The sequence below is a fragment of the Tursiops truncatus genome, chromosome 2, assembly GCF_011762595.2.
Source record: "Tursiops truncatus isolate mTurTru1 chromosome 2, mTurTru1.mat.Y, whole genome shotgun sequence".
Classification (NCBI taxonomy): domain Eukaryota; kingdom Metazoa; phylum Chordata; class Mammalia; order Artiodactyla; family Delphinidae; genus Tursiops; species Tursiops truncatus.
Window position 1 is genome coordinate 46,644,548 of NC_047035.1, and position 144,179 is coordinate 46,788,726.

Consider the following 144,179-nt stretch of genomic DNA (forward strand, 5'->3'; position numbering starts at 1 on the left):
AGTGTCAAAACAGAGCCTGGTGCATAGTATGTGCTCAGTAAGTGGTAACTTATTATCTCCATTTATGCACAGGGAAGTGGAAGCTTAGAGGGGTTAAGTAACTTCCCTGAAGTCCACAGCTGGAGGGAGTTGAACTCAGCGGCCTGACTCTGGAGGTTGACCCTCCATGTTCCTATTCTGGCCTTCATCAGCAATACTGGCCCTTGTTGCTAAACTTTGTCAAGTTAATGCTAGCTGGATCTTTGAGGGCCTTTGGAAAACAAGTTCCTTTAGAACCTGGTCCTCTAGGAGGATGAATTAAAAATACTTTCTCACACTCTATTGCTATCTCAAGGCCTTTTCTCTGGTGCCACCCTAGACTGCACTGGACCTGTGGCAGTTGTCCATCTCCAGGTCCTTGGGCCTGGTGTGAGAGAAGGGCTATATGTTTAAAATAAAACCTTAAGCTTCTTCTGGCTCTTGCTCCCAACTTCACATTCCTGTCAGTCAGCTTTGTGCAATAATGAAAACAAACGCTTTTAAGCAGATTTAATGGATATACAGTAGTTAAAATAAAGAGTATATTTTCCTCTTGCCTTATCTTAGTGATGCCATTACAAAATCAGAAGGTTAAAAAAAAGTGGAACAAGAGGTGAGTACCCAGATGTCAGTGAAAATACATTTCTTTGAACACATGCTTTATTTTGTTCTCTAATGGCTGAGTCTTTGCATTAGAAAGGCAAATGGATAGACCTGTAAGAGTTTTCTCAAATTGAAGACCTCCCTCCCTGGTTCCTGGGAAACTGCTGGCCATGAGGCTAGTGCTTCCTGCATTGATCAAGGCAATGAGAGATGGGAAAAGAGCAAGGGCAGATCTTTAAGCTTCCCTCATACTGTATGTCAGCTTACAAATGGTGGATGTTGCTGGGAGGGAAGATTGGGTCTCATGTAGCTGCTCAGAAGGGGAGTCCAGGCACCCTTCCCGGGCTGAGGGGGCACCGTGCCTAAGGTGGGGGGCCAAGTGGGAGTGAGGTGCCGAACAGCAGGGAAATTACACTGTGGTCAGTCTCTCCTTTTCTCCCTCTTCTCGTCTCTCCAGGAAGTCTTGAGAAATTTTACTCAGGGGAGATAGGATCAAGTGGGCTCTGAGGACAGCCTTGAAAGAGAAAGGATATACAGGATGGAAGAGAGAGCTCAGATGGCCAGTCGTTGCTAGACAGCCAGATCTTTGCCTTACGCTACGCTGGATGTGTGCACACAAACCACAGGTCTTCTTCAAGACCTCCTGGCAGTGCTTGCTGCCTCTAGTTCTCTGATGCCTGCCAAGAATTCTGATTTCCTCAGTAGCCCCAAATCCAGCTCTGGGCACAACTGGCTCACTTGCTGAACCTTCTGCCCAGTTCTGTGCTGAGGCCGTGTGCTACTCTGGCTCTGCCGTTGGGTGCCTGTCCGTCCTGCACTTGGTTCTGGAATCCTGCTTCAGCATTTAGCTAAAAGGCCAGCCACCAGGTCTGTGGAGCTGGACCTGCAGTGGCCCTGGTCTGCTGCTTTGCAGAGGTTCGCTTTTTTCCTGTTTGCCATCCCGGAGACATCCATGGTTGTCTCCAGGCTGGCACTTGAAGGAGCCCAACAGGCCATTACAGTCACACAGGCAAACAAAGATCTTTCAAGAGAACAATCGTCGTTTGTTTCCCAGTTGGCATTTCTGGAGATTTAGCAGGATAATCTTGGATGTACGTCAGCAAGCATGAGCAGGAATCATCTTAATCCTTAACAAGGCATACAAATGAATTGGGAACTCGTGAACGTGTACAAAGACTTTCTCTTTCTCCTCCTGAGTTCCAGCTGTATGGGTGTTGGGGGAGGGGCACTTTTCCTTTGATGGAGTTACCTGCTGCAGAGAGGGGGGTTCCGCTTTAGGGATGTTCTGGCCAAATGTACATGCCCTTTTCCTGAAGAGAGCCTCTGTCCCAACCCCCTGTCACATGCACATCCCCTGAGGTCTTAGCTGGAAAGCATAGCTTAGACTCTTCCAGCTCTTCTTGTAAAGTCCTGACTGGAGTTAGCCTCAAAGAAGTGACTCCTGGATTCCTGATCCCGTTTGGTTTCACAGAGACAGAAAAATCCCCAAACCCAACAACAACAACAGCAACAACACCCCACAAAAACCTCTACAAGTAGAAGGACACCTTCAGCTTTTTCTTCCAAAAGGAAAGAGAATAGTAAGGGTGTTCAAGAGTGTCCTCTCCAGAGCTCCTCCCTTTTCCAGCACCACCAGCACCTTCCAGTTGAGTCAGACCTGTCTGTGGAGAGCCCAGTTGGTGGGGGGAGTGAGTATCTATTACCTCGTCCACCCCCAGAGTGAGACTCCACCGTGCCCGTGATGCCAACAGATCCTTCCTTGAGGAGGTTGGGCCAGAGAAGAACGGAGTATGTGGAGCCAGTATTTTTCTCTCAATAGTGCAAGAGTTGTTGGGAACCTTTCCTTTTATTTGTTATATGATACAGTGTGCTTGTTGTGGTTATTGTTAGACTCAGTTTCCCTAATTTTATCCAAGTGGAAAATTTCTATCAAATTTGCATTCTCCAGGGGTTTTTTTCCTCCCCATATTTAGGCAAATTATTTTATCAAATAAAAGGAAAACTTTTGTTTAAGTGACACTTGCCTCTAAGCAGTTATCCTTTGATAACTTGCTTTTTTTCTTTTGTTTTCAAAGAATTAAATGGACATTAAATCTGAACATTTATGTGATTACCAAAACCTGGGATATAATCATTTTTTAATTCTTAGATTTGAAATCACCTTAGGTTTCATTATGCATTCTGTGGACCCCTAACCCATGCACTCCCTCAGGTGGCAAACCTGTGGTATTTTCTGTGGATGAGGTAAAGACCCTAGAGAGTCCTCGTTTTGTAATTCTTCCTCTGTGCTATTGTTGAGTGGAAAGTGAGAAACTCTGTAAACTGCACTTCCTTCTACATGTCCCTCTAACTCTTCTCAACTCCTAGTACAACTCCTACTACTCCTAACACTAGTTGAAAAAAGTTAATGAATTAACAACTTTTTTTCTAAAACTTCATTTAATCACCAGTTATAACTTTGAGACTTAGCAAACTTCTATTGTAATTGTTTCCAATTAGCTATAATAACTTATCTAATTTTTTACTGCATCTTCTAACATCTAACCAGAATCACATAAAATATTAGAATTGAAAGGCACTCTAACATCTAGTCCTAGGATGTCAAACGCGTTTCAACTTGTTAACTCCAATCTTTTGGTCAGGGCTATCTGTCTAAAGTGCTATCTGAGGATGACTCTGAGGCCAGGTCTGGACTTGGTAGGAAAGGTCTCTGTGAGGAGTTAAGACAATAGTCAATAATGCCTAAAACATATAAATCAAGAAATATTAGCATAAGCCTTTTATTTAGAAATATGGAATTGAACATCCATTTTATAGCCATGATGTAATAACAGGGATCAGATTTACCCTCCTGCTAACACAAAAAAACAGACACAGTATATGAAAAAATATGTTTCAGAACACTGAGAATCAGGCAGAGAAGGACAGTGATCTGTGAGAAACAGGAATCAAATGAGATGAGTCCTACCTATGGTTGCCCCACCTTACTGACTTGAGAGGGTTGTGAGGTCATGGTGTGGGGAGGGGGAACCCAAGTGGAGCCTGGTGGACTCTCTGAGTTTAGAAAATGTTGCTGGGGAGGGAGAATAACTTCTCCAGAATTCTCAGGACGAGGTACTACAGAGAAGAAAGCAGCACAGAAAGAGAGCTCCAGAGATCTGCAGAGGGTCCGCCTTGACTCTTCATCTTGGTACCGATGAGAATTTTCATGTGAGAAAACTAATCAAGTTTGGGGATAGAACCATCGGAGTGGATTAGAGGGAGCCATATTCAGAGCCCATGCAGGGCCAGGAGTAGTTCCTGTTTCTACCAGCCAAGGTGGGGAACCTCATAATTCACAGAACATTAGGTAGATGATTCAGAAGTGTTTTGCCTTCGTAGCGGAGAAACCATTAGCTCTAGACCAAATATTGCTCCTAACAAAGCTTAAAAGCAAGACCTGAAAAGATTAAATTGTTTTTGGGTATGAAACTTAACCATAGTCCAGAACAAAACTTAAGAATATTATAGGAATATAAAAATATCCAACATCCAGCAATGCAATATTCACAAAATTTGGAATCCATTTAGAAATTACCAGGCATGCAAAGAAGTGAGAAAATGTGACCCGTAATGAAGAGAAAAGTGAGTAAAAACCAGTCCAGAAATGACACAGATGATCTAATTCGTAGACCAGAATATGAAAATAGTTATTATAACTGGATTCCCTTTGTTCAAGAAGCTAGAGGGAAAATTGAGCATGTTAGACAAATGTAAGATACGGAAGACTGAAATTGAACTTCCAAAGATGAAAACTATAAAGTCTGAGATGACGAATGCACTGGATAGGATAAACAGAAGTTTAAACATTACAGAATAAAAAATTAGTGAACCTGAAGACATAGAGATCAAACTATCCAAAATGAAACACAGAGAAAACAGACTGAAAAAAAAAACCCAAATGAACAGTGTGTCTGCTAGCTGTGGAAAACCTCAAGCAAGCTTGTGTAAGTGTAATTATAGTCTCTGAAGGTGGGGGAAAAATATGTGAAGATATAATGGCCAAAATGTTTCCAGTTTGGTTGAAAACTATAAACTCATAGCTCCAAGAAGCTCAATAAACCCCAAGCACAAAAAAACATGAAAAAAACTGTAGCAAGGCACAGCATAATCAAATTATGTAAAACCTGTGATTAAGAGAAAATTTTAGAAATAAGGAGTAAAGTACTAGAAGAAACAACTAAAATAGTAAACAGCAGTTGTCTGTGGAGAGTGGGACTGGGGTACATGGAGGGGGAGATTGGAGAGTGCTGATATTCTTCATTATAAACCTGTTAATGCTATTAGCTTAGTTTTAAAAATATGTGCACACATTATTTGTGAAAATAAAAATCAGTAACAGTGGACAAGCAAGCAAAACACTCCTGTCATTGAAATTCTACCAACAAGAGTCAAACTGAAAGACAGAGATGCAGCCAAAAGGCCTGGTCGTCAACCACGAGCATTACTACTGCAGAACAGGGTACAAATGGAATAGGGATTTTCATCAGCTGTTTGAGGAGTGAGCAGTATGAACTTCGCACTTGTGCTTTTTGATGGACATCTTTTAGCACTGTCACAACTCATTTTCCCTTCTATTGCCCTTTTACAGGACTGTGGGGGAGTGAAGAGGTGGAGAAGAGGCCAAGCATGGCATCAAGGAGAAGTTTGAGGCCCTGTCCTGGCAATGATTTCAGGACCATTGTTTCTGAATAGAGGTTATAGAAGTAGTAAGCAACAGAGTCATCATCATTGTTTTCTTCATATCTTTTGCCTGGATAGTGTCAGTAGTGTCTAAGTGTACTCTTTGGCTAGAGACTTGCCCTCCTACAGTCCATCCTCCCAAGTGATCTTTCTGAAGTGAATCTGATTGTGTCACTCCCCTGCTTAAGACCCATTATCTTTGGAACAGGTCTGTACTGGCTGATCAGCCTTGTTGCTTATCTCCCATCCCTTCCCACTGGACTCTTTGATCCAAACTTACTGAGCTATTTTCGTACTCTAATTGTGTGTGTGTGTATCTCTATGCGACTATTCATCCATCCATCCATCCATATTTTGAGGCAGAGTCACATTCTCTTCTATCCCATGGACTACTGATTCTCAAGGGAAAACTATATCCAAGCTCCACAAAGTATTCAGTGGATGGTTGGAGTGAAATGTGGAATCTTAGCTATTTGGGTTGCTTCCCAGTCAACCTCGTCATACTAGTTATCTATTTCTGTGTAACAAACAAGTTACCATAAACTTTGGCAGCTTCAAACAACAGCCATTCATTATCCCATAGTTCCTGTAGATCGGAAGTCCAGGCATGGCTTAGCTGGGTTCTCTGCTTAGGATCTCACAAGGCTAAAATCAAGATGTCAACCAGGCTGTGTTCTTATCTGGGGACTTGACTGGGGAAGAATCTGCTTCCAAGCTCATTCAGTTTGTTTGCGGTATTCATTTCCTTGCAGCTGTATAGTTGAGGTCCCTGTTTTCTTGCTACCTGTTGGCCAAGGAGCACTTTCAACTCCTAGAGGCTGCCCTCAGGTCCTTGCCATGTGGCCCTATCACAAATCCTCTCACCACATGGGAGCTTACTTCTTCCAAGCCAGAAAGAGGATCTTTCTTGCTTGTGTTGTCCAACTCTAGACCCTCTTTTAAAGGGCTCACCTGATTAGTTTAGGTTCACTCCCACTCTAGGTGATCTCCTTTTATTAACTTAAAGTCAACTGATCTGGAATCTTAATTACATCTGAAAATTTCTTTACCTTTGCCATATAGCATAATATAATCATGGAAGTGATATCCCATCATCTTTGCCATATTCTATTGATTAGTTCCATGTGCTTTCAGAAGAGGGAATTATACAAGGAAGTGAGTCATTGGAGTGCCTACCACACCCCTTCACACTGGTTTGTGCAGTGCTTATCTCCCTGCCCTTGTTGGCCACTTGGACAGCAGAGCTTTTGTGAAGATGAATGAATGAGAGGGTGATAGATTCTAAGCTCTTTGGAAATAGAAGCCATACAGCAATGTGGTAAATATTACAAAGTAGCCTCATGGTTACCTTGCTTGTACTAAAGTCCTGAGTAGATTGAGAAGATTTCTGCCTCTCTACAGGTAGTTGTGTAGATGTTGCTGCCTATGGGTAAGAGGAGATCTTGAGATACAGCATTGGAGATCAAAACTCTTTATCTAGTTGAACTAACTAATTCTCATTGACTGCTTACTACTTTTGAAAGCTTTTCAGGAATCTTGGGGAAAATCCCTAATTTTAAAAGACACCATTGTTCAAATGTAGGCTGTCTGAATTTCTGCTCTAGTTCACAAGACTCCTTGAAGTTTTCTCTAGGTCCACATTGAGAGGAGCCTCTTACTAAGCCCCATGAAGTGTGTGCTTGTGTGTATGTGTAGAGCGAGAGTGGGGATGAGAGGAGAGAGAGGGCTTGCTTTTCTCAGCAACAGATTCTATTCTCTATTACTTCAGAGTTTTAAGAGAGAGGACCCTGATGGAGAGAAAGAAACATGTAAAGAAATTACTTAAAATGAAGTATAGATTTGTCAGTACAACTTCAAAAAAATACCAAGGACTTGGTTTTTTCTTCTACTCCCTACCTCTAGGTATTTCTTTATACAAGAACTTCTGGGGTTTTATATTCCAAGATTGCCTCCAGATGGTTTGAAGTGTTCTCTCTCAGCCATTACCTAGTGGCATTTCTTTTCTTACCTGGGGAGAGGTACCACAGAGATCAATGCCAGAGGGCATTATTGAAAACATTGACCCAGAAGGCACACTCCAGGCCACTGGAAGCATCTGCTTCACAAATGTCAGGCTGGGGGACATCACCAGATGTTAGTGTTGAAATACCGTTTAGAAGACAAACATTGACTCCAGGGGCCAAAGGTCACCTAAACAAAGAGCCAGACCGGCAATGAGGCTCAAAGTGAGGGTACAAAAACTAGATTCATGTGGCCATGACTCTTTCTGTGTTCTAGCTCACAGCTCATCAGACTTGCCAGGAGCGTAGAAACTTTCTGCGTTGTTTTCTGAGGCTTGGATTATGAGTCCTATCTGGTATAATATTGGCTGGGAGGAGAGACAGGGGATAGGGTAGGCACAAATTTAACATGCAGATAGACATGAAAATAGTTTCTTTTTCATGTGGGATCTGGGGGGTGGGCGTCCATGATGCATGATTTAAAAACCACTACACTAGAGGATTTTTAGGGTGTCTCACCCGTGCCATAGGGTTAAACGAGGTCATTCCTTTTCTTTGTGTTGAGGAGGATTCTCAAATAGCCTTTCTGAGATAGAAAGAATGAGCCTTCCTTTGCCCTTTTCATCTACTGCTCTTGTCCATATTCTTAGTTCTATCCCGTTTGGAGGCCAGGGGATTATGAGCAGGTAGGCAGAATATGTTTCTCACTGATCCGTCTTTTTATTCTGCTCCAGTCACACATTCTTTTATGCTTATGCGTTTGAGACATGTTCAAAAATCATAACACCATGTAATAGTTATCTTGTTGGATTCAGATTGAGAGTGGGAGTTGGGTCAAAATGGAGACTAGGATAGAAAGAGAAGAATGAAGAAAGGACTGGCTTCCCCCTTCTTCAACTAAATACATTAAGACAGTATGAGAAACCAACAAGATTCTAGCTTGACTATGAAATACCTTGACCACCATGCTGGGAATTTGGAGGCTTTTATTCATAACATCCCCAAATACATTATTATACCAGGAACAGTGAAGATCAATCAAACTATCGCAATTCAAGCATTCTGTTCTGTATCTGGGCAACATCCTCCCCCAAAACAATCTTTGATGTAGAGCAGATTTGTAGAGAATTATAAAAAAAATTACTCACCCGTTAAATATTTTTCACAGACCTGAAAAGAATATGAGGTGGTAAGATCAATAAAGTTGGCGTTCTTCTTTTTTACTCATCTGGCGCACATTGTTTCTTAGCCCAGGTGAGAAGACTCGTAAGAGTGATGACAGTATCTTTGAAATGTTTTTCATTTCAATAGAATGTCTTTTTGAAGAATTTTGGACTTTCAGTCTTTTTTTTTTTTTTTCTTTCTTTTTTACTTGAGAGAAAGCTGAAGGATTTAACAGTTGTTTAACCTTCTAGGCACATAGTAACAAGCCAGCGAAAGAGCTCAAAGAGCTGAGACCAAGACTCCTCACGTTTCGACTGACTGACTTCATCAGAAGAGAAAAGTTAGAGTTGGGCTGCTCTGTTCTGGGACTTTAAAGATGAGGCTGATTGAGTATCAATGACTCCAGTCACCTTTGGGATGACTAGTGGGTACTGGAGAAAGAGCAAGAACTGTTTACCACGCAGGCTACAGAGCTGGCATCTGTGGGCCATCAGGCATGCAAGGCCTGCAAGATCACTACTTCAAAACACAGAACTGCCTCTTTAAATGAATGAGTTGTTCTCCTGGAGGCCCAATTCTCTGCTTTCAGCCAGAGAATTTACCTGGACAGCATCCATTCACCCGCTTCTGGAAAAAATACTCTGAGTTTTCGTGGGAAGCTGCCCCTCCTCCACTGTCAGACCATATTACTTGGGTAAAACTAGACTCCACTTCATGCTCCAGGGTTGGCCACCCCAGGAGATTACGTTCTTCTAGCCACTGTGACTGGCTGAAGATGTGCATGGGACTCAATTATTGTGAAGGAGACTCAGTTCTTGGAAATAGTTGGAAAAAGAGAAACTTTCCGTAGAGGGTTGTTGAGAGGATAGAAAAATGGCCTGGAGCTCCTGGCTTCTGTCTTGACACTGTAGTGGGGGATCTTGCCAGAGAATGGAGCCAGCATAGAGGAAGGCTGAGTCAAGGCACAAAGAGGCAGCTTCATGAAAAATTGTTTGAGCACCTGGATCTGCCCATGGCTGAGGCCAGAATATCCTTCGACTTTTGTTTTAATGAGCCAATAACTCCCCATCTATGTTTAAGGTAGTTTGAGTCGTTTTCATTTACTTGCAGCAAAGAGAGCCTTGAATAACACGTGTCCAAGCAGGGAGGAGAAATGAGATACCCTTTTACTCTTTCCTATGTTTTCAAATATATTAATCTATTTTATTTTTAAGGAAATCCTTTACCTCCCTTAATAAAGCCAAACCCAGATTGTCTAAAATTATCATTGGGGAAAGGTCTTCACATTGGGAGGGAACCTTGATCCCCAAGATTCACCTTCCCTTTGGAGATTTCTTGCTCACCCTACTGCTACAATCCACATAAAAACCTTTCTCTTCTCTTAATAAACATATGTCCAGGTTCTGCAAGATTGGCAATGGGGGGAGAATTTCCCTGTTGGAGGAACCAGCTGGACCTCATAGCCTCAATGCCTGTTCCCCTGATGTTTGTCTTTCATTGATATTATTAAAACAGTCAGCATGTTTCCTCACAGGCTTATGTTGAGCAGATGAGGAAAATGGGCCACCCCCGCCTCTTGCTTCCCCTGACCTGCCTCATCCTCACCCAGGATTTATATATACAGTTGCACAACCTCTCTCTTTCCTCTGACCATAATGAAGCCAGGGCAGACAGAAGGAGCAATTGTTGCAACGACACACTCCAAGCTGCCTTGCTTCCTCTCCTCTCTCCTCTCCTCTCTCCTCCCCTCCCCTCCCCTCCCCTCCCCTCCTATTAGGAAACCTGTCTCTTCAACTTCTTATTTGAGATTTATGTGCTCAGTTTGACCTTGAAAACTTCTTAGTGATTAAAGTATATAGAGTTGACATTTTTTTTTCCAACAAAGGTTTGGAAACATATTCCACCACTGCTTCATTTTTCTTATAGAGTCCCTGAGCACTGCATTTTTTAAAAATTAATTACTTTATTTAATTTTGGCTGTGTTGGGTCTTTGTTGCTGCATGTAGGCTTTCTCTGGTTGCAGCGAACAGGGGCTACTCTTCGTTGTGGTGCGCGGGCTTCTCATTGTGGTGGCTTCTCTTGTTGTGGAGCATGAGCTCTAGGTGCGTGGACTTCAGTAGTTGTGGCATGTGGGCTCAGTAATTTTGGCTCATGGGCTCTAGAACGCAGGCTCAGTAGTTGTGGCACACCAGCTTTGTTGCTCTGTGGCATGTGGGATCTTCCTGGACCAGGGATCGAACCTGTATCCCCTGCATTGGCAGGCGGATTCTTAACCACTGTGCCACCAGGGAAGTCCCCTGAGCACTGTATTGCTCCATAAAATAGACTGATTACAACAGATTCTTAATGAGATGCCATTCTCTGTGTTGAGTTGCATGTAAGCTTCTATGTGATATTGTCCATTTTGAAACAACTGGCCATGTCAGTACAGACGCTTCTGACAGTTCTAACACTGGTGTTCTAACACAGCCATGGAGCCTTTTACACAGAAGTTGCCTTTTCTAGAGACTATTCTAGAATCAGAATTTCTGTGGTGAGCCCAGTTATGTGCACTTTGAAAAGGCTCTGAAGGTAGTTGTGGGGCACAACCAGGTTAAAAATCACTAGACCACATACTCAGGTCTTGAAGGATTCAGAGTCAAAATTATTTGAAGCTGGTTTTGAATTCATTAAATAAAATATAGTGTCTTGCTTTCAATTTCTACTTGTTTTGGTTGCCCATTGATGCATGACAAACAACCCCAGTGGCTTTAAACAACAGTGATTTATAATTTCTCAAGAGTCTACAGAATGTCTGGCAGTTCTGCTCTACAGGGTATCTATAGGGACGCTGCAGCAGGTGGAAGGTGCCGAAGGGCCTATGGCCATGGCTGGCGTTTCCTACTGGCCTCTAGCTGGGAGTTCAGTGTGGCCTGTGAACTAGGGTTCTTGAGCCTCTTCCATGTGGGCCTCTTCCCATGGTGGCTGGGTTCCCACAAGGTGCATTCTAGGAGGATAAGAATAAATGTGCAGGGACTAATCAAGCTTCGCTAAAACTCATCACATGGCCAAGCCTAGAGTCAGTGTCAGATGGAATGACGCAGGGGCATGGATTCTGGAAGTTTGGTCATTAGGGGCACCGCATTTCAGCCTGCCACACCACCTTCCCATGACTTCATGGAAAGATTCTGATAGAACCTAGTAGAATGCCTTGCACATAGTAATTCTCAAAGGTGCTGAGTGAATTAACACACTTTTCCAGCTGTATAGTCCCTTTCCTCCCTTTTTAACTCTATGATCCAATCAAAATGTGTGTGTGAATGCATATGTGGTGTGTATGTGTGTATTTATTTATGTGTATATATTTTTATTGAGGTATAGTTGATTTGTATTAGTTTCATGTGAACAACATAGTGATTCAAAATTTTTATAGATTATACTTCATTTATACCTATTATAAAATATTGACTATATTCTCTGTGCTGTACAATATATCTTTATAACTTATTTATTTTATACATAGTAGTTTGTACCTCTTAGTTGCCTGCCCCTCTCTTGGCCCTCCCCTCTTCCTTCTCCAACTGGTAACCACTAGTTTGTTCTCCGTATCTGTGAGTCTGCTTCTTTTTTGTTATATTCACTAGTTTGTTGTATTTTTTAGATTCCATATATAAGTGATATCACACAGTATTTGTCTGACATATTTCATTAAGCATAATACCCTCCAGGTCCATCAATGTTGTTGCAAATGGAAAAATTTCATTCTTTTTGATGGCTGAGTAGTATTTCATTGTGTGTGTGTATGTATATGTATGTATGTATATGTATGTGTGTGTGTATATCTCTGTGTGTGTATGTATACACACACACACACACACACACACACATACACCTATCACATCTTCTTTATTCTTATTCATTTATCTGTTGATGGACACTTAGCTTGCTTCCATATCTTGGCTATTATAAATGCTGCTATGAACATTGTGGTGCATGTATCTTTTTGAATTAGTGTTTTCATTTTCTCCAGATATATACCCAGGAGTGGAATTGCTGGATCATATATATGGTAGTCCTATTTTTAGTTTTTTTGAGGAGACTCCATACTGTTTTCCACAGTGGCTGCACCAACTTGCATTCTCACCAACAGTGTACAGGGGTTTCCTTTTCTCCACATCCTCACCAACATTTATGATTTGTGGTCTTTTTGATGATAGTCATTCTTCCAGGTGTGAGGTGATATCTCATTATAGTTTTGATTTGCATTTCTCTGATGATTAGTAGTGTTGAGCATCTTTTCATGTGCTTGTTGGCCACCTGTATGTCTTATTTGGAAAAGTGTCTATTCAGGTGTTCTGCCCATTTTAAAATTGGGTCTTTTTTTGATATTGAATTGTATGGGCTGTTTATATATTTTGGATATTACCCCATTATTGGCCATGTCATTTGCAAATAGGCTTGTCTTTTTGTCAGTGGTTTCCTTTGCCGTGCAAAAGTTTTTAAGTTTAGTTAGGTCCCATTTGTTTATTTTTGCTTTTATTTCCTTTGCTTTAGGAGACAGATCCAAAAAAATATTGCTACTATTTATGTCAGAGTGTTCTGCCTATGTTTTCTTCTAGGAGTTTAATGGTTTCCAGTCTTACATTTAGGCCTTTAATCCATTTTGACTTGATTTTTACATGTGGTGTGAGGAAATTTCCTAATTTTATTCTTTTGCAAGTATCTGTCTAGTTTTTTTCAGCACCACTTATTGCAGAGACTGTCTCTTCTCCATTGTATTTTCTTGCCTTCTTTGTCATAGATTAATTGACCATAAGTACATGGGTTTATTTCTGGGCTCTCTATTCTATTCCATTGATCTATGTGTCTGTTTTTATGCCAGTACCATACTGTTTTGTTACTCTAGCTTTGTATGGATAGTATCATCTGAAGTCAGGGGGTGTGATTCCTCCTCTGTTCTTCTTTCCCAAGATTGTTTTGGCTATTTGGAGTCTCTTGTGATTCCATACAAATTTTAAAATTATTTGCTCTAGTTCTATGGAAAATACCCTTGGTATTTTGATAGGGATTGCATTGAATACTTAGATTGCCTTGGGTAGTATGATCATTAACAGTATTAATTCTTTCAATCCAAGAACATGGTATATCTTTCCATCTGTTTGTGTCGTCTTCAGTTTCTTTGATTAGTGTCATATAGTTTTCTGAGTACAGGTCTTCTACCTCCTTAGGTAGGTTTATTCCTAGGTATTTTATTCTTTTTGATGTGATGGTAAATGGGATTATTTCCTTAATTTGTTTCTGATAGTTTCTTGTTAGTGTATAGAAATGCAACAGATTTCTGTGTATTAATTTTGTATCCTGCAACTTTATCTAATTCATTGATGAGCTCTAGTAGTTTTCTGGTAGAGTCTTTAGGATTTTCTATGTATAGATCATGTTATCTGAAAACTGTGATACTTTTACTACTTCTTTCCCGATTTGAATTCTTTTATTACTTTCTCTTCTCTGATTGCTGTGTCTAGGACTTCCAAAAGCATGTTGAATAAAAGTGGTGAGAGTGGGCATCCTTGTCTTGTTCCTGATCTTAGAGGAAATGCTTTCAGCTTTTCACCATTGAGTATGATGTTAGCTGTGAGTTTGTTATATATGACCTTTATTATGTTGAGGTATGTTCCCTTTGTGCCCACTTTCTGGAGAGTTTTTATCATAAATGGATGTTAAATTTTATGAAAAGCTTTTTCTGCATCTCTTGAGATGATCATATGGTTTTTATTCTTCAGTTTGTTAATGTGATATATCACATTGATTGATTTGCAGATATTGAACCATCCTTGTATCCCTGGGATAAATCCCACTTGATCATGGTGTATGATCCTTTTAATGTCTCATTAGATTCAATTTGCTAATATTTTGCTGAGGAGTTTTGCATCTTTATTCATCAGTGATATTAGCCTATAATTTTCTTTTTTTGTGTGATATATTTGTCTGTTTTGGGTATCAGGGTGATGCTGGCCCCATAGAATGAGTTCAGAAGTGTTGCTTCCTCTGCAATTTTGGGGACTAGTTTAAGAAGGAAAGGTATTAACTCTCCTCTTTTAGGTAGAACTCACCTGTGAAGCCATCTGATCCTGGACTTTTGTTGGTTGGGAGGTTTTTTTTTCTATTACTGATTTAACTACATTACTGGTAATTGGTCTGTCCATATTCTCTATTTCTTCCTGTTTCAGTCTTGGGAAGTTGTACATTTCTTGGAATTTGTTCATTTCTTCTAGATTGTCCATTTTATTGCCATAGAGTTGTAGTAGTAGTAGTAATAGTAATAGTAACAGTAATAGTAATCTCTTATGATCCTTTGTATTTCTGTGGTGTCAGTTGTAACTTCTCGTTTTTCATTTCTGATTTTATTGATTTGGGCCCTCTTTATTTCTTGATGAGTGTGGCTAAAGGTTTATAAATTTTGTTTATCTTTTCAAAGAACCAGCTCTTAGTTTCATTGATCTTTTCTATTGTTTTTTTTTTAAGTCTTTGTTTCATTTATTTCTGCTCTGATCTTTATGATTTCTTTCCTTCTACTATCTTTGGCTTTTTCTTGTTTTTCTTTTTTTAGTATTTTTAGGTGTAAGGTTAGTTTGTTTATTTGAGACTTTTCTTGTTTACTGAGGTAAGCTTGTATTGCTATAGACTTTTCTCTTAGAACTGCTTTTGCTGCATCCCATAGGTTTTGGATCATTGTGTTTTTGTTTTCATGTCTCCAGTTATTTTCTGATTTCTTCTTTGATTTCTTCAGTGGTCCATTGGTTGTTTAGTAGTATATTAGCCTCTATGTGTTTTTGTTTTTTGCAGTTTTCTTCTTGTAGTTGATTTCTAATCTCATAGCATTATAGTCAGAAAAGATGCTTGATATGATTTCAGTTTTCTTAAATTTAATGAAGATTGTTTTGTGGCCTAGCATGTGATCTATTGTGGGGAATGTTCCATATGCACTTGAAAAAAATGTGTATTCTGCTGCTTTCAGGTGGAATATTCTATATATCTATACATATCTATGAAATTCATCTGGTCTGATGTGTCGTATAAGGCCAATGTTGTCTTATTGATTTTCTGTCTGGATGATCTGTCCATTGATGTAAGTAGGGTGTTAAAGTCCCCTACTATTATTGTGTTACTGTCAGTTTCTCCCTTTGTGTCTGTTAATATTTTCTTTTTGTATTTAGGTGGTCTTAGGTTGGGTGCATATATATTTACAACTTCTTCTTGGATTGATCCCTTGATCATTATGCAGTGCCCTTCTTTGTCTCTTATAACAGTCATTGTTGTAAAGCCTATTTTGTCTGATATACGTATTGCTACCCCAGCTTTATTTTTATTTCCATTTGCATGGAATACCTTTTTCTATCCCCTCACTTTCAGTGTATGTGTCTTTAGAACTGAAGTGAGTCTCTTGTAGGCAGCATATTTATGGGTCTTGATTTTGTATGCATACAGCTGCTCTATGTCTTTTGATTGGAGCATTTAATCCATTTATTTTTAAAGTAATTATTGATATGTATGTACTTATTGTCATTTTGTTAATCATTTTGTGGTGTTTTTATAGTTTTTTGTTGTTGTTGTTCCCTTTTTCTTCTTTTATTCTCTTCCCTAGTGATTTGATGACTATCTTTAGTGTTATGTTTGGATTCATTTCTCTTTTTCCTGTATCTATTATAGATTTTTGGTTTGTGGTTACCATGAGGTTTATATATGGCAAACTATATATATATGAGATTATTTAAGTTGCTGATCTCTTAATATCAAATGCATTTTAACAACTTTGCGTTTTTATTCCCCTCCCCTCATAATTACTGGTTTTGACATCATATTTTACATCTGTCTCTTCTATGTATCCCTTAACTGCTTATTGCGGATATAGATGATTTTACTACTTCTGTTTTTTAACCTTCCTACTGACTTAGTACATGGTTGATTTACTACCTTTACTGTATATTTGCCTTTACTGATGAGCTTTTTCCTTTCATAATTTTCATGTTTCTAGTTGTGGCCTTTTCTTTTTCGCTTAGAGAAGTCCCTTTAACAATTCTTGTAAAGCTAGTTTGGTGGTGCTGAACTCTTTTAGCTTTTGTTTGTCTGTAAAACTTTGGATGTTTTCATAAAATCTGAATGAGAGTCTTGCTGGTAAAGTATTCTTGGTTGTAGGTTTTTCCCTTTCATCACTTTAAATATATCATGCCACTCCCTTCTTGCCCACAGGGTTTCTGCTGAAAAATCAGCTAATAGCCTTATAGGAGTTCCCTTGTATGTTATGTCACTTTTCCCTTGCTGCTTTTAATATTGTCTCTTTATCTTTAATTTTGCCATTTTAATTACAGTGTTTATTGGTGTGGTCCTCTTTGGGTTGATCCTGTTTGGGACTCTCTGTGCTTCCTGGACGTAGATGTCTGTTTCCTTTCCCAGGTTAGGGAGGTTTTCAGCAATTATGTTTTCAAATATGTTCCCGGCTCATTTCTCTCTCTCTTCTCTTTCTGGAACCCCTATAACGTGAATATTAGTGCACTTGATGTTGTCCCAGAAGTCTCTTGAACTGTCCTCATTTCATTTTTTTTCTTTTTTCTGTTCAGCATCAGTGATTTCCACTACTTTGTCTTCCAGCTCACTGATCCCTTCCGCTGTATCATTTAGTCTACTATTGATTCCTTCTAGTAGGTTTTTCATTTCAGTTATTGTATTCTTCATCTCTGTTTAGTTGTTCTTTTTATTTTCTAACTCTTTGTTAAAAACTTCTGACTTCTCGCTCTGTTCATCCATTCTTCTCCTGAGTTCTTTGGTCATCTTTATGATCATTACCTTGAACTCTTTGTTGGGTAGATTGCCTGTCTCCACTTCACTTAGTTCTTCTTTTGGGGTTTTATCTTGTTCCTTACTTTGGAATACATTCTTCTGTTGCCTCATTTTGCCTTACTTACTGTTTTTATTTCTACGTATCTGATAGATTGGTTATATTTCCCAACCTTGGAGAACTGGTCTTTTGTAGTAGACATCCTGAGTGTCCCAAGGGCACACTCCCCTCTGGTTACCAGAGCTATACGCTCTAGGGATGCCCCGCTGTGGGCTGCATGGATCCTTCTGTTGTGACGGGCTGACTACAGTAGGGTCTCTGCTAGGTGTGGCTAGGGTCTGGTCTGGTTCGTTGCCAGGCCCTGCCTTATGTGGAGGCTGCTGGCTGCTGGTTGGTGGGGCCAGGTCACAAGGTGAGTGGCTGCAGAACCCCTGGGGGCCATGGGTCAAGTGCTTTCTTGCTGTTGTGTGGAGTTGGGGGTCTAAGAGATCCCAGGATTAGTGCCTTCCCACCAGTGGGTAAAACCATGTCCTGGGGCTAGTGCCTGCCCCATGGCCAACAGAGCCAGGCCCTGGCGTCTGGCTGCAGGGCCCAGGGGTCCCAGAGCTGTGGTTGTCTGGGGCTGGTGTCTGCCTGCTGGTGGATAATGCTGGTCCTGAGGCTAGAGTAGGCTCACTGGTGGGTGGGGCTGGAGCCCTAGGGATTCTGGGGCTGGTGCCTGAGCACTTGTGGGTGGAGCCATGTCCAGGGGAGGCTGTGAGCTCAAGGGGCTTAAGGCAGCCAGTCTGCTGGTAGGTGTGGCTGTGTCCCTGCCCAGTTAGTTACTTGGCCTGAGGCATCTCAGTACTGGTGCCTACAGGTGGGGGAGGGGAGCTAGTTCCTGAGGCTAATAAACTAAAGGGAGGATTTCAAAATGGCTCTTGCCAGCACCAGAGTCCACATGGTAGACAGAGCTCCCCAAAATGGCTGCTGTCAGTGTCTGTGTCCCCAGGGTGAACTTCAGTTGCCTCCTGCCTCTCCAGGAGACTCTCCAAGATCAGCAGGTAGGTCTGACCCAGGCTCCTTTCAAATTGCTGCTGCCCTGCGTCCTGGAGTGTGTGAGATTTTATGTGAGCCCTTTAAGAGTGGAGTCTCTATTTCCCATAGTCCTTTGAGTCTCCCAAAAGTAATCCCCACTGGCTTTCAAAGCCAAACATCCCAGGGGCTTGTCTTCCTGGTGCAGGACCCCCAGGGCTAGGGAGCCTGATATAGGGCTCAGACCCCTTGCTCCTTGGGGAAAACCTCTGCAATTGTAATTATTCTCCCATTTGTGGGTCACCCACTCAGGGGTATGGGTCTTGACTATACCACAACTGTGTCCCTCCTACCTGTCTCATTGTGGTTCCTTCTTTACATCATTAGTTGTAGTAGATCTTTGCTGGTGGATTCCAGTCTTTTTTATTGATAATTGTCCTGTAAATAGTTGTAATTTTGTTGTGCCTGTGAGAGGAAGTGAGCTCAGGGCCTTACTACTCTGCCATCTTGGGGACTCAATGTGTATGTGTGTGTGTGTGTGTGTGTTTAAAACCACCATCTCTGCTAGCTTCAAGGTCTGTCCAAATGCAGTCTTCTCTATAATGTCATCTTTGGTCTTTTCCTGTTCCTAAACTGCAAGCTATCCCCCTTTCTTAAGTACTCCCATAGTATTTTAATTTGTACCTTTCTCTTTGGCATTTATCATTATTATTTTTGTATTTATAATTAGTAATTCTCCGTATTTACTTCTATTTTTGATAACAAAATTCTTATCTAAGCCATCTTTCTCTCTTCTTAATATGATATCCTACATATAGTAGGACCTTAATTGACATTGGGCGAATGGATGACTGAATGGGTGGATGGATGTATGAGTTGGCACACTGTTAACTGTGTCCCCAGATCCTTCTCAGTTCCTTACTGCTGCCCTGTCTGAAGTTCTCAGGAAGATAAGACACAGGCCACTCCAAGCAAATGGGTGTTATTTATTCCTAGCTGGAAATTTTGCCTAAATTCTTCTTAGGTTTTCTACTCTATTGAGGTAAGATAGACAAAATAGAGACCTCAAGGATTCTCTTCATCATTCTCCCCTAATGCCAAAGACAGAACAGGCTGAATGCAGTCCCTCTCCATGTTCTCTTTCTTATTCTGGCCCCTCACTCAGAGCTCTCTCCCTAAAGCAGTAGGCGACTTTAATCTCCATTTTAGTGAGCCTCAGCCAGAGCAAAGAGAACTCACCTTGATAAAGAAACTGTCACTCTGTTGTTTATAACAAATATCTCACCAACCTTGATGAGATATTTCTTGACTTTGGGGACATGTGTATATTTATGTGTGTGTATTTGTGTGTGTGTGTGTGTGTGTGTGTGTGTGTGTATTTGCATGTGTTTTGACATGGAGAGTGATACAATGTAGTTCTAGACTTCTTTAGCACATCATTTATGGTTTTCAAAGAACAGTAGTATACCTCTTTTATATGCATTATACATATGTATAAGCCACAGGAACTCCTTTGGATGGTTGCCTGAGCTGCCCATTGCCCAATCTTATTCTTAGTATAAAACAACCTTCAGGGTAAAAGCTGTCATCTGTTTCAGTGGACATGTGGGAATATTGTGATGCCTGAAGCTTTTTAGCTGAAGGAGACTTTGGGCCAAATCCATTCCTGGGGCATTCATGTGTAGATCTTATGTACATGGTCCATAGTGAGTAACCTGTTTACAATTTCTTTGTAAAAATCACGTGGCAGCCAGTCGTCTTTTGCCTTTTTCAGTTGGAAAGGTACATGGTAACTAGCTCTTTGGATTTACTGATGTAGGTTAGCTGAAATAGTAATGTACAAATGTGGTGTCTTCCTATATATGCTGGTGCGTGGTAGTTCTGCTCATGGCCAGTGCTGTTTTTTTGTGTTTTTTTTTAACTTTACTCACATTAATTACTATTATTTGTATATTATTTATTCAGAGCAAAGGTCTAAAGAGGCTATTTTGTAAAATGACTTTGATGTACAATTTATTAATAGTATGAAGGGAACTTTGTTTTAGGACATTAAATGAGTAATTCTAATTCTCATTCAAGGAAAACCTGGTAACTGAGAAACTCATCCATTTGCTTAAAGCATAATGAGGGGCCAATTAACTGTGAACTTAATTATCTCAAGAAACATTACTAGTTGCTAGTTACAGGCCTTCAATAGCAAGTTAGCTGTTCCAGAACCAATATCTGGGTAGTGGGTCAATCAAAAGTTGGCAGTCTTGATTGTAATCTAGTGGTTTAGTCTTTCTAATGGCTGGCATTCAGGTAGTACTAATTCCCATTATGTAACTCATCAAATACTTCTCTATCAGACTGATGAATCAGTCACAGGGTATCAAAATATCTTTAAAGATACTGAGTTTTTAAAAAAGAGAGGCTTGTGAAGTAATGCAGGATCTAAAGCAATAGTCAAGTCATAGGAATTGGGTTAGGGCCTGCTATTTTATTGCCCCCTTTTGAAGAAAAGAGCAAATCTAATGACAAAGAGTGAATTGGAAGAACATGAAACTTATATTCTTACAGGTTTGTGTCTGCTAATAGCCAATCTAGGGGAAAGTTATTTTCTGGGCTTTAATTATTCCATTTATAAATAACATTTAATCAATGAAAGAAAAAGTAAACAACTAGGGTGATATGTAATCATTAAACTCTGTCCCAAAGATAATCAACTTGGTTTCTTTGTCCTGAATAAACCAAATGTCAGAATAGTATTTTGGGCTACCTCAGAATAGGAAACGGGTCTTCAACATGAAAGCAGTTAAACTAATTTCTGCAAGTATTCGATAATACAACTGTGTTAAACAGATACGGTTATTGCTGTCTAAATGTTGTTTACCTAAAATGAATAACACAGATGCAAACAAGCAATGGAACAGAAACAGCAGCAGGCAAGTTGAAGAGAGTTTTATATGAAGAGAGTTTAAGAATGAAAATGAATCTGATTTATAGACAAGTACTGAAATGCAAAAATAAGGAGTTGAGAAAACCACCCCCTCACTAATTGGATAAAGAAAGCTGGACTTTTATACACTTACTCTGGAAAAAAACATTTTCAGGGTCCTCTTATTGCACAACTTTCATTTTGTTTTATGGGAAGAGGGGTGTGTGTGTGTGTGTGTGTGTGTGTGTGTGTGTGTGTGTACACACACACAATTATATGTCTTAAATATATAATACAATTTCTGTATGTTTATATTATATATAAATATATCTTCAAACTAGACTATTGAACTAGACTATGTTGCACAGATCCCCTGCCTTTACTTATGTTTATATATAAATATGTATGTTCTGCTGAAACTATAGACATTTCTTTGGTGAAAATCTCCTTCATTCTTTACTCACCTGGTACTTTTTCTTCACTCTGACAACTGCCACTTGGGGTGAGAATAGAGCCTGATCTAATACAGCGGAGGGGAATAGCAGATTTTATCTCATTCCAATTTTTCAGAGGCTGCAGAAGGTTAGCAAAAGACAGTAACCTGAAGTATGGTGTCAGAATTCATTAATTCATTTAGGACCTGGCCCTTCGATAATAATCCGTGTTGACTGTACCTGGAAACAAAGTGATCATTCTGTAGAACACTGGGAAATGATCCAGTGGTCTGGCAGACTTCCAGAACAATCCTTCAAGGACAGAGCTTGGTTCTCCTTATCACTCTGGTGATATGGAACACCCAGATTCTAGGGTGCAAAGAAGGTGATGGATGAATGGGCATTTGCTACCTGAGAAAAGAAATGTAGGAAACCACTTTCTGGGCAATCCTTACCCTTCCAAAGGAAGACAGTACCTGCCGATGGAGATTGTTCTCGTCTGCACTTTATTATGAAGAAGTCCCTTTCCAGAACATTTACTTAGAAGCTCACTATTGTAGTCTTGCATTCTTTCTCAGAGATAAAAATGAAATTTATACCTCAGCTAATGGTTTGGCATATCATTTGACTGTATTTGGGACCAGAGTTGTCTTTTTCCTTAATGATGGAAAGCCTGGGCCTTCTTGACTCATCTCCTTTCACTTTCCCCTTGTTCACTGTAGTCCAGCCACTTGGGCATTCTTTCAGTTGTTTGAACAAACTGAGCTTGTTTCTATGTCAGGTCCTTGGTACTTGCTATTTTCTCTTTCTGAAACACTCTGACCTAGATCTACAGAAGGCGGCTCTTCCTTGGCATTCTTGCCTTTGTTCACATATCACCTTCACATATCACTCACTCTAAATTAGCCTCCTCCCCATCTTCCACCAGTCATTTTCTATCGTATCACCCTATTTTTAAAATCACTTTCTATAATTAACTTGCTTACCTCTTTCGTTACATGTTTGTTGTCTGTCTCTACTAATACGGGGTGCCCACCATGCACGTGTCTGTATCCACAGTGCCTAGAATAGTGAATGGCATACAGTGGTCATCAGTAAATATCAATGACTAGACTGAATTTGAATTTGCTTTTTCTTCTAGCTTTATTGAGTTATAATTGACATAAAACATTGTGTAAGACTAAACTGGGTTTTAGATTCGTCTCCAGCTCCCAGAGTTCATCTCTTGCTGAGGAAACTTGCTTTCTTATAGCTAGAGACTGCCTTTTAAGCATTCCAGATTAAAATATTGGTGGTGGAGCAAATAAAACAGTGTTTGGGCTGTTTTTCAGTAATTTGAGGATGGTTGTTGAAAGGGTAGGAGAGGGGTAAAAGAAAGAAAAATGTGTTTAAGTATGAGGTACTATGGATTTTCTCATTCCTACCTTCCTGGCTGGCTTAGGACAGATGTTTGTTGGAACTGAAATTGCTTTTTATATTCCCAAGATGTTTGGTCTTCTCTTTTATCATGAGTGGGCCTTTGTGTTGGGAGGGAACTGTAAGACTTCCTGCTTACTCCAGCATAGACATCTGTTAGTCAAACAGACATCTCTACATAGACTTCAAATATCTACTTTCTTCTTGTATGAACGGAAATATACTGACTCTAAGAGGGCCAAGGACAAAAAAATTTTCCATCGGATATCCTTATAAGGAAAACGTGAGACGTGCTCATAATGTGCAAACAGCTATTACTCTGAAAAAGAATTATTAACATGTATTAACTTTGATAAAAATAAAAACTAAATCATTTCCATTGATACAAACCATTTGTTTTTCAACTGGGATATTCATAAAGTTCAATTATAAAATTAATGACAGATGCACAAGAAGTAATATATCTGGTTTCCACATGCATGCTCTGGAGTTAGCTTTTAAATGCCCATTTTAAAACTCTTTTTTAAGGACTGAAGTAATTAAAATGATAAGCTTATTCTTTTTACCTGTGCTATTTAATAATAATGTAGATAGCTCATTTAATCTGAACTGTTTGACCTTTGCATTTTCACTTGTTCATCTTATACCTGTCCCAAAGTATTTAATTTTCCTAGTGATGCCAGGGCTGGGATTATGAAGCACCCTTTTGTAAAAAATCAAGGAGGGGCTTCTCCTCCTCCAAGATCATGTCTTCATAAGCATTGAAATTTCCTGAAGATGTGTATAGTGAAATAAGAACAATACTCACATTTAGTTTTTTAGACTTTTTTGTTAGAAAAAAACTTCAATTTACCTTTAAAATAATGTGAAACAGCTTTCAACTATCTCTTCATTAATCAAGTTAAATAGGACTTGTTCTGGAAAGAACCTTAAAATTGAGTGAGAGTCCAACTGAGGGAAGATAATCAAAGGCAGCAGGAGTCCTGCCTTCTTTTAGATGGTACAAACCAAAGGATGGCACTAAGGTATATCCAGGAGAACTGTGTAAAACTCACACATGCAATGCAATAAGGAATATTTGTGCCTCTACCTTATGAGTCTTTGGGGGATGTATGAATTAAGAGAAAATTATTTAGAAAATTAGGTTATCTAGGATAGGGATTTATCACCTGAAAATTTCCAGGAAAACCTGAAAATTCCATGGACAAGTCAGCATATTCTATGACCCCCTGAAGTTATGTGCAAAATTTGGTGTGCATGTATGCATTTTTCATTGTTGGTGAGGGGAGTGGTCAGTAGCTTTTGTTTGGTTCTCAAAAGGGTGTGTGACTCAAAAAAAGTGAAGAAGCGTGGCAACAGAGCTAGGCCAGCATGTCTCAAATTCTGTTTCATGGAACTTAATGGACTAGGTGATGTTGTTAAGTCCTCATGTGGTCAGATAGGCTTGGGAAACATTGTTTAATATATCTCACCTGTTGGAGATTCATAAAACCTTAACTTATTAAAGACTCTGAGATATCCTGCAGTAAATAAGCTTGTTTTGCTTTATTTAAACTAGCATTTTATTTGACATGGAAGCCCTGTTTTTGTAAAATACATGTAAACATCCCATGTGCACTAGAGTTCCATGCAAACAAGTTTGAGAAATGTTGAAACAACATGTGTTGCCCAGATTCCCTGCCTCTCAATATTAAGACCTCTTCTTCAGGGCCTGTTGTTGAAAAATTCTTTATTGTGTATTCTAAGATAGGACTCAGCAGATTAGAGCAATCATACAATTTGAGGGTTGGGAGGCCACCTAATTGCAGGTCTCCATGTAAATATAGATCATCTAATTAATCCTCCATTGGGTGCTTAAATTATCTCCATGAACATCACATAAATGGTGTTTCCATGATTTTGCAATCCCTTCCCTAATAGAGAATTCACTAACTCTAAGGCCATCACACCATATCTAGGCTGTCCCATCTCTGGTCTGGTTCTTTCTCCTGGAGATGCATCTGTCTTCAAAATGATAGCCCATCTGGCATTTGAAAAGAGGCAGCAGCAACCGATGTTCTTTAAGTGTGCTTCTCTAAAAGAGCAGCTGCAGCTTCTTCCATTGTTCCTTATGGCTTGGGGTGACTCACACCCTTGGCACTGATGCTCAGTTTCTCCTTTACTGAGCCTCACACGAGGCATTCTGCCCACCCAGATGCTTTGCCAAGGCGATTGGAACATTTCTTTGAAAGGGTGTATCCTCTTCAGTCCCCTTTTCAGGAAAATTCACACATGCATGTTTCCACCTAGTGTCTGTTGCCACAGTCACGTGTTCTCTGAAAATGAGCCCACGCACCCACAGCTGGGTCGTAGAGCCGCTTTTGCATTACCTAACCCTGCCCGGCCATGGTTGATGGACTGGGGCCGGAGATCTGACCTCATCTGTGCCAACTGAATGATCTGTCCTGATGATTGGAATTGGGTTATGTTGATGCTACCTACTCCCTCCCGGGACGAGAGGTTTGTACGATCAGGAACTGTTGGGGCAACCAAATGTATAGAGAAACTGAGAAACAATGGTAAGAGAGAAGGATGAGTCAGATGGGCAGGGAGAAGCGGAGGTGTGTGTGGAGGGGGTGGTGAGGGTGGCAGGGGTGGGTGTGGAGAAGAGCCATTTCCCACTCTTTGTTTCTTATGAGGACCTCCTGCTTTTAGGTTCACTGAAAACTCCTGCTTCTTTATAAAAATCTCCTTTTTTGCTTGAGCAAAAATGTAGATATCTATTGATTATAATTAAAAGATCCTTGACAAAAGGAAACTCCAAGATCTTGGAAGAAATGAATAGCCTCTGGGGAGGAATTGGATTATTGCAGAGTTCTCACCTGTCTCCTTCCATTCAGCACCTTACCCCACCTTCACCCAATTTACTAATTTGTCCTATTTCCATGCCTCTGCTTATGCTACTCTCTCTCCTACTGTGCCATCCCCTGTCCTGTCAGTCTACCTAAATTCTACCTCTCCTTTAAGGATGCAATTATTCCTCTTCTCTGAAGCTTTCCCTGACCACTCTGTTAATATTTGTTGAATAAGAAGAGCTAATCTGATTAAAGGAATAAGAGAATGGTCTCAAAAGTAAAGACGGAAGTATTACAGACTTTTTTTACCTAGATAAGAAGGAGAATTGGTAATTCAATGGCAACAAGTAAACAGAGGATTGTCCTACAAATTGTGCTGAAGCTCATTCTCCATCTTCACTCAAGCCAAGGAGGTCACTGTTCTTGCATCAAGAACAATTTGGGACCATAGAAAGAATTTCTCAGTCTTTTGGGGATTCACTTCCAGAGCAGTTTTTCAAGAGATTGTGGATTTTCTTGTAAAGATTTAAAACAGCAAACATTTTTGGGGGGCCCTTCTAAAGAAGTGACTTCTTAGGGCTCTATCTAGCTTTTGGAATCTCTTCATTAGCACCTGGTGCGTAGAAGATGTTTAGTAAATATTTGTTGGATAAGGAAGGGAATGAATGGACACAGCTTTCATCCCTGAAGTTCAACCACTAGACAAACCAAAGGCTGGCAATTTGTTTTGAAGAAATGCTTTGTCTAGTGGTTAGAAAAGGAACCAATATAATCGGACACATACAGAAATGCACAAAGTTCTTTAATTTCCAGACTTAGGCAACTACAGTAGTTTTAGAGTTGATATAGGGACAAGCAGGCCTGATGCTTAAATGCATGAGCCACTAAGAACAGCCACCACATTCCTGAATTCTTGTGCTCCTTGGCTAGGGAGCCAGCATTCCAAAATCCCCAGAACACATCTCCACCATTGTCCAGGGAGCCAGAGTCTCTGCTATCCACTGCGGTATTATATCATACTGAATACTTGAAAGGGGGAGTGGAGCAACTACCTATTTATCTTTCTAGCTCATTTGGGGCCACCGACACAGTTCAAAGAGCAGGCCCATCTGAGATTAGCAAGAATCCAGCCCTGTCGCCAAATCTCTTACGAGAGTCTAACAGAAGGAAATGGAAGCTCACTTCCATTCACCAGTTTAGAGATGCTTTATCGACAGAAAATGAGAGGAAGATGATGCCAACAACAACAAAACCCCCTTTGGAGTGTGAAGTGTTGCGTACCCCAGAGTTGAGGGGAAAATGCTAGTCTAGAACCCTAGCCCAGGCTCCTCAGATCCCCCACCCCAACCACGTGGGCAGGAGAGGACCAGTACTGCTGGACTCTGTGTTCAGGTCATCAGGTGGGAGCAGGATGCCAAAGAGTGTGGGCGTCTACCCACCCCACTTCTTTTCTTATGGGTGCTGAGATTGAGAGTCGTGCTTTTATTAAGTTCTCAATCGCTGAACATCCTGTAGTGAGAAAAGCAACAAATTCAGACAGTTAGACCAGCAGACTAAGTTGATTTTTATGAGAGAAAAGATTTTTTTCCATCTCAATTGGTGTTTACGCTTAGTTGTTTGAACTAAGTTAAATCCTGGCAAAGCAATTGGGATACACAGTTGAATGATTTATATGTGACTTGGGAAAGGAGATGATTGAAAAGCTATTTCTAATCTTCAGTTACAAAATAAACTTTATTACTTTTTTTTATTGGAGTATAATTGCTTTACAATGTTGTGTTAGATTCTGCTGTACAGTGAAGTGAATCAGCTATATGTATACATATATCCCCTCCCTCTTGGGCCTCCCCACCCACCCACCCATCCCACCCATTTAGGTCAACACAGAGCACTGAGCTGAGCTCCCTGTGCTATACAGCAGCTTCCCATTTGCTATCTATTTTACACATGGTAGTGTATATATGTCAATCCCAATCTCCCAATTCATCCCACCCTCTCCTTCCCCACTGTGTCCACATGTCCAATATCTGTGTCTCTATTCCTGCCCTGGAAATAGGTTCATCTGTACTGTTTTTCTAGATTCCACATACATGCATTAATATATGATATTTGTTTTTCTCTTTCTGACTTACTTCACTCTGTACGACAGACTCTAGGTCCATCCACATCTCTACAAATGACCCAATTTAGTTCCTTTTTATGGCTGAGTAATATTCCATTGTATATATGTACCATATCATCTTTATCCATTTATCTGTTGATGGACATTTAGGTTGTTTCCATGACCTGGCTATTGTAAATAGAGCTGCAATGAACATTGGGTACATGTGTCTTTTTGAATTATGGTTTTCTCAGGGTATATGCCCAGTAGTGGAATCACTGGGTCATATGGTAGTTCTATTTTAGTTTTTTAAGGAACCTCCATACTGTTCTCCATAGTGGCTATATCAATTTACATTCCCACCAACAGTGCAAGAGGGTTCCCTTTTCTCCACACCCTCTCCAGCATTTATTGTTGTAGATTTTTTTTGATGGTGGCCATTCTGACCGGTGTGAGGTGATACCTCATTGTAGTATTGATTTGCATTTCTCTAATAATTAGTGATATTGAGCATCTTTTCATGTGCCTCCTGGCCATCTGTATGTCTTCTTTGGTGAATTGTCTATTTAGGTATTCCCCATTTTTTGATTGGGTTGTTTGTTTTTTTAATATTGAGATGCGTGAACTGCTTGTATATTTTGGAGATTAATCCTTTGTCAGTTGCTTTGTTTGCAAATATTTTGTCCCATTCTGAGGGTTGTCTTTTCGTCTTGTTTATGATTTCCTTTGCTGTGCAAAAGCTTTTAAGTTTCATTAGGTCCTATTTGCTTATTTTGTTTTTATTTTCATTACTCTAGGAGGTGGGTCAAAAAAGATCTTGCTGTGGTTTTGTCAAAGAGTGTTTTTCCTATGTTTTCCTCTAAGAGTTTTATAGTGTCTGGTCTTACATTTAGGTCTTTAATCCATTTTGAGTTTATTTTTGTGTATGGTGTTAGGTAGTGTTTTAATTTCATTCTTTTACTTGTAGTTGTCCAGTTTTCCCAGCACCACTTATTGAAGAGGCTGTCTTTTCTCCATTGTATATTCTTGCCTCCTCTGTCATAGATTAGGTGACCATAGGTGTGTGTCTAGGACTGTGTCTAGGACTTCCAATACTATGTTGAGAGTGGACATCCTTGTCTTGTTCCTGATCTTAGAGGAAATGCTTTCAGTTTTTCACCATTGAGAATGATGTTTGCTGTGGGTTTGTCACATATGGCCCTTATTATGTTGAGGTAGGTTCCCTCTATGCCCACTTCTGGAGAGTTTTTATCAAAAATGGGTGGTGAATTTTGTTGATAGCTTTTTCTGCATCTATTGAGATGATCATATGGTTTTTATTCTTTATTTTGTTAATATGTCACATTGATTGATTTGCATATATTGAAGAATCCTTGTATCCCTGGAATAAATCATGGTGTATGATCTTTTTAATGTGTTGTTGGATTCTGTTTGCTAGTATTTTGTTGAGGATTTTTGTGTCTATGTTCATCAGTGATATTGGTCTGTAATTTTCTTTTTTTGTGATATATTTGTCTGGTTTTGGGATCAGGATGATGGTGGTCTCGTTGAAGGAGTATGGGAGTGTTCCTCCCTCTGCAATTTTTTGGAAGAATTTGAGAAGGATAGGTGTTAGCTCTTCTCTAAATGTTTGATGGAATTCACCTGTGAAGCCATTTGGTCCTGGACTTTTGCTTGTTGGAAGATTTTTAATTACTGTTTCAATGTCATTACTTGTGATTGCTCTATTTACATTTTCTAATTCTTCTTGGTTCAGTCTTAGAAAGTTGTACCTTTCCAAGAATTTGTCCATTTCTTCCAGGTTGTCCATTTTATTGGCATAGAGTTGCTTGTAGTAGTCTTATGATCCTTTGTATTTCTGTGGTGTCTGTTGTAATTTCTCCTTTTTCATTTCTAATTTTACTGATTTGAGTCCTCTCCCTTTTTTCTTGATGAGTCTGGCTAAAGGTTTATCAATTATATTTATCTTCTCAAAGAACCAACTTTTAGTTTTATTGATCTTTGCTGTTGTGTTCTTCATTTCTATTGCATTTACTTCTGCTCTGATCTTTATGACTTCTTTCCTTCTACTGACTTTGGCTTTTCTTTGTTCTTCTTTTTCTTTGCTTTAGGTATAAGGTTAGATTGTTTATTTGAGATTTTTCTTGTTTCTTCAGGTAAGATTGAATTGCTATAAACTTCCCTCTTAGAACTGCTTTTGTTGCCTCCCATAGGTTTTGGGTCATCATGTTTTTGTTGTCATTTGTTTCTAGGTGTTTTTTAATTTTCTCTTTGATTTCTTCAGTGATCTCTTGGTTATTTAGAAGCACACTGTTTAGCCTCCATGAGTTTGTGTTTTTTTACAGCTTTTTTCCTGTAATTGATTTCTAATCTCATAGTGTTGTTGTTGGAAAAGATACTTGATATGATTTCAATTTTTAAAAATTTTCCGAGGCTTATTTTGTGACCCAAGATGTGATCTATCCTGGAGAATGTTCTGTGTGCACTTGAGAAGAAAGTATATTCTTCCACTCTCAGGTGGAATGTCCTATAAATATCAATTAAATCTATCTGGTCTATTGTGTCATTTAAAGCTTGTGTTTCTTTATTTTCTGTTTGGATGATCTGTCCATTGGTGTAAGTGAGGTGTTAAAGTTAACACTTACTGTGTTACTGTAGATTCTCCCTTTTATGGCTGTTAGCATTTGCCTTATGTATTGAGGTGCTCCTATGTTGGGTGCATAAATATTTATAATTGTTATGTTTTCTTCTTGGATTGATCCCTTGACCATTATGTAGTGTCCTTCCTTATCTCTTGTAACAGTATTTATTTTAAAGTCTATTTTATCTGATATGAGTATTGCTATTCCAGCTCTCTTGTGATTTCCATTTGCATGGAGTATCTTTTTCCATCCCTTCCCTTTCAGTCTGTATGTGTCCCAGGTGTTAATTGGGTCTCTTGTAGACAGCATATATACAGGTCTTGTTTTTGTATCCATTCAGCTAGTCTGTGTCTTTTGGTTGGAGCATTTAATCCATTTACATTCAAGGTTCCTATTACCATTTTCTTAACTGATTTGGGTTTGTTTTTGTGGGTCTTTTTCTTCTTTTGTGTTTCCCACCTAGAGAAGTTCCTTTAGCATTTGTTGTAAACCTCGTTTGGTTATGCTGAATTCTCTTAGCTTTTGCTTGTCTGTAAAGCTTTTGATTTCTCCATCGAATCTGAATGAGATCCTTGCTGGGTGGGTAGAGTAATTTTGGTTGTAGGTTTTTCCCCTTCATCACTTTAAATATATCCTGCCACTCCCTTCTGGCCTGCAGAGTTTCTGCTGAAAAATCAGCTGATAACCTAATGGGGATTCCCTTGTATGTTATTTGTTGCTTTTTGCTTGCTGCTTTTAATATTTTTTCTTTGAATTTAATTTTTTTTAGTTTGATTAATATGTGTTTTGCTGTGTTTCTCCTAGGGTTTATCCTGTATGGGACTCTCCACGCTTCCTGGACTTGGGTGGCTATTTCCTTTCCCATGTTAGGTAAGTTTTTGATTATAATCTCTTCAAATATTTTCTCAGACCCTTTTCTTTCTCTTATTCTTCTTGGACCCCTAAAATTTGAATGTTGGTGCATTTAGTGTTGTCCCAGAAGTCTCTGAGACTGTCTTTAGTTCTTTTCATTCTTTTTTCTTTATTCTACTGCTTGGCAGTTATTTCCACCATTCTGTCTTCCAGCTCACTTATTTGGTCTTTTGCCTCAGTTATTCTGCTGTTGATTCCTTCTAGTGTATTTTTCATTTCAGTTATTGTGCTGTTCATCACTGTTTGTTCTTTAGTTCTTCTAGGTCTTTGTTAAACATTTCTTGTATTTTCTTGTTCTGTGCCTCCATTCTATTTCCGAGATTTTGGATCATCTTTACTATCATTACTCTGATTTCTTTTTCAGGTAGGTTGCCTATTTCCTCTTCATTTATTTGGTCTTGTACATTTTTACCTTGCTCCCTTGTCTGTAACATATTTTTTTGTCATTTCATTTTTTTTTTTGATGGGCGGGGCTGTGTTCCTATCTTACTGGTTGTTTGGCCTGAGGTGTCCAGGACTGGAGTTTGCAGGCAGTTGGGTAGAGCCAGGTCTTGGTGCCAAGATGAGGACCTCTGGGAGACCTCACTCCGATGAATATTTCCTGGGGTCTGAGGTTCTCTGTTAGTTCAGCAGTTTGGACTCGGCACTCCCACCACAGGAGCTCAGGCCTGACCCCCGGCCTGGGAACCAAGATCCCACAAGCTGCATGACACAGCAAAAGAAAAGAAAAGAAAAAAAAAGGGTCAGTACAATAACAAAGAATAAAAAATAAAATAAAATTAGAAAAATAAAAAATATATTAGGAAAAATAAAAATATAAGTGAAACAACTACAAGTTAAAACAGAACCACAACAGAAAAAAAAGGGGGTGGAGGTGGGGAACAAGCCAAAAGTAGCAGAACAATAACAAAGTATAGAAAATAAAATAAAATTAGAAAAATAAAAAAATTATTAGAAAAAATAAAAATGTAAGTGAAACAATAACAACAAGGTAAAACAGAACTAACAGCCTAAAAAAAAAAAGGCCAGAAAAAGCCTGGCTGTGGGGTTGGAACTTAGTGGGGGGGGTGGGCAGGGCTTAGGCAGGGTGGGGTTTAGGGTGAGGAAGGGCCTAGGCTCAGGGTCCCTGTGGCTGGAAAAGGCAGCACAGCTGGAGGGGGCCTGGGAGGTAAGGCCCTGGGTGGGAGTTCAGGGGTGGGGCTTAGGCTCAGCACAGCTGGAGGAAGCCTCAGAGGGTGGAGGATCAGGCCCAGAACCTCAGCAGGCTCTCTGGGGTCCAAGCAGGCAATGGAAACGCTGGCCACGTTCCTGTTCAATCCTCCGCTCTCCCGAGGGTCTCACCCTGTCCTGTTGATCCCCTAACTGTGGGTGGGTCCCTCAGGGTGTGGGAACTACTTCCCTCCTCCAGTAGACCCCTCAGGGGCCCCAGTCCTGTCCTGCCTCCACTTCTCTTCCCGCCTCCCTTCCCCCCACGTCTTACCCAGTCACTCAGGGTTTCCTCCCATCCCCTTAGGTGTCTGTAGTCCCCCGCCAGTGCCTGGTAGGTGCCCTAGTTGTGAGGAGATGCAAACTCCGTGTCCTCCTAATCTGCCATCTTGACTCCTAAACTTTATTCCTTTTATTCCTCTCACTCAAAGGTACTCTGGTCTGAGCAGTGATGCCAACTTCCAAAGTAGTGGTGATAGGGAGCCAGGATGATTAAAAGCTTTCCCTTTAGAATTCTCTGCAGGCCCAGCTCAGATCCTGCAGGCCTTTCTTTGTATGAATTCAGTCTTCAACCTCTCTTCAGTTTGCACTGTGGTCTTTACTGTTATCATCCTAGGACTTCTTGTTCTGCTTCCTATTTGAAGAAAAATCTGAATTTCCATTAATGCTAATGAGAAACTTTGGCTTTAATGGTATAGAAACATGATTCTTATGCTTCTCTGGTTAGAGTTGTATTTAATTTTAATTGTTAACTGAAATACATTCAAAGTACAATCTGGCTTCTTAGTTAGGTCAAGTGCATAAAATTAATGAAATACCGATGAGGAGGTTGATGCCCAGACACAGCAGGAATGCTGCTGACAATTGAGAAAGAAAAAACCCATTCCCAGGGATGATTTATCAAAGGAACATAATGGGGAGTAGAGACAGGTGAGGGGTAAGGGAGGATTGAATTTTAAAGATGATGTCATTTACACTACAGGAAAATGTGAATGATAAAGTTTTGTTTGTTTGTTTGTTTTGTTCCACTTCTTTGTTTGAAGAGTGAGGACTTCTTCCTATGGATCATCTCTCTGGTGTCATGAAAACCTCATGTATAAAGCTGTAAGTAATGTCTCCATTTTGAAGAAACAAAATTGAGAATTTCTAAGCATGAGAGTTATAGGTGACTTTCAGAGTCACCTGATTGGTGGCTTTCTCTTTCTTTAAAAAAGATGTTATTTTGTGGTTATTTTTATGGAGGCAAAATTGAAAAAGAATTTTTTTTGCTTACAACCTGCAGAATTCCTAGTCCTATGAAGGCAGAGAGATTGTTTTGTTTGGAATTATACCATCAAGGCCTAGTATAATGCCTGGCCCATAGCATATCTTCAAAATATATTTATTAAAAATAATGTCTGAATTCATGTTTCATAAAGCTATAAGCACTTCCAGATTAAAGACATCACAGCAGATTTTTTATGGCTGGTTACTAATAGGTATTTGGTAGATTCATTCCTATTTAGTGAATATATGTGGTATCCACATTGGTTTTAGCATATATTCCTGAGAATTCATTGCACAAATACCAGGAGAACCTAACCAACAGCTGCTTTTGTCATTTCAGAAGATTCTCTTTATTGTATAGTACTATTTCTTTGAAATGTGAATTTAATTTGTTTCTACCTATGATAATTTTAAGGATCAGTCTGTAAACTCTGGTTACATGAAATGAAGAGAGTTTGGATGTTGATCAAAAAGTAAATAATGCGAAGGCTAGTAGAATTTACCTCCAGTTTTATAATAACCTTCATGGAGTCTATGTCGAGACCAAGTTTGAGAAAAATAAGCCTTTTTATTTCTAATAGGTCAGAGCTCCATTGTGTGAAGTGCAAACATTGTCTTTCTAACAAGGTTTTATAAGTAGATCTTGATTTTGAATAATTCCTTGAAAATGTTTCTGGATAGTAGATATATCTTATATATTTACTGAATGACTGCATGGATACATGAATATAAAACACTTCTGCGAATCAGAGAATGCACTGATTGGCTCCTCAGTGCTATCAGAAGGCAAGGAGCTTTTCAACCAAATTCATAAATCAAATTTATATACTTAATATAAATGGCAAAGAAAAAATCCTGCTTCTTTTAAGTCTCATTAACTTCTAAAGTTGAGGCTAGTCACTTCTGTTAATTTTCAGTAGCAGTAAATACCAAGAAGTAGTAATATTAGGCACCAAAGACAACCTGGATATGTTTAGCAAAGTAATTCCTAAAAGGAAAGTTGAATGACAAATTGAAGTGCCGCACTAAGCCTCAAATGAAATCCATAAGCCTTGGCCAATACTTTAGCTCACTGTTACTCATAACTCTTATTATTAATGTCATTGCAATTGTAAGTGTGGACCCACTTGCTGGATACAGGGGTTTGCAAAAGGGACTGACCTTCAGGAGTGCAATGCACTAATAAGAGAACAACATCTCACAGTTCTCTGAAGATAGAGCTGTAATGCAAGACTATTATATAAGGGACAGATTTTTCTTTCAAAAGAAAGATAAACCAGCTCAAAGCCATACCCTGGCACACGGGAGAACAACACTGCATGCTGATGGCACCATGCCAGCTCTTAACAGTACCCCCAGGATTGCCCCACATCCCAACTCAGGTTTGCATTCAGGTTTAGGTGGAAGAAGTAGTATTCAGCGATGATAAGGGGTCAGACAAAATAGGCATGAACCATCATTCCACTTGCTCACTTCTGGAAGAGATATAGCCACATGCACTGTAGGCAAAAGGAAGTGAACATAGCACTGTTAAGCTCTCAAGTCAGGTTTTTATAATTCATTTCCATTACTGGCAATTACTGAGATACTTACTTAGAAATATTCCCCTTTGAAATAGATTTCTTAACAGCAAATGTCAGAAATCAGTAATGCTAGATTTTTTTTTTTTTTTAACGAGGTGGTTTGGTGATGTGGAGTGTTGATTTCTTGATGTTTTACATTTTTAAGCACCTTTTTCTACCTGTGATTCCAAGTTGGACTTTCACTGAGAAATGGGTCATATGTAGGGCCCCTGATTTCTTGTGATTCCCTGACCACGAAAGTGTACTCTGCAGGGCTAGAACCCATAGCCATGGCCTTTTCTTCCAAAGCCACCCTCTCCCAAATAGGGGCAGCTCTTGTTTATTTCGAAATAGCAGTCAAACTGTAAAATGACACACATTTTGACAAAGGCATGGGATTTGGTACCTAGGATTCATTACTTTTCCTATTAATGGGATTTGTATGAAACACTTGCCCTACCCTCTCTTACCCCTGCAGCACTACCTCTGCCTAGGACAGCTTTGAACACTTTCATTAGTCTGAGACTGATAATCAAAACTCAAAGCCAGTTTCCTTTGAGCACATAGGCATGGCAAGAATGGCTTTCCCAAGCAATAGCTTAGGAAAACAAATGCTTATAATATTTAAATTGTTTCTGTTTTTCATAATTTATTTGTTTTTCCTCCCACTCTAGCCAGACTTGCTACCCCAGCATTTCTACTTTCCCGTAACAGACAATCATAAATTTCTAGAAAAGTAAGGGTCCATGGGTCTGAAGCACTGTGACGTTGTTTGTTCAAGATATTTGGAGACATTGCCAAATGCATAACAAAACACAGTTTATGGACTTCATTTGGCATTGATTTGTGCTGCAAAGCTCGGAGTATCATTTCCTCCAGAAGGTTTTGCCTTTTTAATGAGAGAAAATATTATCAACAACAGAGTTCTTGAAGAACTTTAAAATGTTTAATTTTTGAAAACCAAAACACTTCAAAATAAAGCAGCTTTAAAATGTTCTTATTTTAAATTCTTACTTTTAAATGGTGCCTTCAAAGTGATCTTTCTAAGGAGTGTTCCTTACCAACAGTCACTGGTGTTGTATCCTGGGGGACATAAACCGACTTGAAGCACCGGCCATGTTGTTACCAGTACATACATTACAAGAAACTGGCAGCAAGAAACTACTTTCCAGCGTGTACCCTGCAACTGGGCAGAGTTCTGCCCAGTTCTGAGTCAGAGTTCTGAGTCAGAACTCTTCCGGTGACCTTAGAGCCTCAAAATGGATGGAGAGGGATGAATAATCCAGATTCCCAACAAAGATAGCTTCACTCAAGTGTGAGCAGACCAGCAGACTCATTATGTCCAATAAAAAGGTGGTATAATGTTTCAGGAAATCCACTGCAAATGAATTAGAATGAAAAATAAATAAAAAAGCAAGTCAGTTTCTCAGATAAGAATAGAAATGCCTGTTACCCACTGGAATAGAAAGGGTGAAACAAAGGGGAAAACTGGAGGGGCCTAACAACCCCCAGAAGGTCACATGTCCTCCATAATGTCGACTTCCCTTACTCAGATCCTTCCTTTGCTAGGAAAAACAAAACAAAGCTAAGGAACAAAACTATTAGGTAGGCCCAGCACAAATGTCAGTCAACTTTGAAAGAAAAAGCATTGTTATAGGTGATGCTAGGCCCAGTCTGTCACTGGCTTGTCTGCAGGCTCCATAAACCAGATTCCTGGTCACACCCCCAGAGTTTCTCATTCTATAAGTTTAGGGTGGTGGGGGTATTTCCAGAGTTGGCAATTTTGACAAATTCCCAGGTGATATGATACTGCTTATGTGGTATCACACTTTGAGAATCATTGTTCTAGCATAAATCGTTAGCTTTGTGATCCAAGGAAATTGAAGCACATGAATTTAAGGTAACCTTGTGATAGTTTGGATTTATTCTCATGTAGGTGTCTGCCTCTGCAAATTACAATACAGAAGGCCTTTACTTGGATAATTCAGGCTCAAAAACTGCATTAAGATATTTTCATTGAAATATTTTAAGTATAAGGTGTTTTTTTTTTCCCCAGGGGAGTAGAAGGGGAATGTTTCTAAATCACCCTGTGACTTGCTTTATTGCCCTTTCTTGTTTTGCATAGGGATAACAAGGTACTGTTTGCTCTAGGAAGCATCTATTGACCTGTTCTCTAATAATGGCTTTAGTCTGATTTCCTGTTTTTACAAGGTCTGGAAAAAACTGTGTTAGGAAGTGGAGCAAGTGAATGGGCATGGAGTTTTCTAGATAAGCTAGTTGCAAGATACATTCTTTTCGTATCATGTCAGTGGGAAAGGTCACTGGCAGTCTGATGGTGAGTTTATGATGTGTCGTTACATCATAACTGGATGAACCAAAGAAGTGCCTCCTGTTTTCCTTCAGGCCAGGCTCTAACTAGGAAGACCCTGAAAGAGGTCATGGAAGAACCTCAGAATCTCTAGGAGCGATGTTGGGGCAATTGATAAGTATTTTATCCCACAAAACTGCAAAATGACAAGGGATCAGAATAATCTTAGTGTTAACTTAAACCAACTCTTGGTTTAAGTTAATGCCAGTATAAAGTTCGTAACTCCTAATCTATTTTGCCTGCATTTCCAACCTTTGTTTTTGTAGGCCTACCTAAGTTTCTCCATGTGGATATCACTTGTGTTTGTCTTAGTTATAGTGCCAATGAGATTATGATCAATTAACCCCAAACTTTTAGAATATATAATAATTCTTTAAAGACAACTGCTCATCTGCAAAATAAAAGCCCTGGTGAACGCTCTTTAAAACTCACAGCTTAGGCTTCTCTGGTGGCGCAGTGGTTGAGAGTCCGCCTGCCGATGCAGGGGATACTGGTTCGTGCCCCGGTCTGGGAAGATTCCACGTGCTGCGGAGCAGCTGGGCCTGTGAGCCATGGCCGCTGAACCTGCGCGTCTGGAGCCTGTGCTCCGCAACGGGAGAGGCCACAACAGTGAGAGGCCCGCGTACCACAAAAAAAAAAAAACCTCGCAGCTCAACATAAAAGTCTGGGTCTCATACTGGTGGCAAAGGGCAGCTTTTAGAGTCATCTCTTACATCTCCTAAAACAGACTTCCAAAGCAGGTACTTCAGGTGGAGTGTCAGGTGTTCAGTTTAATCACATGGAAAGCCACCTTCATTGTGGGCAAGAAACATCTTTGCAGTGATCATTGTTATTCTGATGCTTTTTGAGTCGAGTTTCTGACACTTGTATCTAAGAGTCCTATGATCACAGGACCTTTTGGATTGTAGAAATGGGGGCAGAACCCAGAATCACTGAGACTTCTCCAAACAGAAATAATACTCAGTCAGAATGAAGGCTTTGGACACAACCAGCACTGACCCTACTTGTCCTCTCGTCATATCTAGATGTATCTGATGAACTTCACAATTCCAGGCCTTAGACACACACCACCTCATCTTTGGGGTCTCTCCCTATGAGTCTGACTAAGTAAGGATCCACTGTTCTCTTCTGCATTATTTTGCTGCTGGAAAACTTAGGTCTGCCACTTGGGCGTCTACATTAAGAAGCAGAAGTTCCTCTTTGCCTCTGGGAAATCTAGATGAGAGGACAATCAAAGGCAACCAGAGGACACATATGGAAGTAGCTCCAAAGGTGGACTCTTGTAAATTCAGGAAGTAGGAAAAACTTATCTATTGGCACTTGCCCAGTTTCCCTTTTGGTGTACTCCTCTCTGTCTAAGATGTACCTAGCGCCCTTAAGCTGTGGTCTGGCTCTCCAGTGGGCCTTTGGGCCTTGTAGGTTTGCCTACAGTGGCAAGTAGGAGTGTGCTAAGAGGACCATGAGGGAGAGTATGTAAAATTGAAACGGTCCCAGAGAACCACACTAGAAGATAGGATCTATGAGGGGAGGGATCTTGTCTGTCCAGTTCACCCCACAGTCCTTAGCACCTGGCCCAGTGTGTGGCACATAGTAGGTGCTGCACAAATACTTGTGGACTAACTTAGTGAACGAACATACAAAGTCAGGATGTATGGTTCAGTATGGATGCCATTCGGTTACGTACCTGCTCTTATCCCAGTGGGCTATGAGTTAGAAAAGAGTAGATCATCTAATGTAGATGACTTCGGTGACTGATGAGAACTGAAGTGCCTCAGGCCAGACTGGGAGGTACTCAGGAGACAGCCACTGATGGAAAAGGAGGTGACTTAGGACCTAAGGAAAGGAAAACACATGTTTATTGAATGCCTGTGTTGCTAGGTGCTTTACACACATTATCACTTTTGCTTCTTGCAATAGCCTTGAGTAGTAAGTCTTAGTCTGTGTGATTTATTGATGGGGAAACTAAGACCAGACAGGCAAACTTGCAAGCTAGGATTTGTACCCAGGTCTTTTGGATCCAAAGCTAATCTGGATTAGATAAGTTGGTAATGGAGAAAGGGTTGCGGGGGCTCTTTCCCCGAAAGTTTGATTGGAACATGACATGAATTTGGTATTACATCTCCAGTGCCCCCACTGTGACTCCACAAGACATTACCCCCAGCTATTCACAGCTCCCTGACTCAGCTTTTCAGTGAGTCTTAGTTCAGAATTCCTAATGAGAACCAACTGACCCAGCTTGGAGAGAATATAAAACAACCAGGTACAAATGTAGCTTCATGTACTCATCTCCTCATTAGGTATGAAAGTGGTACAAGATTGTTTTAGAAGAGGGTGGTGTGAGAAGACAATGATCAGCATTTCGAGGACAGACAGGTGTAGCCAATATTCACCTGCAACCCACTTCCTTCTTTTGTTCTTCGATGAACATCCATCCCTATTTCCTTGCCAAGATGAAATGCTTCTACTCTTCTTACTTCTTGCCCGAGTACATTGGACACATTATATTTGAGTCTGTTGTCAGCTGAGTCATAGGTGACCAATGCATGTTAAATATTATATATATATATATATATATATTGTGCTAACATCTGCTGCCAAAGTAAAGAAATGATGCCTTGTGGCAGTTACTGACAAAACAGGACAAAGTCTTTCGGCCTTCACTTTTACTATAGCTGTGCTGGATCAGTCATTGCAAGGAACATGATAAAGGTAAAGGATGTGAGGGAGAGCCCCACTCAGATTTCCCTTCAACAGAGAAGCTGCTGTGAGGATCCTAGTGAGCCAACAGCCTCCAGCTGCCACACCTTTGTGACCCACTCTAGCACCTGCTCACGCCAAATCCATGATGTCGCCAAGCTGCTTCCAGCCAATGGCCAAACGTGCTGAGGGTATTCGAGCTGGGCTCCTTCTGCCCAGCATTGACTCTTCTCAGTCTTTGCTCTGGGTCTTCTCACTGGCCTAAGATATCTCAGAGTTGTGTTACATACAGTCTTAGGCTTTTCCTACCCAATTCTCCTTCATTCCTTCTTTCCTTTCGTAGTGTCCCACCTACTCCATGGTTTGAAGTTGTCCCCTGCCTGCTTCTTCTCACTCTCCCTTCTATCTTTCATAGGCATTTCTCTCAATAAATCTCTTGCGTGTCTAATTCTGTCTTGACATCTTCTTCTTAGAGGATCTGAACTGACAGAGGATGTTAACATTCAGGGGAATTTCATGGCGCCCAATTGTAGGAAGTAGAGCTGGGACTCCTGGGGAAAGACATTTTCTTCAAACAGCAGTAGAGATGGTTTCTCAGATTCATCCTAGTCCCTGAACTTGAACTGTCATTAGTACAGGCTAAGTGACTCTAATTTGTAGAGGTTAGAATGACTCCAATCTATACAGTAGAGTTTTAGAATTCCTGTCTAGTCAAACAATTATGGGACTAATTACGTTATACATGAAAGAGTTAATGAAACTTCAAAGGTGCCTAGATGTAAAATGGAGTAACCAAGATGCTGAGAGAACAAGACACTTAAAAATTAGGTCTCCATATTCTTGACTTAATAAGTTCCTCCAGTCTTGAATGAAAAGCCCCTTTCTAGTAATTTCTGAGGAATTTCTTCTGTTGTGGGGAAAAAAGTCCTTGGGATGTTTAGGCCCAATACAAAACTTTGCAAAGTGAGCCCTAAGCAGCTTTGCCATACCTTCTCCCAAGAGACTGAAAATTTCTTCTATTTTTTGCCCACTCATAGTTAAGATAGAGGTTGAAGGAAAGTCAGTATGCTATCAACTTGCGGATTTTAGTATAGGATGATCTGACTTTCATTAGGGAACACCCAACTGTCAGAATTTCCTCTTGGGATGGTGTTTTCATGTGTTCATGGCATTGTAGGCTTTTTCTAGTATGCACATTCTTTCAGCCTCTACCCGTACCCAGTTCCAAAGCTACTTCACATTTATACGTATTCGTTATAGCAGCACCCTACTTCTTAGTTCCAATTTCTGTCTTAGTCTGTTGGATCTGCTACAACAAAAATAGCATAGACTGGGTGGCTTATAAACAACAGAAATTTATTTCTCACAGTTCTGGAGGCTGGGATTCCAAGACTGAGGTGCTGGCAGATTCTGTATTTAGTGAAGGCCCACTTCCCACTTCCTGGTTCATAAATGGTTGACTTCTCACTGTACTCTCACATGGGGAAAGGGGCAAGGGAACTCTTTTTGTCTTTTTGATAAGGGCACTAATCCCATTCATGCCCTCATGACCTAATCAACTCCCAAATGTCCCACCTACAAATACCATCTCACTGGGTTTAGAATTTGAATTATGGAGGGACACAAACATTCAGTCTATAGCAGATGTTCTATCTTCCCAAAGATGAATCTCAGATCTTTTTACTGGGGCATATTCTGAGAGTCCTGTGGGGAGAGGTTGTATGTTTGGGTATGTGGAGGTGGGGGGAAATTTTCTCATTTCAGTAGTTAGACTTTCACTTAATCCCCTGTTTTCAATACCAGGCACCCTCTCTCAGCTTTGTCTGACATTCCTGATTCTGTGTCTGACATTCCTGTTCATTTTCTCTAATAAAGTGTAGAGAAGAAAGTTCTCTGTTCTAGTTTGCTGCTCAGATAGGGAAGAGACTGACGCTTGTAGTAAAGAATGGAAGAAGAGGACCTGTGAGTCTAATTTCGCGTTAGAGAAACTTTCAGTGAATTCTCTTTTCAAGTCCACTGTCCACCTCCAATTTCAGAGACATTGAGATCTCCCATTCCTTCTAAAATTTTGTTGCAGTTAAATCCCCTCTTATTCTCTGTCTATGTTTATGCCTTCTCTCTCCCCTCACGCCCATTTTATTTGAGGTTTGAGATGGAACAGGAGGTAAACGCACGTGTTCAGTCTTTCACGTTTAACTGGAAGACGCCTGCAGAGGAGCTCTGGAGGGTGTGCGCGGCAGCAGTTATTCCTTTTGGCAGGGAGGGGGAGTTATAGAGAGGAGTGAGCTTTTAAACTTTATAAACTATGGTAGGCTTGGGAGATCATACCTAACTCTATGATTTGACCCTGAAGAGAATGGAGAACCTATGGAATCTGCTGAGTATGAGTAGAATAAGCTCCAGACAGCTTAGACTTCAAAGCAGTTAACCTTTTGTACTGTCACTGAGTTAATTTTCTGAGTTGCCTAAGATGAGATTACATGGGATATACTGTGGTAAAATGATCAAGAAGCCACCAAAAAATTGGTTTTCTTTGGGTGTACAGAAATCTGAAAATTCAGTTATCCTTTAATAATTAGTAACTTATTGATCTGGTTGAGCTGGAAGATTGGCTACATGCAGGGGATTAATCAAATAAGTAACAAATATTGAGAATTATGAAAGGAGTTGTGAATATAGAGAGGAAGAAAGCTAGATTGAATCTTGTGATGTTGGATTGGAATTGGAGGTACAGGCGTTAATTCATCATTATCAATATATAGAGCTAAATATAGATATATAGATGCAAATCTGTGCACATTGCAGTAATATAAATAGAGAACTAAATTTAGATGTAATTCTATGGTGTGTGTGCATGTGTGTGTGTATATATATACATATATTTACTAGCTCTGTCTAATGAAAGGGCCTGGGAGCAGCAACAGCCCAGTAGCAAGGGATACATCTTGGGGACATAGATCTTGGCTTTTAAATACCATTCTCTATTAAAAGCAACCAAGTCTCTGAGTAAATGGTTGATTACTCATCAGGGCAGAGGAAGTAAAAAAGTAGCCTGGAACATTTTTTGACATCAGAAAGTAAAGAATGTTCAAGAAATACTGGGACTTATAGAAAGGACATGGAAGCCAGCTTGAAAGGGCTCTCACTGGCCAACTCTGGGACAATTTGAGCATCAAAATAATAATGGATTATAACCAATTAAGTAAAACATGAATCTGCATGTTACACTAATGAATAATGTATATATAGATAGGGAGAAGAGAAAATTCTTACAGTAGAATGGCAACTAATAAATGTAGAAGGAATGACAGAATTAGAAAAACACCATTTGGCACTATCATAATAATAGTCAGTTCAGGCAAGAAACATTAGTGGATGCTCGGACTAGTGGATAAAAATTTGATATGAGAGAGGATGTTTACTTAGTGTCAGAGTATCTCTCCACAAAATAATTTTTAATTACAAAAGGAAAAAGAATAACTTTAAGTGAAGAATCCTGGCAAAGACCACCTTAATTAAGTAATCAGTTAATATCACCAGTAATGAGACAATTTAAATTATGTACCACCCAATAGGATACAACAAGATGAACATTTTTGTGATACATTCCTGCTAAAAGTCATAACCTGAATCTGATCACGAAGAAACATGGGGAAAACCCATATGGATGGATGGTCTATAGAATAACTGGCCTGTACGCTTCTAAAATTTCAAGATCATGTAAATCAAGGAACAGCTAAAAAGTAGTCTCTATATTAAAGAAGACTAAACAGACATGATAATTAAATACTACATATGATCTTAGATTGTATATTTTTTACTATAAAGCAGTGGTTCTCAAAGTGTGATCCCAGGACCAGACCTTCAGCACCACCTGGGAACATGGTTAGAAATACAAAACTTTGGACCCCATGCCAAACCCACTGAATCAGAAACCTTGGGTTTGGGAGCCAGTAATCTGTGTTTAATGAGACTTTCCACTGATTCTGATGCACACTAAAAGTTTGAGATCCATTGCTATAAATCAGATTGTTGGGGCAATTGTTAAAACTGTAGAGTAGTTGGAAATAATAAATCAGTGTTAATTTCCTGCTTTCATGTCACTGTAGGGAATACATGACTAAATTTACTCTTATATGGTTCAAGAATAAAAAGTTCTTGATAATATATATGCAACTTTTCTGTATGTTTTTAAAAATCTCAAAATTTAAAAAAATGGGAGGGGCTAAGCTATGTATTTATCATATTAGGAAAAAAGTCTGACTCATATTCATTCCAACTGCCTTTATGTAATCAAATGTGGCACTAAATACAAAGGATGTATATTCCATTACATGTATGGTTAAATCTGCTATGGAAAATAGTTTGTTCTCCCAAGAACCATCTGTGTTTATTTTCAGGTTGAACCAGCCCTAAGGTTGCTAACATTCTTTAAAACCATGTTGATGAATGACACAATCTCTGAATCACATCAAAGCCAATATGGTTTCTTTGGGGATTCCATATCAGTGGAAAAACATTTCTGCTGAATAGCATCTGCCTATCCATATGTAGAAAGAGTCAATACACTGAACTGAAAAATAATTGTTTTCAAATAATTGGCTAATGACATACACAGCCCCTTTTTCTCAGCTGCATTACTAATTGCCCGAATATGATCCATGATCTGATTTTTTTCCCTTGGTGTAGTTCTTTGCAAGACTTTTCCATTGTACACAACTAAAATACAGCAAGAGCAAAATATAGCCTGAGACAAGTACGTATGTTGGATTAGATTCAAATATGCAGGGTTTTATCTAGAAGGAAAAATCCTTTTAGAGTTAGAAAGGAAGTGAATCAGGCCCATGGACCTTGGCTAACTGACCAATACACAAACATTGGTGGTTGGTGGTTGTTTTTCTACTTTTGGTTGTCTACTTTGAAGCCATTGTTCAACATCCAAATCCCCAGCTCTGTTCTTCCTGGCATTTTGGTGGTTATGCATTTGTTCTGAGACTGTAAATGGAGAGTTCTCTTCCAACTGAAAAGTGTTCCTTCCCCAGCCATAATCCTTCAGAAGAACTGAATCTGATCAGTTATGTCACAAGTGAAGAAGACTACATTTGTTTTAACGGAGTTTATTTAGAACATCCTGCTGCTAATGTCAGCACACAGATTGGGCAAGTTCCACCGAAATAACTTTCAGACTATTTGTACTCAATTAAATGTTTATTTAAAATTTCCTTTGGTTTTTACTGCCGAAAATGTATTGTTCATTTTTCACATACCAGGCACTGTTGTTTAGTCTCAAGGGCATTACTTGTTACAAATTTAACAACTGTGACATATTAAAAACAACATTTAGGGAAGAAATTAGGGCTGAGAGGATGTGACCAGATGTTTCCGTGGTGTTTCGCCAAAATGTCACTTAAATGCCAACAAGATTTTAAAAGGAATTTTTTCCCAAAGTCTCTCTACCCACTTGACTGACCCCAAAAGATGTTGCTATCATAGTTGTATTAGAAAACCCATTTAATTTTCTTTTTAATCACAGTTTTATAGAAGATACTTAAAGTCTTTTCACTGTCATTTTTTTTCTTTTATGATTTTGCTATGGCAATAAAGATAATCCTGGCTATGCCACATGCTACCTTTGTGACCCAAATTTTCTTATGACCAAAATAGGGATGCTGGTGCCTACCTATGATTATTATGGAAATTAAGTGAGATAATGTATGTGACACTCTTAGCCCAGTACTTGGCACATAATAATGGCACATTAGTTTGTTATTATTATTACAAACAGTGCTAATTATTGATACAAGCAAAAACCCCCACTAAGTGCCCTGCTGCTGAATTTCTTTAAAAGAAAGGCAGTCTTTCCTGCAAGTATCCCTTAAGTTCCAGTCTTCTTTTGAGATTGTCAAATCACACTAGGAAAAACATCCTGCCAAGAGGCAACTTCAAAAGAAAGTCATTATTTTTTCGATAAATCTGCTGGTAATTAGGTTAGACCTCTCTGAGCTGATTTCTAAATTCAGGAGCATTTAGAGAAGGAGCATGCAGGTAAATACAACAGAATAAAGAGATTGTATGCACCCCAAGTGGAGGATTCTAGGTTTGCGCTCCTTCTGTGGGTATTGTGTTGATGTAGGAGGGTTAATAGAGCGTTAGACTGGGGCTCTAGAGTTTTATGATATACAAAAATATAAAAGTCAGTGAAGCAAATGCTGTACAACGGAGGGAAAAGGGATAAGCTTGATCCAGAAATATTTTGGAGGGTGGAGACATTCCAAGCATACCATTCCATGACTATGCCAATGGAATGTGGGCACAGCACAAGAACAATGTCCAAGGCTGGAGAGCTTTAGAGGACCAGGGAAATTCTGAGTGAAAAACACAAAGCAGTGAAGAACATCACCCTCTGCTCCCAACCAAGTTTCCCTGTTTACAGATTGAATTGTGAATTCTGAGTGAATTTTAGGTCCATTGGACTATGGATTCCAAAATTTGGTACCAAATAATTATAGATACATTTTTCAAATGTACAGCTCTCCTCTGGCATCTCTCTCTTTCACACACACACACACACACACACACACACACACACCAACTTATTACATTTAAATCCCAAACTAGAAATTTTGTCTCTTTCCATTATCTTTGACTCCAGGTGGGTAAGCTGCCATAATGAAACTTTACCAATTAAAAAAATAAACATTTATATGGACAGATTTTCCATATTAATCATGGAAATTTGTTCCCAAATTCCTTGAATAAAGTTTATTTGCTTGCTGTAATGGTTGTTGGTTTTTCTTCATTAGTGTTTGTGATCATTCAAGACATGAAAAGATTTGGGGGTTTTTTGGATTTTATTCTTTTTTTTTTAATTGAAGTACAGATTTACTGCTGTACAGCAAAGTGATTCAGCTATACATATACATGCATTCTTTTTTCTTTACATTTTTTTCCATTATGGTTCATCATAGGATACTGAATATAGTTCTCTGCTATACAGTAGGACCTTGCTCTTTACCCATTCTGTATATAAAAACTTACATCTGCTAACCCCACCCTCCCACTCCATCCCTTTTCCAACCCCCTCCCCCTTGGCAGCCACCAGTCTGTTCTCTATATCCATGATTCTGTTTCTGTTTCATAGATAGGTTCATTTGTGTCATATTTTAGAATCCACATATAAGTGATATCATATGGTATTTGTCTTTCTCTTTCTGACTTACTTCACTTAGCATGATAATCTCTAGTAGCATCCATGTTGCTGTAAATGGCATTATTTCATTCTTTTTATGGCTGAGTAATATTCTATTGTATATATGTACCACATCTTAGGTTGTTTCCCTGTCTTGGCTGTTGTAAATAGTGCTGCTATGAATATAGGGGTGCATGTATTTTTTTGAATTATAGTTTTGTCCGGATATATGCCCAGGAGTGGGATTTCTGGATCATATGGTAATTCTATTTTTAGTTTTCTGAGGAACCTCTGTACTGTTTTCCACAGTGGCTGTACCAACTTACATTCCCACCAACAGTGTAGGAGGGTTCCCTTTTCTCCACACCCCCTCCAACATTTGTTATTTGTAGACTTTTAATGATGGTCATTCTGATTGGTGTGAGGTGGTACCTCATTGTAGTTTTGATTGCATTTCAAGACATGAGAAGATTTTAATTTGAAAGACCCCTGTCATGCCCAAGAACTATATTGGCCTATAGTTTGTGGATATGGTTGTGTCTGTTTGCAGTAGTTTATCTTCATTCTGCTCTGTAAATAAACTGAACAAATGAGGAGACACTTGGATGTCCAAAAAGGACTGAAGATTTTTCAATAAAAAGTTCAGTCAAATGTCTTTCAAAAAATACTTTGCAGACTATTTTACTAAAGAAGCATTCCTTTTTCCTTTTTTAACTTGATAATCTATTTAACTGAAGAAGAGCAATTCAGTTTATGGCAAAGAACCATTCAGGAGGTTGCCTGGAGGTGGGAAGACTCAGTGTTTCTCAAAGGTGAGGTGTAGCTCACCTCTATCAGAATGCCCTGGGGAGCTTTTAAAACTTCAGATATTTAGGCCCCCCCTCCAGCCCTACTGAGTCCAGATCTCTGGGTGGGACTCAGAAGCTGCATATTTAATGAGCTCTGCAGGTGATTCTTATGTATCTTAAAAAGTAAGGGGTCTCTTCAAAGTGGAAATTAGTAGTTATGTCATAAAAGCCAGTAGTGCCTTCTGCCCTGGCACTTTTCTAGCATTGACGAAGGGGTCAATGGTACATTGCCTTTGAAAAAATTCCAGTTTGAATGAAGAGCAAGTCATTTTCCCTCTTCTCAATGTTTTCTCCTAGCTCTGTTTTCCTCCAGGGGCTCAATTGTCCAGCCTTCTTCACAGAGAATAGCATTTGGAGTTGAGCAGCTCCCAAAACATTGTTATTATTATTTTTGGTCCTTGTTTGTTCCTAATATCTCTGCATTGCTGATCAGTGACCATGATCTGCACTTTCAGGCAAGAAAAAGAACACATTCTAGCAGCTGAGTCACCTGACAGTTACCAGGTATGAAGTAGATCTCAGTTTCTGACAACACCTTCTATTGGGCAGTGGTTCTTAAACTTGTGTGCACATTGGAACTTCCTGGGAAGGTTTAAAACTCCCAATGCCTAGGCCATACCCCTGACCAATGTCATCAGAGCCTCTGAAGTAGGACCCAGGCATTAGTACTTTGATAAACACCCCTGGTGATGCCAGGGTGCAACTTAGGCCAAGAACCATGGTTCTGGGGACATCTGTAGAAAGTGCATTGAGGCCTTTAGACCACCTTAGGCTGATCATCAATATTTCTCTTTACAGATGGCACTTTTCCTGTTTTCCGGTACACCCTAGAAGGACGAGAAAGTTTAGGAGATATTTCTTACAGAAATTTCTTCCTAAAAGAGAATTTTAAAGTTTCTTTAGAGTGTTCAGCCACCATTACAGGAGACCCAGTACACATGTGTAGTCTTAACCACAGTGTGCACTACCCCTGCACACCTATGAAACTACCCTACGCCAACCCTTCACTTTGTCTGTTTCAAGATAATCTACGAAATTTATCAGTTTGGGGCTCTTTGCTGTCTTCTCAAGAGCCAGTAACAGATCTCCAGTGAGCTGAAACAGGGAAAGTTGTTTTAAACCATTGACTGCTTAATAAATTAGCACTAGACGGCTCTTTGCCTAATTTATCTCTGAAAGCCAGTTTCCCAGGGTATCAGAGCAATACCACAAGAAAAATTATTTCCATTAAACACCACAAAAATGTCTTTCCTGTGATACTTCACTGAAAGGGTGACATGTACGAGATTCTCAGTCACAAAACAGGAAAGAAATGTTTGAAAGTTAAATTAAAAAGTAAAGCACAGTTAGGATTTTATTGAGCTTAAGCCCCATTCCTACCCCCTAAACATATAAATCTGTTCTGTGTTCTGTGTCTCCCACTCAGATGGGTGATAAATTTTGGATGCTGAATTCTTATGTCTCTAAAAATAACGTTTACCTAAAGTGAAGTGCAACATCTGGGTCCATTGAAGGAGCATAAAGTGGCCTTTCAGGTTAATTATTTGTGTGGCCAGGTTAGGTTTCCCAGCCCTGAAAATGATACTGGTTTTGTTTCTCTTGGCCCCTGCCCACCACAGGTAAAGAATACTGTCCCAGTGACTTTCCCATAGACCTATTCCTTCATGCAGAATGTTGCCATCAGTGCCCTGACACTGAGGAAATGGAATATTTTCCATCTGCTCCCTGAGCTGAGGACCTGCTGTGCCTGGAGGTCTCTTGGTTATTTGGTTAGAAATAGACTGAAGAGTCCCCCCAGTGCTGTCATAGTGGATGCCATCAGAACAGATCATGGGTCTCTAGTATTCTCAAAGGAGTGTTTCTCTCTGCGGTTCTCATCAAACGCGTGTCTACTTCTCTACTCCAGAAAGTGGATTGAGATGGTCCATATGCATCTTTAGACACTGCCTGAGTAGGCTGGCATTAGATTTATCAAAATAAGAACTCTTCATCCCCTTTTATACCTCTCAAGTCCATATTCCAAAACAGGCTGATACCGTGGAAAAAGAAGCCTTATGAAGGAATGGGGCAAGAGCAACCAGCTGTCCAGGGTGATCCTGGGAAATTATGGTCTGTCTTTCCTTTTTTTTATGGATAACATCACAGACAGTCTTGAAATAAATTTTTTAAATCTCTAGATCTTTGTATAAATTTGAGTCCAAACATTTGTATCCACAACATAAATTTTTCCAGGCACTGACTCAAGACCCGGGAGCTATCTTTTCATTTTTCCCCTCTTCCCTACCAAATTCTGTTTGTTATTTCTTCTCTTCTTTTCCATTTTCTTGGCCACTAACTCACTTTAAGTCTTAATGCTTCATTTTAGTCTATTATAAAAGGCTTCTAACTCATCCTCAAACTTTTAGCCTTTCAAAATTAAAGGCCATTCTTTTTTTAAAAAATTTATTTAATTTGTTTATTTATTTTTTGGCTGTGTTGGGTCTTCACTGCTGCACATGGGCTTTCTCTAGTTGCAGCGAGTGGGACTACTCTTCATTGTGGTGCGCGGGCTTCTCATTGCAGTGGCTTCTCTTGTTGTGGAGCGTGGGCTCTAGGTGTGCGGGCTTCAGTAGTTGTGGCACAGGGGCTCAGTAGTTGTGGCTCGTGGTCTCTAGAGTGCAGGCTCAGTAGTTGTAGCACACGGGCTTAGTTGCTCCGCGGCATGTGGGATCTTCCCAGACCAGGGCTCGAACCCGTGTCCCCTGCATTGACAGGCGGATGCTTAACCACTGCGCCACCAGGGAGGTCCCTAAAGGCCATTCTATACACCACCACCAGAGCAAGCTTCTTGGATTATTGCTTTGCTCAAATCACTTCTGTATTTAAGCTTTTGTAATGATTCTCCCATTGACTACTGAATAAAATCATGGCAATTTATCCTGGTGTTCAAGGTCTTTTAAAGTTTGGTTCCAAATTATGTTTCCCATGTTCCAGCCAAATGACACCTTCACACCCCCTCTTTTTTTTTTTTTTAATTTTTTATTGCGGTACATGGGCCTCTCACTGTTGTGGCCTCTCCCGTTGCGTAGCACAGGCTCTGGATGCTCAGGCTCAGCGGCCATGGCTCACGGGCCCAGCCTCTCCGCGGCATGTGGGACCCTCCCGGACCCGGGCACGAACCCGTGTCCCCTGAATCGGCAGGCGGATGCTCAACCACTGCGCCACCAGGGAAGCCCACCCCCTCATTTTTTAACCTCATCTTGTTCTTGCTTACTTCTGGCTCGTATCATCTGAACTGTCCTTCCCTTCATCTGTCCTTGATGAAATCTTGCTTTTCCTCCAAAATCCAACTCAGAAGCTCCCTCTTTCTTTCATAAAGCCTTTCATGGCCACTTTACTCAGAAGTTTTCTTTGCTTTCCTGTCCTCAAACATTTGATTAGGGCTACTCTCAGGTCCCATAACAGGCATTGTCTTGTACTGTAGTTATTTGGGTACCTAGTTTAGCTTTCTCATTGGGTTTCACTTTATGGAAGGCGTGAACATGCCTTGTACATGTTGGATGATAAATGAATAAATGAAAAGAATCAGTTAAATACTACCTCCTTCCCTTCCTAATCCTTATACTGAAAAAGTGTGGTTTAGAGAACAGGCACTGGAGAAATCTCTAGTACATCTAGTTTGAAGACAGTCACTGGACCTAAGGATGTAGATTAATGGTGAGGAGACCTTAGCACATCTGAGTTTAGACTAGTTTCCACAGACCATCTATGTGTTCAGAGGCTTATCTGAATGAATAGATCCTCCCAGATCTTTGGAATTTCAGGGATGGAAGGGGGCAGAGGTGTGGGCCTTTTAAGTCATAAAATATGTATATAAAAAAATTTAACCAGAAATTGCATAACTTTCTGAAATTTTGAGGCTCAAAGCTGGCAAGTATGTGGTGTAGATGGCCTAGGAACTGCTGAGTGGGTTCACCTTTGGCATGCTTCCTCCGGAAACCTGGCTACAAGACTTGGGCAAATCATGAGTTTACAGGCTGAAAGGCAAAAGACACTTAAAAAAATACTTCAAAGGATTAAAATGGTGCAACAAATGCCCAGTCCTGGTCAGCCTATTTGCATCACAAGATGGCTTAATACCCGGGAATAGTAGGCCCTTAAAAACAAACTCCTCTTTACTCAAATTATTTTTGCAGGCTGCGATTCTGGGTAAATGCAAGCCATCACATTTTGTATAAACTGTTATGTATAATTGTTTATACATAATAGCAACGTAAATCTGGCCCTCTGTTTCTCTTATTTGCCACAGTATTATGACTGTGTTAACATTAACAAAGTGAAGAAGTCATTCAAAGAGTGAAGGTGAAGGTGAATTAACTGGATAATACCAGCCCCCAAGTTTTTCCCTTTCTTTAATAGCAAGTATTGAGATCTGAACTTGTCAATAATTATCTGTATCGTCTCTTAATTTCACTTTGCTTAGGTAGTCTCAGTTTTTGATTTGTAACATGAGAGTAATAGTAATTTTAACTATCCCATGGGATTATAATGAGGATTAAATTACAAAGATGAAAAGTATATTTAGAAAGTACTTTGTACCTTCTGAAGCACTGCACGTGTGTTTGCCTGTTACAGGTATATATGTGTTATTCAGATAAGGCAGTTGATTACGCTCTGGCCTGTATTTGATCCACTGAGCCATACTCCTCTTCAGATCATTTTAAGTTTGGATGGGTGGATAGGTAGACAGATGGGTGGACAATGAATGGATAGATGGATAGATGGATGGATGTATAAATGTATGTATTCATATATATTCTATTTTAAATATACATAATTAACAATTATACTTAATCGGATAATAAACAACTTAGAAGTAAATCCAAAGTAGGAGATTAGGTTGAATGGATTTTACAAATACTGTTTGTGTGGTTTTAAACATAATTTTAGATTCTTTCAGTACTTTGAAAAATGTCCTCTAAAGCAGTGCTTTCTAAAAATCTGTGAACCCATGCTGGTACATAAACTGTTTGTTCCCAGTAGCAATGATAATAAACCTACAGGCTAGTTCACTACTTTTTTTTTCTCCCTAAAAGTTTCTTGGTTTGTGTTCTGGCACAAGCTCTTTAAGTTCTCATGCACTGGCAAGTTGACTAATAATACAGTGTAGTACACTAATAGTATAGTAATATTACTGTCAACTGTAGTAGCACTGTTCTGATGGCAGGTTTACTATTCGTTCATTCACTCAGCAGGCATTTATTGAGCACCATATTAGTTAACATAATGGTAGAGGTTATAACAAATAAGTCCTGAAGTTAACATAATAGAAACCCATTTTTCAGATATATCACAGTCTGCTCAATTGTTCTTGGTCTGGTGCTCTTCTATGTGGTTTTTGGGAAAACGGCTCTTTCTGTTTTGTGACTCACTCTTTTATAGTCTGCAGAGTCCTCTTCATTTAGCTAGCAATTGAAAAAGATGACAGGGAAGGCGTAGCCCCTTATTAGCCATGTCAAGAGTGACATGCATCGCTTCTGCTCACATTCTCTTGAGACAAGTGCCCTCCCTTTCCCCGAGGCAGAGGGACTGGGAAATATAATCCCTGGCTTTGTGGATACTTCCCAGCATTAACACTTCATTAGGGAAGGGGAGCAAAAAATTTCAGTGGTCACCTAAACTAGGGCTTCTCAAACCATCTGAGGTGAAGGACGAATTCTGTTTTTTAAAATGTTAAATCTATCACAGCCTGATAATTGGGGGAAAAAAAACTATAAAAATAAATTACTAGAAAAAGAATATAAACCGAAGATATACAAAATACAAGTCCAGTTTTTAAATTATTAGATTCAGCAGACATAAAATTAGCATACGGTTTCTCTACTTAGCTCGTAGAGGACTGGTAGCACCACACACAGACTGGCACTATCCTTACCACACTTGAGTTGCACTGTTCTAGACTCTGGAGTTAAAATCAATAGGGAACATTTTTCTCATGTAGGGAAATATAATAAACAAATTAATAAATAAGATAATTTTAGGTAGTGATAAGCATTATGAAGATATGTTACCAGCAGATGTGACCCAGCATCTTCTGGAGAGGACTTCTTGAGGAAAATCTTTATCATGATCAAGATAGAACATCAAATTCAGGAAAACGTATTTAGAACAAAAAGATGCAACCATGTTTAAATGTATGTGTTATGCTTCATTTTCATTTCTGATTTCAAAATTTTTGTAAGGATTCAGGATCTAGCCCCTTTTAAAAAAAACAGGAGATAAAGAAGAAATGTTTTAAGCTTCTTATCCTCTTTTCCTAAGATAACATACACATTAATGATTTTTATAACAGTTTTATTGAGATATAATTCACAAACCATACAATTAAGTAATTTAAAGCATGCAATTAATGGTTTATAATATATTTACAGATGTATACAATGATCACCATATCCAATTTTAGAATGTTATCATTATCTAAAAAAAAAAAAAAAACCCAACTCTGTACCCTTTAGCTATCAAACTCCTGTTACCCATTGCCCCCAGCCCTAAGCAACTATTAATCTAGTTTCTGTCTTTATATATTTGCATATTCTTGACATTTTATATAAATTAAATCATATAATGTCTGATCTTTTGTGACTGACTTCTTTCACTTAATGTTTTCAAGGTTCAGCTATGTTGTAGCACATATCACTACTTCATTCCTTTTTATGGGGGAATAATATTTCATTGTATGGATATACCATATTGTGTTTATCCATTCATCAATCAATGGACATTTGGGTTTTTTTCCACCTTTGGCTATTATGAATAATGCTGCTATAAATGTTTGTGTGAGTCCTCCAGCCATGTTCTTCTTTTTCAAGATTGTTTTGGTTATTATGGATCCCTTGCAATTCCATATGAATTTTAGGAATGTCTTATTAATTTCTACAGAGAAGCCAGATAGGATTCATAGAGGGATTGTGTTGAATGTATAAATTAAATTAGGGAATATTGGCTTCATAACAACGTTAAGTCTTCTGATCCATGAACCTGGGATATTTCAATTTATTTATGTTTTCTTTAACAGTGATTCATAATTTTCAGAATATAAGTTTTGCAATTTTGTTAAATTTATTCCTAAATATTTTACTCTTTTTGATGCTTTGTAAATGGAATTTTTTAACTTCATTTTTGGATTGTTCATTACAAGTGTATAGAAATACAATTGATTTTTGTATATTGATCTTGTATCTTATAACCTTGATGACTTATTTATTATTCAAATAGTTGTTAGTGGATTCCTTAAGATTTTCTATGTACAGGTTCATGTCATCTGCAAATAAAGATAGTTTTACTTTTTCTTTTCTAGTCTAGATGCCTTTTATATCTTTTACTTGCCTAATTACCCTGGTTTGAACCTCCAGTATAATGCTGAACAGAAGTGGCAAAAGTGGACATCCTTGTCTTATTCCTGAACTTCGGGAGAGAGCATCCAGTCTTCTACTATTAAGTATGATGTTTGCTATGGGATTTTGTAGATCACCTTTATCAAGTTAAGAGTTTCCTTCAATTCCTAGTTTGTTAAGTGTTTCTATCATGAAAGCATTTTGGATTCTGTCAGATGCTTTTTACTTCATCTATTGAGATGATTAAGTGGTTTTTGTTTTTTATCTTACTGATATGGTGTGTTACATAAATTGATTTTCAGATGTTAAACCAACCTTGCATCCTGGGATAAGTCCCAATTGGTCATGGTTTATAATTCTTTTTATATGGTGCTGGAATTGGTTTGCTAGTATTTTGTTGAAGATTTTTGTGTCCATATTCATAAGAGATACTGGTACGTAGTTGTCTTTTCTGTGATATTTTTGTCTGGTTTTGGTTTCAGAGTAATACTGGCTTCATAGAGTAAGTTGGAAAATGTTCCCTTCTTTTGTACTTTTTGAAGAATTGATATTAATTCTTCTTCAAGTGTTTTGAAGAAATCGCCAGTGAAGCTCTCTGGGGCATGGCTTTTCTTTGTGCATACTTTTGATTATTAATTTAATCTCTTTTCTTGCTATAAGTATATTCAGATTTTCTATTTCTTCTTGAGTCAGTTGCAGTAGTTTGTATCTTTCTAGGAGTTTGTCCATTTCATCTAAGTTGTCTAATTTATTGGCATACAGTTGTTCATATGGGATTGTTTATAATCCTTTTTATTACTGTATGTTCAGTAGTAATGCCCTTTCTTTCACTTCTGAATCTAGTAATTTGACTCTTCTCCCTTTTCTTCCTCAATAAATCTAGCTAAAGATTTTTCAATTTTGTTAGTCTTTTCAAAGAACCAGTTTTTCGTGTCATTGATTTTCTCTATTGCTTTTCTATTCCCTATTTCATTAATTTTCAACTAATCTTTATTATTTTCTTCCTTCTGCTTGCTTTGGGTATAGTTTGCTCAACTTTTTCCAGTGTCATAAGGTAGAAGTTTAAGTTATTGATTTGAGATCTTTCTTGTTTTTTAATTTAGGTATTTACAGCTATAAATTTCCCTTTTAGCACTGATTTCTCTGCATCCCATACATTTTGATATGTTGTATCTCCATTTTCATTCATCCCAAAATCTTCTGTATTTTCTATTTTGAATTCCTCCTTGAAGCATCAATAATTTGGAGTTTGTTGATTAGTTTTCACATATTTGTGAATTTCCAATTTTTTTCTGTTTTTGATTTGTAATTTCATTCTATTATAGTCAGAGAACATATTAGTACTATTTTCACTCATTTAAATTTATCAAGGTTTGTTTTATGGACTAACATATGGTCTATCTGGGGAAATGTTCCATGTGCACTCAAGAAGAATGTATATTCTGCCGTTATTGGGTGGAGTGTTCTACAGATGTATGTTGGATATCATTGACTTACAGTGTTGCTCAAATCTTCTATTTCCTTGATCTTCTGCTTCTGTTCTATCCATTATTTAAATAGAATACTGACGTCTCTGACTACTCTTGTTGAATTGTCTTTCTCCCTTTGTTTGCTTTATGATTTTGGTACTCTGTTTCTAGGGTCATATATGTTTATAATTGTAATGTCTTCCTGATGGATTTTTCTTCTTACACAATGTCCCTCTTTATTGCTGGTAGTGTTTTTGTGTTTTAAGGTCTCTTTTGTCTATTAGTATAGTCATCCCAGTTTTCCTGTGGTTGCTGTTTGCATGATATATTGTTTTACATCCTTTCAATTTATTTGTATCTTTGAATATATAATATGTCTCCCACAGAGAGCATATAGTGGGATCCTATTTTTTTAATCCAGTATGGCAATTTCTGCCTTTTGCATGGGTTTTTATACCATTCACATTTAATGTTATTATTGATGTAGTTGGATTTGTGTTTGCCATTTTACTTTCTTCTTTATATTTTGTTTTTTGTTTCCTTGTTCCTCCTTTACTGCTTTCTTTTGCACTAAGTGAATATTTTCTAATGTAGCATTTAAATTCTTTCATGATTTTTTCACTATTTTTGAGTTGTTTCCTTAGAGGTTGCTTTAGTGCTTATCATATACATCTTAGCTTATCAGAATCAACTTCATGTTGCCACAAACTTAATCTTAGTGAGATATAGAAGCATTATTTCTATATATTTGTATTTGTTATATATTTGTATTTGTATATATATTTGTATTTGTTATATATTTGTATTTGTATTTGTTATATATATTATTGTTGGACATATACATCTGTAAATATTACAGACCCAACAGTACACTGTCAGAGCTCTCACTTTATATAATTTTATGACGTTTAAAGAAGCTGAGAGGAGAAAGGAGAGCAGGTATATATTTACAGCTTTTGTTATATTAACCTTATTTATCGTTTTTGGTTCTCTTCATTTGTTTGCATGGATCTGAGTTTACATCTGGAGTCATTTCCTTAGGCCAATAGAGCTTTGCTTTCACTCACCTCCTTTGTGCTCTTACTGGCAAATACATTTTATTTCTATATGCTTTGGTCCAACATTATATTATACACATTTTATACAGTTGATTTTTAAATCAATTAAGAGAGAGAGAGAAAATATGCATTTTACTGTCTTTTGTAATTACATAATTACCTTTAATGGTGACCTTTTTTTTTTTTCTGGTGTGGGTCTGAATTACTGTCTGGAGCATTCAGCCTGAAGAAATTTTTAAAAATATTTCTTGTAGGACAAGTCTGCTAGCAACAACTTTTCTCAGTTTTTGTGTATCTGGAAATTTATTCCATCTCTATTTTTAAAGATAGTTTTGCAGGATACAGGATTTTTAGGTGACACTTTTTTTCTTCGAGCACTTTAAATAACATTATCTCCTAGAATCCATTGTTTCTGATTGTAAGTCAGTCGTTAATCTTATTGGAGTTCCCTTGTAACTGATGAGTTATTTTTCATTTTCTGCTTGTAGGATTTTCTCCCTGTCTTTCATCATTTTTGCTGTAACGTGTCTGTTTTTTGTTTAATATTTATTTATTTATTTAGCTGTGCCAGGTCTTAGTTGCAGCACAGCGAGATCTTTGTTGCCACATGCAGGATCTTCGTTGCGGCATGTGAGATCTTTAGTTGCGGCATGTGGGATCTTTTAGTTGTAGCATGTGGGCTCTTAATTGCAGCATGCGGGATCTAGTTCCCTGACCAGGGATTGAACTTGGGCCTCCTGCATTGGGAGCACGGAGTCTCAACCACTGGACCACCAGCGAAGTCCCAATGTGTCTATTTGTGAGTCTCATTGTGTTTATCTTACTTGGAATTTGTTGAGCTACCTGGATGTGTAGATTAATGTTTTTCAATAAATTTGGGAACTTTTCAGCCATTATTTCTTTGAATATTTCTTCTGCCCTTTCTATCTCTCCTTTCTTTCTAATACTCACATATGCATATATTGGTATTGTTAATGCTATCTCACAGTTCTCTGAGGATCTTTTCATTTGTCTTTATTCTTTTTTCTCTCTGTTCTGTAGGTTGTATAAAATCTATCAATTGTCTTGTTTGCTAATTATTTCTTCTGTCCATTTGAATCTACTGTTGAGCTCCTCTAGTGTATTTTTAATTTCAGTTGTACTTTTCATCTCCAGAATTTCCATTTTTCCCTATAATTTTTATCTTTATTGATATTCTCTATTTGATGCAATGATGTCATTGTGTCTTCCTTTACTTCTTTAATTATGATTGTCTTTAGTTCTTTGAACATATTTATAATGGGTACTTTGATGTCATTGTCTGTTAAATCCAACATCTGGTCACTCTCACAGGCAGTTTATGTTTTTTCTGCTTTTTTTCTGGTGTAAAGAACATACTTTCCTGTTTTTTTGTTTCATAAATTTTTAAATGGAAACTGGATGTTTTAGGTAACATAATATTATAGCATCCCTGGATATTGGTTTCCCACTCTGGGGCTTATTTTTGTTATTTGTTTATTTGTTTGGTTAACTCTCTGGATTACTTTAGGGAAGTCTGTTTTCTCCTGACACTGTGAAATCGCTGACTTTACTACTTAGGGGGCACAGCCTTGGGTATGCCCAGTCACCCTGGGATGAAACTAGTTTTGGCAGGGCTCTCTTAGGTGGTCTCTCTCTGACCACACTCATCCACTAAGTGCCACTAATTGCCATCTGATTACTATATTGTTTTAAACAATGTACTAGGGGCATATATTGCTTTATAAATGAATCCAATCAAATCCAGGCTCCTTTGAAGATATAATTGCAGAGGTCAGTATTTGAGATTTGTTCTGACCCCAGTTGTTTTCCCCAGTTGTCCCTTTTCCCAGTTCTCTCCAGCAAATTAACCAGCCTACAACTTAGCATATATCTCCAATGAATCTATCAGTACCCTCCCAATTTCCTTTCATTACCACTTCCACTGTTTTTGAGAGTTTCCTTAGGATTGAACTTCTCCACTTAGCACTGCTCTAATTCTGTGGTGAGCAAGTAAGCAGATTATGATTTAGCTTGTCATATATATATGTCTACAGATAAAAACAAACAAATGAAAATGGACTAATTAGAATAATTGAGAATCCAGTCTGTTGAGAAGTTATAGTTCTCACTATAAAGGCAGTAACTGACATTTGACCTTTGTGGGTTTAGTTAGAATGAGCTGACCTCCCTAGGTCTTATCACCTCTAGACATCCTGACAAAACTGGTCTGGTCTGCAGAGCTAAACTCAGACCTGGAGCAGGTTCTCTCCTTGCCACCTGGTCATGTAGGCTACCTGTCCCAAACCCAAGCCACACCTTATGTTCTTTCTGGGACTTGCTAACTAAAGCATTTACATTGTGTTTTCATCAAAGAACTTAGCAGGAAAGACTTGGACTCATTTGAATTTTACCTAATATTATATAATGGGGTTATCTATGATCTCTTTGGCAGACATTTTCAGATAGAAGAAGATTGGAACTTCTCTAGCTGTTGTTATTGTTGAGAGTGAGCCCTCCTAAAGTTAGAAAGAAATGTGAAAAGAAGTTGAAAGGATAATGAAGGATGGGAATAATTAGACATGTGAAGGTCAGAATGTAAAGTTACTATCTTAGATATTATGCAGTGGGTTAAAGGTAGCTAAAGACAATAATGGCCAAAAGAGTATAGAGATCCTAAGAGGAAGAGGAGAATAAATCGGGATAAAGAGGAATTACAAGAAAAGACAGAATCGATACTCCTTTCCCCATTTTCCCCCAGTTAGCAAAGTGTGTTCTCTGAGCCCTAACAAATACTGAAGGTCAGTTTTGACAAGGGAGCATTTCTGCTACTGGCATCACACTGGGCAATATAGCTAAGGCACTTTTTCTCATTAATTTGGGTTTCTAACCCATCATGAAAGAAGGTTGATTTATTTATTCAAATGTTTATCGAACTTACCGTTTGTAAGTCAGGGTGTCAGGAACTAGGGACATGACCGTAAGCAAGATGGACAGGAGGGTGGCTGATATCAAGTTAACAGTCAGTTATTATTCAAGGTGGTAAGTGTGAGGAAATGCAATATGCACAGCGTGTTATGGGAGCAAAGAGGAGGGGCATCTAATCCAGACTTGGCAGCTAAGAAGGGCTCCACAAGCAAGGCTCCTATTAGGCTGGAATCTCTAGAACAGGACCTTATCTCTCTTGTTCACGTGAACATCCCTAGAACCTAGCACAGTGCCCAATATGTGATGGAAGCTCAATAGAAATAGAATGAATGATTGAATTAATCAAAACTTATCTTTACTTCATTTGCTTGGTATAGAAATTGTCCCAATGGGTGATACTATCCCAAATCCTGTTCTTTGATTCTTAGAGTTTCCTTATGAGAAGAGAAAAAACATTTCTGGGAACACTGATCTGACATTTACTTGCCATTAAACTTCCATGAATATCAAAATTTTAGTCTGAACCCTCAATTAAGAAAGATAATGAAATGTCAAGGTGATATCAAATATATCTTTTAAAAAATCAGGGGAAAAATCAATATGTAATGCCAATGGAAACATTGCAGTACAACATAATTTGAGCCTTAACAACTCAATGAAGCAAGTACATGTTCCTATTCAAGCTCTTTCAGAATGTGTCTGTAGTGTTTTAACTGGATATTTACAGATAGCTGAAATACCTAAGAATCACTTGATTATTATTTGTAGCTGCTTCTGTACACCACAAAGAAATTAGCTGCCAACTCTATTTTAGTGGCTAACATTTGGAAAACAGACCAAAAAAATGGCTTCAAAGGAATATCCTCATATTAAAACTCATGCAAATAGTCTGATATGGGGCAAGGAAAATGAATTTCAAATGAGAAGATTTACCACTTAGTAGCTTTGTGATCTGGGATAGGTCAATCTTTCTGAGCTTGGTTCCTAATCTGTGAAATGCAGATATCATGATGTTGCCTAACCTCATGGCACTGCTGTGAAGATCAAAGGAGATCATGTAAGTGGAGGAACTTTGAAAACTGTAAAAAGCAATATGTGTCAATTATTAAAATAATATTATGAATGGAAAATGGAATTCAAGTTGCTAACCATGAATGTGGCCCATGAGGGAGAATCTTTAATGTTCCATATTCAGCTCCAGAGCCCTTGACCTGTCAGCAGTTCATCACTTAAGATATGGAAAAAAATCTCATGCTGGGCGAAAGATTTAGGAATTGGGTAAAACAGTTGAAAAAACAAAAAAGTCCTCTGATCAATCTCACAACCCAAATTGTGAGCATCTGCACATATCCTTTAAAAGAATATCCTTTTAATCATTTGGGAAGCATTTTAGCCTCCCTGGAGTTCTCACTGAAGCTGATATGGAAAACTCACTTACCCAAGTGGCTTGAGTGACTAACTAGACAATCTTTATTAATTTGATAGTTCTAACTGTTTAAATAAAACCTGCCTTGATAGTGAAAGGCTCAGAGCAAGGCTGGAAGGGGCAGGATCTGGGACGAATCGCATCCAGGGAAGACAGCTGAGACAGCTGCTTCCCTAAGCGAGTGTTTGAGAAGCAACATCTTTATAAGACTAAAAGGGTTTATTTTCACTATAACTAAAAGAAACTAAGTATCAGTCACCACTAGCAAGAGTGATCTTTATCTATCTTTGTTGGCTTGAGAGAAAGGGAAGGAATCTTAAAAGGCTCCAGCAGCTGCAGGCTCCTCACAGAGGACATCTCCCTCACATTGCTGACATGTCTTGGATTTTTCCAAACTTACATTGTGTTAGAAGAAATTACCTCAGAGGTTGAATGTCCTCCTACACGTGTAACCCCATGTGGGTGTAATCAAGTACCCCTCTCGCAGAAGAATCAGGATTCCCTAGTCTGTTTCTCGGAAAGGCCAGCGATTGCCTTGCGAAAGGTTTTGTGATCCCCTCCTGGCTTGGAAGGCTCTCTCTCAGCACCTGTGAGCCCTCACCCTGGAGAGATGGCTAATGTGCTAATTACCCCAAACCCAAAAATGTAAGCTGTAAACAAAGGAGAGCTGTGTTTATAATCAATCAGTTTTATGACCTTCTGATGGTGATGATATCAGTGGCGTTTACACTGGGAGACCGCACAGCGTTCTCCAGCAGCTGGCCGCTTCTGTTGCTTGAGAGCAGGGAATGATGTGGCCCATTAATTGTAGTCTTTGCACTGAAGGGCATGTTACCTTGGCCAAATGGCCAATCTGGCTCTTGGAATTGCCAAATAAATTATTTTCAAAAATCTCAAAGTCAGCTTGGATGGTTTTCAAATAATCTGTGGTTTGGAGCCTACACTCCTTCTGTACCGCCCCCCTCACTCCCCACTGCCGTCCCATGAAAAACTAAAAATGCATTCTTTCTGAGCTGTAACTTGATATATACATGATTTGAAGACAGCAGGGAGACACTTTAATCCCAAAGAGAGAGAGGCTTGGCCTGGATGCAGGAAGAGCTCACCCCCTCTGATTTAGGACTGACCTTTGCTAGTCACTCTCCCTGCCCTGAAGCTGTTTCTCCACCTGAAGGCTGAGGTGGGGATGACTCGGCAACAGATGCCTGCAGAACACTTCGCAATCATCAGACCAGGAGGATCCATACAAAGTGTAAATATCATAAAATGTGGCAAGAGAAATGTTTACACCAACCTGTGGTTTCTTATCAAAGCCAAAATTTCTGGGTTCTTGAATGAAAACTTCTGGCTGCGCATGTGAGATTTGCAACTGCCTTTGGCACCAATGAAATACGATTTTTAAGGTGCCCAACAATGTCCTGGGGGTCTCCCAAACCTCCTTTGTATCCATTTCCTTTCATATTGTGTCTTTCCAACTCGTGGAGATGAGGCAGGAGAACTTCGGCTGCATTTTGGATTTGTTAACCATGCAGAGTACTTGCCAGTGAAGCCCCGAATTCTCTTGCCCCCAAGTGCCTTGCCCTTCACTTATAGACCCCTGGGAAAACCCAAGCCCATCTGCTTCTCATTCATTTACACTTTACTCGTCAAAATGTTGGTTTTGGTTGGATTCCTTTGTTTTTGTTTCAAGAAACCCTTAAGAAAAGATGGGTGGGTAATTAGCAAGGAGTGCTGATGACCCTAAGCTCTCTGTCCTTTTTCTAGCATAACTTTTGGTCCATTGTATGGTGACAAGCAGTATTTTTTCCCCATTTATCCCACTTACTAGGCTCCCTAAATTATTTAATTTTTTAAAAGAATAGAGTGTTTTGCTTCTGTCCCACAACCAGAGATTTGAAAACAAGCTGGAATCTGCAAGGTTTTTATGAGGGGAAACTCATGGGATCTCAGACTTTTCCTTTTCTTTCTTCTATTTTAAAAGAGCCAACTGCTTTTTCTTACATTCATGAAAGTGAGTGAGTGGCTGGGAACTGTTTATCTCACTGACTTTAGGGAATAGGAAAAGGAGTCTAGTATTGTATTCTTCCCTCCCCACCACCATCCCCTTTTCTTTGTCAAATACTCTTAAAACTGAATATTTGTGAGCTGCAAGAAAAATAAATGCAGTATTTTCTGGTCTTACAGTTTTTTGTTTGTTTGTTTTGTTTTGTTTTGTTTTATCCCCTCAAAGCAGCTTCTTTTCCCTAGCTTTTAGTCAAAATCAGTAGTTGCAGCATCTTAAGTGGGGCCAGATCCCTTCCTCACTTGCAGTTGTAAACTTGCTGATCTTTGGAAGTAGAAATAAAGTTAGATTACATCCTGTTTCCCCCACCAGCAGAAATAGAATAGATAGCTCCCTCCCCAATCCTTAGTTTACACATTCCTGAATAACAACCATAATCTAAACTTTGTAGGAACATGATGAGAAATATCTCATTTAAAGGATGCATTACTGTTGCTTATGTATTGTATTGACTACAACCTTAAACAAGGTTCTTATTTAAAGATTAAGGGATTTATATGCTTGGGTTAAGCTGTCAAGTTTTGATAGTAGTGAGCCTATTATGAAGTATCTCAGTAATACCTTACGGCATGTATTGATTTTAATGATGTGACAATCAGGCACCTATACAATTTGGCAAATTCATTTCCATTTTATGTAGTAATGGTTTTACTTTCTGTTATGTGTGCCAGATAGTTGAAGACCAATATAACCTGCAAAACTGAAGTAATTGGGCAAAGGAGACCTAGCTGCTATTATGGGACTTAAGAAGTTCCAGAATTACCACTGCAGCTATAGCTTTATGTTAAATACTGTTCAGATGGGTGGCAGCCTAGGCCAAGCATTGAGAACCTGTGCTGTGGAACTAGATAAACCCAAGTTGAAATCTGAGATCTGATACTTAGCATTAACTAGGGCAAGTTACTGAGCCTTTCTGTTTTCTCATTGATATTATAGGAACAATAATAGTGCCCTGTCCAGTGGTATGTTGGTAATAGCTTGTTTCCACAGTTTGAATATTCCCACTTGGTTGATTTCAAGTTGTCAGCTGGAGTTGGGAGACATCAGCACAATCAGTTTTCGTGAGCTGGTGCAAGCCATTGTTAGCACTCCACTAACAGTACCCAAACCGTATGGTTGTTGGGAACATTAAATGAGATACAGCATGTGAAGTACTTAATTTTGTGCTTGTATATATTTTACTTCCTTGATTCTAAGATGCCATCAATTGTAAGAAAAACCACAATTTAAAAATAGATTTTAATGAAAAACATGTTTATTGTTGTATATATCCTATATCAGAAATGAAAAAAATAAAAATTTTGTCATAGAATTGAGTATATTGTGTTTACTCTTCACTACACACTGTGCTAAGCATTTATCGTAGGTAAGAGACCCTCATCACACATGTTTTTGGCTTAATGACTAAATTTGTTTGCTTATTAAATTAGAAGTACTCTATCGAATGCTAATACTCTGGGCCTTCTAGTTCTTTCATTAGAATTTTTACCTGTAGAAGTCTCTGTGTCACACCTTGTATTAACCTACGAGTACTACCACAATAAAATATCACAGACTGGGTAGCTTAAACACAGAAATTTCTCACAGTTCCAGAGATTTTTAAAGTCCAGGATTAAGGTGTCAGTAGGGTTGGTTTCTCCTGAGGCCTGTCTCTTTGGCTTGCAGCTGGCCATCTTCTTGTTGTGTCCTCACACGGCATTTCCTTTGATCATAGGCATGCCTGGTATCCTTCCTCTTATAAGGACACTAGTCCTATTCAGTTAGGGCTTCAACATACAAATGTGGTGGTGGGAGTCCATACACACCTCTTTAGGCTGTGTATTCGTTTCCTAGAGTTGCCATAACAAATGACCACACACTTCGTGGCTTAAAACAACAGAAGTTTAGTCTCTCACAGATCTGGAGACCTGAAGTCCAAAATTGAGGTGTCAGCAGGGCCATGTTCCCTCAGAAGGCTCTTGGGGAGAATCTTCTCTTGCCGCTTCTAACTTGTAGTAGCTCCAGGCATTTCTTGGCTTTATGTGGCCTAACTCCAATTTCTGCCTTCATCTTCACATGGTCGTCTTCTTTTCTCTCTTCTTCATCTGTCTTTTATAATGACAAGTGTCATTGGATTTAGGGTCCACCCAGTTAATCCAGGTTGATGTCATCTCAAGATCCTTAGCTCAGTTACACCTATAAAGACACGTTTTCAAATGAGATCATGTTCACAGATTCCAGGTAGACATACCTTTGTTGGTAGGGTGGGGGACATTCAACCTACTGCAGACAGATTAATTCATCTAATCAAATGCATGGGACAAAATATTGATTTATATCATAGGTAGATATGGTAACAGTGTCCAGTAAAGAAACTACTTGAGAAATCTTATTTTTTAAAAGCTTTTTGCTCTACTCAATGCTCTGTGGTGACCTAAATAGGAAGGAAATCTAAAAAAGAGGGGATATATGTATACGTATAACTGATTCAGTTTGCTGTACAGTAGAAACTAATACAACATTGTAAAGCAACTATACTCCAATAAAAATTAATTAAAATAAATAAATAAAAGCTTTTCACAAGCCCAAACCAGCTGACACCAGCTGTGGCAGAAAGAGCTACCTGACTAACCAAAGGCATGAGATCTCTTTCTACAATGTAGAGTTGTGGCTAAGTTGCAGCTGCCTAACTGGGAACTCCACTTTCCAGCTCCTCTGAATTTTAGTGTGTCCCTCTGACAAGTTCTGGCCAATGTGCTGTGAATAGAAATGATGTATAACACTTCCAGAGTAAGGTGGTTAAGTATTCTATGTGCCTGGCCCACATTTTCTTTGCCTTTCATGTCAACCTTAACAAGGCTGCATGAAGATGACACCTTCACAAGATTAAAGTAGATTACATACTTGAGTCATCATTTGGAGGATAGCTGCTCAGGAGAGATGCCCATCAAGAAATACCCTCATAAAAAGTTGCATGAGTAAGAGATAAACTTTTACTTTGTTAAGCCACTGAGATTTGGGGATTATTTGTTATAGCAGTTAGCTTATCCTAATACTACGGCTGGCACTCTATAATATATGCACAATAAAGTCCATTTTATAGTGAAATTCTAGCACTGGTTCATAAAACGTCCACCGCATTATATAAGACAGCAACCACATTATCTTGACATGCTAGGAATTAGTCACAAAATAACACTGACTGCAAGAAAGGTTTGGCTGTCTAAAATTGATTCTGATCTGGAAATGCTATTAAAAATGTTAAACATTCCATATAACTTAATCTAACTTTCTAAATTACTTGTTTTCCCTGGGAGATAACCAAGAATCAATAGCAATATTGAAGGATTATTTCATGAGGAGAACATTATAATACAATGGGAAAGAACCCAGCTTTTAGAGTCAGATGAATTTGTGTTTAAATGCCTGATATACCACTTTTACTTTATGAATTTGGCGAATTATTTAATATTTCTATGTCTTATCATTCCTTACTTATGAGAATGAGAAAATTATACCTACTTCACATGGGATTATTGTGAGCATTAGATAAAAACAATTTTTTGTGTGTTTAGAACATGGCTCAATTAATGATTATGGCTATTTTATTACTAGTATTGCTCTCATTGTTATTGATTATAATCTCTACTTTCTGAAAATATCTCAGAATACTTCTGTTTCCACCACCAACTTCTGTTTTGGCTTGATGTTTGCAATGTCTAGATTGCCAGACATCATCACTTCCACTACTGTGTGATTGAGTTTAAACCATCTGGAAGTAGCTCATTAAATTAACCACCCCCAATCCTTTTCACTCTCAAGAAAATGGTCAGTCTATATGGTGTAGACACCTAGCCGTGTTCTGAAGTATATGGTGGAAGAGATTGATCAGTAAGACTTCCAGGGTTCTCAGAACTTGGTATATTAGAACAGATAGAACCATGAGAATCAGGCTGAATTTCTGATTGGGTAATGTTTTAGGTTTGCCTTCAACATTTCTGTTTGACTTTATTTGAAACTTTGAAATGAGTAGAGACCTCTATGGATTCTACTTGGTGGTAGAATGACTGCAAACTGATGAGGATAGAGACTGTGCATGTTTTATCTGCTGCTGTATTTCCAATGCCAACCACAGTGTCTGGCACATGGTAGGTATTCAATGAAAATATGAAGAATTAATAGATAACACTAGAGAATACAGAGCTGGACCAAAGACTGCTGCGGGGTGTTCTTAGGAGCTTTATCATATACATTAGAGTCCACATGGGCTTGATATGACCTTGCCATATTAATCAGCTGAAAGATATTTCTCCTAGCATGACTTGATACCCCCAGAACTATGCAAAGCACCTTTCCCTCAGCATCATCTGTCATTTTTCAACTCTGTATCTTGAGAACTCATTCAAGCAAATAATTCTTTTCTGGTCATCAGAATTACTGAAATGGAGTCAACGGTTTTGTCTATATATTGTAGAGGAATGCAAAGCCTAACATAAAGGTATCCCTTCTCTAGTAAAAGAGTGAGTTAAATTCAACAGCTATTTCTTGATTAACTTTTATTCAGGAAGGGGTAAGTGATATGCACTAAGATATTAAAATGGAGCATTGCTATATATAGAGTTCTGTGTTTTGGGGATTTTGAAGTTGTCTGTAACTACAGAGATTTCAGGGAAGAGGGAGCATTTTTCTAGGTTAGGATTAAATAGAATTAGACATTTGAACAAATAGACTGGGGCCTGGCACAATATAACGCCTAAAGAGTGCTGTGTTTGTGTTCTTATCAGAGCTATTAATATCATTGCTGTTGTTCATGCGATAGTGCTCCACACAGATCTTCCTTTAAGGATGAGGACACTAATTCCCCTAAGTGCCAGGAGTTTTGACCGATGATAGCTCAGAGATGAATCTGTCTCCAGAAATTGCCTTTGGCTGAAAGGAGCTTGTTACGGACTTGCTTGTGTCCCCTACCCCCCAAATTCAAATGTTGAAATCTTGACCTCCATAACCTCAGAATGTGACTATATTTGGAGACAGGGGTGTTAAAGAGGTAGTGAGGTTAAAATGAGGCCACTAGTATGGGCCCTAATCCAATGTGACTGTTGCCTTTATAAAAAGTGATTAGGACATATAGAGAGACACCAAGGGTGTGCATGCATGCACAGAGGGACAGGAGGGTTGCCTGAGACTGGATCCTGTGGATGCTGTGAAGAGGCAGTAAGAAGGCGGTCATCTACGAGTCACTGAGAGTGGGCTCAGGAGAAACCAACCCCGCTGGCACCTTGATCTTGGACTTGTAGCTTCTAGAATGTAAGAAATAAATTTATGTTGTTTAAGCCACCCAGTCTGTGTTTGTTGTGACAGCCCTTGCAAAGTAATGCAGAGTTGCTTCAATGAAGTTACATCCCAGGAGGGGCAGACTGCATCCAACGACTGGTCACTGTGGTAGTATAATGCCTAGAAGCCTAGCCTCAATTTGGGATAGCTCTGAAGGCCATCCCAGCTCAGAGCACCCCAGTACTTGCTAAGGCCCCAAAGGTTTAACTTCTTTCCCTGCTCAGTCCTCACTCCCTTAGAGGTGTTGTCATTGAGAGAGTTCTGCAGAAAACTTACTGCACAAAGATCTCAGAGTCCATTTCCTAGGGAACGTAACCTATGACAATTAGTATTAGGGATGGCTTTAAGAAGCAAACTCTAAAATGGGATTTGGGAGTGAGATCACTCCTGGCTGGTTAACAATTAGGACTCATTCATTGGTGGTAGGGAGTATGCTTGCATGCTGTTGCAGTACAATTATTATAACTTTCACTAGTAGTAAACTGGGATGAAATGAGGAAAAGGAAAGCAATGGTGGTGTGATGTCTTAAGTATTTAAGAAGTTTAGAGGAAATAGTAATTATAAGAGCAGTGGAATTGCATGTCTCTTGCTGAGGGCTATCAATGCACTAAAGAAAAAGAGTGAAAGGCTGAGGGGAATTAGCCATCCATTTAAGTGTGAAAGTCAGAGGGCCTCTTTGTAGAATATAAAGAGGCTCATCTTCTGCAGCCAGAGGACAGACAAACCTGAGGATCAAGCGCAGGACTTAATTATCAGGACAACAGAGCTCCAAAGAGGGTTGGATTCTCAACCTTGGCAAGTCTGCTATACCAAGGTCAGGGCTCTGGCTGGGAAGGGGTAGCATTCTAGGTTGACACTCAAGAATTTTGAAAACTGAGGTCCTTTTGAGCCCTCTGGGCCTGCAAATATGGCTCACTCTGCCCTATTAAGTCTAGAGCTATTCCATTGCTTGAAGCTGAGCCAGAGGACTCTGCAGTGAAAGATTTGTATCCTACTCAATATCTATACATACCTCTACTCCTGGCCACTGTGATTAGGTCACAGTCCAATCTCGCCAGGAAAATGCTGGGCTTGTAAAGGAAGGAAACAGCTGTAGGAACTAATCAACATGCATGGATTAGTTCAGGAGCCAAGGGAGTTGCCTGGGACTGGATGTTGAGGGTGTTGAGTCAAATGGACATAGGAGAGCTTGTCAATATGGGAGCACCCCCACCCCATGATACAAGATTTAACACTTGGGCAAGGATTCTAGGAAATGGAATATTTGCAGACAATGATGGCCCTAAGTGAGTTAGAAAAAAGAAAGGGTCAAGGGCTTAGAGAAGGGGTTATTCTAGAATAGATATATTACATAATGCTGGCAAACGAACCAGCAAACTGTGTTACACAGGAGGGAACCTTAAGCCCTCCACACACCAGAGTGAGATGGCGTGTGCTGGTGAGAAGGGTACCAGCTATTGAGCTCAGTGATGGTTGTCTTTTGTAGGTTGGGTCTGACAATAGAAGTTGTCATTCCAGAACTAGGCTCACTGATAGCAATGGGGATAATAGGGCCCGTAGATAAATAGAGACCAGGTGGTGGTACTTACCTATCAGAAGCAGGTGAGTACAATTACCATAATGAGTGCCTGCCCAGCGAACCTGACCCACAAAGAACTATGGACATGGTGAATGGACACAGCATCCCGTAGAGGCAGTTGGGCAGTTAAAAGGGGGTATTCCTCAATTTATAAAATTAAAACAAATAAAAGATGGCAAATCATAAAGTTGAGGGTAGCCTACCTCAATAAAATTCACAATTCTTTTAAAGAAATCGTGCTGGAACAATTGAATAGTCATATGAAAAAGAAAATGAAACTTGACCCTTACCTCACACCATATACAAAATTAGCTTGAAATGGATTATAGACCTAAACATTAAAGCAAAAACTATCAAATTTCTAGACAAAAAACAAATAAAAGCAAATCTCTGTGACCTTGAATCAGGCAAAGATTTTTCAGGTAGAAAACACAAAGCGTGAACCATAAAAGAAAAAAAATTGGTGACTTGGCTTTATCAAATTAAAAGCTCTTGCTTTTCAAAAAAATACTATTGAGAAATTATAGAAGGCCAGATTAGGAGAAAATATTTGCAAAACACATATGTGATAAAGGACTTGTGTCCAGAATACAGAAAGTACTCTTGCAACTCAAAAGGAAGACAGAACTCAAGGTAACTCACACTTATATGGGCAATTAATCTATGACAAAGTAGGCAAGAATATACAATGGGGAAAAGACAGCCTCTTCAATAAATGGTGTTGGGAAGATTGTACAGTTCCATGTAAAAGAATCAAACTGGACTACTTTCTCACACAGTGCACGAAAATAAATTCAAAATGGATTAAAGGCTTAAATGTAAGACTTGAAACCATAAAATTTCTAGACGAAAACATAGGCAGTACACTCTTTGACATTGGTCTTAGTAATTTTTTTGGATATGTCACCTCAGACAAGGAAAACAAAAGCAAAAGTAAATAAATGGGACTACATCAAACTAAAAAGCTTTTGCACAGCAAAGGAGACTATCAACAAAGCAAAAAGGCTGCCTGCTGAATGGGAGAAGATATTTGCAAATGATTTATCTGATAAGGAGTTAATATCCAAAATATACAAAGAACTTAGACAACTCAATATCAGAAAAACAAATAACCCGACTAAAAAATGTGCAGAAGACCTGAATGGACATTTTTCCAAAGAAGACATAGAGATGGCCAACAAGCACACGAAAAGATGCTCAACATCACTAATCATCAGGGAAATGCAAATCAAAACCACAATGAGATATCACCTCATACCTGTCAGAATGGCTATTATCAAAAAGACAGCAGGGCTTCTCTGGTGGCACAGTGGTTGAGAGTCCGCCTGCCGATGCAGGGGACGCGGGTTCGTGCCCCGGTCCGGGAAGAACCCACATGCCGCGGAGTGGCTGGGCCCATGAGCCATGGCCGCTGAGCCTGCGCGTCCGGAGCCTGTGCTCCGCAATGGGAGAGGCCACAACAGTGAGAGGCCTGCGTACCGCAAAAAACAAACAAACAAACAAAAAAAACAGTATGGGGATTTTTCAGAAAATTAAAAAATTAAAATTAGAGCTACCACACGATCCAGCAGTTCTACTCCTGGGTATTTATCCGAAGAAAATGAAAATACTAATTTGAAAAGATATACACACCCCTGTGTTCATTGCAGCATTATTTTACAATAGCCAAGATATGGAAGCAACCTAAGTGCCTATCAGTAGATGAATAGATAAAGAAGATAAGATAAATGAATAAAGATGAATAGATGAAGAAGATGTGATATACTTTAGATATATATATTTACTATATATGTGTGTGTGTGTGTGTGTGTGTGTGTGTGTGTGTATATATATATATATATATATATATATATATATAATGGAATGTTACTGAGCCATAGAAAAGAAATCTTGCCATGTGACAACATGGATGGACCTAGAGGGTATATCATGCTAAGTGAAATAAGTCAGACAGGAAAAGACAAACACTGTATGATTTCACTTCCATATGGAATCTAGAAAACCAAACAAATGAACAAACATAACAAAACAGAAACAGAATAGTAGATATAGAAAACAAATAGGTGTTTGCCAGAGGGGAGGAGGGAAGAGGGAGAAGAGAAATAGGGGAGGGAGAGTTAAAGGTACATACTAACACTTGCAAAATAAATGTCATGAGTATGAATTGTAAAATGTGGGGGAAATAGTAAAAAATTTTGTAACAGCTTTGTATGGTGGCAGACCATAACTAGACCTATCATGGTGATCATTTTGAAATGTATAGAAATGTCAAATCACTTTGTGGTGTAACAGGAACTGAAATAATGTTGTAGGTAATAAAAAAGGAAAAACTGTAATAAAAAGGGACAAGAGATTGAAAAGACATTTCAGCAAAGAACATATTCAAATGACAAATAAGCACATGAAAATGTGCTCAACATCATTAGTCATTAGGGAAACAGATTAAAATCATAATAAATAGCTACTATACATTGTTAAAATATGTAAAATTTAGAAAAGATTGATACGAAGTGCTGTCAAGGATGCGGCACAACTGAAACTCTCATGTACTCCTGGTGGGAAAATAACATGGTACAACCACTTTGGAAAACAATTGGCAGTTCCTTTTACAGTGAAACATATACTTACTATAAACTCGGTAATCCCACTGTTAAGTATTTACCAAACAGAAATAAAGACATCTGTCCACACAAAGACCTGCATGCCAGTGATCATAGAAAGAATATTCATAATAACTCCAAACTGGAAACAACCCAAATGCCTACCAACTGGTGAACTGGTAAACATGTTGCAGGATGTCTGTATAATAGAACACTACTCTGCAATAAAATGAAGTACTGATACACACAACATGGAATTATTATGTTAAGAGGACACAAAAGATTACTTACTGTGTAATTCCATTTAAGTGACATTCTAGACAGAAAGCAGACAAGTGGTCAACAGGAGATGGGGACAAGGAGGAGGGAATTGGCTACAAAGGGCACAAGGGAACTTTTGGGGAGGATAGAAAATTTCCGTATTTTCATTGCAGTGATGGTTATATGACTATATACATTTGTCACATCTCATTGAATTGAACACTGAAAATGGGTGAACTTTAATAAAATTTCTCTCAATTAAAGCTGATTTAAAATGCTACATTAGAAAATGTGAACTTTATAAAGTCATGCTCCCTCTCCTGTTTCCAGATCTGAGCCAGTGTGTAGACCTACCATTTACAGCCAGAAGGAAAGGCCTGGTTCCCAGGAAGAAGAACCCTGTAGCCCGTATCCTCACAAGGGTAAACGGTATGATTCCTGTAGTCCTTCTCCAAAGGGATCTATGGCTATTTCATTGAGTAACTGTTCAGTGGGGAAAGGGCAGTTCATGAACATTGGAGGACTGTTGAACAAAGGATTTAAATCGAAGTTGATAGCTGGGGCTTGAAGGGTCATCACAATCCCTGTGTTAGAGAGGTGGCATATGAAGACCAGTGGAGCTCTGACCCATATTTGGCTCACAGTGGGTTCCCTGGGACTGTGGACTCGCTCACTAGCCATTTCCCCAACCCCTGAATGCATAATTGGAGTGTACATATGTGGTAGTTGGCTGAACCCCATATTGGTTCCTTGACCTCTGGGTAAGAACTGTTGCAATGGGGGAAGACCAAGAGGAAGCCTCTAAAACCCCTGCTCCCAGTCAAGGCAGTAAGTAAAAGCAATTGCATACCAGAGGGAATAGTAGAGATTAGTGCCAATCTTAAAGATCTAAAGGATGCAGGGGTCATGGTCTCCACATATCTCTTCTTAGTTTACCAGTCCAGTCCTTTACAAAGCCAGACTGATCCTGGAGGATAAGGGTAAGCTATCACAAGCTCAACCAAGTAGTAGTCCCAATTACAGCTGCTGTGCCAGATGTGGTATTTTTGCTAGAACAGATTAACATGGTCTCAAGTACTTGGCATGCAACCACTTATCTGGCAAATGTATTTGTTTCATCTTCATCAGGAAGGAAGACCAGAAGCAGTTTGCATTCACGTGGGATTAACATAGTATACACTTACAGTCTTGTCCCATGGCTGTGTTAACTCTGCCATCAGTCATCTGTCATAATATAGTCTGAAGAGTGCTGGACTCTAGATATACCATAGGACATTATATTGGTCCATGATATTGTTGACATTGTGTTAATCAGACTGGATGATTATGAAGTAGAGAGTATGTTGAAGGACTTGGTAGGGCACACATACTATGAAGGGTGAGAGATAAGCCTCATGAATATTCAGGGGCTTGGCATGTCAGTAACGTTTTCAGGAATCCAGTGGTCTAGACAAATTATTGTATTTTTCACTTTCTACCACCAATAAGGAAGCAGAATGCCTGGTAGGGTCTTCAGATTCTGGAGATAAGTATATTCCATGAATGGGAACCAGGTGACATGAAAGGTTTCTAGCTTTGAGTAGGGCCCAATGCAGGAAAGGGATGTGTAGCACATCTAAGCTATGTTGCAAACAGCCCTGCCTTTGGCAGCATGATCTGGGAGACCCTGAGGTATTATCTGCAGTGAAGAATGATGTGTTGAGTTTATGGCAAGCCGCAGTAGGAGAATCACAATGTAGACACCTAAAGCAACGCCATGCCATCTACAGTGGAGAATTATGTGTTAATTGAAAATCAGGTGATGGTATGTTTCTGGGTTCTGGTAGAGACAGAACACCTAGTCATGGAACTTAAGTGGCTCTGTGGCACAACCGTCCACCATTACCTGGGTTCTATCAGACCCACCACGTCATAAATCGGGGTATCCCAATAGCAATCCATCATAAAAGAGAAGTGGTCCATCTGGGACTGGGCATGACCATGACCAGAGGGCACAAATAGACTGCATGAGCAAGTGGCCCAGACTCTCATGTCATCCACTGCTGTGGCAGTTTCCTCTCCCTCATCTGATACCTATGGCCACATACATAGTCTCTTATGACCAGCTGACAAAGGAGGCTAAAGGCCAATCTTAGTTGTGGGTGTATTGGCTTGGTATGTGGATATATGAGGAGAAGTTCTCCCAGTGAACACAGCTTGGAGCAGTATAGCACATCGTCCACCTTATGTGGTAGGAAAAGTGGCCAAAGGAAGAATATATACCAACTTGTGGGCATTTGTAAATAGCTTGGCTGAATGGTTGGGGGTCTGAAGAAGAATAATTAGAATATTAAGGATAAGCAGATATGGATAAGAGTGATGCAGATGGACCTATGCAAGTGAGCACTAAGTGTGAAGATCTTTGTATTACCTGTTAATACACCTCAATGATAGGGTTAATTGACTCTAGTCAGTAGGTAGAGTGGGTGCAGGGAAGAGTACCTCTGGATCCTCTGAGTTGTCTGTTGGTACTCCTTGCCCAATTTTGTTAGTAGATGTACCAATTCTGCCATCATGGCCTGGAAGGGCATGGTGACTAAGACCTCCAGGATTGATTATACAGGCTCTCTGCCTGGTAAGCCACTTAAATCAGCAGAGGTGGTAGCTGAGAGTGAAGGGAAACTAAGTTGGGAAATAGAGGAAGAAGGTGATGAATATGACACAACCCCATGACCAGCTGCAGTAGCTAGGGCTTATGTTTGTCTGGTTAACGTTAATACTAAATGTTTCCCTAGGAATAGAAAGGAGTTGTTCCCGGATGGGGTAAATTTAATAGAGAAAGTGAGCACAAAGTGTACTACAGTAGATTCTGTAATGTGCCACCCAAATTTTTTACACCCACTTAAAGATTTAGACACTCATTTTCCCAGCTGCTCTAGTGCTACCTGCAAATAGCTTATAGCTGAGTTCTTCACCAGGCATTGCTCTCAGCTTAAGGGAGATGCCTCTCATAGGTTACACTCCTCCCTGGGGTAGCACACATTCAATGGCTTATCCAAAGAGGAGTACAAAAGCACACTTTCTAGCCTCAATTCAGGGCCTCTCTCAAGGGTCATCCCAATTTTATAGTCCCTATGGAATTTGTTGGGTCTCTATTGCAACTACAGCTCAACTTCCCCCTGTGCCTGGCCCTGCTTCCCTCACTCCTTATAGGTGTTGTTTCTGAGAGAACTCCCTATGGATGTTGTTACCAAGAGCATGAAAATCTCTACCTCAGAAACTGTTTTCTAAAGGAACTCAATCTATGACAGTGATGATCATAGGAAAGATACAACAGAGATAAACAAAAGAAGACAAAAAATTATCTGTCACCTCTCCATTAATACCTTAGTGCATTTCCCTCTACTCTCTTTTCTATGAATATATATAGATATATATATAATATGCATATACTTTATAAGTTCTTTTTTACTGTGCATACTGTTTTTATACCTTTTAAACTTAATACATTATGAATGTCTTATAGCTTTCTTCTATAATTCTTAGTTGCTGCATAATTCATAATATGGACGTACCAATATTTTATTGTGTGGTTTCTAATTTTCATTATTATAAATAATGCTGAAATCATCATCTCTATAGCTAAATCTTTTCCTACCCATGGTTGTTTTCCTTATTTATAAATGTAGAATTGTTGATCAAAAGCTATGGATAGCTATATAAAAACAAAGCTATTCTCCAGTAGATTACTGGATTCTTTAAAATATGCTGTGTCTTGAACCTCAGTCCTCTAGTACTGGCATGCATTTGCGTTTACAAAGATGATTTTGTCACAAATTTATCCTTTTAAATCTTTTTAAGTGTATGTAGGCCCTGTTTTATATATGTAGGTTTACTTCGGGGATTTTATTCCTAATATCTCATCCAGCACGTGGGAAGATACGAAGGTGCATAGATTTCTCCCCAGTTTTCCATTGTGTGTTTTAATCAGAAGAAGGGAGGGCAGATTTAAGACCCTATCCTTTTGTAACATGTTAACTCCCAGTCCCCTTCAATACCCTTTACCTCTGTATTTAAATAATTTCTAAATATGAAAAGAATTGCCTGGAACTATACTACTGTTCTCCAGAAGGGACAATTGTGAGACATTAAAGAGTGGAGAGGGTACCCTCAGCAGAGGCAGAGCCCTCGTTCCAATTAATGAACTTCTTGGAGTAGAGCATAAGTAATTGGTTTTGAGGTTGTTTCCACTGCCTTTAAAGGACAATTGAAGGGCTCATCAAGATGTGCCAAATGTTTATAGAGTGCCTCTTTGGATGAGTATCTGTTTTAAATAAGTGAATTTAAAGGGGCCTGTAACTCACTTAAATTACACCAAGATGGGAGACTGGAGACAGGATATAACTTCCAGTTGAAATTCCTTGATCTCTGGTTTAGTCTTAATTTTATAGATAACAAAAGCCATCATTGGAAGAACTTTAACCAGTTATGTTCAAATGGTATTCAGATGGGGCACAGGTTGCAGGCTATCCCCAGGCTTGTTGGTTCAGATCTGTTTTCTTCTTAATGCAAAAGCTTGGTATTTGTTGGTCCAATGAGCACATACAGTTTGTAACTTGAAAGGTCTCTTGAGCTCCTCCTTGGACAGAAGGAAAGCAGCGCTAAGAGAATGCCATACCCTTCTCACTGGCCCCTGAAAACCATGGTGCCACCTGGTGAGTCTGAGGAAATCAGCTGCAGGATTTGAGAGAGGCTCATCCTATAATTCCCCTTCCTTCCTCCCAGGTGAAGCTCCATCTATAGTTTCCCGAGGCTTGGCTCTTGATCCAGCCTAGTGCACTGGGTTTGAAAGCTTCAATGAAGTACACACTTGGCTGAGGCACTGGGAGGAGCTGGGTGACTCAGAGACGGCAAAAGGGACTCGTTATAGAAGATGGGAGTCGTGGAACAGGGCTCAGAAATACTCAGAGAAAGGCAGGCCTGGACATGCAATAAGAAAAAGGCACCAGCCTGAAATTTCAGTGTACCCTGCCAGTAAATGAGGATGGGAAGACTAGTGGATGAAGATGGAGAACTGACATCTAGATTTGTCTCTGCCTCTAACTAGCTGCGTGGTCTTGGGAGAGTCATTTAATTTTCCAGGGCCTTGGTTTCAAATGTTATAAAATGAAGGATTCAGAGAAGAAAATCACTAGGGTCATTTTCATTTTAAGCTCTAAAGGTCTCTGATTTTATTTCTAAGAATATGTTCAAATTATATCTAATTGTCTTTAAGATTCCAGGCACTTCCCATATTTGAACTGTGTACCTGTTTGCTTCTCTATCTTAAATCTTAATGAGTTAGCTGACTTTAAAATTACTGCTCACTTCTCTCCTCTTTACTCTGAACCCCTGTGGACATCACCCTCTTCACCACGGTGCTCAAAATGCACAGCATGAAGATGACCCTTGACCTCATGCGGGCTCTCAGTGCTGCCCAGGTGTCCTATTGCATTTCCCTACTCTGATCTTTCCCCTACTTTCTTAGGTAACTATTTCACATCTTTTCATCTTCCTTCAAACCATTCAAACTTTTTCCCTCCTTCTGACTCTCAGCTGATAAATCTGCATCCTATTTTCCTGAGAAAATAGAAGCAGGAGAGGATTTATACAAGATCCCATTGCCTCATCTACCCAGTTATCTGTGCCTTTGCCTTTATATTCTGCCTCTCCTCCAGTTAGGGTGCATGAATGATCTGTATGTTAATCTAAGACTAACTCCTATGCTTGTGACTAGACCCCATCTCCTCTTGCCTACTCAAGAACGTTGCTCCAGCAATTGTCCCCTCCGCCCACTCACATCATGTTTTTCTGTCTGTAATGGATCATTTCCATAGCATACAAACATGCTGAAATACCGTCCAACTTAAATGAAATTTCTCTCGTTTCCACATTTCTCCCAAATGTTGCTCCAATTTTCTATTGCTATATACAGTAAAATCCTTGAAAAAAGTTGTCTCTAATCACTGTTTATAATTTATTCCCTCCTGTTCCTTTTTGTACCCACTCCAGTGACTTCTGTGTAGCTATATCCAGTAGTCAGTTATTAGTCCTCATCTTACTTGACTTATCTCAGCATTTGATGTAACTAGCCACTCTCTTTTTTGAAAAATATTTTTCCACTTAGCTTCCACCTTTTGGTTCTCATCCTACCTCACTAGCTATTCACCTTTCTCTCAACAGTGGACTGCTCAAAGGTATAGTCCTTAGAACTCTTCTCTTCTGTATGGACCCACTTCCTGGGTGGTCTCACAGAGCCTCATGACTTTAAATTCATGTGTACTCTGATGGCTCCCAAATATTTGTCTCCAACCCAGAAATTTCCTTTTACCTTCAGACTCATTTAGCTAACTACCTATTCTATATAGGTATCTGATAGGTATCTCAAACTTAATATATCTAAACCACACTCCTGATTATTCCCCCATTCTAAATCTGTGCTTTTCATACAGCCATTGCCTCAAAGTACCTGGCATCTCTATCTCTATAGTTGCTTAGACCAGAACCCTTGGAGACATTTATGAAAACTTCTGTTTACATTCCATTCTGTTGGTGGCTCTACCTTCAAAATATATTCAGAATTCAACCATTTCTTACCACCTCCACTCCTGTTTTCATGGTCTCCCTGACTGGCCTCCTTGCTTCTGTTCTTACCATCAATTATATTCTCAACATGGCAGATAGAACAGTCATTGAAACTGTAAGTCAGATTGTGTGACTCCTTTGCTCACAACCACCCTGGGGGTTCTTATCTGGTTCATAAGATAAAACCCAGAATTCTTACAACGGCCTATGAAGTCTCTAAATTTTCTCCATCACACCTTCCCCCTCTAATAATTTCTCTCACCTCATCTCCTACCACACTGCCCCTCATTCCCTCCACTTCAGCCACATTGGCCTACTGCCTGTTCCTGCTTCAGTGCCTTGCACATGCTGTTCCCTTGGCTTGGCAGTGTCTTCCTACAGACAACCACAAGGCTCACTATTTCATCACATATGAAATAGACACCCACCCTGCACTCCTATCCTTTTTACCCTATTTAATCTTTCACCATAACATTTTATCATTATCTGGCATATATCTACTTAAAAATGCTTCTGTTGTCTGTCTTCCCTCACTAGACTGGAAGCTTCACAAGGGCAGGGCTTTGTTCTCTTTTCATTGCCGAGTTCCTGGTGCCTACACCTGGGCTTGGCACATAGCGAGTGCCCACTACTGATATATTGAGTAAATATGTGAATGAATGGGGAGGTTCATGTCGGTCCCATGCACTTGCCAAAAGATTGTGTTATGCAGGTGCTTCTCCATTAGCTTATGTGTGTGCACATGTTCCCAATAGTATGCCAGATGACAGAAATTCAGAAACTGCCATCCCAGTTGAAATCTATGGTCCCTTCAACACAGTATTCTCTGGCCAACAACAATCCAGGGGAATTAGTCAAAGCAGATATGTACACTTGATAGCACATTGTCATTTGTAAGGCTAGATCTGCAATTCAAATTAGCTTGAACAAACAGAAAAAAGGATATATTGGTTCCAGTAACTTGGAAGTTTAATGGGTATTTTTAGGTACAGCTGGATTGTGAGACTCCAATGAAATAATAACTTTGTATATATCTCTTGGATTCTTCTTTCCTGGGTTGGCTTCATTATCAAACGGGCCCTCTACAAATGATGGCAAAGATAGCCTTAGGCAGTTAGTTCCAAGCTTATGTGGTCCCCAGCCCTACCAAAATTCCATGAAGTTGGCAAGGGGCAGACTATAAAAGGAAGCAAATCAGAGCAAATCAAAAAGTAACATTGCGCTCTTCTCCTGATGGCCATTTGTGCAGTTGATTGATTCAAAAGTTTTCAATGTATTTTTATTTCCTTGAAGTCATTGACATAGATTTGTCACTTTAGATTCAGCTGTCTTTGATTATCATGTTTCTTAGAGCCCCATATTTGTTTCCTCTGCAACTCTTTCTGGCATAACGTTATTGCTCTTAAAGCATTGATGAGGCTTTGGAAACTTTAGACCAAACACAATTGAAGTGCTAATTAGCCCCTTTGGTGCTGCTGTCATGACCTGATGAAAATTACACAGACTGGGGCAATGTCTATGCGATCTGATGCAAGTGGTGTGGTCCTTGCCACCAAAACAGGCCTCACACCACCCTTGGCCAGAGGCCAAGGCCAAGTCAAATTCTGCTCCAAAGTGAGATGCAGCTTGAGAACAAACTCATGGCTTAGGAAATCAATAGATTCTACAGGCATTTCAGTCATGAGGTTTGGGACTGGTCCGTCTGAGTCCTTCTTTTAACATGGACCTGGGCTGTCCTTTCTTCAGTCTGCTTGATCCAGGGAGTGGAATGGGAAGCTTACCTTGTTCCTAAGACAGATTGCCTTTGCCATTAAAAGGTCACTGTTCCACTCATCCCTAGAGAGGTCTTGGTGGATACTTTCAGATGTGGGGTGAGGGAAATAGAGGGAGGGATAAAACAGGTCAAGGTTTAAAGTTGGAAGCAGCAAAACTAATTCTGCTGATTTAAATAGGAAAAGAGTTTGTAAGAAAATATTGGGTGGCCCACAAGATCACTGGAATGGCTGGAGATCCATCCCAGAAAATCAACAGGAATGTAGATTTTGTGAGTTGAATTGTGTCCCCATAAAAGACATGTTGAAGTCTTAATCCTCAATACTTGTGAAGGTGACCTTAATTGGAAATAGGGTCGTTGTAGATGTAATCAAGTTAAAAATGTGGTCATACTGGATTATGGTGGTCTCTGACCCAGTGACTGGAATCTTTTTATGAGAAAGGAATGGGAGATTGATACAAAGAGACATAAGGGAAGACACAGGCAAGAAGGCCATGGAGGATAGATGCAGAGATTGGAATGATGCCACTACAAGCCAAGGAACACCAAGGATTGCCAGCAACTACCAGAAGTTAGAAGAGGCCAAGAAGGGTTCTTCCCTAGAGCTTTCAGAGAGAGCATGGCCCTGCCAATAACTTGATTTTAGACTTCTAGCCCATAGAACTGTGAGAGAATAAATTTCTGTTGTTTCAAGCTACACTGTTTGTGGTACTTTGTTGTGGCAGCCCTAGGAAACTAACACAATAAGGAAGCATTGCAGTGGGAGCCCCAGCCAAAATCATGCTGAGTCTGCAGATGTAATGCAACAGCTGCTGCTGGTTCCTGATGCTGGTGCCACTGGCAATATTGCCCTCTCCTCTGGCCCAGGATGAATCCTCCACTCTGCTTATTTCCTTATATTCAAGTTCTGGGTAGGACTGTAAGTTCTAGGTAGGACTGTAAGTTCTAGGTAGGACTGGGTAAAGTCTGGGTCACATGTGCCTACCCAGGCTGACAAGAGGAGAGAGAAAACAAGAATCTGGGAATTTGGAAAGTTACACCGTGGGTCTTTCCCAAAGATAGGAAGGAGCTTCAGATGCTAGGTAACCAAAAAAAAAGTCACTGTGACATGTATATGTAAGAAAGCAGCTGTTTTAAAATGTAATAAATTGCAAATAATAATACTGAAGTTTGTGAATAATTTGCATTTTGGCATAAACTGGAGGGATTGCAAGTTTATCTTTTAATATCCTTTTAGGTTCCTGCTAGAAGTCTGGATATATCGTATATATCTCCATGACATATACCTGAGAATGTCAGATCTGAAAATGCCATTTGCTAGGCATCTCTGCAAAAAACAAGGTAGGTATATGTTAATGTAGAGGTCGTGTCACCACAAGTCTGGGCAGATTCCGAAGAAGGCCAGAGGAATTGCACTCTGTAGAGGCAGTGTAGGCTCTGGAGCAGGCCCCTGTCTCTGCCGCTTACTAGCTGTGTGATTTGGCTTTGTTTTAACCTCTTAAAGCCTTAGTTTCCCTGTTTGCCAAATTGGGATAATTATAATGTTGTGAGGATTAAATGAGTTAAGCCACATAAAGTACTTAGAACCAGTGCTAGTATGTAGTAAGCATTAAAGGTTAGCTACTATCTCCTTACCAAGTTCTGAGCTTTGGAGAGGTTGTCTTTGTCCTTTTTGGGGTAGCATGTCTGAGCACAAAATTAATCAAAAACCAAAAACAGTATTCAAAGAGCAAAAATATTAGTATTTCCAAAATATGCAGATGGTCCCAGGCCTCCAGGGACAGGGGCCACAATGTATGCTTTGCACTCATTAGATGTTCAATAAATGTTTGCTAAGTGTGCTGGGCAAGGCAAGCAAGGTGCTTGGCAGTTGCACTACCCGTCCTAGAAAGCCTCATTGCCTACCGTATCCCCATCTCTTTCTGAAGGTTTCTTATATTTAGCTTGTCTTACACTGTAGCCTAGTCTAAGTCAAATCCTGACCATGGAAGCCAATCCATAAGTTTCCCTGATCTACCTCAGAAGAGGCTTTGTGCAAACACAGAGTCCTCCTTGCAGAGGTCTATGAACCAATCACATCCACTCTTAGGATCCCGTAACTGGAGCTTGTAGAGAGAGCCAGAAGTTGGTAGTGGGAGCAGAGTTCAAAAAGTACACAGAGCAACGAGCCCTCCCAGGAGAAGTCCGGGAAGGAGGCGTCTCGGCGCAAGTGGCAATCCTGGTCCAGCAATGGGTCTTGAGACAAGCATGGGGGCAAAGTTTCAGTAGCATCCACCTGCAACAGCTCAGCAGCGTGGAGTCGGGTCCTCTAGCCAAGAGTCTTCAGGTCATCTCAGTGTTCTTTTTAAGGAGTTGGCCAGTAGGAACCCCTTGGTTCCGGCCCAAGGGGTCTTGTCTCCATCAGTTGCTCCTTCTGTTTCAGTGATGTCTTTCCTCAGACTTTACCAACAAATTCCTTAACACTCTTAATTTATCACACTAAGACGCTGGGAGTCCACATTGGCCACTGTGACTCCATCTTGACTTACTGAACTTACCTTAACTCCTGTGCGTTTCACACAAGATGAGTGGGAATCCTAACACAAGAGAAATCACAACATAACAACACTCCTGAGGCTGATGTGTATGTTCCTGTTTACGTTATTAAACTGCATCTGTGTGTATCAATGAGAATGTATACTAACATTTGGTGTGTACATAAATGCTGTACATAAATGCTGTCTGCCTGAAAAAATCCTTTTGCAAATTGCAAGGATAAAAAAAGTACACAGAGGAAAACGATGAGTTAGCTGAATCCAGAAGCAGATGCTTTAAGCAGAGAGAGAGAATTAGTGAGTTGGTTCTCGTTGGCAGCAGAAATAAAGACAGGCATGCATAATGGCAAGCATACTACTGCTGTACATGATTATCTCATTTAAAACTCATAATAACCAAATGAGATAGTCGACATGCTTATTCCCCATTTTACACATGAGGCCACTGAGGCTTAGGGAATTGAGTGTCTTGTTAAAGATTCTGAAGTTAGAGGTGCTAAGTTGGATTGATAACTAGAGCAGCCTATAAGCGGAGGCAGAGAAACTGAAGCCACACAGGGCAGAGTAATGAACGCCTGCCTCTGAGGCTACCACAGTTGTGTCCCAAGTCATCTTCCAGGCCTGTTCCATTGGGAGGTCCAGCTGTGACTTCACCTCCACTAACTGTGTATATAATAAATGCTCCACTAAGGAAGGAGAGAAGGAAACCTGAAAAGTTCTTGTTCCCTAAAGCCTCACTACTCAAGGTGGAGTCTGAGAACAACAGATTTGGCATTACCCTGACTTGTTAGAAATGCAGCATCCTGGGGCTTCCTCCAGCCCTACTGAATCAGAATTAGATCTTCTAACATAATTAACATAATCTCCACTTAATTGGTATGTCCATTAAAGTTAGAGAAGCACTTCTCTGAAACATTGGTTGTCCCACGTAGCGCATTGGGAGTTTAAAAAAATACAGTTGCCTGGGTCCCCAGCCCTAGGTCCTACTGATTTAGTTGGTGTGAGCTATGGCCTGGGCATGAGCACCGTCAGCTCCCCAGGTGATTCTACTGTACAGCAAAAGTTGAGAACTCCTGGCTCTAAAACTTTTAATCATTGTGTAAACACATGATATGCAAAGGGCTGAGACATGATCTGAATGAAGACTGTGAAATCATGAATGTCAGTTAAAGTAAATACAGATTTGTTCAACAAATCATAGGTGACTAGAAGTACTTGCAGCTAGAGAAGGATTAAGTATAAAATAAAATTAGTGTGATGAAATTAAAATTACTATGGATGACTACTTCTAGCCTTTCCCCTTCTCCTGCCCACTACAGAGGACCTTGCTTGCTTATGTTTTTTCCCCTTCCTGCCCCAAAATGAGGGTTCTATCTCTTGAGTGCTTAAGTGATATGGGCTCATGAGGAAAGGAGAAGAAGTGGAAGAAAAAAGGTAGTGGCCAGGGTAGGGTTTTAAGAAGTTTGGGGGTGGATTTGGAACAGAGTGATGTTGATGAGTGTGGGTTTTGAGAAAACTGGGGAAAGGATTAAAAAATATATGGTAAATGTGGAAATTTTATGGATTATAGTCTCATTAGTATTTTTAAGAGATGTAAGGAAAGCACTGAATATCTTTTATAAAAAGTTCTTGTGGTGAAGAATCCTAAAGATGCTACCAGAAAACTACTAGAGCTAATCAATGAATTTGTTAAAATAGCAGGATACAAAATTAATGCACAGAAATCTCTTGCATTCCTATACCTTAATGATGAAAAATCTGAGAGAGAAATTAAGGAAATACTCCCGTTTACCATTGCAACCAAAAGAATAAAATACCTAGGAATAAACCTACCTAAGGAGACAAAAGACCTGTATGCAGAAAACTATAAGACACTGATGAAAGAAATTAAAGATGATACAAACAGATGGAGAGATACACCATGTTCTTGGATTGGAAGAATCAACATTGTAATAATGACTATACTACCCAAAGCAATCTACAGATTCCATGCAATCCCTGTCAAACTACCAATGGCATTTTTCACAGAACTAGAACAAAAAATTTCACAAATTGTATGGAAACACAAAAGGCCGCAAATAGCCAAAGCAATCTTGAGAAAGAAAAACGGGGCTGGAGGAATCAGGCTCCTGGATTTCAGACTATACTACAAAGCTACAGTAATCAAGAGAGTATGGTACTGGCACCGAAACAGAAATATAGATCAATGGAACAGGATAGAAAGCCCAGAGGTAAACCCACACACGTATGGTCACCTTATCTTTGATAAAGGAGGCAAGAGTATACAATGGAGAAAAGACATCCTCTTCAATAAGTGGTGCTGGGAAAACTGGACAGCTACATGTAAAAGAATGAAATTAGAACACTTCCTAACACATACACAAAAATAAACTCAAAATGGATTAAAGACCTAAATGTAAGGCCAGACACCATAAACTCTTAGAGGAAAACATAGTCAGAACACTATGACATAAATCACAGCAAGATCCTTTTTGACCCACCTCCTAGAGAAATGGAAATAAAAACAAAAATAGACAAATGGGACCTAATGAAACTTAAAAGCTTTTGCACAACAAAGGAAACCATAAACAAGACCAAAAGACAACCCTCAGAATGGGAGAAAATATTTGCAAATGAAGCAACTGACAAAGGATTAATCTCCAGAAATATACAAGCAGCTCAATATCAAAAACCAAACAACCCAATTCAAAAATGGGCAGAAGATCTAAATAGACATTTCTCCAAACAAGATATACAGATTGCCAACAAGCACATGAAAGGATGCTCAACATCACTGATCATTAGAGAAATACAAATTAAAACTATAATGAGGTATCACCTCATACCAGTCAGAATGGCCATCATCAAAAAATCTACAAACAATAAATGCTGGAGAGGGTGTGGAGAAAAGGGAACCCGCTTGCACTGTTGGTGGGAATGTAAATTGATACAGCCGCTATGGAGAACAGCATGGAGGTTCCTTATAAAACTAAAAATAGAACTACCATCCGACCCAGCAATCCCACTACTGGGCATATACCCTGAGAAAACCATAATTCAAAAAGAGACATGTACCACAATATTCACTGCAGCACTATTTACAATAACCAGGACAGGGAAGCAACCTAAGTGTCCATCGACAGATGAATGGATAAAGAAGATGTGACACATATATACAGTGGAATATTAGCCATAAAAAGAAACGAAATTGAGTTATTTGCAGTGAGGTGGATGGACCTAGAGTCTGTCATACAGAGTGAAGTAAGTCAGAAAGAGAAAAACAAATACTGTATGTTAACACATATATATGGAAGCCAAAAAAAAAAAAGTGGTTCTAATGAATCTAGGGGCAGGACAGGAATAAAGACACACATGTAGAGAATGGACTTGAGGACATGGGGAGGGGGAAGAGTAAGCTGGGACGAAGTGAGAGAGTAACATTGACATATATACACTGCCAAATATAAAATAAATAGCTAGTGGGAAGCAGCTGCGTAGCACAGGGAGATCAGCTCAGTGCTTTGTGACCACCTAGAGGGGTGGTATAAGGAGGGTGGGAGGGAGACCCAAGAAGGAGGGAATATGGGGATATACGTATGCATATAGCTGATTCATTTTGTTATACAGCAGAAACTAACACAACATTGTAAAGCAATTATACTGCAATAAAGATGTTTAAAAAAAAAGGTTCTTGTGGTGAAATATACATAACGAAATTTAGCATTTTAATTTTTTTAAAGTATACTGTTCAGTGGCATTAAGAATATTCACATTGTCGTGCAACCATCACCACTATCCATTTCCAGAACGTTTTCGCCATCCAAACAGAAACTTGACCCATTAAACAATAACTCCCCATTTCCCCCCCTCCCCCACCAGCCCCTGGTAACTACTACAATTCTTTCTGTCTCTATGAATTTGATTATTCTGGGTACCTTATACAAGTGGAATCATGCAGTATTTGTCCTTTTGTGTCTGGTTTATTTCACTTAGCATATGAATTTCTTTTATAATTATTTTTTTTACCTCTTAGACTATGCTTTAAATTATGATTTATTTGGGGACCGAACCATGTGTGACTTAGCTTTTTTAGGGCTGCATTAGTGTAGTGCTGCTTTTCTTGATGGGAATTGAACGTAGGAGATAATTACACTAAGAGGTAAACCAGGCTAAAAATAAAAATAGGTTCAGGAAAGGTTGAGATAACCTTCTTGATGACAGATCATGTGGGCTTTTAAGGAAGACAGATATCTGAGGTTGACAGCCTGTGATGCTGCTTATAATTGCTTCATCCAGTTCCCTATCAAAGGCTTTTTGGTATTTCTGGTTGAGAGTGGGTCACATGCTCTTTACCTACTCCCATTTTCAACTTCTTTCAAAACTAAAATGCTGTTTTAACAATCATTGACCCCTCTTTTTTGCTATGGAGAGGTTGGTTGATTTGGTTTTTGTAAACACAGAAGTTAATGTGATGAGGCCAGGGTATTTTTGTTTGTTTGTTTGTTTTTGTTTTTAGAAAAATCTGTTTTAGATCTCATGGGTAAGCCTTAAACATATCAGTCATTTCTGAAGTGACCACTTGGGCTTTATCCCACAACTATTGAAGAACAGGAAGTTAGAGGGACATCACCATTTTCTTTTGGAGTATTTTAGAATGTTTATGATCAACCTGTGAGACCTTTCAGGAAATACTCAAAATAAATTGTCATCTGCTAGTTATCTGACTTTGCACAGATTGTTTTAACATTGGTGACTCAACTTTTTTTTTTTTATTTTGGAAGTGCAAGTGGTTGTGCCTACCTAAAAGATTGTGAAAAGAATTCAAGGAGCTAGCATCTACATAGAAAGCTCTCAGTAAATTATAGTTGTCTGTGTTGATTCTATACAATTATATTACATCCTTTGCAGGCATCTGCACATTTGGTAGAATTTGAAATTTCATTGGCAAAGAAATCCATAGGTATTATATAATACTTGCAGCAAGATAATAGCATATTCTTGTCTTCAGCTGGGTTTAATAGAAGCAAAGCCTGAAATAGGGATTCAGCTGCTCTTTGCTAAGAATCTATAAGGTAATAAGGAAAACAGGATAGGGAGGGGAAGGAGCCATTAAAAGGTGTGGTTTAAGGTAAAGTCAAGCCTTCTAGCTTCATGTTGGAACAAGAGGGGGAACCGCTGGAATATAAATCCTACCACAGGATCGTCCCAGGCAGCAGTTCAGGCTTTCATTCTATGACGGGACCATTTTAGGACTCTAAAACTTTTATGGGAAGTTTGTGGAATCATCAAAAATGGCTATTTGCTGTGAAATCTGTGTCCACTAAATTTAAAATGGCTATGCAGTAGATTCTCTTCAACCAATTCTCAGTGACGAAGCAAACCAAAATAGCTTCACAATGAAAAACAAAACATTTAGTAGTTCATGAATTTAACTACTATTTCTTAAACATCTGTTAGGTGCTTAGAACTGTACTGGGCACAAAAATCATGGCCCAAACAATAAGAATTATCAATGGAGTTTTCTTAATTGCTTAAAAAATAACCAGTTGAAAACAAGATAGCAATAATCATTTTCTCCAGGCTTTTCAGTAAAGTACCTAGGCTGCTAAATGAAACCTGGTGTTTAAACTGTATTTTTGAAAAAGGATGCTAGAACTTGTTTAAATGAGTTCTTTACATAGCTAAACTTGGAAAGTTGAAACATTAGCAGCAAAAGTGGTACCCTGTTCCTGCTTTAAGCTATTCCTGATTGCACGTGAAAATCAGGGGAAATTTGTGGTAGCTGAGGTAGGGTTTTGGAAATTGGTATATTGAAAATGCTCCCTTTGAAATTAATCTAGAAATACGTGGTTTCTTAACATAAAAACGTGTAACTCTGGCTAACATCTATTGAACAATACATACTTTTAGATACAGTAATAAAGGGTTCTTGCAGGAGAAGGCAAAGAACTGAATTTCCTTATTTAGACCCTAGTTCCTGCCCTTAAGTATATTTGGTGAGCTCAACCAGACACATGGAAACAAAAGTAGAAAAAAAATCCACAAACTTCCTCTAACCTTCTTATTACCAATCCCGTATTTGGGAATAATAATTGGTGTACTCCATACGGGTGAGCTGGGAAATGTGTGTCTGTCATGGTTCTTCTCTCATAAGCAGCAGAAATGAGCTTTGGATAACTTAAGCAGAGGGAGAATTTACTGGAAGGATATATAATAGTTTTTAGAATAAAAGAGAAAGCTTGGGCACCTGGCTTGAAAAGGACAGGAATCATGATGAAGGAATCCCAGGATCTAGGCAACAAAAATGGATGGTCTCTCTTTAGAACATCTCTGCTGGGTTGAATCTGCTTCTGGCATTTTTTAGTCTATGACATTTTACTTAAGACCCAGATCTCTGGGAGAAAGATATTGCATTGACTCATAGAATGAGTCTAGCCAGAGGAGGGCTGGACTCATTCATTCATTCAACAAATGTCCCTGTTGATCTCTATTACTATACATGGGGCACCTGAAATGCACGACTTGGCTGACAGTGCGTTCGGTGGGGTGGGGTGGGGGAGATCATCTCTCCAATGTAAAATCAAAGTGTTGTTAGCAGAGGAATGGGAAAGGTTGCTGGGTGTTCAATATGGCTGATAAGCCCAGTAGAATGATTTCCCTTAGGTGCATAAACATTTATATGCTTGTTCTTTTTCGAGAAACATTAACAATTCTCTGGACATTTTCTTGCTTTTGGAGCAAATTTCTAAATGTCCCAAATCACTGGGGTAGAGAATATTAACTTCCACTATGCTTACACCACTCTAGAGCTAGCAGAACCTGGTTGTGAATCCTCACCTGGTACCTGCAGCCTTCCTCATCCGTACCTTGGCCTCCTCCTGCATCCCAGGCAGGAGGGTAATCCCAAGGGCCTGATGAGTTTTGCCTCAGCTTCCTTTTTCTCTGTCAAGCTGAATTACAGATTCTGCTTTGCCCAACACTTTATTTTCTTTGCCTAATCATTGTCAATTTCTGCTCCCCACTCTTCACAAGCACATTTATCTTAAGGTTTCATTTGAGTGTAAAATTCTTATAGTTTTCTTATAAGTTTAATTTTCCATTTTCATCCACCTGATAGGAAGGCCAGCAATGAGTACCTTTGTGTTTCCATGTCTCCTTTAAAGGATTTTTTTCTCCTTTTTACTCTGTTATAGTCAATATATTCCCAGACTTAATATTGGTTCAAATACAGGGGTATATACCTTTAGAAGCAAATACAGGGAAATGACTACATTACTTAAGCACAGCTAGCAAGAGCTAAGGTTAGAAAACACACATTTTCTTTTTGTTATTCCTGAACAAACGATAATAGTAGTCTTCATTATCAGAGCATTACTCAGATACCTTCACTGTTTATTTGTTCATTCATTCACTTGATCATTCATTTTTACTTATTTACCAAGCAAATATTAGCTATCTACATTTGTCGTGCCCTATTCTTTCCTTAGATAGAGTTTGTTTGGCTTTTAAATGGACTTAGGAAAAAGGAAGGTAAGAGGAAAGTTTCAGTGAGATTAGCACAAGCTGGTCAGAGAGGACCAGAAAGAAATTTGTGAGGTATTGACAGTTTCTCACTTTTGGGTCTGTATCGTTGACATAGTCTAAAATTCCGGGTCCTGAAGAAAAACTTAAAATAGCCCTCGTTCCTGCTGCAGGAACAACCTACCTGGCATCGGACCTTTCCCATCCCCTACTTACCTGGGCAAAGAAGGAGCTTTGTGGACAAAGGCTTAAGTGCTCCCAAAGGGCATGGGGACTCAGAGCTCCCAGGTAAGAGTGGGGCTGGTAGCGTTTGGTCTCATAGAAGCAGAAGTATCAATCCTACAGCTGACTTTATCTACTCTAATGTTTGTATTCCCATTCTGTCAGGTGATCTAATAATCTTCTTCTATGATACTTTTTCTTCTTCAAGTCTAGGGTCTGGTATTGCATTTGGCTGTCATGTCTCTTTAGCCTTATTTAATCTGTAACATTTCCACAATCTTTCTGTCTTTTATGACATTGGCACTTTTGAAGAATATGGTCCTCACTACAACTCCTTTCCTGACCTCTTTTTCCCCGCTTCGGCCGTGCTGCGTGGCTTGTGGGATCCAGCAGTGGAAGCAAGGAGTCCTAACCACTGGACTGCAAGGGAATTCCTGACCCGTGGCCTTTTTAAAAATAAAATGTTCCTCATTTTAGGTTTGTCTGATATTTCCTTGTGATTAGGTTGAAGTGATGCCTTCTAGGCCAGGGTACCACATAGGTGATACTGTGTCCTTCTCAGGGTACCATGTCTGTTCGCACTGGTAAAGTTAATTTTGATGACTTGGTCAAGGTGTTTTCCAGAGTCTCCATTATATAATTAGTGGGGTTTTTTCTCTTCACTTTTGCAACTAATAAAAGCAGTCAATGGAGAGACACTTTAAGATGATGCAAATATTCTGGTCCTCATCAGAATTTTCTCCTAGGTGTAGCTACATTGATGAGTCTTGTCTGATCCAACCTTCATTATCATGGTTGCAAAAGAATGGTCCTCCAGCTCCAATACTCCTTCCTCACTCACCAATAAGCCATTGAATTTCACTATAGCTGAGGACTCCCTTTTCCCCTCATTTAATTTTTATTTACTATCTGTTTATTATTGGTATGGACTTGTGAATTCCCATTTTTTAGTGGTTTATAATTGATTGCTGTACTTCTTTTGGTACTCAAATTTATATATTTTTACTTATGTAAGTTACTAGGCAAATGCAGCTTTAGGCAGTTTATCCATAGCCAGTTGGATTATAGCTCCTCCTACGCAGAAATCTGGGAGCTACCACTGTGTGTATGTGGCATACCTATATGTACTTAGATATGAATAGATTATAGCACACAAAAAACTGATAGCAGGGGCTACTTTGAGAGAAGGAGACTGGGGAGACAGGGGTTTGAGGTTGGAGAGAAATTTTCACTTTTGTAATATTTGAATTTTTAAAAATTCAGGTACATGTAATAAATGATCAGTTCTTTAAAAAAGTTTGTTTTCTTGCTGAACCATTATCAGCAAAGTCAGATCAACTTGGTTCTGCTACTGGGGAACACTTTTTGTTTTCCCAGTTATTAAACCTCTCAGCTCTATGTGAAAGCTTTCTAGGCAGACAGTCTTTACTGTCTGTGTGGAATTGGTTGGCAATTAGCCTTAGTTTGCGTCTGTTTTTGAAAGCAGGCTTTGGATATCAGCACTGCAAATTTTGACCCCTGGCCCTCAGTTCTCAGACTCAGAGTGTGATTTCCAGTGCCAGTGTTAATGCAGTGTAATTGTCATGGCAACGCAGTGCTGCTTCCACCCTAAGCTTCTTCTAGAAAGTTTCGCAAGCTGGTAGAGGGGAGACTGTATGTGAGGTTATTCGATCAAGTGCTCATTTCAGCTAATTTCTCAATCATTTGGCTGCATGTGTCCTAAGTAAATAACAACGGCTCATTTGGTTCATGACAGTGCTTTGGAATCTAAATAATTGCCAGGGTGCCTGCTATTGAGTAGTTCTCCTTTTCACATTTTGGACAATTATAACAATTTTTTTCTATAAATCCACACACAATATATCCGAAAATTTCTTCTTCACTCAAAATAAACCAGTACACTCAAAACCCTCGATGTCAGAGTTCTGGAATATGCGTTTAGCCAAGAATTCTATCCACTTAAATATGTTTATAACTTATATAAAGTGAAAAAGAATGTGTGTAACTATAGTGAGCAATAAAATGTTGTTCATATTATCTGATGTTTGCTAAAAGAAAAATGAAAGATGAATGAATTAAAAATATCAAAAAACAAACAAAAAAAACCACTCGATCTCCCTGTGCTAAGAAATCTCTGAATGCTGCAAAACTCTAGATGCTCTGGCTCAGCACATAGAAGTTTGTAACACACAACCCAGAGGGAAGCTCCGTTAGCCCCTCACAAGCAGCCTTGTGTAATTACTCCTCCATTAAGCCTGCATGCAGACCACACGGAGCTCAGTCATAGTCGTTCTTCTTTGAAAAAAAATAAAATAAAGTGGCCTTCTTATAAACATGGGCAAGCTGGATTTTTTTGAGGGGTTTTTGCATTTTGGAGACTTGCGGTTTTCTTCATCTATTTGATAATCATTAACATGCACAACAGTTAACCTTCCAGCAATGTGAAACTTTATATCTGAGCTTTGCAGCATCTGTCTTGAAATGCAGACTGAGGTTTGCTGAGGCTGTTTTTATAATCACTGGTGGTAAAATCAGGAAGATGCAAAATGGGCGTGTATTGAAGTGTAGTTCATCCAACATTCTAGACCTTAAATTAGAGTGATGAGCATAAACACTGCAAACAGGGTTTTTTTTTTTTTCCAACTAAATTGCAATTATATTTTAAATTACCTACAATTACCAGAAACCATCTCAAAGCTAGAAATTAACTTCTTAGGCACTGGTCCCAGCAGGTCAGCTGTTAAATGGACCATCTTGTGTAGCTGACCTCCCACTCTAGTTTCACCCGCACACAGCTTCACACAAACCAAGCAAGGGAGAGCCCAAGGGCCAAGTCCGAGTTTCACAGTCACGTGACAGGCATGACAGGCCAGCAGGATTATGTGGCCATATTTTTACAACTTCCTAAATTACAGTTTCATGCAGGTTCATGACATTTTGCTGAAATACTGTGCTGTTTTCCTTATGAGAGCAAGTGCCCCTTTTATTTTAGATTTTAATTGAACTATTTTTATGCAGTAGGTTTTTTCATCTGGAATTTAGGGTGTGGAATTGGGTCCAGGAGCCACTGGGACTATTCCTGGCTGGTCACTGTGTGACCTTGGTTAAAGTTCTTACCTTCTGGGCTTCAGAATGGTAGAAACAGTAAGGGATGAACAGTTGGGACAGCACCAGGTGGCCTCCCCCCAGAGAACTAGGGCAGGTGGCCTAGACACAGAGGTAGGTTCTTCCCCGTCTTGCAGTCAGTCCGCTCCCTAGTCCTTTGTTGCCACCTCCCTTTCAATGAGAGGATGGGGGCCTTGAGGTCAGCCTTTGGTTATACTTCTTGGCTGGTATCCAACTCAGCACGTGGTGGACTTGACTTCAACATGGTAGAGTACTTTGAAATGTTGAAATTTAGACTTAATACATTTGGGAATGGATTAACCAGATTAAACCTCTTGGCCTCTTGTTTCTCCAGGAACTCATAATGATCCTCTTTTCCTTGAATCCAGATTCTTGTCTTGAATTCCCTCCCCTAACTGTCCCCAAAGTGATTTTTCTGAAATGCAAAGCAATGCCAATTTCCTTCTTAAAACCTTTCAAATTTCCCTTTTGCCAAGAGCCATGCTGATTCAATCCCTGCCAACTTCTCTGCTTCACACTCCATTTCTACAGCTTGAAATTATTTCTACTACTCCCCCGTGCACCACTTTTGTATGCATGTAAAACACTTTGTTTCATGCTGTCAATTCTTTCTGGCTTGCTCTCCCTATCACCTCTCCACTTGGCTAACTCTTAAAACAATGTTTAAGGCTGTTTAGACCATGTTTGAACTGAATGTTTGTGTCCCTTCAAAATTCGTATGTTGAAATCTTAATCCTCAAGGTCATGGTATCAGGAAGTACCTTTGGGAGGTGATCAGGTCATGAGGCAGAGCCTGCATGAATGGGATTAGTGCCCTTAAAAAAGAGGCCCCAGATGGGACTTCCCTGGTGGTCCAGTGGTTAAGATGCCGCACTCCCAGTGCAGGGGGCACAGGTTCAATCCCTGGTCGGGGAGCTAAGATCCCACATGCCGCATGGCACGGCCAAAAAACCCAAAAAGGCCCCAGAGAGACCCCTTGTCCCTTCTGCCACGTGAGGTTTCAGTGAGAAGACAGCCACCAATGACGAAGTGGACTTGCGCCAGACACCAGATCTGCCAGTGCTGTGATCTTGGACTTCCTCATCTCCAGAACTGGGAGAAATAAATTTTTATTATTTATATGCCCCCAGTTTATGGTATTTTGTTATAGCTGCCCAAACTAAGACAGACCATATCCTCCAGAAAGCTTCTCTGAAAGCCCCTACAGTCTAGTAGATACGACTTTTTATTCACTTAATAAAAAATTAAGCCCCTGCTGCAGGAACAACCTACCTGGCATCAGACCTGTTATGCACTCAATGGTATTAATTAATGGGGGTCATTTTTCTCCATGAGTCCCTCTGCTCATCTCTAGGTGTCAGGGAAGAGAGGAGAGTGTCCAGAGCGGAGGAGTTAGATTTCTTGGTGCCCATGAGGGGGTGGCCACATGGGTGATCTTTAGGGCATATTTGGGAGACCTTATCTGAGAGCTAGAGAAGGGTGAGGTAGAACAAATAACCACAACCATTTCTCTCAACCATGAACTCTATAAAGTTGAAGTATGCAACGTGAGCCTAAAGTAAATGATGTTTTTTATTGGACTGAATAACAGTAAGTTTGGTTAATAATGCACTAGACCATCCTTCCTTATACTATTAATGATGTGATATTGGAGTTACATTAAAATAGTTATTATGATTAGGGGATAAACTAGAAAGAGGACTTACTTTGATTATACTGTGCCCTATAAGTCATATCAGTGATTTGATTAAATAATGCTTCTTAACCCAACTTCTGGGGGATTTTTGAGGGATAGACAAATTGGTGTAGAATTAAAAGCTGATAAATGACTGGGCTAATATATCTGCAATCACATTATATCAATAGGAATGCTTTCAGCATCAAGAGAAAACCTAACCAAAGTGACTTAAACTATTTTACTCACATAACAAGCATTCTGGAGGTAAACACCTGGTGATGATTGGTAATCGTGCAAAAAATACCAAAGCCAGTGTTTCTCCAATTCTGTTGGCCTTTCTCTGGTGGTTGCAAGATGGCTGCCACAGCTCTAGGCGCGAGTCTGTATCCAAGACAGGAAGAAGGGTGTGTGTGACAGTGACATTTCTAATTTGTATCTGGAAAGCAAAAATTTGCCAGAAGCTCTTGGAGACTTCTACTTATACCTCATTGAGGCCAAAACTGTCTCAATGGCCAACCCTAGCTTCAGGAGAGCAGGAAAGCAAATATTTGGCTTTTCCAGCCTCTATAATGCAGGATGCCAAAGAAGGTAGATTTGAGAATGGGAGTTGGGCTAACCAACCAATGGCTTCTGCCACATGTACATTGTCTAATTCTCTTAGAAGTCATCAAACTTCACCACTCTTTATCAGTGTCTTGGTCTTTAAGACTCTTAAAGTAAAGCTGGCAGAAATATGAGGTTGTACATCGTTTATAAATTTCCTCAGTTACCACAGCAATATGTCTGCGTTGTCTTCGACAGGCCACTTTGCACCTGGGGAAGAAGTGTTTGCCTATGGTGCCAGGGAAAGTTTTTGAATCCAGTTATTTTTGAATCCAGATCTGAAAAAAGTGCAAAAAACATGTCTGTCCTTGGTTTAATTTTTCACTCTTGTTTATCCATGGGTGCTTCTAAGAGCTTTTGCAAGTAAACCTTCCAAATCTTAAAGTGTGGTAGGCAGACTATCTCAGAGTTTACAGCTGATCAAGAAGAATAACAATCCATTACTTCTGGTGAGGTAACCTCATGAAAGGGGGCATGTGGAGTAAACCAGGGGAATTCTAGCAAGTGTGAAAGTTTGAGGCCACACTGTCTCCTCTCTGGGGTGTATGTCCACAGACACCTCTCTGGTTCAGGAACACATGTGGCAGGATATGCTATGATACAGTTGGCCTAAGGGCAGTACGGAGTAGTGTTTTAAGATATAAGCTCTGGAGTGAGACTGTCTAGGCTCAAGTCCTACTTCTATAGCTTACTAGCTTTGTGACCTAGGACAGGTTACTTAAACTCTCTGTGCCTCCAGATGGGACAGTAATAGTACTCAGCTAATATATATATAAATATATATGAAGCACTGAGAAAATTTCCCATCATATTATACACAATAATGGATAACTATTAGCTCTCATTATTGTATAGTGGTATTATATAATGGTAATGCCCACCAGGCCAAGTAGATTCTTTGCTTCTTCACCTTTCCCTTCCCGCTGGTGTGTGTCCCTTTTGGACATTTCCCTGTTACACAGGAAACACTCATAAATACTCGTTAATGTTTAAGAGCTTCAGAGGTAGTAGAACTCCATCACTCTGTGTACGCTGTGCCATGCAATATGTATTATTATTGCAATTTCACAGAAAGAAAAGGAAGTTGAGCAGAGAGGTGAAGGAACTTGTCCAAGCCACACAGCTAGTAAACTTGTTGGAGTTAGAATTAGAACTCAGGTATTTTGGGCTCCAGGGTCTGCACTTATTCCCATTGTGGCATTATTGAATTGAGTTATAAAGCTTAAATTAGCTTTTTTTTTTTTTTTTTTTTTTCGGTACGTGGGCCTTTCACTGTTGTGGCCTCTCCCGTTGCGGAGCACAGGCTCCGGACGCGCAGGCCCAGCGGCCATGGCTCATGGGCCTAGCTGCTCCGCGGCATGTGGGATCCTCCCGGACCGGGGCACGAACCCATGTCCCCTGCATCGGCAGGCGGACTCTCAACCACTGCGCCACCAGGGAAGCCCTTAAATTAGCTTTTTATGTGCATATCTACCTCTCTGCATGTAATTTTCTCATGCTCTGAGGGAAAGATTTGAATCATATAGACATCTTTTAGGACATCTGCACAACTCACAATCATCTTCTCTTTCTGAAGACTCTTTCAGGGTCCTGATAAAGGAGGCCCCAAAGGCCATGTAAAGGCCATGTTTATAAAGTGTATGCAGCACCCAGTAAAGCTTAGCTGCTATTGTATTGTTACCCACCTTCTCTGGCCAAGGTTGAATGGACACCTGACCCAAGGTGGGTCAGTGGGATTCTCTCAAGAATATGAAAATGTGATTCTGAGATAGCCCAGTAGATACAGCATGCCATTGGAACCGAGTTGTTCAAGAACAGTGAAGTGTCCATCTCACTGCAAGCATTGGGAAAGGTGTGGAATGTTGCCCTGCAGAGAGGAGATTGGAGGAGATAAGAAAAGCGAAGCAGAGATAAGAAGTGAGAGGTGGAGGCAAGTACTGCCTGGGAAACGTGTGGCTTCTCAGTGGTTCTAGTCCCCTTTGAAATTCCTGCTTTAGGTGTTTGTGAGAAACCCTGTGTCCTTATAATAATTTACTCATATCTTGATTTCTTTCTTAGCTAGTTTAAGTTGGTTTTTTGTCACTTGTTTTCTTTGTTAGCTAGGTTACGTTGGTTTTTTGTCACTAACCACCAAAACAGTCTCAATGAAGGCCATTTGATTGGGATGGACATTGTATTTACTGACTGAAATAAGTGTTTTAAATTATTTGGGGACTTTATATATCATGCTGTCTCCTTTTCTGCTACAGATTAAGAGTTGACCTATCCCATGTCATGAATTTAATTCAGGTACCCTAACACACACTTGAGAAAGTTCCCACCTTCCCTTGTCAATTGCTAAATCTCAGCAAAGTTAAGAATGCACAACATTGTGTCTCAACACAAAATATCTAGATCTGGGGTGTGTCTTGTGTATGTGTTTAAATACCTAGGGTTGTATCTTATTCTTGTGGAAATCTCTTTTCCGGAAAGTTCTGAATGTGCTCAGCCTTGCCTGTGCCATCACTGAACAGTCAGAATCATACTGTAGCTCCCAACCCAGAGAAAAGTCCAGATAAAGAGAAGATCCATCCTGTAGTCGCTGAGTTGCATCTCTATGTGGCTTCCATGGCCAGAGAGTCTGATGCAGGTGACAGAAGGAAGGTCTTGGAATATTCATCCAAAGTCCTGCAGGCCCCCCAGTTTTCAATACCAGGAGTAGGCTATAGAGAGATTTAAATGGATATGGTCCCTAGAACTTAGGTCATATGACTTCTTATTCCAAGAGGTGTCTTAAGACTTCAAAATAATCCTAAAACGTATCACATAACAGGGTTTTTTTGGTTTTTGCTTGTTTGTTTTTTAAAGAAACAGCCTTCAAGTGGTTCTTAATCAGGAATATGTTTCAAGGTGAACTGGGAAGCTTTCTTTGAAATACACTTGCCATCTGAGAGTAGGGAAGACAGATGTTGTCATACAGTGTGGGTGGGTGTATAAATTGGTGTAATCTTTTTGGAGGGCAATTCAATAGGGTCCATTAAAAAATGTACAGATGTAGTAATCTGACTTAAATAGGAATTTATTTCATAGGTGCACTCACACATATGCACAAATATATATTTAAAAGAATGTTTGCTGAAGCATTATTAGTAAATGGGAAAAAATACTTGGACTATTATTAAAAGCCACTAAGAGGTATATTTTATGTAATATAGGTAGATCCTATGGAAAGGAAGCCAAAATAATTAAGTTAATAAAGCAAGTTGCAGAACAGAATATGTATAATATAATTCCATCTATGTTTAAAATATTAATAAAAGGAGAGATACGCATATGCTTATGGGTTTGTGCCTCCTTTGTCATATAGATATATGGTTATATGCATAGAAAGCTTCTGGAAGAATGTATAGCTGTCACGAGGGTTACCTCAGGAGAGTAAGAATATCATGTTATCTCAAAAAGAACTTTTAAAAGTATTTTATGCTGTTTTTGTCACTTACAACCAAAATAGTCTCAGTGAAGACAATTTGGCTGGGATGGATTTTGTAGTTACTGACCGAAATAAATGTTTTAGATGATCAGGCTCATTGTAAAATACAAAACCAATTGAGGTTCATTGTAAAAAAGTATTTCAGACAATATAGATATTTATATAAGACAAAGATTTCCCCTTTCCCCATTTCCCACCCATATTTCTCTTTCAGGAGGGACTTTTTACTTTCCATGTTATACCCCTCTATCCTGATTTATTTTTACCTTGAGCATATATAACTTTCATGTATAATAATCATATTTCACTTTTCTAGGCCCTTACAAAAACCTATTGAATCAGAAAGTTTGGGGATAGAGGTTAGGCATATATATTTTAAAGTAACTGCCTATGTGATGCTGCTGTACATTCCTTTTTAAAAACCACTGCTACCTAGATTATATTCTGGGTCCTAAATGACAACATGACCTCAAATAAAATTTAAAATTTTCTGTCATGGAAGGGATTCCTCATGTCGTAAGAATCTGGGGAGCTTTATAAGCATGAATAAACGGAAGTTTTCAAAAGAAGGGCCTCTGCATATGATAGTCTAAAGAATTAGTGGTTGAATTGACTGTACTTAGCAGGAACTGAATCATGGTTTCACGCTATGCAGGTATGGCAGCTATATAGTTTGCATACCTCTCTTGTCTACTGTAGTGTCCATTGCAGACATTGCTAATCAATCTTCACACGTTCTTAGCTTTCACATAGCTTAGAATCATTTTTATCAGGACCCATCATTCCAGGTAACTACCATCCATCCTTGAGTTGACATGCCAGATGAAATCTATTGAATCTATTGTAGTGGCCTTCTGTTTGTGATTTTTCTAGCACCTTTTCCCCACTTTCAGAATAGGAAACCCTTCTTTCCTATGAGCAACCCATTCCATATGAGTTTCATAGGCCTGACTACAGTCTCTCCTCCAGCACCAGAAGTGGCAGCATCACCAAGGTTACCCCAGTAAATCAGAGAACCCATTCCATAAGCTACCCTGATTGGTACAGGGATTGTACATGATCAACTCAGATCAGTAAATTATTCTTTCCTGAGACTTTCTCCTGGAGTTATTTGGGAAAACAAAACAATACAAAACAAAATGAAAAAACAAAACATGTTTTCTCTTTTTTGGGTGTTATTAAGCTTATAAAGAATTTGAGTCTTCAGCTTCCATCTGTCATTTGTTGGTGGAGAGGGCCTGTTGAAGAATTAGAGTGTGAGACAGAGCCCTGATATTGTATTGTCATTTATGATCCTTGATCTAGGTGTACTTGAGGCCAGATGAATCTCCTAACCTTCTATTTATGAGTTAATAAATTCCCTTAATTTGCTTACATTTTTTTTTTGAGTTAGGTTAATGCCACCTGTAATAAAGAATCTTTATTAATATGCTTATTCCCCTTCCTTATTCCTGGGCGTGAAAGTCTTTTTCTTTTAATTCAGAAACTTTGTATTAAGGATTTTACTCTAAATTGAGACATGTCAGATAAGCATGAGGTAAAGAATTGTATTTGCATAGAATCAAATCCAGAAGAATTACAAATTTTCATTCATCCTGAAGATTTTCTCTGGGTATTCCTTCCTTGGCTGTCATCATGCAACAGCAGTTGATACATAGATGACGTATCCCCAGGAGAGCAATATGACCGCAAGGAACAATGCTGAATAAATCCGGTCCAAGTTGCGGTGACTCTGGCTTCACGGTAAGGAGACAGCAGAGGTCCGTGACATGGGTAGAAGATGCAGGCCCTAGAGTAACCTCCCGGGCAGTGAAAAATCTGTTCTTGAGCATTTCTTTTTCTAATTCTCTATCCTTTCTTTCTATTTATGAGACTTCCTATTTTTGGATTTGGCTCCTGTATTTCAGAATGGGACATTCAAAAGCCAGAAAAGGTAGGGAATGATGCTTTGTTATTATTGTTGTTATTAAGGTGAAAGCAAGAAATTCCAGATGTAAATCAATGCTATTAGAATCAGGGGTGAATTTGAATCTTGATAGGCAATGAGAAGAACTGTTGGCCAGATCATTCATAGAACCATAGGACTATAGAATATTAAAGGAGGAGGAAACCTAAGCAATTCAATATTCTCATTTTACAAAAGAGAAAACTGAGACCCAGAAGGTTAAATCCATTTGTCCAAGGTCACAGAGTCAAATATAATCCAGGACTCCCTGGCTTTATCTGGTGTTCTTTCACTGCATTGTGTTACCTTTATTCTGGGTCTAAAACAGCCTGGGTCATAAAACAACTACATGTAATTTTCAAAATTCATTTGCATCATGGAGAGGAGAAAAATCAATGAATGAGCAGTTTCATTAATTCAGCATTGAAAACAACTGCATTACATTAAAGCAGCAGAAGAAAATAAGCAGACTACGTTAGACATAACCTCATACTTGACCGAATTGAAGTTTTTCCATCCATGATTCAAAGTCTAGATTTCTCCAATCTTCCAAACTTGTTGTCCTTACGCTTTTCAGTGTTGAAGAAAATTTATGAAAGTTTCCTCCCAACACTGCCACGCTAGATACATACAGATAGAATAGAGATTTCCTCTTAAATTGAAGCTGTTATAGAAATAACTACACCAATAAACTATTTCTGGAATATTTGCAAGTAAATAAAAGATTATTGGCAATTCACAAAAAATTCATATTTATACCTTGAGTTTTTTGTTGATGTTAACTCCTTGCATTCCTCAGAGAGATATCTGACCTGTAGAGCAATGAATCATTTCATTCTAAATACATAGAATCATGGAATTTGGGGTGAGATGGTTATTTAGAAACTGCCTGGTTCAACATTTATTGATGAGGAACCCAAGACCCAGGGAGGTTAATTGACTGTATGTAACCTTGGGCAGGGAGCTGTTATGAATCCTTCAGTAACATCATCTAAAATTAATTTTTTCTTGAAAATCTGAATTTTCATGAAAAATTTGAAACTTGATGGCAGTTAAGGAAGTATATCAAAATATTTTATACATTAATATTAATTTAAATATGTAAATTAAATGAAAATAATGTTTATTTGAGTGCTTAGTTAAGCTAAAATATATTTTCTTATCTTTTCACTTCCCTTCCTAACCACATTCCTTTTTTTTTTTTTTTTGGCTGTGTTGGGTCTTTGTTGCTGTGCGCAGGCTTTCTCTAGTTGCGGCAAATGGGGGCTACTCTTCATTGTGGTGCACGGGCTTCTCATTGCAGTGGCTTCTCTTGTTGCAGAGCACGGGCTTCAGTAGTTGTGGCTCGCGGGCTCTAGAGTGCAGGCTCAGTAGTTGTGGCACACGAGCTTAGTTGCTCCGCGGCATGTGAGATCTTCCCGGACTGGGGCTCTAACCCGTGTCCCCTGCATTGGCAGGCTGATTCTTCACCATTGCGCCACCAGGGAAGCCCCCCCAACCACATTCCAAAAAGCCACAGTAATCATTCCAACAGCATTTTTCCCCTATATTTTATATTTTACAGTCTGATGTTAGGGGAATACAAACAACATATTCTCATAAAATATTTGTTTAATATGCACTTAACCTTAAAATGTTGTGTATGTGTAATAAAGCAGTTGGCCTGATAGCACCCCATATTGACATATGCAGAATTCCAGAACAGTCTGAATACCTCCTCAGAATCTTTGTGGTCTGACTGATGAAATTAAGCATGTCAAATACCAAAACCTTACGGCAAAGGTAACCTCCAGGTGCAGCAAGCACATTGGGTCACCAGGCCTCAGAAGCAAAGATAAAAAAGGTCTCCTCCCTGCTCTGCCTCACAAGGGGAGGCAGCTCTTGGAAGGGAGAAAAGCAATTAGAAATACAGTAAGAATCTCAATCCAAGGAAAGCCAAAAAGAAGAAACAGATGTTCATTACCGAATTCTACATTTTCCATGCTTTCAGGTGAAAAAGAAAGTGAGACTTGTGGGTACTTGCAAAGCCTTGTGTGTACTTGCAAAGCCTTGTGTGTCCCAAGTTACTGTCTCCCAAACCACAGAGAGGGGAGTCTCAGACACAAGTCAGTAGAGCTTCCCCAGAAGCTTCTAGCTGCTGCAAACCTAGGTCTAGAGGTTTGTGGGTTTTTTTTTTAGAAGTTAAGTTGCATTTTTATTCTTAAGGAAACTTAAATAAGAACTTAGAAAGTCTGTGGAACCAAAAAGCTTTTTCTTTGAACAGTATCAGTTCATTATAATATTTACTGTGCTCTGGCTTCTGCTAGATACTAGGGCTATAAAAATAAAATTTCACTTTAATTTATTTAAAAATACAAATAGCATAATAGTACAATAATGGATATAGACAGGTTCACTGTGACATTTATTATAATAGCAAAACATTGGCATCAACCTAAGCAACTGTCAGTATGGGATTTGCTGAATTATGTTGTAACTATACAGAAAAAAGTTATATATCCATTTTAAAAAGTGTCCTATGGAAACTTGTTTTTGTTCTAATTATCAATTGGACGAGATGGCATAGGTAAGAAACTCCAAAATATGTGCTTTTAGAAAGTGAGTTTATTGGTGAAGGAGTTAACCATGAAATGCTTTCTTTCTTTCTTGTTTAAACACCTTCTGGGTAAAGAAATTCTATGCTGCATCAAGGCCAGCTGGTGTCCCCATATGAGAGATTCTTTCTCCAATACTTGTAAGACTGCCCAACCTAAGTCATTAAATCAGGGAGTACCCGAGCTGGGCATAATTAGTCTGCTTGGATGGGGACCTGGTAGACTGAATTATCTTTAGCGTCTGCCAGGTCACCTTGCTGGTGACTGTATAATATGGGATACTTGATTCAGGACATTGAAAACAGGAGGCATTGGTTTAGAGACAAAAAGAACCTCCCTACATAGGCTTACTTAAAGTTATCTTTGCCCATATGTCAATTGTTACAACATGTATAATGTAGATAAGGCCTAATTAAATCACCAGTAGTTTACAAATGACAGTTAATAAACTAGTCAAATCTTGGCTACCTACAGAGGCAAAGTCTTACTTTGGATCCTGACCCCTTTTTGTTCGGTTTCTTCCTACCGCCAACATTTGCTGTCTGTTTCTTAGGCTTTATCCTTGGTTTTCATCCTTTGACTACAGGATTTCTCACATCCTTTCTGTACTTTCTCAAGATCCAGTTGTTACAGAACAAGAACTTTGCACTCTCAACTGTAGAAAAGTTATATGATGCTGCCACCATCATGATTTCACTACTCTCTTTTGACCTCTATAATTTGCGCATCACTTTATCTGTGTGGGTGTGGCAACTCTTCATTCATTTATTTATTCATCAAATGTTTATGGAGTGCCCACTTTGTACCATGTCCTAGTGTACAAAGAATAGATTTGGTTTGTGCCCTTTGGATAAAACAAGTCTCATAAGTTACAGAGGCTTCAAAATGATTCCGAATACATTCTCTAAAAACAGTTAAAGTCAAAATCAATAATACAAAATACAAAATAATATAAATCTGTCTAAAAAATCCTCAAATATGTGTAAATTAAACAATACACTTATAAATAAGTTATGGATTAAAGAGGAAATTACAATGGAAATTAGAAAATATTTTAAACTGAATGATAATGGAGATATTTCAAATTAGAAGGATACCGCTAAAGCAGTGCATAGAGGGAAGGTTATGCTTTTAAGTGTTTATATTAGAAAAGGAGAAAGGCTTAAAATCAATAATCCACACTTCCACCTTAAGATGACAGAAAAAGAAGAGGAAATTGAAACAAAAGTAAGTAGAAAAATTAAACTAATATAAGAATGGAAATCAATGATATAGAAAACGGACAGACAACAGAGGAAAGTAAAAACTTGGTTCTTTGAACAATTAATACAGTTGATAAAATATATAGTAAGACAATGAGAATAAAGAGAAAATACAAATCGTGGTCAACAGGAATGAAAGAGAGGTCATCACTATAGATTGTAGAGGCATTAAAAGGATAGTAAAGAATGTTATAAACAATTTTATGCAAATAATTTCAAGAACATAGAGGAATAGCAAATCAAAAACAATACATTTTCCTGGAGGTAAATTCAAACCACAGACTTGAAAGATAGTTGAATTGGGTGTTATGTTATCTATCAAGCCATAGAGTTGAGTGTGCCCAGTAGCACTTCCTCAACAGAGGTAAGTGGAACACATGAGACTGAGCTCAAGTAGGCCTAAAGGTAACAGTTAGTTGTGTGAGCAGGTGGTTCACACTCTCAGTGTTCCCAACCCTTGATGCATAGTCACATACCCTTCAATCTACTGAATTCCAGCCACATGGATGGGAGGAGCGCCCTTGATCAGTTTAATAAGGAAAGAAAACATTAAACCTGATTTATGGATGATTATGCACTATATGCAGACTGCTGTACTCATTAACCTCAATTGTATCTTATAATAGGACAATGATGAAGAGAAATTCTCACTGTGGGCAGAATTATAAGTGGTACATTTTGTTCACATTTCTTGGAAAGAGAGATGTCCTGTGTTATGAATCTAGATTGATTCATAGTCAGTAGCTAATGGTTGTCTGGATGGGCAGAGACTAGAAAAGAATAATACTGGAGGATTGGCAATAAGAAGGTCTGGGTAAGTGGATGGAAACTTTTGACATACCAAGGGTGGGTGTTAGGAGTAGGCCACCCAGGTGCAAGTAATTTTTAGAACATAAACCAACAAAAGACTTTTTGGAGAGCAATATTGCATCACTGACATTGTTTAGAATGGCTAGCACATGATGCTAATAAAAAGACTAATTTATAGTAGGCTTTATTAATATTTTTAAATTCTCTACAAACAACGCACCTTCTTATCACCTGCACCTGGTGAGCCACTCCCATTGCTCTGCCTTTGACCCAGAGAGCGACAATATTTGTACTCCTGAATGCTCATCAAGGGCCCTCACAACTAAGACTTTCTCAATAATCAGATGGGCAAAGGATGGACCAAATTGACCCGTTCTATAGATGTCAGTCAGCAGCCACTTTCCTTGGTTACTCCAGTGATTGCTCAGTGATCTCATTGAAAGTGTGGTGGTAGGGATGGAAACTATGTATGGGATCTGACCCCTGCCACTGCAGAGTACCCAGTGCACCAACAGCAGATATGAACACTGAGCCATTACTGAGGTGTGGTGACCTACCACTAGCCAGCCTCCTGGTGACAGAATAATGATACTGGACTCCTATTGTTGGTGGGGGCAAGAATGTATTCTTATTGGAATAGACAGTCTTGTATGAATTTGTCTTTCTTGAAGTGTTAAACTTAAAAAACTAGGAAATAAACAAGTTAAAAATTGAAGAAATGTATAATAAAGATGAAAGCAGAAACACTTTTAAATTATAAATACCACAAAAAGATTTTAGTGACAAAATCAGAAGGACATAAATTGAAAAGACATGAAATAGAGAAAAGCATTTGCTACCACTTACAGTTTAACAGAAAAAAAGAGAACACCAAATATATTATTTGGAGTGAGAAAGGCAACAAAATAACAGAAAGGAAAGAATTATTTGAGAACTCTATTTACATATGTATATAAACTTGAAAATCTTGATGAAATGTATAATTCTCTAGGTGATTGTAAATTACAAAATTGACCAAAGGTGGTAGAAAGTCTGAAATGGACTAATAAAAGAAAAAAAATTGTTCTCAGCGAAAACCACAAATGATAGAAAAAGTGTAGAAGACAAAGATAAGAATAAAAAACAAGGGAAATGAATTGAAAACAGAAACAAATATGGTAGATGTTAACCCAACTATATCAGTAATCACTTTATTTTTTCCCCCCCTCAGGATCTTTTTTTTAAATTGAAGTATAGTTGATTTACAATATTGTGTTATTTCCAGGTGTATGGCAAAGTGATTCAGATATATATTTTTTCAGTTTCTTTTCCATTATAAGTTATTACAAGATATTGAATATAGTTCCCTATGCTATACAAGTAAGTCCTGTTGTTTATTTTATATATAGTTGTGTGTATCTGTTAATATCATACTCCTAATTTTCCCCTCCCCTTCTCAATAATCACTTAAATGTCAATGGTCTAAATATACCAATTCAAAGACAGACATTGTCAGAGTAGATCAAAAACAAGGCCCAAGTATATACTGTCTATAAGAAACCCACTTTAAATATGAAGACACATAGAGATTAAAAATAAAGGGATGGAGAAATATATACCATGGTAACACTAATCAAAAGAAAATGGGAATAACTATATTTTAATTTCAGACAGAACAAACTTCAGAGAAAAGAAAGTTAACAGGAATAAAGAGGAGCATTATATAATTAAGGATAAAGAGGTCAGTACTCCATTAAGACATACAGTGTTTAATGTGTATGCGCCTAACAACAGAGCATCAAAGTACATGAGGCAAAAACTGACAGCAATGCAGGGAGAAATAGAGGAAGAAATGGATATAGTTGAACTCAACAGCACCAACAATCGACTGGAAATAATTAACGTCTATAGACTACTTCATCCAACAACAGCAGATTACACATTCTTCTCAAGCTCATATGGAACATTCACCAAGATATACTTCATTTGGGGCCAAAAAATACATCTTAACAAGTATAAATAATAGATGTCATACAATGTCTGCTTTCAGATCATATGGAATTAAACTAGAAAGCATTAACAGAAAGATAGCTGGACAATTCAAAAATACTTAGAGATTAAACAACATACTTCTAAATAACACATAAGTCAAAGAAGAAATCTCAAGATAAACTTTAAAATATCTTGAACTAAATGAAAATGCAACTTATCAAAATTTGTGGGATGCAGTGAAAATAGTGCTTACAAGGAAATTTATAACAGCTAATGCATATATCAGAAAGAAGAAATATCTAAAATTAATAATCTAAGCTTCCACCTTAGACAACTAGAAAAAGAAGAGCAAATTAGGTCAAATGTAAGCAGAAGAAAAGAAATAACAAAAATTAGAGCAGAAATCAATGAAATTAAAAACAAATCAATAGAGAAAATCAATAAAACCAAAAGCTGGCTCTTTGGAAAGATCAATATAATCAATAAGCCTCTAGCCAAGATAACAAACAAATGAACAAAAAGGGGCGGGGGGGAGCAAACACAAATTACTAGTATCAGAGATGAAAGAGGGGACATCACTATAGAGCTCATGGAAATTCAAATGATAAGAAAGGAATATTATGACTAACTCTATGCCCATAAACTTAATAACCAAAATGAATTGAATCAATTCCTTGAAAGACACAATCTGCCAAACTCACTTATGAAGAAATAGACAATCTGAATAGGTCTATATCTATTTAAAGAAATGGGATCAACAACTAATAATCTTTCAAAAGAGAAAGCACCAGACCCAGATGAGTTCACCTGTGAATTCTACCAAATATTTAAGGGAGAAACAATTCCCTACAATTTCTTCCAGAAAATAGAAGGGGAAGTGATACTTCCTAACTCATTCTATGAGGCCAGCATTAACATCAAAACCAGACAAAGGCATTACAAGAAAACTACAGACCACTATCTCTCATGAAAAGAGATGCAGAAATCCTCAAACTGTTAGCATATTGATTACAACAATGTGTAAAAAGAATTATACACCACAATCAGGTGGGATTTATTGCAGTAACAAGGCTTGTTCAACAATCAAATCTCAATTACTGCGATCCATCAGATCAACGGACTGAAAAAGAAAAATCATATGATCATATCGGTATATGCAGAAAAAGCAGTTGACAGAATCCAAAATCCATTCATGATTTAAAAAAAAAAAAACTCTCAGCAAAGTGGAATTGAGGGGAACTTCTTCAACTTGATAAGGTACATCTACAAAAAACCTACAGCTAACATCATACTTAACAGTAAGAAACTCAAAGCTTTTCTGTTAAGATGGGAGCAAGACAAGGATGTCCTCTCCCACCTTGTTTTTAAAAATCATACTAGAAGTCCTAGCTAATGCAATGAGACAAGAAAAGGAAACAAAAGCTTAACAGATTGGGAAGGAAGCCATAAACTGTCTTTGTTTACAGATAACATGATCTTCTATGTAAAACATACAAAAGAATTTACCAAAAAATTCCTGGAACTAATAGCAATTATAGGAGGGTTGCAGGATAGAAGGTTAATATGCAGAAGTCAATCACTTTCCTGTATACCAACAATGAAAAAATAGAATTTGAAATTACAGATACTTTACAATTTACATCAGCACTCCTACCCCCAAATACTCAGGTATAAATCTCACAAAATTTGGACAAGATCTGTATGAAGAAAACTACAAACCTCTGATGAAAGATACCAAAGAAGAACTAAATAAATTGAGAAATATTCCATATTCATGGATAGGAAGGCTCAATTTTGTCAATATGTCAGTTCTTCCCAGCTTGATCTATAGGTTAATAAAATTCCAATAAAAACTCTAGCAAGTCATTTTGTGGATATCAACAAACTGATTCTAATGTTTATATGGAAAGGCACAAGACCCAGGAAAGTCAACTGAAATTGAAGGAGAAAAAAGTCAGAGGACTGACATTACCTGACTTCAAAACTTAATGTAAAGCTACACTAATCAAGACAGTGTGGTATTGGTGAAAGAATGGACAAATAAAACAATGGAAGAGACCAAAACAGATCTGCATAAATGTAGTCTACTTATCTTTGACAAAGGAGCATAGGCAATACAGTGGAGCACAGAGTCTTTCCACAAATGGTGCTGGACATCCACATGCAAAAAAAATGTTGACACAGACTTTACACCTTTCACAAGAATTAACTCAAAACACATCATAGACCTAAATGTAAAACATAGTAGGCCTAGAGGGAACCTGCCTCAACATAATAAAGGCCATAGGGGCTTCCCTGGTGGCGCAGTGGTTGAGAGTCCATCTGCCGATGCAGAGGATGCGGGTTCATGCCCCGGTCCCAGAAGATCCCACATGCCGCAGAGCAGCTAGGCCTGTGAGCCATGGCCACTGAGCCTGCGCATCTGGAGCCTGTGCTCCATAACGGGAGAGGCCACAACAGTGAGAGGCCCGTGTACCGCAAAAAAAAAAAAAAAAAAAGGCCATATATGGCAAACACACAGCAAACATTATTCTCAGTGGTGAAAAACTGAAAGCATTTCCTCTAAGATCAGGAACAAGACAAGGATGTCCATTCTTGCCACTGTTATTCAACATACTCTTGGAAGTCCTAGCCACAGAAATCGGAGAAGAAAAAGAAATAAAAGGAATCCAAATTGGAAAAGAAGAAGTAAAACTGTCAGTTTGCAGATGACATGATACTATACATACAAAATCCTAAAGATGCCACCAGAAAACTACTAGAGCTAATCAATGAATTTAGTAAAGTCACAGGATACAAAATTAATGCACAGAAATCTCTTGCATTCCTATGCACTAACAATGAAAGAACAGAAAGAGAAATTAAGGAAACAATCCCATTTACCATTGAAACAAAAAGAATAAAATACCTAGGAATAAACTACCTAAGGAGGCAAAAGAGCTGTGCTCAGAAAACTATAAGATACTGACGAAAGAGATCAAAGATAACACAAACAGATGGAGAGATATGCCATGCTCCTGCATTGGAAGAATCAATATTGTGAAAGTGACTATACTACTCAAAGCAATCTACAGATTCAATGCAATCCCTATGACATTACCAATGGCATTTTTCACAGAACTAGAACAAAAAATCTTAAAATTTGTATGGGGACACAAAAGACCCTGAATAGCCAAAGCAATCTTGAGAAAGAAAAATGGAGCTGGAGGAATCAGGCTCCCTGACTTCAGACTATACTACAAAGCTACAGTAATCAAGACACTATGGTATTGGCACAAAAACAGAAATATAGACCAATGGAACAGGATAGAAAGCCCAGAGATAAACCCATGCACCTGTGGTCACCTTATCTTTGATAAAGGAGGCAAGAGTATACAATGGAGAAAAGACAGCCTCTTCAATAAGTGGTGCTGGGAAAACTGGACAGCTACATATAAAAGAATGAATGAAATTAGAACACTCCCTAACACCATACATAAAATATAAACTCAAAATGGATTAAAGACCTGAATGTAAGGCCAGACACTATAAAACTCTTAGAGGAAAACATAGGCAGAACACTCTTTGACATAAATCACAGCAAGATCTTTTTTGACCCACTCCTAGAGAAATGGAAATTAAAACAAAGAGAAACAAATGGGACGTAATAGAACAAAAGTTTTTGCACAGCAAAGGAAACCATAAACAAGATGAAAGACAGCCCTCAGAATGGGAGAAAATATTTGCAAATGAAGCAACTGACAAAGGATTAATCTCCAAAATATACAAGCAGCTCATGTAGCTCAATATCAAAAAAAACAAACAACCCAATCCACAAATGGGCAGAAGATCTAAACAGACATTTCTCCAAGAAGACATACAGATGGCCAACAAACACATGAAAGGATGCTCAACATCACTAATTATTAGAGAAATGCAAATCAGAACTATAATGAGGTATCACCTCACACTGGTCAGAATGGCCATTATCAAAAAGTCCTCAAACAATAAATGCTAGAGATGGTGTGGAGAAAAGGGAACCCTCTTGCACTGTTGGTGGGAATGTAAATTGATACAGCTACTATGGAGAACAGTATAGAGGTTCCTTAAAAAACTAAAAACAGAACTACCATATGACCCAGCAATCCCACTACTAGGCATATACCTAGAGAAAACCATAATTCAAAAAGACACATGCACCCCAGTGATCATTGCAGCACTATTTACAATAGCCAGGACATGGAAGCAACCTAAATATCCATCAGCAGAGGAATGGATAAAGAAGATGTGGTACATATATACAATGGAATATTACTCAGACATAAAAAGGAAAGAAATTGGGTCATTTGTAGAGATGTGGATGGACCTAGAGACTGTCATACAGAGTGAAGTAAGTCAGAAAGAGAAAAATAAATATCATATATTAGTGCATATATGTGGAATCTAGAAAACTGGTATAGATGATCTTATTTGCAAAGCAGAAATGTAGACACAGACATAGAGAACAAAGGTATGGACACCAAGGGGGGAAAAGGGGTGGGATGAATTGGGAGGTTGGGATTGACATATATACACTATTGTTACTATGTATAAAATAGATAACTAATGAGAACCTACTGTACAGCTCAGGAAACTCCACTCAGTGCTCTGTGGTGACCTAAATGGGAAGGAAATCCAGAAAAGAGGGGATATATGTATATGTATAGCTGATTCACTTTGCTGTACAATAGAAACTAACACAACACTGTAAAGCAACTATACTCCAATAAAAATTAATTAAAAAAATAAATGTAAAACATAAAACTCCTAGAAGATAATACAGAAAAAATCGAGGTGACCTTGGGTGGGCAATGACTTTTTAGGAAAAAAAAAACACCAAAGGCACAATCTGTGAAGAAATCATTGATATGCTGGACATCATTAAAATTAAAAAGTTTTGCTCTGTGTAAGACAATGTAAACAGAAGACAGGCCACAGACTAGGAGAAAATATTTGCAAAAGACACATCTGATAAAAGATTGTTACCCAAAATATACAATGAACTCTTAAAACTCAACAATAAGACAATGAACAACCCAATTAAAAAATGGGCAAAAGACCTGAACAGACCTCACACTAAAGAAGATATACAGTTGGCAAAATAAGCATATGAAAAGATATTCAACGTCATATGTCATTAGGGAATTACAAATTGAAGCAATAATGAGATATCACTAATAGAATTAGGTGAGATCACACCTAATAGAATTGCCGAAATCCAAAATACCGACAACATCAAATGCTGATGAGAATACGTGCAGCAACAGGAACTCTAATTCATTGCTGGTGGGAATACAAAATGGCATAGCCACTTTGGAAGACAGTTGGGCAGTTTCTCATAAAACTAAACATACTCTTGCCATATGATCCAGAAATTGTACTCCTTGGTATTTACTCAAATGAATTAAAACCTTATGTCCACACAAAACCCTGCACACTGATGTTTATAGCAGCTTTATTCATAATTGCCAAAACTTGGAAGCAACTAGGATGTCCTTCAGTAGGTGAATGGACAAACTGGTACATACAGACAATGAAATAGTCGTTGGCATTAACAAACAAAGAAGCCAATCTGAAAAAACTATGTTCTACATGAGTCCAACTATATGATATTCTGGAAAAGGCAAAATTAAAGAGAGAGTTAAAAGGTCAGTGGTTGATAGGGGCTGTGGGGCAAGGGGAGGGAGGAATAGGTAGAACACAGAGGAGTTTTAGGGTAGGCAACATACTTTGTGTGATACCATAATGATGGATACATGTCATTATACATATGTCCAAACACACAGAACGTACAACACCAAGAGTGAACCCTAATGTAAGCTACAGACTTTGGGCGATAATTATGTGTCAATGCCAGCTCAACAAAATCATAACAAATGTACCACTGTGATGTGGGATGTTGATAGTGGGGGAACTTGTGCATGGGTTGGGAAAGGGGGTATATGGGAAATCTCTATACCTTCCACTCAATTTTGCTGTGAAACTAAAACTGCTCTAAAAATAAAGTTTATTAAAAGTGAAAAAAATAAAAATACATGATATAATCATAGACCAATTTAAGTTATGAATATAAAAATCTTTAAGAATTTTAACCAAATAAAATATGATAGTGTTAATATTTCATGACCAATTGGGATTTACCATAGTAATGCAAGGAAGTTTTGATATTAGGAAATGTATTAATGTAATTCTCTATGTTATCAGATTAAAGTGAAAAAGCTCATGACCTTTTCACAAGCTGAAAAAAGTGACAAAATTCAATACCCATTTATTAAAAATTAATTAGAAATTTACAAATCTTTTATGCTAGGAATAGGAGGAAATATCTTGATGAGGTACAAGTTATATTCAAGAACTGACAGCAAGCCTTATACGTAATGGTGAAGTATTTCCATATAATATGGAATAATAGGAACAAAACAGAAAGTCACCATCTCCACTAAGGTTTGAGCCAATGTATAAAAAAGAAAGAGGAATAAAAGGTATAAATACAGGGGAAGAAGTGACAAAACTGACATTATTTCCAATTATATGATTACCTCAAAAATCTAAGTAGCAAATCAGCATGAGTTTAGTGATGGCCAAGGGCAACTTATGAAACAGAAAAACAAATTAGTATATTTAAAAATGAATATTCAATTTACTAAGATAAGAAACTTTAAAATTTAATTCTCTCTAAGCCTTTAAATTCATCTTACAATAGTTCTTTTTATAAGTATAGTTAAATAAGAATAATCACCTTTACTTTAAAAAAATTAATATCTGAGTAGCTTAAGTTTTATAGACTAAATTCTTTAAAACCTATTCCTAATTACAACTTACATTCTCTTAAAGGAAATAAAATGCACTGAAAATTTTGATAAATTTAATTTTTTTCCAAGCTTTAAAAATGTCTATCCTAATAAGCAAAACCTTCCCAAGTACTTACACAACTCTTATACAGCTAATAAATTGAACCTGTAAGTATAGCATAGCTCACATTATTTAGCATTCCAATACTGTTTACAAATTTGGTCAAATTCTCTTACATGTTTCATAATAAAGCCCTAATTCTAAAGTCAGTTTATTCGGCTGCAAATTTCAAGTTGAAATCATTAGGCTAATCTGTCAGATAACCTAGTGCCAAATCAAAGTCCAAATTTACCCAAATTATCCTAAATATCACATAAAAGTATCAAGAATTTGAGTTTGATTTCCTTTAGAGTATGTTAAATTCTATACTTCCATGAGATTGGAAACACACTACTTGCAAGGGGACAGTTTACCACTGCTAGCAAGATGGGTTTTATCCTAAGTGAGCCTAGGTTAAGAGATCAGAACCTGTATATCCAACGTGATTCTCCCCTCATCACCAATAGACACCATGAGCTCCTTTCATTGTTGCTAGGACAACAGGGACTCCAAGTATAACTCTTCAAATGGGATTCATTTCACTTGGGTTCAAGTTACAGGTTACCCAATTCTTCTGATTTAAGTCTACAGCCTCCCACTGAGGCTGCTGATAACTCTGTTCATCTAATCTCTTTACTGCCTGATTGAATTCTCTGTTCTTTACATATTCTTTCCCTCTGGTTGGATGCAAAATCTTATACAGTAAATCCCCTACGTATGAACCTTCAAGTTGCAAACTTTCAGAGATGGGAACGTGTGTTCCATCAACGTCAGGCATGGGTGAAATGGCAGCTTGCCCTTTATCTCTTATTGCTGACGATCCTTCAGCTCTACCACCTCCCACCTTCTCTCCCTCCTCTAGTCAGTAACTCTCTTGCCTGTTCACTCGATGGCAGCCCCTGTATGCCAGCTCTTGTACTATACTACTGTACTTTTCAAGGTACTGTACTGTAAGATTAAAAATGTTTTATTTTTTGTGTTCGTTTTTTATGTATTGTTTGTGTGAAAAGTATTATAAACCTATTGCAGTACAGTACTATATAGCCAGTTGTGTTAGCTGGGTCTCCAGGCTAACTTTGTTGGACTTAAGAACAAATTGGACTTATGAACAAGCTCTTGGAATGGAACTTGCTCGTATGTAGGGGACTTACTATAGATATTAAAGGATATTTGAATACATTTCACACCTGAGGTCAAAACATCAAAGTCATGCTAATGAGAGTCTCCAGGGAAGAGCAAAGAAAATCAACTAAAGGAATGTTTAATAAAATGGCTGGATGTAAGATATTTCTAGAATCTCTATACCAGCAACTAGGAAATGTAATAGCAAAAGCAACAAAACTATAAAATACCAGGAATAAATCTATCAAGAAATGTGTAAAACCTATATAAAAAATACTTTAGGGAATTCCCTGGCGGTCCAGTGGTTAGGGCTCCATGCTTCCACTGCAGGGGGCATGGGTTCGATCACTGGTTGGGGAACTAAGATCCCGCATGTCACATGGTGCAGCCAAAAAAAAAAAACCCACAAAAACTTTATTTGAGGGCATAAAAGAATATCTCAATAAATGAAGATGGAAATCGTGTTTCTGGTTGGGAAGGTTTAACACTGTAAAGCTGTCACATCAGTCCCAAATTAATAAATTCAGTGACATTCAAATTTTTATGAAATTTGAAAAGTGATTCTCAAACACACCAGATTGAAAAAATATGGGTAAAAATGAGGTGGAACTTGACTATCCAATATCAAAGTATTCTATAAAGCTGTGGTAATTAAAGTAAATATATTACTAGCTCCTATAATATAAAGAGAACAATTGAACAGAATAGAAAATCTCAAGACTAATAAATGAATTGGAATTTAGTTTATAATATAAATGCTATTTCTAAGCAAAGAAGGAAGAGTGAACTGTCAATGGTGTTAGAACAATTTGGAAAAATAAATATAGATATATACTTCATACTATAATAATTCCAAATGAATTAAAAAACTTCAACTTGAAAAACAAAATTGCAATAGTATTAGAAGGAAAGATGGGGCAAGGTCTTCTAAAGCAACACAAAAAATCTAGAATCTATAAAGGAAAAACTGTCACTTTTTTCCCATAAAAGTATAAAGTTCTCCTCCATCAAAGACACTATTTAAAAAGTTAAAAATAAAACACAAATGATAGACTGAGATGAAGATGTTTGTCAAACATGTAATTAACAAATAGTATCCACAACATAAAAATGTCCCATCTGCAAATACAAAAAAACAACCCAATTGAAACATGGGGAAGAATATGAATAGGCCATTAACAGCAGAAAATACAAATGGTCAACACAAACATAAAAAGATGGTCAGACTTGCTCCTCATGAGGGAAATGCAAAAAAAAAAAACAACACTGAGGTATCATTTTTTACTCAGCAGATTGGAAGAAATGTACAGCTTGATAATATCCAGCATTACCAAGTATGCGGGGAGCGAAGTGCCATCAGAGGGCCTTGGTAGAAATGTAAATTGATAATGTCTTCTGGGCAGTATCTGTCTACATTTAAAATGAGTCTCTGACTGAATCATTCCACTTCTAGGATTCTGTGTTGAAGAAATATTTGCAAATGCAAACAGGGATGTTAAAAAAATTCCTTTGGGGGCTTCCCTGGTGGCACAGTGGTTGAGAGTCCGCCTGCCGATGCAAGGGACACGGGTTCGTGCCCTGGTCCGGGAGGATCCCACGTGCCGCGGAGCGGCTGGGCCCGTGAGCCATGGCCGCTGAGCCTGCGCTCCGCAGCGGGAGAGGCCACAACAGTGAGAGGCCTGCGTACCGCAAAAAAAAAAAAAAAATTCCTTTGTATCACTTTGGTAAAAAATTAAGTACATTTAAATGTCCATCAGTAGAAATGTGATACATTATGAGATATCATGATTATGTGCACTCATTAAAAAGCAAAACACATGGCTCAGCTGAAACAAATGCTATTGAATGACGTATGTATTGTGAACCATTAAAAAAGCAAACAAACTTCAAAATATATATGGCTACATGTCATGTACTTTCGCCAATGTATAGAGAAAGGACTAGAGAGTTACAGACCAAATTGCTAACTTCAGGTCAGCCTTTGGGAGGGGAGATTGGTTAGAAGTTTTGGAGAAGACAGTTTTTATTGTTACCTGGCTCCTTTAACTCAAAAGCTTTTCAGCTGTCACAGCTTTTGGTTAAATAATCAGTAAAATAACCTCACTGTTTCTCTTGGATTTTCTCCTGGATTTACCTCTGAATTCCTTCAGTGGGTGCCACAGATGAGGGGTCTGAAAGGACATGCTGCATTTGGAATTGTCTCCCCATCTTGGACAGGCTAACTCTGGGGATTCTCATGCTTTGTTTTATTTATTCATGTATTTGTCGTTCTTTCATTCTGTTAATAGTATGTTAGTTAAGCTGGACTCATGGAGTGTTAGCATTTATTTATCAGACCTATCCTCAGTGCCATACTCTGGATGAAAATCCGGGCTGATCCTAGTACTTCACTGATCACTCAGGAAAAAAAGAAATCCTACAGTCACTTGTGTCATAAATACGGCCTTCATTTAGTAATTAATTTTTCAGTCCTATATAATAGTTGAACTTTGAATTTGTGTGGTGTTAAATCATCTCTCCTCCTCTGGTTGAGTCCTGTGGGTGCCTTAGAGGCTCCCCTGCAGGACCTCTTCAAGTGCAGCTCCCTTCATGTGATCAGTTTAAATAATCCCAGGACAACATTTTTCTGTGGGTTTCACACAGTTCAGGGGCTCTCATAGCACTGACTTGTTCTCAGAGGGACTTGCAGGTATTTCTCTGCTCCACTGGCTGTTAGCCAGCCTCTTGCCTTTTCTGTCTCACAACTTGGATGAACACATGCCAAGCTCTCCAGATGTTCCCTTTGGAGTCTCTCTCACTAGAATTAGGATAAGGGGCAGGCACTCTTCTACACCTCCCCTGTTTGGAGGAGGGCTAAGCGTTGGGAGGCACGGACAAAAGTGGACCCAAGAAATTCACTTCCTAAAAGCTCCCCTTTAGGGTACTTTAAAGTGATGTATCCCAAATCCCAATGAGTCAGACCCTCATGGAGGCCTTGTCTCTGCCCATTTAAATACTCATTAAGGGTGAACATATTCCGAGTTGAGAAGTTAGTTCTCATCATTGTCTTTAAGTGCTTAATTTTTGGTCTGCATCTCCTCTTGGAATTTCCTTTTTATTGTATCTTAGTGCCTCAGTAGAAATTTTCAAATTAACATCCTGTTTTCATTCATTTGCTTGTTTATTGACTTGCAAACAATTACTGAGCACCTTTATATGCCAGATATAGCTACAGTGATGAATCATTTGCAGGCTCTAACTTTTATGAGCAAGGGAGCAAACAAATGCAAAGGATAGTTTATCTTCAGTCTGATTAGGGACCCAAGTTCAGAAATGTCATTTGTTTTCCTTTACCCCTACTGTTGCTTTCTCTTGTTTTCTTGGAGTGGAAGTTCTTGTACCACAAAATGCATTTGGATTAGCCTTGATAAAAACATTCACCCCTAGACAAAGGAAGAAATGAAGAACTGGCATCTTCTTTTGTTGCACACACTAAGCTTGGGAATCATGAGTAAAAATTTTACTAATTGAGCAGCAACACCTATAGTATGAATTTTTGGAGTGAGATAAACATTGATTTGAATCCTAGTTTCACTCTAGGGCAACTTTCTTAATCTTTCTAAGTTTTATCAGTAAGGTGGTATGATGCTTAATTTTATGTGTCAACTCGACCAGGCCACGAGTACCCAGACATTTGGTCAAACATTACTGTGGGTGTGACTGTGAGGGTGTTTCTGGATGAGATTAACATTTGAATCAGTAGACTGAGTAAAGCAGATTGCTCTCCCTATTGTGGGTGGGCCTCATCCAATCAGTTGAAGGCCTGAGTAGAACAGAAAGGCTGACCCTCCCACGAGCAAGAGGGAATTTCTCCTGCCCGATAGGCTATGAATTGAATCATTAACTTTTCCTGCCTTTGTACTTGAAACATTGCCTATTCCCAAGTCTCGAGCCTACCAGCCTTTGGACTAGAATTATACTATTAGATCTTCTGAGTCTTTAGCTTGCTGACTGCAGATCTTGGGACTTATCAATCTGCATAATCACGTGAGCCAAGTGGGAATAAAGTATTTACCTCATAATTTTGTTATGATGATTAAACAAAAACAAAATGAAAATGAAGTTTACCATGCCCAGCTCAGAGGCTGGCATAAAGAAGATGATGTAATACTACTTTTCCCCTTCATATTTTAGCAATTATAGCCTAGATGTCCAGATAGAAATCACAGAATTGTTATCATTTATTGATTATCCACAATACGCTAAACTAAGTGCTTTACGTGCTTTATCTCCTTTAATCTTAATCAGAACACTTCTTTCCTGAGGTTTGGCAAAGTTAATTTGTCCAGCATCACACATTTGGCAAATTATAGAACCAAAAAAGGAACTTGTCTCAAAGACTACACTCCTCACTACATACAGTATAATGCTTCTCCCCCACAGTTGCCTATGTGCTTGGAGCCTATTCCATGGCGAAAGAAAGGAGGCTTCCTGTCTAGACTAGTGACCGTGATTTCTCACTTTAAGGAAGGATACAATTATGCCCTTAAGAAAACAAAACATGTGCTTAGTAGAATAACAGAAAGATGTATGTATCTTGTGCCCATGAGAAGCTCACAATGAACAAATTACCATAAACCAGAAGCCCACACTTCCTTCAAAGGCTTTTCTCCAGTTCACAGCGTTTCTCACCTATCCTATTGTCATCTTTCCTGTCGCCAGATTTCCATGGTATGTAGATTTTGAACCAATCTCATCCTTGATTACACATCTTCATTTGTTCAGTGTTTACATACATATACCACTCACCTTGCATCTAGATGAATGCATCGACTCCTTGAGGGCAGTGGCTGCCTCCTGCTAGCTCAGGGCCGGCACACAAGAACACAAGGTCTGCATGAGGTTTACTACTCCTTGTGACTTAGGATCCAGCACCTGGGAGCTCTGAAAGGCCTGATATAGTGGCTTTCGCACCTCCTAAGTACCTAGCTCCTGTCCACATGCAATAATCAGCAACGTCAGCAACTACCTGCCCTGTGCCAGTCATTGCCAGACACTGACAGTGATGAACAAAGATGAGCCCCCTCCTTTGTCAGTTTACATTCAGGGTGGTGGGGTGAGTAGAATAGAGAAGAGCAAACTAGAAGCAATATCAAGTGAGTAGATGATTGAATAGAAACCTAACAAACTTCAGACATGCTAGGAAGGAAATAACAAGGTGATGAGAGAATAATAATGGGCTGTGGAGAGGACTTTAAATAGATGGTATGGAAAGGACACAAAGGGCAGTGACATTTAACCTGAGACGGGAGCATGAGAAGGGCCAGCCACTCACAGGGTGAGGAGAAAGATTCCAGACAGAAGAACATAGTCCTTGAGGTAGGAAGGCGTTGGCCTGTTCAGGAAACAGAGAAAACCAGTGAGTCTGGGACACAGTAGGGAGGGAGAGAATGTCAGTAGGTGAGGTAATAGAGAGGTGGGTATGAGTCAAGTCAGGCAGGACCTTGGAAACCATAGTATAGAGTTTGGATTTTCTTCTAGGTCAAAGTGAAAACCATTGAAAATGTCTTAGGATGGAGAACGTCATGAGCTAAATTCCATTTTAAGAAGAGCTTGCTTTCTTGCTGCAGCATGGAGAATGGGTTGGATGGGTCAAGAGTAGGAGCAGGTAAAAATGTTACATCAGTCCTGCTTGAAGGAGCAGGATTTGGTGGTGGTCCCAGTTATGGTGGTGGTGATGGAAATATGGAGAAACTATCCCATTTGTGGTATAATTTGAAAAGAGACTTAGTGGTATTTGCATATAATAGATTACATGTGGGCTGAGGAAGTTGGGAGAAAGGAAGGACAGAATGACGACTTCTTGATTTCCAGGTTTAGCAAACGAGTGGAAGATAGTGCCATTTTATTAGCGAGCAATTCTGAGGACATGGTAGGTGGGCAGAATTGAGGGGGAATTGGGGAATGAAGAGTTTTGTGTTGGATGTGTTAATTTTGATATTTCTATGAGACATGTAAGTAGAGATGTAAATAAGGCCATTAAAGATGTTAGTCTGGACTAGTGGTTCCCAAACTTCAGTAAGCATCAGAAGTACCAGCAGGGCTTGCTAAAACAGGTTGTTGGGCTCACCTCCAGAGTCTCCGATTAAGAAGGTTTGGGTGGGACCTGTGAATCTGCATTTCTAGCAAGTTCTCAGGTGATGCTGATGCTCCTGGTCCAGGGTTCTCACTTTAAGAACCACTGGTCTAGACAAAGGATAATTCTAGGGGTCTGGAAGTCATCAACAAGAAGATAATATTTAAATCCATGGGACTAGTTGAGATTGCCTAGTGAGGCTGTGCAGAGAAACAGGAGAAGGAGATTAAGTTTTGAGGAGGGGTAGAGAAGACAGACTCAGTAAAGGCAGGATCACAGAAGTGGAAAGAAAACCAAGAGAGTGTGGAGTTTCAGTAGCCAGAGTGGTTGAGAGTTTCAGGTCCAGACTGATTGAACATGACAAATACCGTTGAGAAATAGAATAAGAGGGCAGGGAAGTGTCCATCAATTTATCAATATTAGAACCACTGTCAAGAGCACGTACATTATCTTACTGAATCCTTCACAAGTCCCATCAGAGGAGTACTGTTAGCTCCACTTTAGAGCTAAGGCAAGTGAGACTCAGAGATTATACAGTTTGTTAGGGCAACAAAGGACCTCAAACCCAGATTTCTTTCTGCTAACACCTTAGGGAATGCAAAGTTTGCTGCATCCTCTACTTGCTGCTAAAATCTACAAGGCCAGCCAACCTTTGGCAAAACCTTGAAGTGGGCATTCTGCTCGTTCCCCCACTGAGGCATCCAGTACCCTCTCGCTGCTCTCAGACAACTTGCAATCATGCTCCCTTCCCTCCATGTTTACCTGCCATTGGGTTAACTCCCCATGCCTCTCAGCCTTCTCATCTGCTTTCCATACTCAAGGCCCACCTGAACCTCATTCCTTGGTAATGGCGTAAACCCACCTACGGCCAAATGATAATGGCTACAAATGGGTGCTAATTGGTGGTGTGCAGTAGAGGTTTAATAACCAGCTTTCTGAAGGGAGAAGAAATCCTGGTTTGCAGTGTTCGGTGATTTCCAGGCAATAACAGCTGATTTCAAGCTATCAATGTGATGTGAACATTGAGTTGGGAGAGATGCACATAGTTGGCTCTCTCGAGCCACTGGACCTGGTTCCAGCACACCACTGGAATGATTTAAAATGTTGATTTTCATGTTGCATATTTCCATTCTACACACAACCTTCTGGAGACAATGTCTTAACCACAAGTTGTGGGAACTTCAGGCCATCTGCCCAGCCAGTGCTGGGAGTTGTTAGGAACAGAGAGGCCTGGATGCAGCCTTTAACCCAAACCTCAGAGGCCATCACCTGCTTCCTTGATGTCCGAACTAGCCTAGAAGCAGACAGGATGTCAGTTTAAAAACTGGCAATTGAATCCTTCTTTGGTTTCCAGGGTTCCAGAATGTTCTTTTATGAGGATTACAGGCTTGTTCTTCTTTGGTGTCAGCGGGCATTTATGATGGCTGTAGCAGGAATGAGAATTTGGGTCTGGAATAAGCCTTGCTGTTTCTTGCCAGGCTGCAAAGGTTTATGGTGGAGACCAGACATATGTCTTGCTGACGCCCATATGCTACTCTGTTTTGGGAATCAGAGGAGGAGGCCACATCCTCATACAAGCAAGGAATGGCTGCTGAGGGCTCAGTCCTGAGGCACAGGGGAATTTTAACTTCCTCAGGTAGCTTCCACTTGCTCTCACTCTTTTATTTCTAAAAGTACAGGCTACAGAAGTGGTCTCCTGGGAGTTACATGCTGTGATATTGCGGTGGATGGTGTTGTAATGTCACCTTGCACTACTTAGTGGGGAGGGAATTGAGTTGCTGGGGAGGAGGACCAAGTGAGAGGAACCAGGGGCCTTACTGGGAAGAGGAGGGAAGCAGCAAGAGCTGGAATTTGGCAGACAAATGGCTGTGAGATGGGTTGAAAGAGGTGTTTCTTTGCAATCTGATTTTATGCCTGTGCGTTTTGCAAGTGGATATGGTTAGCTTGGGGACAAACTCTTCTAGGCTCATATCATTTTTTTGAGTTGGTACATAGAGGAGTCTGAGAGTTATACTTCACTGCTTTTTAAGGAGCTGATCACATAGTCAGGCCTTAGCCCCTAAAGGCAGCTGGAAAGATCATGGCACTGGCCAAAAGGGCTTCTAGAAAGCATCTAATCATAGGCTATGGTTGATTTTATACCAGCTACCCAAAGCAGTGCTTCGCTTTCTGGGCAAATTCTTGTTTCTGGGACCAGTTGTCCTATCGTATAAAAATTACCCAGACATAAACATCCATGGGTGCCAGAGGTACTCATACAATGATATTTGAAAGTCACATACTTTCATCCAGTACTCTAGATGCAAATTTGGTCACACATGTATGTATGCAAATATGTCAAAATAATACTGATATTTATAATAATACTAAGCAATTCTACACTGCCTTTCATCTATAAATCTCAGGGTACTTTGCAAGCATTCATTAATTCTCCCAGCACTCCTCTGAGGGAGGTAAATGTTATTATCCTCCTCTTTACAGATGAAGCCGTTGAGGCAGGTAAGTGATTTGCCTCAGGCCAGTTAGGGAGTGTGGGTCGAGGGCTGGGATTAAGAGCAGAGAGTTCCTGGAGATGTGTCCATTAGGGAAGAAACCCAGCAGTCAAAATATGGAGGGCACTGCGGCACACAGCACACTGGGCTGTTGGAGGGGTCACTTTTTCCTGAGAAATCTGTCTCCATGGTAGTAAAAGCTGCGGCTTATTAAACATCTACTATGTATTGGGTGCTATGTTATTTCCTATTCTCATATTGAAACTAGAATTATCCCCACGGCACAGATGAGGATGTCATTTACAGTGGTGAAGTATCTTGTCCAAGATCACATAGCTAATAAGTGCCTGGGCTAGAATTCAAACCCAGACCTGTTTGCCTCCCAAGCCCGTGTTCTTTCCCCAGAGCATACCTCATGCTCATCTGAAAATTGCAGGGAGGAACCTTTCTACCCTCCCAAGTCTCTTCCTTTAGTCTTTGAGCCTCTATTTGTCCTAACAGTCTACCACCAATTTCTTTACATTTGACTAAGTTTAGAGACTGATGCTTATGGAATGTCTGATCTGGACCGACAAGTTCTAAGCACAGGAAAGGGGAGCCTCTATAGTGCGGAGCATGCATGATAAGTCAGGAGGGAAAGCTGTAATTATTATTATTTTTTGCTTTACTTTGTGTTATTTCTGATGAGCATATCAGTTTGGCATCTTTTGAACAGAACAAGGAAATAGCCACAGAGAGAGAGAGACAGAGACAGAGACAGAGACAGAGAGCGGGAGAGAATGAATAGGAATTCTCCTGGGACAGATATATTTTTACTGCACTGTCAGGAGAAGAGTCAAGGAAGGAGCCAAATGACTTAGAAGTATAAAACGAGCTAAAGTTTACTTTAGTCTTGGGGCTTCTCAGAGTTAGGCTATTCTTAGGAGCTCTACTGATCCCCAAGACTTTCATAATTCAGCTTGCCATCAAAATGGTATATTTTATGGCCTGAGGCAGCCATGCAATCTGTGGAGTTGCCAAGGGGTTGCTGGAAAGACCTGGAAGCACGTAGAACTGCCAGTGTGGTAAGTGGCTGTGGAAATTGTGCACTTCAGAGACATACCCCACGGTGCTTGCCTAGTCAATGAGCAGGAGGGGGACCAACCTGACCTCAGCAGCTGCCCCTGGACAGGATTCACGATTCACAAGGACCAGCCTGAGGCTAACATGGCCTGGTTGGCCTTGGGGTGGTTGGGGGAGAGGAGGCGCCCAAGGTTCAGCCAACCAGATAGAACCTACACCCTTTGGAGTTAGACTCCGGGAAGTCAGTTTGTAGTGTGATACATTTTGTAAGCAAGATAAGGAAAATCAAGTTTGAGTCACAACTCATTTGAAACTGTATTTTTCTTGGAGAAGTGAGAACTAGCTTATAAAACGTCAGTGATTATACAGGGATCTGAACCCAACTGACCTGTCTGTTTTGTTTGAATTCTTTTATAATTAGTTTAGTTGTGATCCCAATGTCCCTTCCCAGACATCCCCTCTCCTCAATCTATCTACCATGCTTTCTATCATGCTGTTGAATATGCTTAAAAGCAAGAGTTTAAAGAAACATGCATTACAAGTTGGTTCTCTTGGTTTGATTCAGAATCCATGTGCTTGTCATGCGTGTGCCTGTTTGTATAAACACCCGGTGCACATGCATTGGGTACACACAGGGTTAAAAGCACAGGGGTAAAGAGAGGATATATACTCTGTGTATGGAATAGTCTTTTGTTTGCGATAGGATGGCCAGTTGTCCCAGTTGTCAGGGGAATGAGAGGTTTCCTGGGATGCAGAACCTTCAGCGCTAAAATCCAGAGAGTGCCAGGTAAAATGGGACAAGTTGGTCACCCTAGTTCTTGAGAACGTTAAACTGAAGGAGATCCAACCCAAGTTTTTAAAACATCAGATTTTTGAAGTGCACCAAACAGTTAACAGACACTTCCCAAAATACAAACATAAGCCCACCTTCCATCCACCCCATGAAGTAAATTAGCACCTACACAATTTACAAGTCACCATAAATATTGGAAAGCTTTTAGCTGAAGTTGTACTAATTTTTATCTATCTTTGAAGTCACAGAATAAGAATTCTGCTGGTGGTATGGTTTTCAGTATGAATGAGAGAAACAGAAAAAATGCCCATGGTGTACTCTGTACAGCCATATAAACACTTCTGAAAAGTGTTAAGTGAGGGCAGGGCTGGTAATGGGACTGTAATGGTAATGGACTGAAGAGCAGAGCCTACACCTGCTTTGAATGAATGCAGGGAGCTCAGGGAAGCCCGGAGTCCAGTGGGGAGCAGCCAGATTGGGCGATGTGCTTCCATACCCATGCTTAACCACATAATCATTAAAAAGCAGAAACCTCTTCTTGTAATCCTCTCCTATAGGACAGCAGGGAGTGTTAGCATATTTGGACTGCTTCACATTCCTTCTTGCCTACTTTTGAGAACATACTACATTTTAAAACTTGTTGGTTTCTTTCATGTTTTATTTGACCCTATGTAATTGCATTCCTGAAGGAATAACAGGCTCCCCTAGTGATTTACACCCTGTATTAAATGTCAGTTTTGAAGAGACACAGTTAACAGTTTGGTTTAACCTCTTGCCTTCCCTCTCTCTATTAGCTCAAAACTGAATTTGAGCTCCAGCTCTTAGGATTCTGAGGGAGGGATAAAAAGATTTAAAAAATGAGTTGAAGTTGCAGAAACGCTGAAGGAAGCTTCTTAACTCTTGCCACTTTTCCCATGTAGCGCAGAATATTACAACATCCCTTTTCTTATGGTGATTCATACCGTTCACTTTTGTCCCAGCACAGTAGTGAGGACAGTGAATCAGAACCACATTCTGGACTAGCTGGGGTTCTGTTTCATATTGCCACCCACCCACTGCTCCAGCCCTGGGGACGCCAACAGTTGCTATAAACCATGGTTCTACCTCAACCATGCAGTACCCAGTGAGTAACAGACCTGATGAAACTGTTGAAAAGAAAACTTAGTAATTATCTTATTTCATTTTACTTTGTTTTATGTACTTAGCTGCTATGATGTTATTGTTGGTTAAAATATTTCATTTGCCTTGTAAATTCACTTCAAGTATATTTAGCAACTGCTTAATCACCTGTTATGAACTAATTATCGGGAGAACCTTTAAGTAAAGGTTGATGTGATGGCATATTTATTCCCTTATGTCTCTGTGCATGTGCATATGTATGTGTGTGTTTAAAATATAGAAGTAAAATATCTTGTGTTTTAACCTGATAGGTAATTAAAGCACTATTCTTACTTTCGGAAGCCCATATTAAAAAATATGGGCCAGGGGCTTCCCTGGTGGCGCAGTGGTTGAGAGTCCGCCTGCCGATAAAGGGGACACGGGTTCGTGCCCTGGTCCGGGAAGATCCCACATGCCGTGGAGCGGCTGGGCCCGTGATCCATGGCCGCTGAGCCTGCGCATCCGGAGCCTGTGCTCCGCAACGGGAGAGGCCGCAGCAGTGGGAGGCCCGCGTACGGCAAAAAAAAAAAAAAAAAAAGAAGGGCCAAAAGAGATTTTATTTTTAAAACAGTTTTCCATGCAGAGCACAGACTACATTCATCCTCTGCTTTGCCCCTCACTTCCCACCCTCCCAGCTTTTCTCCAGTGATCACATTCTACTGGGCTTGATTGGAAATGACTATAATTTATACCAGGGAGAGAATGAAGTAGGAAGTAATGACCATAAAGACAATTAGGCTCAGTTCTCTGGGATATGAAGATGTAGCCTCCTGTCATCATGTCAGCACCTGAGACTTTAATCCCAACTCCCACTTTCAGGCCATATAAACCATTAGCTAAGCCATTAGCCAAGCCTGAAACTCTGTGTCTATAGGGAGAAAACCTCAGGCCGCCTTATGAGATGAGAAAGCTTGTTTGGCTCTTTATGCATGTATTTATCTCAGTCTTATTCCCCAAGTTACTTAAGGTGGTTCATAAAATAGATAAAATAACTAAGAAATCAGGGCAAAGGGAAAATGTAGGTAGGAGAAACAATGTCAGAGAGATGAGTGTTGATGAAAGACATTAGTCAGCTGTAGAGTAAAGCACAATTGTCCATCACCACCGCTGCTGCAACTAATAGCTACTGCACAAATGCATTATTTAAAGAACACAAGTACTAAGTGGTATTACTATCAGAAACCATTGAGAATGGACAATTGTGTCTGGTATCTCATTCAAAGTGATTCATATTTTCTAGTTATCTGGTACAGCAGAGATGGGTCTTATCTCAGAGAAGTGATAAAAGAAAAAACCTAAAGTTTATATTCCATTCAGAAATATATCTCTAAGTAGACAGCCTTTATACTTGGTTATTACTGATTGGTTCCCTTAGTGCATTGCTATTATTAATATAATTATTATTTTCATTATTATTTTTATTGTCATAATTTTGATGACTGTGTTGTCTGTGGGCCAAATATATTATGATAACCCTGCTTTATGAAAGCTCTTTAGAGAAAGAGCTTAGGACAATGATTTCAGTGTCCTTATATTTGAGTTACATCAGCATGGAAGAAGGCCATGAAGCATCTTCCTCATTATCATACACACTGACAAAAAAGTCCTCACCAGAACAAGACACATTGTGTTTGATTACGTTCAAATTTTCATCAGGAAAAATGTCCAGTCATGACCACATTATAAATGTGTACTCTAAGAAACCATTACTTGGAAATTTAAGAGACCCTATGTCCAGCACCAATAATCCCCAGACCTCTCTTTGAAACCCTCTGACCTCAAAAGCTACATTTTGATTAGCATCATGCACAACCAATCACCAGGGGTCAATGTGTGAAGCTACCCAAGTGGCTGAGATTGCAAACTGTGGAAGTGTTGAGATTTGAGCTCAAATCCCATCTCCTCCACTTACCTGTGAATCAGGTTACTCAACCTCTGTAGCCTCACTTGTCTATAGTAAAAATGGAGCTAAAGTATAACTAAAACTCATAAAGTTGTTGTAGGGATTAAATGAGATAATGTATGATAAGAGATTAACATGGTATATGTGTGTGTGTGTGTAGAGTGAGCACTGAAAAAGTATCTGTTATTATGTTTATAAATACTATTTTTCTATCTGTATTAAAAGTTTTTGTACTTCTTTGGAGAAGTCTTTGTACCTCATTTAATGATTTATTTCATGATATCATAGGGCTACTAATCAATGCCAGTGTTTCAGTCTCTCTGACCCCTGGCTCTTGGAATTTGAGGCAGAAATAGAAGTACATATAAGTGCCCTTTGAAAGTTTGATATTTAGAGTGAACCTACTCCTTTGTAAGGTGAAGACATTTTTTTCCATGCTGAAACTCCAGGTTGTCGAATATTGGATTTTCTTAAAGTGGTTTTCATAGGGCAAGGTTAGCTGTTTGCAAAACTGATGAAAGAGTTGTTTTGTTTTGTTTTGTTTGGCCGTGCTGTGTGACTTGTGGGGTCTTAGTTTCCTGACCAGGGATTGAACCTGGTCCCAGGCAGTGAAAGCACTGGGTGCTAACCACTGGACCACCAGGGAATTCCTGAAAGAGGTATTTTTATTTTATTGTTGTTTTAATTTACACTTCTATCACTGGTGTGGTTTAGCATTACTTGATGTGTTTATTTGGGAAGAAAGATTTCTCTTCCATGAATGATCTGTTTCCATCTTTTTCCCACTCATTTATTGGGTAATTTGTCCTTTTATTATTGTTTGCAAGAATTCTTTATTTTTATTGTTTACCAGAATTCTCTTTGCATTTGATACTAATTCTTATTATATAATCATATATAAGGAAATATCTTATTTTATATAAAAAGGTATCAGTATGGAGGGTCCTTAAAAAACTAAAAATAGAATTACCATATGACCCAGCAATTGGTCATAGAATTACCATATGACCCACTACTGAGCATATACCCAGAGAAAACCATAATTCAAGAAGACACATGCACCCCAATGTTCACTGCAGCACTATTTACAATAGCCAAGTCATGGAAGCAACCTAAATGCCCATCGACAGATGAATGGATAAAGAAGATGTGGTACATATATACAATGGAATATTACTCAGCCATAAAAAGGAACGAAACTGGGTCATTTGTAAAGACTTAGATGGATCTAGAGACTGTCACACAGAGTGAAATAAGTCAGAAAGAGAAAAACAAGTATCGTATTTTAACGCATATAAGTGGAACCTAGAAAAATGGTACAGATGGAGCAGTTTGCAGGGCAGAAATTGAGACACAGATGTAGAGAACAAACGTATGGACACCAAGGGGGGGAAGCAGCGGGGGGTGGGAGTGGTGGTGTGATGAATTGGGCAATTGAGATTGACATGTATACACTGATGTGTATAAAATGGATGACTAATAAGAACCTGCTGTGTAACAAATAAATAAAATTCAAAATAAATAAAAAAATAAATGTATCCTATAAAAGTAATTATGTTCACTAGGGAAAATGCAGAGAAACAAAAGAATATTTTTTGTATAACTCCTACAGCTGGGAACATCTTGGTGAATGACTATCCTTTTTAGTCATTTCTCTATGCAAATATATATATGTGTATATATATATTTACAAAAGTGTATATTACACTTGTTTTATTAAAAAAATTTTGAAGTTGATTAACAATATTATGTTAATTTCAGGTGTGCAGCATAATGATTCAGTATTTTTGCAGACTATACTCCATTATAAGTTATTACAAGATAATGGTTATAATTCTCTATACAGTATATTCTTGTTGCTTATCTATTTTATATATAGTAGTTTGTACCTGTTAACTCCATACCCCTAATTTTCCCCTCTCCTTTTTGGTAATCACAAGTTTGTTTTCTCTATCTGTGAGTCTGTTTCTGTTTTGCATATACATTCATTTATATTCACATGTTGTTTTATAATTTGACTGTCCGCCTTGTCTATACATCTTGCAAATGTTTCTATGTCACTAAATACCCACAATATAATTTTAGTTTCAGATAGAATTCCTTTATATCTCTGTATCATAATTTGTTTAATAATTTCCTATTTTTAGACAACTTTTTGCAATTATTTTTAAAAACTTGTGCAAGTATAATTACTTACCTAACATTTGTCTTTCCTGCTAAGCTGGTGACTTTTAAACCTTTTTGGCTGCAGCTCACAAGAAGTACATTTTATTCTGTGACTCAACGCACATCTATGCATGTCTGCTTGAGCACACACGTGTAAGTGGAAAAAAATATCATGAAACAAAACTAATTTTCTGGTAATTTCTACTTTTTCTTTATCAGTTTTAAAGAAATTCTGGTCACAATCCACTAAATTTATTTCCTGGCTCATAGATGAGTTTTTACCCTCAGTTTGAAAAACACTAAGTCAGCAGCTCCATGGGAACAGGGGCTGTGCTTGGCACGCAGTAGGCATCTGTGCTAACTGCTTAGGTAGCGTATTAGTCAGGGTTCTCTAGAGAAACAGATGTATGTGTTTATCTCCTGTTGGATACGTATTTATCGTGTGTGTGTGTGTGTGTGTGTGTGTGTGTGTGTGTGTGTGTGTAGAGAGAGAGAGCGAGATGGAGATTTATTTTGAGGAACTGGCTCAGACAAGTACGGAGCCTAAGTCCCACAGTCTATAATACTATCTGCATGCTGGAGACCCAGGAAAGCCAGTGGTGCAATTCAGTCAGAGTCTGAAGGCCTGAGGACCAGGGGAGTTGATGGCCTAAGGCTTAGTCCAAGGGCAGGAAAAGATGAGAAGAGATGTCCCAGCCCAATCAGTGAGACAGAAAAAAAAGGAGGGGGGCTTCCTCCTTCCTCTTCCTTTTGTTCTATTCAGGCCCTCAGCAGAAGGGTTGGTGCACACCCTCATTGCAGAGGGACATCTACTCTACTGAGTCTACCAATTCTCAAGCTAATCTTACCTGGAAGCAACCCCCCACACACACACCTAGAAACAAGGTTTAGTCTGGGACCTGTGTGTCCAGTCAAGCTGACACGTGATGTTACCCATCCCTGGCACAGCATGAGTGTAAATGCTGGCTCTGCCACATACTAGCTGGTGGCAATGGGCAAGTTACTTAACCTCTCTGTGTCTCATTTTCCTCACCTGTTGAGAAATAGTGCCTATCTCATGAGATTGTTATGAAGATTAAATGAGTTGAGCTTTCTAAGCACTTAAAACTGTACCTGCAATATATGTTTTTATTAAATAAATAAAAAGGAAATTCCTGGAAGTTGAATGGTTGGATCAAAGAGTATGTAAAAACCTAAGACTTTTGAAACATACTGGTCAATGTCTGCCCATCCCTATCTCCCCCACCCCAGCAAAGTCTGAACCAACTTTTATTCCCACCAGCCGTAAGGGACTCGTAGAAGTGATATAGTGAGGTGTTGTTCACTGCTCTTCACTTACAGAGGATGTGTTGGACTGGTTAAGAGTTACAGGGGTGGTGACTCTTTCAAGCCGTGAGAGAAGGGAGGCAGCAGCTAATTGATCACAGAAAGAGGCCTTCAAAGGATGCCCACCCACACTTGGCAGAACTCTGGCAGAATCAGGGTAGACAAAACCTCAGGGATGCTCTGTGGGGTGGGCTGATGCTTGGGGAGTGAGCAGAAGGTAAGACTCCCAGGCAGACACCCCTCCCTAGGGCACATGTTCCTCACCACTATCCTCACCACTCTGCCACTTACTTCTAGCTCTAAAATCCTGTCTCGAATCTACAAGTAAGCACCTAAACCCTAAATGTTTATTCTGTGTCAGGTATGTTTTCCCAACAGATAGGTTGTTTCATGAAAACTGGGTGTCCACCTAAACCACACATACATACATACACACACATAGAGAGAACCTGTAGCTTTTTGTTTCAGCATTTGGAGAAATACATATCCAACTCAAGCCCCAGTTTGTCTACAAAGTCTTCCCTAGCAACTGTAGCCTGGGTCGATGGCTCCTTCCTTTGAGCTCCCACAGCAATCCTAGGCAGTATCTCAGTATTTAGTACTTAATTATGTGCTGTCTAATTCTAGAACAGGTCTAATTCTAGAACTGTCATTCTCCCACAGCAATCCTAGGCAGTATCTCAGTATTTAGTACTTAATTATGTGCTGTCTAATTCTAGAACTGTCTCAGGGTGTTAGTTGTTTCCCCCAGATATAGTGTTACTTCTTTGAACTCAACCACCATGTCTTATATTTCTTTTGGACTCCTGACTGGCTTGGCTTATAGAGGGTCGTTAGTAAATAGTCAGTGATTGATTGATCCAAGTGTGAACTACATGGAATTAGCACTGAAACAAAATTACATTAAAAAAGATAAGTTGGGCTTCCCTGGTGGCGCAGTGGTTGAGAGTCCACCTGCCGATGCAGGGGACACGGGTTCGTGCCCCGGTCCGGGAGGATCCCACATGCCGCGAGCGGCTGGGCCCGTGAGCCATGGCCGCTGAGTCTGCACGTCCGGAGCCTGTGCTCTGCAACGGGAGAGGCCACAACAGTGAGAGGCCCGCATACTGCAAAAAAAAAAAAAAAGATAAGTCTTCCAATTTTCACAAACTAAATTAAAAATTGATCAAATATTGAAATATTTAACCTCTAGAGTAAATTATGGTTGAACTTATTCATCATCATGGAATGAATGAAATGAGCCCAGCCTTTCTAAACAGAGCACAAACCCAGAAGCCGTAAATGGAAGAAAAGTTGGATGTATTTGATAACATTAAAAGATTTTAAACTTCTCTATGGCAGACTTTTTTAATTTATGAGGAACATGTGCAAGTCAAGGAGAGGATGAACCACCGGCCCCATCCCCTGAATTGTAAGAGGGTGGAGAGTGGACAGAATTTCCCCTTCTGACCTTTGTACTTCTCTCATCTACAAAGGATTCTTTCACCTCAAATGAGGATCTTCATCTTGCTCCCTCTTTGAATTCTGTCTCACTAGGTATTTCTTTCTCCTTTCTTCCTTTCTGTTTTCTTTTACACTCTGATTCTTGAGTATGCAACAAGTGAGGGGCTTTGTGGTAGGCTACAGGGAAAGAATAGCTTTCTTTGAACTTGCTGCAGTTAGCAGAACTATTAGACAAGTAACTGTCAATGGGCTCACCAGCCACTTATGACTTGGTTATGTCAGAGTAGCATACATTGCATGGTCATCAGTGGTTAACATCATTGGCTAAAACAAGGGTAGCTAACCTTTCCTGGGTGGCCTGCTTTACCGTAAAGTCAGTGTGTTAGGTGTCCCATTGAGAGAGACTTTTACTATAACACCATACTGTGTAATCTTGGAAAACTTGGAACATCAGAAATTTCATGCAAGACCTCATTTTAGGGTGAGAACTGAAACATTACAGGAATGAGAAAGTCATGCATCAATTTTAAAATGATTGTTTGCTTTCTAGTTCTAATTTTATTCAGAACAATAGAATCCAACCAAGAACGTATTTCTTTTCTTATTGGAGAGAGCTCAAGTCTTACTAATGTTGCCAAACAATTGAAAAAGGGCTACTGTTTAGAGGGAAGATGTTCAAGACAGAGGAGGAGACACAGGTGAATAGATGAACTCTGTTGGATGGTATTTGAAGATATTGTTAATGAGGATGACATATAAATAAGGAAACCACCGAATTTAATCTCAGTTCATTTTAGCTTCTTTGGAAACACATTAAAAAGTATCATTGTTTATCAAACGGAAAAGAAAAGTTGATAGTGAAAGAGAAGTTTATCTTTTATAGGGTATAAACTATTACAAAGAATAAAGAGAAATTAAAACTATCTTGTTAGAGTACCTGAGAATGTTCCCTTAGAAATGCCAAAATCTTGACGTTCTGACTATTTCAAAGAACACTGAAAAAACACAGGCATACGGAATGGGATGGCTTTTTGTTCCTTTGGGGCTCCTTTAACATATTCTGGGAAATGTTTTCTCAAAACATTTTTATTTAGGAAATTGGAAAAGAGATTTTTATCATAAATATTACTTGTTTTGTTTTCAAGCATCTGTATTTACAGGATGAAAGGTAATATTTTTAAGATACATATTGTCCAAAGATACGAAAGCTCTAGAAAAAAAATACAATTCAGTTTGCTGAAGGAAGAGCCGCAAGCATGAGAAGTCATATGATGAGTCTCAGGTAGAGTGTGGGAACAGCCCTACTATAAGTAAGGCAGTTTCTCAGCTGCCAGAGTGAGTGTCTGGGCCCCAGGTCAACCAGCCCCTTCATAATTGTTTCCCCAGGGTTCTATTCAATCTGTCTAATGTAAACACTCCATTTTTTGTTTTTAACTTTTGGAAAGTAAATATATTAATAAAAATGAAAATATGATCCATCGTCTCTATTTTAAAGTATTTAAAAATACTTTAAAAACAGTTTTTAAAAATAAATTTATTTATTTATTTTTGGCTGCGTTGGGTCTTCGTTGCTGCGCAACAGGCTTTCTCTAGTTGCGGCGAGCGGGGGCTACTCTTCATTGCAGTGTGTGGGCTTCTCATTGCGGTGGCTTCTCTTGTTGTGGAGCACAGGCTCTAGGCACACGGGCTTCAGTAGTTGTGGCACGTGGGCTCTAGAGCGCAGGCTCAGTAGTTGTGGCGCATGGACTTAGTTGCTCCACGGCATGTGGGATCTTCCCGGACCAGGGATGGAACCTGTGTCCTCTGCATTGGCAGGCAGATTCTTAACCACTGTGCCACCAGGGAAATCCCTAAAAACACTTCCATATGGCATTATGTCAATTGAAAGTGGATTCCTTTACAGATGACAAACATATTGATGATATGGATTTTATTAAATTATTAAAAGAGACAAATACGTGAAAAGAAAAAAAATGAAATATGGCAATTGCATTAGTTGAGGAATGAATACAGTCAATGGTGTTATTTGCTTATAGAGAAGAGTCAAATAACTCTGTTTTAATTGACCCAGCAGGGTATCATAGTTGGAGGGAGATTTCAGAACCTGGCAGAAGAATAAGGGAAGAGTAGTTGGTGGATCCTTTGGGATTCATTACCATAAAATGGTTTGTGATTCTGACTTTTTAAAGAATAAATGGGAGACTATTCTTTTAAAAATACAGGCAAGTGTTGCTTGAAACTTATCCCTCCCTACTGAAGATAGTTTTGATGTTAGTGTGAAAATTTGCTCATGAACAAATTTGTCTAGGTTACTGTAGACATCAGTTAAGCCCTTGTGCCTGGGAAAATTCTACCTTTAGCATAAAAGGAGATAAACACATTCTGGGTATGCTGGCTCTTTAGACTAGCCAGCTGTCTTTCACCCTCTGAGCTCCCTTTGCCATCGTAGAAGCTTCAATGCTGTCACACTAAGGTACAGGACTGGGCAGGTGACAAATCTAAGAGCTAGACCCAGGCGTGACCTGGAGCTGGGGCTCTGCTTAAACAATAGGCAAAGGATAAGAGTTTCTATTGCCCTACTCAAGAAGCTCAAGTCAAACCTGGTACTTTTGCTGTTTGGCCTACATACCAAGATATGTATGGTTCCTTCAAAATACTTGTTGGAAGCATTCACTACTTATTCTAGGGCAGGTGTTCCTGAGCAGGGATCTAGAGACTCTGAAGGGAGTCAGCGAATTCCCTGAAATTATATACAAAATTTGGTGTGTAGATGAGCATATGCGTTTTTCTAGGGTGTGCTTCATCAGATTCTCAAAGGGGTTGTGGTCCCAAAACAAAAATAAGAACTGCTTCTCTAGAAGGGAAAAATTTTCTAGAATTTTCCCAATGAGCATAATTCAATAATTTCTGGCTACTCTTTTTTTCAGAAGAATTAAGTTGAACGATTAAAACTACATTGCATTTTCCTTTTCGTACAATTTTTATTGCATAAAAATACAGAAAAGTATTTTTGTTCATCCAGATTTAATCTTCCTGTTTAAAAAATAGTGTGTGAGTTAATTGGTTACAAATGAAATGCATATTTAAAAATTCTATTCAAACAAAGATGCTATTCCATACTTCCACATTTTAAATTCTAGCTATTTTAACTAAAAATATCTCAGAGTTCATCCCAGAAGGAGACAAAACCGTAGCCCTTTCCCAATCCATCTTTAGGAAATACAAAATGATCAGACTTTTTATCACTGAAATATACATTAGAACTCTAGTCAATCACTTAAAAAATTAAAAAAAAGAGAGAGAGGTATAAATAACAAGTCAATATAAGATATAAAATGGAATCATAAAAATGCTCAATTAAACCCAGAGAAGGAAGAAAAGGAGGACATAGTAGCCAAGAATTAATCCACTGAAAACAGTAAGAAGGTAGAATTCAATCCAATGATACCAACAATCACTTTATTTTTTTATTTTTATTTTTTCTGGCTGTGCTGCAGCTTGTGGGATCTTAGTTCCATGACCAGGGATCAAACCTGGGCCCTTGTCAGTGAAAGCATAGAGTCCTAACAACTGGACTGCCAGGGAATTCCTCACAACAATCACTTTAAAAGTGAATGATCTGGACATATCAGTTAAAAGACAGAGATTGTTAGATTGGATAAAATAGCAAGACCCAATTACATACTATCTATTACAAACTCACTTTATTCATTTTGCTCAATTTTCTATTTATTCTTTTTTTTAAAAAAAATCTTTATTATAGTATAATTGCTTTACAATGGTGTGTCAGTTTCTGCTTTATAACAAAGTGAATCAGTTATACATATACATATGTCCCCACATCTCTTCCCTCTTGCATCTCCCTCCCTCCTACCCTCCCTATCCCACCCCTCTAGGTGGTCACAAAGCCCTGAGCTGATCTCCCTGTGCTATGCGGCTTCTTCCCACTAGCTATCTATTTTGGTAGTGTATATATGTCCATGCCACTCTCTCACTTCGTCCCAGCTTACCCTTCTCCCTCCCTGTATCCTCAAGTCCATTCTCTAGTAGGTCTGCATCTTTATTCCCGTCTTGCCCCTAGGTTCTTCTGACCATTTTCTTTTTTTTTTAGATTCCATATATATGTGTTAGCATATGGTATTTGTTTTTCTCTTTCTGACTTACTTCACTCTGTATGACAGTCTCTAGGTCCATCCACTTCACTACAAATAACTCAGTTTTGTTCCTTTTTATGGCTGAGTAATATTCCATTGTATACATGTGCCACAGTATCTTTATCCATTCATCTGTTGATGGACACTTAGGTTGCTTCCATGTCCTGACTATTGTAAATAGAGCTGCAATGAACATTTTAGTACATGACTCTTTTTGAATTATGGTTTTCTCAGGGTATATGCCCAGTAGTGGGATTGCTGGGTCGGATGGTAGTTTTATTTTTCAGGAACCTCCATACTGTTCTCCATAGTGGCTGTATCAATTTACATTCCCACCAACAGTGCAAGCGGGTTCTCTTTTCTCCACACCCTCTCCAGTATTTATTGTTTGTAGATTTTTTGATGATGGTCATTCTGACTGGTGTGAGGTGATACCTCATGGTAGTTTTGATTTGCATTTCTCTAATGATTAATGATGTTGAGTATTCTTTCATGTGTTTGTTGGCAATCTATATATCTTCTTTGGAGAAATGTCTGTTTAGGTCTTTTGCCCATTTTTGGATTGGGTTGTTTGTTTCTTTGATATTGAGCTGCATGAGTTGCTTGTATGTTTTAGAGATTAATCCTTTGTCAGTTGCTTCATTTGCAAATATTTTCTCCCATTCTGAGAGCTGTCTTTTCGTCTTGTTTATGGTTTCCTTTGCTGTGCAAAAGCTTTTAAGTTTCATTAGGTCCCATTTGTTTATTTTTGTTTTTATTTCCATTTCTCTAGGAGGTGGGTCAAAAAGGATCTTGCTGTGATTTCTGTCATAGACTGTTCTGCCTATGTTTTCCTCTAAGAGTTTGATGGTGTCTGGCCTTACATTTAGGTCTTTAATCCATTTTGGGTTTATTTTTGTGTATGGTGTTAGGGAGTGTTCTAATTTCATTCTTTTACATGTAGCTGTCCAGTTTTCCCAGCACCACTTATTGAAGAGGCTGTCTCTTCTCCACTGTATATTCTTGCCTCCTTTATCAAAGATAAGGTGACCATATGTGCGTGGGTTTACCTCTGGGCTTTCTATCCTGTTCCATTGATCTATATTTCTGTTTTTGTGCCAGTACCATACTCTCTTGATTACTGTAGCTTTGTAGTATAATCTGAAGTCAGGGAGCCTGATTCCTTCAGCTCCGTTTTTCTTTCTCAAGATTGCTTTGGCTATTCGGGGTCTTTTTTGTTTCCATACAAATTGTGAAATCTTTTGTTCTAGTTCTGTGAAAAATGCCAGTGGTAGTTTGATAGGGATTGCATTGAATCTGTAGATTGCTTTGGGTAGTATAGTCATTTTCACAATGTTGATTCTTCTAATCCAAGAACATGGTGTATCTCTCCATCTATTTGTATCATCTTTAATTTCTTTCATCAGTGTCTTATAATTTTCTGCATCCAAGTTTTTTTGTCTCCTTAGGTAGGTTTATTCCTAGATATTTTATCCTCTTTGTTGCAATGGTAAATGGGAGTGTTTTCTTAATTTCACTTTCAGATTTTTCATCATTAGTGTATAGGAATGCAAGAGATTTCTGTGCATTAATTTTGTATCCTGCTACTTTACCAAATTCATTGATTAGCTCTAGTAGTTTTCTGTTAGCATCTTTAGGATTCTCTGTGTATAGTATCATGTCATCTGCAAACAGTGACAGCTTTACTTCTTTTCCAATTTGGATTCCTTTTATTTCTTTTTCTTCTCTGATTGCTGTGGCTAAAACTTCCAAAACTATGTTGAATAATAGTGGTGAGAGTGGGCAACCTTGTCTTGTTCCTGATCTTAGTGGAAATGCTTTCAGTTTTTCACCATTGAGGACGATGTTGGCTGTGGGTTTGTCATATATAGCCTTTATTATGTTGAGGAAAGTTCCCTCCATGCCTACTTTCTGGAGGGTTTTTATCATAAATGGGTGTTGAATTTTGTCAGAAGCTTTTTCTGCATCTATTGAGATGATCATATGGTACAAACCCACTTTAAATGTAAAGACTTAGATCAAAAGTAAAAGGATGGAAAAAGATACAACTTGAAAATACTAACTAAAGGCAAGCTGGAGTAACTACCCTAATTTCAGACAAAGTAGTCTTCAGAATAACAAAGATTATTAGGGAAAAAGAGGGGCATTACATAATGGTAAAGGAGTCAATTTTCCAGGAAGACATAAGAATCCTAAATGTGTATGCATCTAATAGTAGAGCTTCAGAATTCATGAGGCAAAAATGGACTACATAAATAGACAAATATACAATTATAATTGGAGACTTCAGCACCCCTCTATCAGTAATTGATAAAATATATAGCAGAAAATAAATAAGGATTTAGATGACCTAAACAGCACTATCCAGCAACTTGACCTTGTTGACTTTCATAGACCACTGCATCCAACAGCAGTGGAATACATAATTCTTCTCAAGTGCACATGGAACATTCACCAACATAGACCGTATCCTGAGTCATAAAGCAAACCTTAAGAAAGCTGAAAGAATCGAAATCACACAAAATATCTTCTCAGACCATAATAGAATTAAACAGAAATTAACAACAGAAAGATACCTGGAAAATTCCCAAATGTTTGGACGTTAAACTACAGGGTTCTACATAATCTATAG